We start from the raw sequence: 144,179 nt of genomic DNA, 5'->3' as shown, positions 1-144,179 counted from the left end.
TCTCTACGATGTTCTGATGCGGAGATATAAGGGCTTGTTTACTCTGTTGCTAGGGTACTGTATTTGGTTGCTAGGGAAAAAATGGCATCCACTAGTGATTACCCTCCGAGTCATGAGTCAAACGGTCCAACCCCCGTGTCTCTACGATGTTCTGATGCGGAGATATAAGGCTTTGTTTACTCTGTTGCTAGGGTACTGTATTTGGTTGCTAAGGAAAAAAATGGCATCCACTAGTGATTACCCTCCGAGTCACGAGTCAAACGATCCAACCCCCGTGTCTCTACGATGTTCTGATGCGGAGATATAAGGCTTTGTTTACTCTGTTGCTAGGGTACTGTATTTGGTTGCTAAGGAAAAAAATGGCATCCACTAGTGATTACTCTCCGAGTCACGAGTCAAATGGTCCAAACCCCGTGTCTCTACGATGTTCTGATGCGGAGATATAAGGCTTTGTTTACTCTGTTGCTAGGGTACTGTATTTGGTTGGTAGGGGAAAAAATGGCATCCACTAGTGATTACCCTCCGAGTCACGAGTCATAGGGTCCAACCCCCGTGTCTCTACGATGTTCTGATGCGGAGATATAAGGCTTTGTTTACTCTGTTGCTAGGGTACTGTATTTGGTTGCTAGGGGAAAAAATGGCATCCACTAGTGATTACCCTCCGAGTCACGAGTCAAACGGTCCAACCCCCGTGTCTCTACGATGTTCTGATGCGGAGATATAAGGCTTTGTTTACTCTGTTGCTAGGGTACTGTATTTGGTTGCTAGGGGAAAAAATGGCATCCACTAGTGATTACCCTCCGAGTCACGAGTCAAACGGTCCAAACCCCATGTCTCTACGATGTTCTGATGCGGAGATATAAGGCTTTGTTTACTCTGTTGCTAGGGTACTGTATTTGGTTGCTAGGGGCGTGGCTTGGGAGTGGCCAATGATGTGCCCAGTGATTACACTCCGAGTCACAAGTAAAACGGTCCAACCCCCGTGTCTCTACGATGTTCTGATGCGGAGATATAAGGCTTTGTTTACTCTGTTGCTAGGGTACTGTATTTGGTTGCTAGGGGCGTGGCTTGGGAGTGGCCAATTATGTGCCCAGTGATTACACCCCGAGTCACAAGTAAAACGGTCCAACCCCCGTGTCTCTACGATGTTCTGATGCGGAGATATAAGGCTTTGTTTACTCTGTTGCTAGGGTACTGTATTTGGTTGCTAGGGGCGTGGCTTGGGAGTGGCCAATGATGTGTCCAGTGATTACACTCCGAGTCACAAGTAAAACGGTCCAAACCCCCGTGTCTCTACGATGTTCTGATGCGGAGATATAAGGCTTTGTTTATTCGGTTGCTAGGGTGCTCAAATTTGGTTGCTAGGGGCGTGGCTTGGGAGTGGCCAATGATGTGCCCAATTGTTACACCCCTAGTCACAAGTAAAACGGTCCAACCCCCGTGTCTCTACGATGTTCTGATGCCGAGATATAACTGTTTGTATTTTATGTTGCTAGGGTGCTCAAAAGTGGTTGCTAGGGGCGTGGCTTAATATCTCAATAAGGATCCTGAGAGACTGATTGGATGCCTGAGTAAAATGAGCCCACCCCCATGTCTCTATGACACTGTGGTGCAAAGATATCCATCTCGGCATTTTATAATGGCAGTCTATGGTATAGGTTGCTAGGGTGCCCAAAATGGTTGCTATGGTAACCTTACACCCCATTGTGGGGGACGTCCTGACAGAGTCTAGCACCCTCTTCAATTTTAGTAACCCACATGTTTCTATGAAATCCTGGCTCGGACCTATGACCCGTCAAAATTTTTGCAATGGTAAGTCTATGGGATTTTGCCCCATTGACTTTTCATTGGGGCACTTTTGGGCACCTCTTACACCCCAGGGGTACAACTTACACCCCATTGTGATCCATGTTCTTACAGAGCCTACCACCCTCTTCAAATGTTATAACCCACATGTTTCTACAAAATCCTCGAGCGGAGCTATGACTCGTCAAAGTTGGGCGCAATGTTAAGTCAATGGGATTTTTTGGGTGGTTTTTCGCCCCCCTTTCGGAAATCCTGCACCCGATCGCTTATAAAAGTCATAGCAGACTTCTCCTCAATAAGCCGGTCGATTTGAGCCCTAATTTATGGGTCTACGACAAAGCGTGCGGGACGAGTTACGCGCCGAAAAAGTGTCCAGAAAAAGAAGAATAATAATAATAATAATAAGTATGCAAGATAGTAATAGTGATGCTTTGCATAAATGCAAGCACCACTAATAATAATAATAATAAGTATGCAAGATAGTAATAGTGATGCCTTGCATAAATGCAAGCACCACTAATAAGTATGCAAGATAGTAATAGTGATGCTTTGCATAAATGCAAGCACCACTAATAAGTATGAGCAATAATAATAGTGATGCCTTGCATAAATGCAAGCACCACTAATAATAATAATAAGTTTAAGTGCAACAACAGTATGTTGGCTTTCTCAAGCCAACATAATTAAGAAAAGTGCAAATCCAACTGTGACATTTTCTGTTGCAAATCCAGTATATGACATTTTCAGTCAAAAATTAAAATACAATTAATCAGAGAATGTTTTCATTACCAATATACTGAACCATCTGTTTGTGTGTTTATATTTATTTTATTTTATTTATTTATACAACAGTTCTTTCTGGTTCTTGAATCTGATTGGCTAACAGCTCTTCCTAGCCATGCAATATTCTACTAATATCATAACAGTAACTGCTTTACCGTTTGTATCATTCTGCCACCTACTGGTCATTAGAATAAGTGAGGGAGGCTTCTTTAAACACGTGAGTCATACGCTGCCATTGGAAAAAGCTTCCACCAGAGCAGATGGTCACACATCCATGAACATAAACGCTGTTTTTAAACAGTCTGTGAATCCCAATCGGAAGTGATTATCCCTAAGCCCTTATAGTTCCTGGATGTAAGCTTTCGAGGGAGTACCGCAATAATGTCAAATCGTATGGACAATTAAAATACACTTAAATACACCAATAAAGAAATAAAAGCAATAATTTTTTCTTGATTTGTAACGTCTGTTTACACGTGCACCCTTCCCGAAGTGCACTTAAAAAGACGCAAAACGGTGTTTGGAAGTGCAGGTAAGGCTCACTATACATTGAGGCACTTGATAACCTATATTCGTGTGACGTGACTATTAAAACACATTGTGAGATATCACCAATGATATTTATAAGCAGCACAAAGAAACATCTCTCTGACTTATAAAAAAAGGTTAACAATATAAAACACTTATAGGGGTGGTTTCCCAGACCGGGATTATCTTAAAACAGGACTAGGCCTTAGTTTAATTAGTATATAACTAAAATATTACTGGTGTGCATTTTGAGGCAAAACAAAGGGCACTGATGTATTTTAAGATATGTCAGTGCAAGTTGTTTTCAATTTGGACAGCTCTCTTACATTTATTTTAGTCTAGGACTAAACCGCACCTTAATTATTCTGTTTTATGAAGTAGTGACAAAAACATAGTTCAGTAATAAAGCAGGTGATAACCGCGTTAGGATTAAATGGTCAATTTGCTCATCAAGAAAATAAATCTTAATTTAAGAATTTTTAGATATTTTTACTGAAAAACGAGACAAAAATTCTAGGTAAGAAGGTCTTTTTTTTTTTGCAGTGTATAGTTTTATTTACTTTTACCTCCACCAAACAATAACAACAAAGAAAACTAAACATGAATAAAAGAAACAAGTAATAGATTCATGAGACCAAATACTGCCAGTTTGATGAACCCAAAACAAATAAAATCAAGATATATCAGAGCCAGCAGAAAATGATAAGTGTCCGAGATCATGCTGTGGTCAGCGGGGTTGAGCGAACATTGACGTCCACTGGCCGCGTCTCACGTCCGAATCTTTCTAAGCAAATGTTCAAACAGGCGTTATCTTTACTAATCGACTGTAGATTTGATTATTATTTGAACTAATCTTAAAACTACACTTTGTGACCAAGAAATGGTAATATTGAGAAACGGCTTTTCCGTCTGTTGGGTTATTATGACATTCAAAACAAACAGCCAAAAGGATTACCTGCCATTCTGGCCTTCAAAAACTTGCACCATTGAACTGTGGTATAAAAGCAATATCGCTCTATGTTGACATTTGCATGGAATTGCTCATGAATGCTTTAAAAATTACAAGCCCCTATATGCCCCAGAAAACATCTGTTACATAGCCAAGAAGTTAGCATTTTTTCCTAAAGTCACATGATGGAAATTGCTGTACAGAATTTCACACATGAGATGGTACAGTGTGTGCTCACAGTGGTTTCAGCGGAGCTGAGATTGCGAACCCTGTTGTAAAAGCAACCCTACAGCATCAATTACAGTGATGAAACTCATTAGGGGTCTGGAGTCTGTTCATGAAAGCATAAGGAAAAGAGTGGAGGGTTTTTTTGAGAGCTAAGAAACGAAATCGATGACGTGGCTATAAATATGTCACCTCGTTAAAAATGCTCCTCGGAAATCAAGACTCGGAGCTTCGGCGTTGTGCTGCAGGACCATGTGGAGATTACGGCGTGATATACAACAAGACTGTGAAGCTAGCGCATGACTAAATATTTAATTTGGTTTAAATAAAAAAGTAAAAGAGTGCGTCGAACAAAAAGACAGAGAGGACTTGATCGGATCGAGGGCTACGGTGTTTTCTTTTTCATTTGAAACAATTAGCTCCGATCAAGTGACTCAGGATGGAGTCAGAAATGAGCCCAGTGGGCATCCTTACATCCCTATGGGGGCTTTAAATGCTGGTGATGAAGCTATACTGTCAAACATCAGAATTTAACTTGATAACCGGCGAATCAACAGGAAAGCTGCATCCTGCTGTCTTGTGCTGCAACATTTAGGCACTGTATGAATACGCAAAAGCTAAGGGAGATGATGAAAAAACAAAAAGACGAAAGAACCCATGTTTACTGTACACAACCACAAACCCCAGACTTTATATATATTGCGCTTTTATCCGACCATACTTCAGTCCTGTTTCTTCATCATACTGACATTTCTCTCCCAAGTTCGGTCTATCGGCCTCTCTTTCTCTCTCTCTCTCTGTCTCGCTCTGGCCTGAGGGGAGAGCATTTGTAAATACCTCCCTGACACTCATGTAAAGCCATACCTGCAAACTGCATGGACCCCACAACACACGCAACTTGCTGTGATGAAAAATCTCCATTGCTGTGGGATCAGATCCAGAATAAACATAAAGAAATTCAGTTGGCTCTTGATGCTCGGGCAGACAGAAGCAAAAAGAATCAGTGATTTGTGTGCGGACAGAAACCTCAGGAGAGGTGTTTACCAAACAGTGTGATGAATGTTTGAATAGCTTTTTTGGCTATTGGTTAACATCATCAAAGAGCCCACACGTGATGACAATGAGAAAGAAGGGCATTTCAGCAAACTACATTAAGATTAAGAAGATGTGCGTGTGTGTTATAATGAATTGTGCACAACAAGACCAGGAATACGTTTTAAGAAATGATTTAAAATTCATGTTCATCACAAATGAATAATTTTTACAGTGTGGTTCTTCTGATTTGAAGCCCAAAGTGTACATTCATCTTTTACAGAATTAATCCACACGGCTTCAGGGGGTTAATAAAGGCCATAGATGAGGGCAATCAATGTGATGTAAGACTAGTATTTAAAACTTTACAAACTAAAATAACTAGCCTCTGGTAAAAACTGACAAAGCACCATTTACTACCATTATAAAGCTTGGGACATTTTTTAATATAACTAAAAAAAAGATAATCATATACATCGATAATGCCTTGAAGGTAATCTTAATTTTGGAATGAACTATCCCTTTAAATGAAAAGAACTGTTTTGTTTAAACCAAGGAGTTCTGTTATACCTGGACAAAGTGACCCATTTACTCTCAATTCCTTGTTTTATTCAAATTTTTAAGTTGAATCAAGTTGAAATTACAATTCATTTAAACTTCTTGACCAGTGAGGAGTTGTTAAATAACTTAATTCACCTTTAATTCTAATTCCTCACTAGCCAAGAAAGTTTAAATTAATTGTAAATTCAAGTTAATTAAACTTACAAATTTAGTACAATATAGATTTTTTTTACAGTGATACAGATAAAAATAAAGGTGCTTCATGATTCCATAGAAGAACCATTTTCGGTAAATGGTTCCATAAAGCAGTAGTTCTCAAACTGGGGGCCCTGAGATGGTCCCAGGGGGGACTTCTTGGCCGCGCATCATTCAGGGTTTACTGAAAATGGTAAAGAGGTGGGACGTGGGTAAAGCTGAGGTGGCTGGTTGCTGAAACCACGCCCGCCTAGCTCAAATCTAGTGACAGCTGTGGCAGTTCGCCCATCAATCAGGTGGCCACGCCCCTTAAGGCGTCTCCTTGCCTTGTTAAGCACTTTGGTCAACGCAAGTTGTTTTATGCTATACAAATAAAATTGCATTGTATTGTAATTATGCAGAGGTTTAATATAATTTAAATGGATGAGTTACAAAAAAAAAATCCCCCCCCCCTCACAGTTGACATGAAGGGCAAAATTAGCTATATTGACCAAAAACACTTTTTGTACCAGGCTGTAAACATATTATTTTCCGCTGCAAAGTTGGGCATTTTAACATGGAGGTCTATGGGAATTGACTCTCTTTTGGAGCCTCTAGTGGGCAGTCGATGAATTGCAGTTTAAGTCACTTCTACTGTATATGCTTCATCAGAAAGACCGGAAGGTTGCCCCTCGTAAAGAACCTTTAACATCCGAAGAACCTTTTTGTTTTTTCTGTTGCGAAATGGTTCTTGGAAGAGTGTTTTTCCCTACAAATTCCCTACAAAAGATTTCAGTTGAAAGTTATTAAAATAATCACTTTTTTATTTTTCCCCTATTTTATAAAAGGTTAAAAGTTGGATCAACTTAAAAATGTACTCCAATTGGTAAAATTTCACTTCAGTTTCACTTTAGGTGAATAAGGTTTTAAGGTTTTAAGTTGAATAAACTTAAATTTTGTAGGTGTTACCAATTAAAGTAACTTTTTAAGTTGAACCAACTTTTCACATTTTACAGTATAATTTGTGCAACAGAAAGGTTTGGTGGATGTTAAAAGTTTTTATAGAAGCATACAGCCTGAGGAACCAGATCATTTTAAGTAGCACACAAAGGTGTGACTGTGTTTATCCTTTTATTCTCTTGGACCAATCGCTGGACCTGTACAGAAAGTGTCATGTCTCGTGACTGATAACTCCTTCTTAAGAGACTGTAAACACCTTTAAGGATACAGACAGAACACAAGTCTGTTAAATAAATATTTAAAACAACACACACGCACACGCAAACACAAACTCACATGGGTTGATTTGACTTTTTAACATTTAAAACTCAGGCTGTCTTGTGTTGTATACTGTATGCAGAACCACAGACAGTTGCACATAATTGTAAAATGTGTTTTTTAACGCTCTGTTTCTTTTATTGCTTGCTGATTTGTGGGGCAATTTTCTATGCAGTCGATTTGAATGTTGACACACATGATGTATGAGGAAGTGCAACGCTGCACTGCACTGTGTCGCTAAAAAGATGCTTAAGTCTCAGTTGGGAGAAGGAAAAATGAAAATAGGAAATGTGTTAGTAACTACATTATACGGAGAGCCGGAAATCAACACTCATTCATCAGTGTCCCTATGGAAACAAGGTGTCGTGTTGTATAAGAGAAAGAGAGAGAGAGAGAGAGAGAGAGAGAGAGAGAGAGAGAGAGATATGAGGGTTTTAAATTAATAATAAAAAGTACATTTGTACACAAATGTATTTCGTGAATGTAAAGCTGCTGGTATAGGCAGTGAATAAAGTGAGAAAAGAAATGCAAATTATCAAACAAGTGTGAAATAAGTCCAATATATTCCAATCAAAGTAGTGCAAAAAATTAACCAAAGTTATGCAAAAGGAAAATGATGCACCAAAGCCATTTCCCTAAAGTTGTCATTGTGAAAAACACCTTTGTGTTTCTGGTGGCATTGACCTCACACCTACACAGATCTACCTGAACATCTGCATCTCCTCTGAGTCAAAGGTAAATCATTGTCATTTCTGAGGGAGAAATGATGTTCATTTAGAGCTCTGTGCAGCCCACTGACCAAATCAATCATTACAAATAGCGAGCGATTAAGAAATTCACCTACAGTATTGACGACTATAGCACAACACGTTCTCATGGCCTGCAGTGGTAAAAAGAACCTGTGTTAGCACACTATAGTATACAAAAGACACTACAAACAAAACCAAGAACCATACAGAAAAGCGTTGGCAGTACCAAGGTACAGGGGCATCCCCACATTGATGGTATAACGTCATTATGTTTTTTTAACCCCAACAATCCCGTCCTGCTTTCCATCCAGGATGCCACTCCTCTCATTAAAGGGACACTTTACCCATTTGCATTAAGCTTTGTATAGTTAGAACCCCAGTCATGTTTTTGAATGGTCATGCATCATTTTCTCAGTTGCTGCTGAGACAGGAGAAATACAGATTTCAGTGTTGCACTTCCTTCTTTCAATGATGTAAAAATCATCATTTTGCACCATTGAAAGAAGGAAGTCCAATATCTTTGTTGAGGGAGTGAGACTACAAACACCCCTTTTCTCGGTCAAATAGTCACCAAATTTAAAATGTATGTTACATTTCAACTACAAATATGACACACTTTCAATAAAGATTAATGTTTTTATGGGTGAAATGCTCCTTTAAGGATCCTGCTCCAGAACTCCAGAAATAAGCATCAGCTCCCAGGGAATTCTCTGGAGATGGATTTATGGATGGTCACATTTCCAACCAGGATTGTAAATTTCCAAAAAAGCCATACGCACATACACCTATTTCATTCTCATAATTAATACATATCTTAAATAAATCTCTTCTCAAACGTTTCTCAGTAAATCTTTACAATAAGTTTGAGCAGGATTGCAAAAATAATGTCTGTGTCTTGCTTGTCAGATGTTCCTTCTTAGAAAAAGACTCAAGGATCTCACTTGTTTCTCAGAAAATTTGCTCGGAAGACCCAAATTCTCATCACAATCCTTCCAGAGCAAATGAGCAGGTTTGTGCTATCATTCATTTTACATTAATAGAAGCGTAACATTAATTTGACAGTTCTGTATGTCAACATTTGTCTCACTTTTGTGTCTATCAGTTCTCCCTAGGATTATCTCGGACAAAGTTGATGGTTAAATTTGTCAGCTAAGAACTCCACAAGTCAAAATTAGCTCCAAGTAAGTGTAAAAGCACAGACACACACATATGCACGCATGCACACATACGCGGTGCGTGCACACACACATGCACACTAAATGTAGAGAGTTAAAAAAAACTAATTGGTTTAATATCAAATGAATGGAGACCATGCTCTAAACCAGTCAGGTTTAAAGTTTTTAAAAGCACCAAAACCCTAATAGTAAACAGACTTTAATTGTTTTCAAAATACTTGATTCTGATTGGTCAGTTAAAGCAATCTGCATTTAAATATTCTTGCTACACTCATAATGAAGTGATGTCCCAGGCAAAAATTTCCTAGCGGTTTCGGTTTCATGTCTCTACTCAAATCAATATTTCATGTTCATTTATTTATTTATTAGCTAAGTAGCCATGCAAAAAGCTTAATAGTGTACAGTCATGATCGCCCCATCCGGGTTTATTTTATGATAACTGAACCCTTATGCAAGATATGCACAGGTCTGAGATGGTCTCTCAATTCCCATCTCTAAAAGAACATCTAGTATGTGTTCACATAACACCTCGGCCATTTAGAGGGACTGTTCATGTCCGTTCAAATCTCTCGTCCCAAGACTCACGCCACATCCAAAAACAAAACGCTAAAATGAGCAGCAAAGATCCATCGCTTCACTTAGCTGGACAAGCTGAGATTTCAATGAATGTGGCCTTTTTGAAATGCTCACTCATTTTATGTCGTCCCCGCAGGGCAAACGCGGCAATAAAAACATACATCAGTGAGAGAGAGTTGTTTGTTTTCCATTCATTCCCAAATTAAAAGAAAATTGAGTAAGATTGGGGACAGTCATGCAAAAACAACCAGCCAAAACAGACGTGTTAACGCCTAGCGCTTTGATAATGGCTCGGAAACAGCGAAACAGATTCATCTAATGGATCCTGATGTGGGTTTGACGAAAAAGATGTTTATAAGTCACTTTATATTGATTTCGCTTCATAAACATTTACCAAACACATAACGGTAACACACAAACGCATGCGTGTAAATGCACAAACACATTTAGCTTTGTTATTCCACTACTGTTTTCACTTGCTGCTGATCCCCTAAAGCAGAAGATGTAAATGCTTTTTACTGTTGCTTGGAAACTCAGAGGAGCAGGAACAACTTTTATTTGATAATTACAGAGAAAGGACTAAAAAACACATTAAAAGCTAATGTAGAGTCTTTGGACTTTCTCAGCTAGTAGTGTGGTGATCTGATACTGATATGATGCTTTAAAGTCCAGCATGTTGAAGGGTTTATGTCATAGACATGATATATTTAGCTTACATTGTTAAAGTCAGTGTAAAGTCAAAATTGTTTGTAAACACATTATAAATGTATAACAAACCTAACATATATTGCTGAATCACATTGCAAGGACTGTGATGTAGTACTAATTTGTGGAGGTTGCACCGTTAAACTGCTTTCTCCATTTCTGTGTTCAGGATTATTTGGGTGGGGCTAAAAAGGTGGCTCGATGACGCACTGGAGCCACCGAGCATGCCCCGCCCCTAACACAATTGTGAACATCCATTCAGTTTTTAGCCTTATTTGAAAGTTTAATGCTGCGTTCAGACCAGCCGCGGTAGAGGCGTTAAGCACCAGTGGTTTCAATGTTAAGTCAACGTAAAGACGCGTTGACGCACATCTGGAGGTTTAGGTTTAGCGCGGCGCGTTAGACGTGATTCCGACTCATTCGCACGTCTAGTTCGTGCAAATGGCAGGAATTGAGCGTTGCCGCAGGTAATGTATGAGTTACAATTTTTTTAACTTTGGTGGAAAAACGCGCCACGTTAACCAATCAGGAGCTTGCAGTAGTAGTGACGTGATTACAGAATAGCCCCTCCCGCAGAAGCCCCTCCCATGACGCAAATTTCCGATAACTTCAATTTCGAGATGAATGTAGCGAGTAAACTCAAAATGTTCAAGAGGCAAACTAGTCACGGTAGACACGAATTTGACGCCTCAAACGTGGCTGGTGTGAACCCACAGTAAGAGAGATGGCAGCTTTCATATCAGTGGGCGTGGTTTTAGCACTGACAGTGGACACGCCCCCAGCGTTTAAAAGCAGAGAATACTGTTTGGTTTTATTTTATTTAACTTAACGGCAAAGTGCATGATTTTTGAAAGAAACTTTGAAAAAGAGAGTCGGGTTGAATACCAAAACACACTTGTAGCCAATCAGCAGTAAGGGGCGTGTCTACAAACTGACATCATTGCCTGGGTTGCGTATGTCTATCAACAGAAGGTCCAGATTCTGTTGGGGTAGGGACGTTTGTGTTAAGGTTATTTTAAATGTCAACATTGGGAGATCATGCACCCTGCCTTTAATTATATTTAACTTATTTTTTTTGTGGTTTTTTCAACATTCAAATTTGGCTAGATGGTTAATGACACATTTTTCTGTGGTGTCACAAACATTTAGAATTGTTAACTTTAAACGGACCTCAACAGGCAAGCATTTCTGACTCTTATCTGTTCACATCGGTGACAACTGTTTTGTTAGGGTGATGATGAAAAAGTTGCATGTTTTTTTATTATTTTTATTCGTATGATTCTCTGCTTACCAAAGCCTGAAACACATTGAACGGTACTTAGATTCTACTTACATTTATTTGTTGTAGATGCAGCAAAAGATATCAACCTGGCATACACAACTTCTGTAAATAAAAGCAGCAATGAGAAATACAGTGGGGGAAATAAATATTGAACGTGTCAACATTCCAGCATTCACCAGACATCAGTATTAACTCAAGAAATCAAAAATATAAAGAGTTCACAACATTAGAGTCCATAAATAAAGTTATGTGCAATAAAATTGAATGACATATGAAAAAAGTATTGAACACGTTAAGAAAAAAGCTAGTCACCAAAGTAAGGAACCAGCTGAAATCCAATAGTATTTAGAAAGTAATTATATTTCCTATCTGTGCAAATTATTATCAGCTGGGTTAGTAAATTGATAAGCTATGTATACAAATGTTCAATAGGATTTGAGTCGATTGACTGAGCCATTCCAACACCTTGATTTTCTTTCTCTGAAACTAATTTGGATCATTGTCCTGCTGAAAGGTCCAACCACGTCTAAAATTCATCATCCTGGTAAAATTCATCGTTCCTTTAATTACATGAAGTCTGTCAGTACCATGCGATGAAAAACAGCCCCACACCGTGATGCTTCCACCTCCAAACCTCACTGTTGGTCTAGTGTTTTTAGGGTGATGTGCAGTGCGATTTCTTCTTTAAACATGGTGTGTAGCATGACAGCTCATGACAGCTTTCGTCTGCCAGACTACATATTTCATAGGCTTGTCCAAATAAGTTGCAGCAAACTTTAAACGAGCTTCGACATGTCTTTTCTTCAGTCTTGCGAGGTGAGCGTGCATAAGGGCCATGACGGTGGAGTGCATTGCCTGTTGTTTTCTCTGTGACAATGGGTCCTGCTGCCCTTCAGGTCTTTCTGGAGCTCTTCCGAGTGATCTTAGGCTACTCTTCTGCTGCGCATGACCGGTTGATGATAAAGGGATGTTGCTTCCACTTTAAGATAATGTCCCCAATGGTGCTTACAGGAAGATAAAGAAGTTTTGAAATACATCTGTATCCGATTCAATCAATATGTTGTTTCACAACAACAAGGTTGCAAAGGTCTTGAGAGTGCTCTTTGCTTTTACCAATCATGAGCAAAGCTTTGAACCGGTTCATGGAACGAAAACGTAAACCAGAAACTTTTGATGTTTTGCAAGAAACAGAAACGAAACCAGAAACTTAAAAAAAAATATATGTTTTGGAACAGAACCGTAACTGGTTAATACGGTTATTTTTTTAGTTCTTTGACAAGATTTCTGCCTACTCAATACTACTACAATTAGTATTTTTTATTACTTATTAGTGGTGTAACGGATCTCAGTTGATCCATGATCCGTACAGATCACGACCCACGGTTCAGATAGCATGCAATTCGGAGATTAATACACAAATTTAAATAGGGTGAAAGTTGATCAATTGCACGTGTTTCAAAGGCTTGCAAATGTTAACCCTTAAGTGATTTTAAACAATTTCACCACAAAAAGGTGCTTAAGTGAGCAATTTTCTGTAAGCACAGACGCACATGCGTTTAAATGTGTCTGGACCAACTCCAATCAAACGTGATTATCCCTATGCCCTTCAAAGATTAAAACTCTTGATTTGTAAACTGAAGCGAGAGTTGCGCTACTGTGTCTCATACTGTAGTTCATCAAAATACATTTGGAGAATAAAGCACTGAAAAACAATGTAATTTTCACTTTATGTGGAGTGTTGCATCTTCTTCCCGAAGCGCCGTTTGGAATTCGTCCTCCGTCTGTGTGTGCGCGTGTTTAAGTGCACTTAAAAGTGCATACACGGAGAGACGCGTTTCAAAAAGCAAGCCAACAATTTTTCTGTTCTTGACAGGACACATACAAATAAGATAACCTCCAAAATAGCACAGTATTTTTTTTCTAATAAAAACATTTGTATATGTCTTAAGTGTATGTATAGATTAGAGGCAGAAAGCAGATCCGTGGTTATCTTAAAGAGACAGTAATCTCAATTAAAATATGTAGGTTAATAATTTAAGTTTAATGTCCTAATGATCAGCCTACTTATTTGTATGTCCCAAAACTGACATGGAACGTTATTAACCGGTTCAGGAACGTCAATTTTAGGGTTGAACCGAAAACCGGAAACGTTAAAATACTGTTTCTGTTCAGAACGAACCAATTGGGAAAAAAATCTGGTTCAAAGCCCTGATCATGAGATGTTTCTTGTGTGACACCTTGGTAACAAAATCCTTTTAGCTCATCAATTTAATTTGCACAGATAGTAAATATAATTACTTTCTAAATACTTACAGATTTCAGCTGGTTCCTTGCCTTGATGACTAGCTTTTCTCAATGTGTTCAATACATTTTCTTGTGTCATTCAACTTTATGGCACTGGCACATAACTTTATTTATGGATTTTAATGTTGTGAATTCTTTATATGAGTTAAGACTGATGTCTGGTGAAAATTTCATGAATAACCTCATTGGAAATGTCTGTAGATGTGAGCGATTTCCGAGTTGGGTGTGTAAGTCACCAAATCCAACCTTTTTATTATATTATTTTAATTACTTTCTTGTAGTGTTGTAGTTCTCGAGACCGGTCTCGGTCTCAAGACCGGTCTCAAGACCACTTTTTAAAGGTCTTGGTCTCGTCTTGGAATCGACTGCATTTTTACTCGGTCTCGTCTCGGTCTCAGACAAAGAGGACTCTGAATTTTATTTCAAGACCGGTCAAAATTCTTAGTATTTTGTCTTGTTTTCAGTAAAAATATATAAAAAAAATGGGCAAAACAACCCAAGAAAATAAGTCTCGCTTTTAGACCAAAAATATCAAATGTAAGTGATTTTGTGCATAAAACAAGCAAAAAAATCTGCCAATGGGGTAAGCAAAAAATCTTGAACATTTTTCTTAAACACTAAATTCAAGAAAAATTCATTTACTTACCCCATTGGCAGATTTTTTTCCTTTTATTCACAAAATCACTTAAAGTGTTTTAAAGCAGAGATTTGCAATGGTCTTGGTGTTGACTCGGTCTCGGCCTGTCTTGGTCACGACTTGGTCTCGGTTTAGGTGGTCTTGACTACTGTCTTGTTATCTAAAACATAACACCATTTCAAAACATTTCAGCAACTCCTAGTAACTGATAGCTGCGATTGAAAACATTTTTACACAGCGGGGTTAGTTGTCACACAGTGTTACAATGAAGCCTCAGGTGTACAATGATAATGATATGAAAACAATGTAAATACTATTCATCAAAATGATAACTGTTAATACAATATCAGGGGAAATAACTCACTATTATGATTTGTTTTTTGTCTTTTTGTGCAGCCCTTTCAATAAAATATATTTATATGCATTGATAAATAATACAAGGATGATTAGATGAAGGATCACAGATGGATGAATGTGTGGATATCTATCTATTATAGGCAGATATATAAACAATATCCACCTTTAGTATATAGACAGAATTTGATTGAATAGTGTTTTAACTAAAATGTCTAGCAGATCACGGTAGATCGTTCATGTGTAGTAGAGATGTGTGGTGATTGTGTAAAAAAATTATTTATCTAACTGAAATATTTTTTAATGATAGAGCCAAAGCCAAAAAGCGTAAGGTTGTGCCCCGCTCTCCCCTACTGAAAAATGTTTGATGCGTTGAATACTTATTATAATATAATAGACAAATTATGCCATAACCAGTTACAAATTATTCTGCATTGTATCACAACAATGTCAAATCATCTTCACTCACTGTACCCAATGTGCTCTCCCTTGTCGTGCACTCATAAACATTTCGCTCTACATCAAATGATCTGGTATGTTTGTGTGTATTTTGCTCAACAAACTTGACATGACGAAGCTGTTTCAGATTAGTCAACATATTTCTGTCTGTCTTACTCTCTATCTGTCTCGCTCTTTCACCGGCTGTCCGGCCAGCAGGACCAGATGAGCACTGATAATTACCAACCGGCAGTGTGGGGTAAAAGGACACTTTAAGTGTGTGTGTATATGTGTGTAAGAGCAATGCTTTCAGACCCAAAAGCTGTGTAATGTGTCCAGTGTTTTTAGCAATGATAAAGGCTCAAATGAAGTAAACACATTGAATAAGAGATCAGGGGCATGAATGAAGAACATGGTTAAACAAGCTCAGGGTTATAGAATTAGTTTTGTGTTAACAAAACCAAACCAATGCGATCAGGCTTTGTTGATACCACAAGCTGATCATCAACTTTCTCTGTCAAATCAGGTTTTGATATTAAAGCTATGATTGGTTCACAGGCATGTGCACGTAAAAAAGAGTGACACTGAACAACCAATCACTTTCAACATGGACAGACAGATAATTCTCATTTCTCAATAATCATGAGAAAATATTAAATGGATGGTTCACCCAAAAATGTAATTGTGTCATTTACTCACCCTCATGTTTTTCCAAACCTATTTTAACAGTGTGTGTTTTGTATCACAGTTTTTTTTAGTATTTAACATATTATTTTTCCCAATTACTAAGTCAATTCAATAAATAATGTTTAATGCAGCTTAAATAAAACCCTATGACCCTTTGTGATAAAACACTGAAGTTAAGTCTAAAATGTGTTTATAAAACAATGGCTGCAGGGCTCCATCACTTCAGTATCTGTGCTGGGGTCAGTGATGTGCAGGATCATTAAACTTTAGAGAATGTGAGTGGGCTGATCTGAGATCAGCATCACCAAATTACACCCTCTTAGCCTAATGGATAGACATTTAAATAAAGCATTTGTGTTTGTGCACTTTGTTTTAACCGTGTTGAATTTTGTTACCTTGAAAATGCATTTCGTCCACTGCATTTTTTCTCTTCGCTGCAAAAAAAAAATATGCATCAACATTGTGATTTTTGAAACCAGTGGCTTGCTATAAACACTTTCGAGAAGGAAAAATAAAATATAGTACATGATTAATATAAAAGCTTGGGTCACAGAGAGCAAACAGGATTCATTTTCAAGTCCATTTTGGTCAAGGTTTCATGCACCAAAACAGTCGCAATATAACTTTGTATTTGCCACCATCTCTCTCTCTCTCTGACCCTTAGCAGGCAGTTTTTGTCTCTTACTGTTTGTAAGATTTTGACTAGCTAACCCAAATGAGTATAATTGAATAAAAATGTGTACGGGTCTCAGGTTTTTAGTTATAGGTAAATGTGTTATTTTAGCCATATTTAAATGAAGTGTTTTTGCAGCTGATTCCCAATTAATGGTCTGAACATCCGCACAATGCACAAAAACATTTGATATCATATTGCACCATTAAAATATATAAACAATATTTTGTCTATTTTAATAACCATTAAGATTTTCTGGTTTGTAAAAACACTCGGATCAGTTCTAGCTCTCTCCGAGTCTCATTTACCTCAGCCTGCTTTCGTTTGATGCGGAGCCGAGGACTGCATGCTATCTGGCAACGGCAAACACATCTTAAGTCTATATACCCATGCTCAATTCTTTTCAATTTTATATGCTTGACAGCTTACGACAGTAAAAACAACAACAAAGGAGCAGTAAAGAGAGCACATGAATCCATGTGAAGACAGGGATCGGCTCCAGGATCCTGTCTCTCTTGCTCTCCAGGGTTTAAACGCTCTTCAAGTGGGACAGATTAACATGAAACCTGATGAAATAAGGTGCTATTTTTAAATCAGTATTAAAACCACATAAGGGGCTGAACGTCTGATCTTGAGCCACTAATATTGACAACTCGCAATTTAAAAAAATCTTTTTCAGGGATTAATTTTCATTTTTTTATTTATATATGTATGTACTTTAGTTATTTATTTATTATGCTTAAAGTCATTAATATGAATTATTTAACTAAACATTTATTAATTTATGACCGTAGTAAATAAATAGTGATGAAATTTAATCCTCATAAATACTGTAGTATAAACCTAGTGAATGAACGGTTTTGACTTGGGCCATGCAGCATCCACCTAGTAACCACTCTTTGCACCCTAGCAACCAAATAGCAATGCACTAAATCCACTATCTGCATCCACAAAAAGTCCCCTGCCATCATTTTTCACATTAGTCTTCTGAAAAGATATTTTTAATAATCTAGTGTTTTTTATTATTTATTATTTTGTGCCATTTAGCTGGAAAGTTAGACCGCTGTGAGATTCAGGACACATCGGTCACTTACCCCCTCCCGGACACGTATGATTGAGTCCTTTTCAACACATGGTCATTTAATATGTCAAGGTGAATAAGAACAGAGTCTTTTGTGAGTTTCATTTGTGTCCAGGCGTAGAGGAAATTGAGCAGTTCTTGACATAATAAGATTCAATGGCAATTATTCACCCCGCAGTGTCATTAAACGTTTCCAACATTAATTCATTCTTCAGCACTCAGTTTTATGCTAAAGTGCTATTTAATTTGTGAAAGGTCGAATATCAAATGAGTCCCTATTATTAGAATGCGATTATTAATAGTTCAGTTCATCATTATTATTTGTTATCTAATTATTCTTCCTCGCACACAATAAGGTTAAAGCACAACGACATCATGTCTTCTTAAAATAACCCGATCAGTTTGACGTCCATGTGCCGTGAGTCATTTGTGTTGATTTAACCTCCCGTCACTATTTTTGCTCATATTTTGGAAGGAGATAAATAACAGAAGGCCAAAAAAGCAGAGGAGCAGTTGTTTATAAATTGGTGCAGCGAGGTAAGAATTGACTGTCTTTGCATCTATGCTGTGTAATTAAACTTTTATAATTTCACTTATTTTGCATTACTTAAATTATGCATTATATACATTATGTGAAATATACATAATTTTCCATAAGAACTGTGCATTTTTTTCATATTTTTTCATAGTTCAGAGCTGGTCTGAGATCTTCTAGTCTCACACTTTTAATGCTGTCATACTGTAAAAACAAATCATTTCTCAGATGTTGCTCCTTTACAGCTCAGCTAATAAATAGCACTGTTTTGTTTGATCAATTCTGATAAAGATATCACTTCTGTCTCAGATATTCCTTTAAAAATATTATGTACGTATATGTGTATATATAAGTGTATTGAATGTATATATAAGAGTATCAATTTCATGAAGCCTAAATATGTCAAAAAGCCATAGTTATGTATTTTACCTCAAATTCAAAAAGATGAAGACTGAGGTAGTTTTGTATTCATTGTGTAGAACCTACGATGGATAGTTGGAACAGTCAGGATTTCATCTAGTGAGACAGGTTGCATGTCCGGAGTCCGGTTGGCACTGTGGGGTTGCTCTGGATCCTCAAAAAAATCTGAAGGTAGAAAACCAGAAACAGTAAGGTGTGTTAATGTGTCTGTTTGTGTTGGCAGGATGTTTATGGCTATATCCACAATCTTCTTTACAGTATCTCATTCCCCGCAAGCCTTTTTTTTTATTGCACACCAGCATTTCTTTGTGATTTTCACAAAATGCCTTCCAGGAAAAGTTTTCTTCTATAAATATATAAACATACAAATATCAAATGAACGAACAGACCCTCTGCTTTCAAACAAACAAAACAAAAACATTTTATTCTATTTTCATTTTTTCTCTTTTTATAACCTTTAAAATATGGGTAGGTTTCTTCAAAAATACAGAATTTTAAGCAAAAAGCTGAAATAATTGCATTTTTGTAAAGGAATTTTGGTAGAGATTAGATTCAGAACGATTATCAAAACATACACAGAGTTTAAAATGTTGATAAATTAGTTTTTGCTTTAGTTTTTATTAATTGGGTAAAAGCACCATCTGGTGTATAATATATTAAATATTACAGCAGGAATTAAAGATTAAAGGGACAGTTCGGCCAAAAATGATATTAAACCCATGATTTACCCACCCGAAACTGTCTGAGATGCATATGTCCTTCATTTTTCAAACAAACACGTCGCCATCTTAGACTCCTCTGTATTCAGGAGAGAGTATCAGCGCAGTGTATGCACTTGTCTTAGTGACGTATGACAAACGCGGAGGGCGGGGGCGCAGAGCAGCTGCAGAGAAACCTCTGTAAACTGCATACGCTCTCATCTTGAATGCAGATGCGACTAAGATGGCGGCGCTACCAGAAGCTAGTTATTTTCGTTTATAAAGTTATGGATATTTCTACAGCAACACCAAGCGGAAGACCTTTGTTTATCATCCTAGAGCCGTTTGGATTTCTTTGGGGAAGGATATATGCACATTTTTTGGACTTGAAGGAGCTGTACCCATAACTTTACTGTTTAGCAGCTGGATGATATAAGACATTTTGTAAAATAACTGAAAATGTGTACAATGAACATATGCATCTCGGACGGCTTCGGGGTGAGTAAATCATGGGTTTAATATAATTTTTGTCCGAACTATCCTTTTAAAAAGTCCTCAGGAAAGCGTCACTGGCAAGGAATTTTTTCCCTTAAAGGGCACATATCATTTAAATCTGACTTTTATCATGTTTAACTCTTTCCCCGCCAGCATTTTTTTCAAAGTTGCCAGCCAGCGCCAGCATTTTTCATGATTTTCACAAACGTTTAATGTCTTCCAGAAAATGTTCTTCTTAAAATATATAAACAGACAATATATCAAATAAAAAGAACAGACTCTCTGCTTTCAAAAAAAAAGTTTCATCATACCTTCATTAATTCTCTTTTTATCACCTCTGAAATATGTGTAGGTTTCTTCAAAAACACAAAATTTTTAGCAAAAAGCTGAGATAATTCAATTTTTGTGAAGGACTTTTGTTAGAGATCAGATGCAGAGCGATCCTCAAAACGTACACGGACATACAGCTGTTATACCCATAGGGCGATACTTCCGGGTTTTATAAGTTGTGGAAGAGCGCCACCTGGATAACAGTGGGATTGCGGAAAGCCGGAAATACTTGTCATTGGCAGGGAAGCATGTTCTCTTAATTGACGAGTTAACTCATCAATGATGGGGAAAGAGAAAAGTGCTATAATTGGGTCCCCAGTGCTTCTATCAACCTAGAAAAATGTGATAAAGATGAACCCAGTAACTTAGTTTTAGTAAACCATTCTCTGCAAGCATGTGAACAAATAGCTCATTGAAATTGGGCTCCTCTTGTGATGTCATAAGGGGATCTTAATATAATAATACAGCCCCTTAATCTGCACTATCCAACCACAGCACTGCCATTTAGTGCAGAGATCATCTCATTTGCATTTAAAGGACACACCCAAAACGGCACATTTTTGCTCACACCTACAAAATGGCAATTTTAACATGTTATAATAAATTATCTATTAGGTATTTTCAGCTAAAACTTCACATGTGTACTCTGGGGACACCAAAGATTTATTTTACCCCAGAAAATATCTGGTGAAACGTCCCCTTTAATTGACAAAAAACTTTTAAATGACAGGGAAAGAGTTAAAAGTGAAAATGTACTTATTTACTATTTTACATGTTTGTGGACTTTTTCGTAAGATTATTAGTGTACAAGTCTGCAAAATCTGTTTTAAATCTCACAAACTTGCACAAAATGACTGACGTTATTGAGTAGCGGGTTTGAAAATCGATATAGTGATACCTGGAGTGTAAACCTGACCTTCACCACCAAAACTGTGTTTGTGTTTCAGGAAATCTCCCACAATTCACTGCAAACAAACATTCTCAGACTCCATTCTTGTATGACTTTTCACAACAACTCCAGACCAAAACAGCTTTGTGGGTGCCTGTCTCATGCAGAAACTGATCACAACAGGGAACTTAGATGCTGTTTCATGTTGATCTGAACAGACATTTAGTGCTTTGAGTTTGAATCCCCCCAAAAGACAACATATCTTATCTCATGCAAGTATAAAGGCATAAATGCACATGCATAATGTATAGCAGAAGCTGGAATACACAATATTGGCAGATAAATGACTGGAGAGCACGTAAAACAAATATTTTAACATGCATATAACTTTAACTTGTTTTGTCTTCTTTCTAAAACGCGTTTGAAGCGTTTGTGATGTGCCGTCACAGGTGACAGAGTTCAATATTTAGACACAATTCTACTCCAGCAACCCTGTTTATCAGTAAATGGTACATTTTGCCTCAGTATGGCATTTTAATAGCAAATTCATTTCTTAACTTGCACTTGCAACAAAAGTCATTTTCACTCTGAATGCAATTATAAAAAGGCGGAATTTAATTAGCGTTGAAGCTCAACAAGTATAAAATATAAATGAAACTCATTGAGTATGGAAGTACAACACCATTACTGTCTACTTTACTGTGTGTGCTGGTTTTCAAAGTTTCTGACTGGACAAAAGTTCAATTTATACTTTTGCATATGACCTACAGTACACCATAGCCCGTCTCTCTCTCTCTCTCTCTCTCTCTGAAAAATCAGAAAAATAAGTCATCTATGCACTTCAACACAGAATCCATTAAGATTTGTTTATGTTTCAGAAAATGTTAAAATGTTGATGCCATATTTGTGTGTAAACTGTATAAAGTAAAAAGTTGAATCAACTAAATATCTTCAATCGTAACACCTAAACATGTCATTTTTTTTATTAAAGAGCACCAATTATCCGATTTGTGATTTTACATTTCCTTTGGTGTGTAAGTGTGTATTAGTACATGTTAACGATATGCAAAACAAACCCCAAGGTAAACGAAGACGCAAGATATTGTCTCAAACCTAAATCTCTTTTCTTGGACTACAACAAACACACAGATTGTAGGCAACAATTTACTTCCTGAGATTGGTGATGTAGACAAGACTGACATTATCATAATTTCTCCCGCTTCGGACTCACAACATGTAAGTTAACTCCTGTTAGCATTGCATTGTGAGCGAATCTTTCAAACATGGTAAGGAGCGTCACATTTCCAGCTGACGTCAGAGGTATTCATGCCAATCACAACGTACAGATTAGCTGGCCAATCAGGGACACAGCACTTTTCAGATCTATGTGTTTTGTTCAAAATCTGTGCTTTAAGGAAAAAGTTGCTGCTTTGAAACAATTAAAAATTGTGAAAAGCGTTATATAAATAAAATTTTAATGAATTGAATAGAGTGAAATCTGGAGCTATGAAAAAGTATGGTTTGTGGAAAATAATGTGTTTTTTAACCATAAACTACGCAAACACATACCAAATACACAAAATAAAGATTTTTTTTAGCAATGAAATAGGTGCACTTAAAATTTTTTACTTTGGTTTTACTTATGGTGAAAAATTGAAGTTAAACTTTTTTAGGTAGGCTATTACCAATTGAAGTATTTTTTTTAAGTTGATCCAACTTTTCACAGTGTAGGGGTGGGTGATAACCTGACAGGTAGATTAAACCGATAGAAATGTGTCAACCAGTAGAGATTTTGGACTATCGTCTCTATCGAGGTTACAGACTCACATCACGTTGCTGTGCACACAAAAACGTAACTTTTGTAAACATTTTTAAGGACCGCAGTTTTAAAACAAGTGATTTTAAACCACTTTGTTGGTTTTTGAGCAAAAATGTGCCGTTTTGGGTGTGTCCTTTAAAATGCAAATGAGCTAATCTTTGAACTAAATGGCAGTGCCGTGGTTGGAAAGTACAGATTAAGGGGCTGTATTAATATAATAAGATCCCCTTCTGACATCACAAGGGGAGCAAAATTTGACCTATTTTTCACATGCTAGCAGAAAATGGTTTACCAAACCTAAGTTACTGGGTTGATCTTATTCACATTTTCTAGGTTAACAGAAGCACTGGGGACTTAATTAAACATGGAAAAAGTAGCCATTTTGACGTATATCCGAGTGAAACGGCTTCTGAAATGAATAAAGGTAGGGCGGGACTTCAATTTGTCCTTCAAGAATTGATTGGATCGTTTGATGTTGGGTCATGTTGCTAATTGCTAATCACTGCAATCTTTTCCCCAACTCCACCCACCTGCCATACAATATGACCGGAAGTAAAGAGAGAAAAAAGAAAGAGAAGAAAAAACAACTTGATATATATCATTATCATTATCAAGTACTCATGCATGATATAAGATTTTGGTCCTATCGCCCAGCCCTATTCGTGTGTATACAAAAGCAACAAAAGCTGTGTGGTAAAACCACAATTTACTATAAACATATTTCTAAAAAATGGATATCTCATCAGCCCTTCTGGAAGGTCTCCTGCTGAAAATATCAGCTAATGTCCTTTGGAAAGCCAAGAGAAGAGTGAACAATGATGAACTTTATAAGCAGCTTTGTGAATGGACAAGATTACGGTGTAATTGTAATAATTCAAAGCACTACTGAAATGGGACACAGTCGATAAGACTGTACAGATCCTGGGGCAAATGACAACCAAATCAATGAAAACATACACACTCCAACCAGGTGCCACACAAATCTTTTATCAATACTGACCGTGCCGGCGTACTGTTAAAATTATAACGATTGTAACAAAGTGGCCCTGGTTAATGAGTTATTGATCAAAGATCTCTTTCAAAAACACACTTAAAACAAAGTTACTTTGTCTTTTAATGCAACATTAGGAATAACTGATATTACCATTAAGTCTCTGAGACACTCCTGGAAAAACTTCCAGATTCCTAAAGAGTAAAAATCTCCAGATAATCTGTGGATAATGACTGCGTTTCTCCTGGGAGATCAATAAATATATCTGTCTTTCTATCTATAAAAGGAAAAGATTAGCTCACAAGGGCTTTTTCAGAGCTTTTCTTAGACCCCCTGTGCATGAAAGAAAAAATAGAAAAAGGGGGAAAACGAATTAAAAGAAATTGGGAAGAACTGCAAGAATGCTTACAGGCCTGTTCTCTGTTAATAGACCCATTAGAGCATCTGCTCACACATAATTCAACAAATTAGTTTACAGGGAAGCTTTTTGGGTTTTTTACTAGTGGTGTGTTTCAAATATCACTGTTGCAATTGTTTACGGATATAAGTGATAAGTGAGATTTAATATGTTAAAATACGCTCACAAAACTGCTGATGTCTGCTATTAGTTTTCTAAATTATCAGATCTGATTTTCACCTGTCTGATCAAAATAATTGAAACAACTAAAACAATTCATACTTCAAATATCAGAATATACTATAGAGACACTTGGACTTGAGCCAGTAAATTGTTGCTTACAAACCACACAGAACACCCTACAGCAACCACATAACCACACGGATAAACCACACAGAACACCCTACAGCAACCACATAACCACACGGATAAACCACACAGAACACGCTAGCAACCGCATAACCACACGGATAAACCACACAGAACACCCTAGCAACAACCACAGCAGTGCTCTGAAAGCCACCCATCACCCCAGCATCACAGTGACAGGTTATGCACAGAAAGCATCACTTATATATTGCTCAGAAAATGTAAACATCTATAGTTATGCATGTTTAGTTACATAATATTTTTTCTTTCTATTTCTAAAAAAAAATGTTTTTTTTCATCAGACCTCTTTACACTATGACAGACGACAAAAGTAATTTTCTATCTGATCTCTAAATCCATAGCAAGCTGATCTACAGTACAATCAGTTTTATTTTTATCAGACCTCTAAATCCAATGACAGCTGATCTGTGGTCAGTTTTGATTTCTTTCTATCAGAGCTCTAAATCCATTGTGAGCTGATCTAGAATCAGTTTTTATCAGACATGGTAGCTTTAGCGTAGCGTAGCGTAAGTTCTACCAGGAAACTCGAATGTTACGTCATTCATGTCACAAGGCGCAATCAATCACCCCTGATACTGAGAGTATATAAACCTTGCACTCACCTGTCTTTGCGTTCGCAGATACTGATGCCAGCATTTACAAGCTCGATGTTCAGTGCATATGTAAAGTGTTAGTTACCTGTTGTAACACGCCGATTCAAATGTTGAGTGATTTTATCGTGCATTCGAACTGTTTTCCTGGGATTTCTCATCTCGTTTCGTTTCACCTGCACCATCGCGAGGAGCTCTCACAGAAGGTTAAAGACTTAAAAAGGAAGTCTGCAAGCTTCCTTAAAAGTGTGTAACCCTGCAGTACACAGGGAAGGATACCACAGGCCGTTTCTTTTTATGAACATTGCAAGAACATTTGGATGATCTGTAAAGTGTATCCATAATATTGACTGCCGCACACTCTGAACGCCCGCAGCAGATGTCACTAATCATCATTGATTGGCGAAGCGCTGCACCTGCACGGGTTTGGAAGAATGCCGAAGATTGATATCTTCCTCATCACAGGATCTTTGTTTTTTATCCACAATACCAAATGCTCCGCTTATTATTGGTTTTAAACCGTACGCGAATGTTTTGTGAAGCAAAGACATGAAATCGACTTGGATTAGTGATAGGTCGTTCGCGATTTTTTGTAGCGAACGAGCAGAGCCGAATCTTCAGACACATGCCGGGGAGCCGGCTCCTCTACGGGAGCCGAGCCAGAAGAGCCGAATCTACGAAAAGAGCCGGACTGCCATCACTAAAATGTAGAGCCGGAGCTTGAGCCGAAAGAGCCGAATCAATGGAAAGAGCCGGACTGCCCATCACTTACTTTGATGAACGGCTATTGCTCGCAAAAATTTCGCACATTAAATACGGCGTGTATGCAATGCATGACATGCTGCAAACAGACGAATGACGCGGTCTAATGTTCGCGTGTTTCATAAGGAGTGCGCAAAGTATACGAGCTTCATCTGAACTGTCCCTTTCAGTGTCCCTTTAAACATCAATAATATAAGGTACCATTTATTTATGTAACAGGTTCTTGCAACGTCCTATACCTGCTACGGTACTACAACGCAAGTTGCTTAATGCCTGACAGTTATTCATGCAAACTGTTCATATCAAATGCAAATATTTACGTTAGATCTTCACTCACCTGACCCTAATTACAGACTTTAAGGATACGGGGATACGCTATTTTACGAACTTTAAATCTCATGGTAGGACACCCCATTAATATATCATTGGAGAATAAATCCTGGTCATACAGCGTAAAGTTTTCAAGCACACATTTTATTGCCGAGCAAATCGTAAGTGTGTGTGGTCGAATGGCAACAGTAATGCATAGTGTCAATTTTATTGAGCACGGGGTTCAGCATAAATGTTTCCATCTAAAGCTTTGTGCTTTAAGATCTTCAGTTATTTATGCACATGTATAAAGTACGAATGCATCAACTTTTAATTGTACTTTTCAAATGAGACTTTATTCCAGATCTCAGTCAACTTCTTATCCGAGCTCGGTCGCATTGAACATCTCATCTATTTATCTGGATTATTTTCTCCTACGGTAAGCTCTCTTATTCATTATACTGGATTGGCTGATAGTGCATATTACATGCTTTTACAACCGAAAGCTGGCAATGACTGTGTCTTACAGCGCAATATGGAGACGGAGCTGAGGTTGTATGGTGTATTTAATACAATTAAAACGCGTTATTCCTGAGGGCTTGCCGTTGTTTTGGTCGGTGTGCATTCTGCGGATGTCTCAACAAAAGTTGAGCCTGTTAACCCTCATGTTGAGTTTGTTTGTTATGCAGTAGACCTCACTTAAAGTTGAAAAACGTGCGCCTTGCCTCTTCAAGAATACAACAGGTTGCATCAGTTTAAGCCATTAAGCGCATCGTGCTTTGTTTGCGACGCAGGCACACAGAATATGCGCATGTGTAGGCTACAGCGGATGTCTGGATACTGGTTTGAAGATGTAATGTGACTGCTAGCTTTAAATCACAGCACGTAATTCCTATTTAAAGTGCTGTTGAACGTAGGCAACGTATGTTTCCCGAAATGGTGGTGCCACCAGCTATTCGGAATACAAACACAATTCCTTCTCGTTTTAACATGGATCCCAATGGACATGATGTCTAAATATTTATTTGAGTGGTGTTATGTTCAAATATAGTGGTGTTCGATTATCTTATGTGTTTCAACTATTTAATTCTAATCGTCATATGCTGTTTTAATGAATTCCAACATGACTGGAGAATCGGAATGCATTTGAAATAACTTGTTTCTAATTTAATTCAATGTTTCTTTTAAAATCTGAAATATACCACAGGATTTTTGCACTCTGACAAGATTGTAGCAGCAAACGCATTGTGCGGTGATCATGCTGAATTTCTGACACTGTCAGAAAACTATTGTAGGCTATCTTGGACGCAAGACCAGGAAAACGTCCGTCTTTGAACTTCTCCCACCGTACGATACTGTACCACCGACGAAGAGCCACGATCATAGAAATCATGATGATTGTTTTACGATGGAAATCTTCGTCTGGGAAAGCCAAAAATTATGCAGTTATAATTCTAAATGATAACTTTACAAGGAACTTCGTCTGGAATTAGAAGCGTACAATCTTCTTACTCTGCATCCTCAAGAAAATAGCGAAACCTGCATCAACTTTACATACAACCACATTACACCGGCTGCTAGGATTTAGAACATAATAACAGCGTGGCTGCTTACATGAAGCAAGCTATTTTTAAACTATATACATGTTTTTACACAGACTACGGATATGCAGTTCTATAAGTGCTTTATTTCAGTGCCTGCATTACCATCAGGGCTCTTTATCGACTTCCAGGAACTCTAATCGCATACGGCTGCAAGGATTTGAACATGCATAATTGCTACATGTACAAGAATTGGCTTTCGTTAGCACTGGGCCGTGCACACTTGCCGCGTGCACGCAGGTCGTCACGTTTCGCGTCCGCAGTCGTGTATGGTGCGGTCTTCGATCGTTTCTGGATTGCCAGTGTGGCGTAGGATCTTCATTAAACAAATAATTCAGAACTTCTTAAGTGCATATCATGTAAGACTGTTAGAACAAAACTGTCACGTTTAATCATGCTATTATGGTTAGTCAAAGTTTAAGCTGTAAACTTTCATCTAGATGGCTATTACTTTCGGAGCACGTCCATCTATCAACTGCACAACCCTACTGATACCGCTCCTCAGTTTTTGGGGGTTCTTAATTTATATCGTAAACGGAGAATTTTATATAATCATCTGTGTGTCATGGCGAAGCAAGCAAGACAAGGCAACGGATCCAAATGCAATGGTTTATTTCTCAAACCCAAAAGTGCACAAAGCAGAACCAGAATGAAAACCAGAATACAGGACTAAAAAGTGATGACGGCTAACTATAATCGACAAAGGACAACTGAAACACAAGGACTGTATATATTCATGTGGGTAAACAAGATATCAAGACACACCTGGGAAAAAATCTAGAACAAGGACCAACGAACTAGAAGAACTACAGACATGGATGACCTTACAGAACTTCAAATAAAGAGTACAAGACTGGGGAAACCAAGACCCGACAGACACCGTGCAATCTTTAGCATCAGTCAGATTTGTTTGTAACCATCTAATCTTCTCCCTACTTTAATAATGACAATATAAAAGCATGTATACATAAATTGTCTCTCTTCATCAGGAGCCGCGCTCCTATTTTCCCGTATGCAGGAAAACACTATGACATTCAATTCAATAATGGCAAGCAATAATCAAGGTATGTTTAAGCAAACTACTGGTGGTGGTGTTGTATTTAACCATGCTAAATCATGGCCTTTGCCATTTATATCATTCCTCACTCTGGCATAACGTTGCTTCTGTGGCCTTCGCGGCCTCTCTGCTATCAAGCCTAACGTGGCAGCCTTCTATGAATATCCTCTACTGCTGATATTATGATCGACATTTACGGACATGTTAATGGTATGTACTGGTGGTGGTGAATCTTATTGCAAGCTAACCTGTTGGCTTTTCCTACTGGGCATATCGTTGCCTTCCACGGCCTATGCGGCCTATCTAACCCTGGCATATCTTTGCCCTTCATGGCCTACACAGCCTCTCTCAACACGGCATATCGTTGCCTTCTATGGCCATGCGGCCTTTCTCACTCGGCATATCGTTGCCTTCTATGGCCTACGCGGCCTATCTCTATCTGGCATATCGTTGCTTTCATGGCCTACGCGGCCTATCTCTATCTGGCATATATCTCTATATGGCATATCGTTGCCTTCTATGGCCTACGCGGCCTATTTCTCTGGCATATCGTTGCCTTCCAAAGGCCTACGCGGCCTTTTCTCACTAGGCATATTGTTGCTTTCTATGGCCTACGCGGCCTATCTCTGTCTGGCATATCGTTGCCTTCTAAAGCCTACGCGGCATTTTCCCATTAGGCATATCGTTGCCTTCTGTGGCCTGTGCGGCCTATCTCTGTCTGGCATATCGTTGCCTTCTAAAGCCTATGTGGCTTTTTCCCACTAGGCATATCGTTGCCTTCTACGGCCCTTGCGGCCTATCTCTCCAGCCTATCTCTCTGGGGCATATCGCTGCCTTCTATGGCCTAAGCGGTAATCCCATGGCCTCTTATGGCATCCTTCAATGTCAGTAGATAACAATTTCTCTTATCTGTTTCAGGAACCTCAAAGAAACACTGGTGGGTACCGATCATTGTGATCAATTTTTGGGGATTAGATTCTGGCCTGTCTTCATCTTCAGACAGGAACCGCAAGAATCCGTGACCCCCGGATTTGAACTATGGTCGGGGCCTACGCCAAAGAACTATACTGTGTTACATTCTAACCTTGGTTGATAACTACTGTTAAATAAACTCCTATGTCAAGTCTTAACCTATCTTCGAGTCTTTCTGGTAGAAATGGTAGCTTTAGCGTAGCGTAGCGTAAGTTCTACCAGGAAACTCGAATGTTACGTCATTCATGTCACAAGGCGCAATCAATCACCCCTGATACTGAGAGTATATAAACCTTGCACTCACCTGTCTTTGCGTTCGCAGATACTGATGCCAGCATTTACAACCCACCCTCCCTACCACCATCACCAGGTCGGTTCCGTCCATACTCAAGGGGGATTAGATTCTGGCCTGTCTTCATCTTCAGACAGGAACCGCAAGAATCCGTGACCCCCGGATTTGAACTATGGTCGGGGCCTACGCCAAAGAACTATACTGTGTTACATTCTAACCTTGGTTGATAACTACTGTTAAATAAACTCCTATGTCAAGTCTTAACCTATCTTCGAGTCTTTCTGGTAGAACTTTAAATCCAATGAGAATCGACCTATAATCAGTTTTGTTTTCTCTCTTTCATACCTCTAAATGCAAAGATAGCCGATCTGTGGTCAGTTTTTTTTTCTTGTATCAGCGATCTAAATCCATTGTGAGCTGATCTAGGATCAGTTTTTATCAGACCTCTAAATCCAAAGAAAGCTGATCTGTGGTCAGTTTAGTTTTTTCTTCTATCAGAGCTCTAAATGCATTGTGAGCTGACCTAGGATCAGTTTTTATCAGACCTCAAAATCCAATGACAGCTAATCTGTGGTCAGTTTTGTTTTCTCTCTATCAGACCTCTAAATCCAAAGAAAGCTGATCTGTGGTCAGTTTTGTTTTTTCTTCTATCAGAGCTCTAAATCCAGTGTGAGCTGATCTAGGATCAGTTTTTATCAGACCTTTAAATCCAAAGAAAGCTGATCTGTGGTCAGTTTTGTTTTTTCTTCAATCAGAGCTCTAAAACAATGGGAACTGATCTATGATCAGTTTTTATCAGACCCCCAAATCCAATGAGAACTAACCTATGATCAGTTTTGTTTTCTCTTATCATACATCTAAATCCAATGACAGCTGAACTGTGGTCAGTTTTGGTTTTTTCTTCTATCAGATCTCTAAATCTATTGTGAGCTGATCTAGGATCAGTTTTTATCAGACCTTAAATCCAAAGAAAGCTGATCTGTGGTCAGTTTTGTTTTTTCTTCTATCAGAGCTCTAAATCCAGTGTGAGCTGATCTAGGATCAGTTTTTATCAGACCTTTAAATCCAAAGAAAGCTGATCTGTGGTCAGTTTTGTTTTTTCTTCTATCAGAGCTCTAAAACAATGGGAACTGATCTATGATCAGTTTTTATCAGACTTCCAAATCCAATGAGAACTGACCTATGATCAGTTTTGTTTTCTCTTGTCATACATCTAAATCCAATGACAGCTGAACTGTGGTCAGTTTTGTTTTTTCTTCTATCAGAGCTCTAAAACAATGGGAACTGATCTATGATCAGTTTTTATCAGACTTCCAAATCCAATGAGAACTGACCTATGATCAGTTTTGTTTTCTCTTGTCAAACATCTAAATCCAATGACAGCTGAACTGTGGTCAGTTTTGGTTTTTTCTTCTATCAGATCTCTAAATCTATTGTGAGCTGATCTAGGATCAGTTTTTATCAGACCTTAAATCCAAAGAAAGCTGATCTGTGGTCAGTTTTGTTTTTTCTTCTATCAGAGCTCTAAATCCAGTGTGAGCTGATCTAGGATCAGTTTTTATCAGACCTTTAAATCCAAAGAAAGCTGATCTGTGGTCAGTTTTGTTTTTTCTTCTATCAGAGCTCTAAATGCATTGTGAGCTGACCTAGGATCAGTTTTTATCAGACCTCAAAATCCAATGACAGCTAATCTGTGGTCAGTTTTGTTTTCTCTCTATCAGACCTCTAAATCCAAAGAAAGCTGATCTGTGGTCAGTTTTGTTTTTTCTTCTATCAGAGCTCTAAATCCAGTGTGAGCTGATCTAGGATCAGTTTTTATCAGACCTCTCAAGTCCAATAAGAGCTGACCTATGATCAGTTTTGTTACATCTAACAAACATCTAAATCCAATGACAGCTGAACTGTGGTCAGTTTTGTTTTTTCTTCTATCAGAGCTCTAAATCTATTGTGAGCTGATCTAGGATCAGTTTTTATCAGACCTTAAATCCAAAGAAAGCTGATCTGTGGTCAGTTTTGTTTTTATTCTATCAGAGCTCTAAAACAATGGCAACTGATCTAGGATAATTTTTATCAGACCTCTAAGTCCAATGAGAACTGACCTATGATCAGTTTTGTTTTCTCTTATGAGACTTCTAAATCCAATGACAGCTGAACTGTGGTCAGTTTAGTTTTTTTCTTCTATCAGAGCTCTAAATCTATTGTGAGCTGATCTAGGATCAGTTTTTATCAGACCTTAAATCCAAAGAAAGCTGATCTGTGGTCAGTTTTGTTTTTCTTCTATCAGAGCTCTAAAACAATGGGAACTGATCTAGGATAATTTTTATCAGACCTCTAAGTCCAATGAGAACTGACCTATGATCAGTTTTGTTTTCACTTGTCATACATCTAAATCCAATGACAGCTGAACTGTGGTCAGTTTTGTTTTTTCTTCTATCAGAGCTCTAAATCTATTGTGAGCTGATCTAGGATCAGTTTTTATCAGACCTTAAATCCAAAGAAAGCTGATCTGTGGTCAGTTTTGTTTTTTCTTCTATCAGAGCTCTAAAACAATGGGAAGTGATCTAGGGTCATTTTTATCAGACCTCTAAGTCCAATGAGAACTGACCTATGATCAGTTTTGTTTTCTCTTCTTTCAGAGCTCTAAAGCCATTGTGAGCTGATCTACAGTGTAGGATCAGTTTTTATCAGACGTCTAAGTCCAATGAGAACTGACCTCCAATCAGTTTTGTTTTCTCTCTTTCATACCTCTAAATCCAAAGACAGCTGATCTGTGATCAGTTTTGTTTTTTTTCTCTATCAGAGCTCTAAATCCATTTCGAACTGATCTAGCATCAATTTTATCAGACCTCTAAGTCCAATAAGAGCTGACCTATGATCAGTTTTGTTTTCTCTCTTTCATACCTCTAAATGCAAAGACAGCTGATATGTGGTCTGTTTTCTTTTTTGCTTCTATCAGAGCTCTAAAACCATTTTGATCTGATCTAGAATCAGTTTTTATCAGACTTCTAAGTCCAATGAGAACTGATCAGTTTTTGTTTTCTTTCTATCATACCTCTAAATCCAATGACAGCTGATCTATATTCAGTTTATATTCCTTCTATTATAAATATAGGAGGCAAACATTGTAAGTATATATGAATACATTATATTATATATATTTACTAAAGCCAACGAGAGCTTATTTGCGATCAGTTTTTACCGTAGAAACAAAATGCACTGATAGACATGAACTGCCAGATGTTTTTGATAATATCTGCAGCTCCATATAAACACAGGTCAGGAGTAAAAACTTCTCTGACTAGAGATCGCACAACACCACTCACAACCGTGGAGGGAGTCGCTAATGACAATTCACAGCCAACTCTCGTCTCGTGGGCCGATGAATCGCCGCGTTTAGCATTATCTAAAATTCATGACAGATTTGTTATAATCCCAGAAAAAGCCACACAGCAGCGTCTCTAAACACTGACACTACACCAGCAGTGTGCTAAATACAGCACAAACTCTTGTTATTTCTTTTTCCAACCTACATACACATATTCATCTTTTTGTGAGTATGGACGTTGTGTGTTCACTCTGATCTCTACGGTTCTGAACCGGCCCTTGGTCCATGTGATACTCGGAGCCGTGACTCCCTCCGTCAGCCCATGCATTTGTTTTTGGGAGCGACTCTGACCCCTGGATGCTAAAATCACTGGTGTGTGTGCGCAGATGTGGGGGCCGACTCGCTGCTGTGAAATGTACAGGGTCATACATGCACGTGTGGGTGGCGGTATATATATCCATCTTTTTGTATTTCTGCCTACTGCACTGTACTTGCTATGCAGGAGAGTAAAAAAATCCATTTCATAATAAATCTCTTCATTTAAAAACACTGCAACGTCCATGAGCATATCAACAAATAAGATTGTTTATTTTAAAGCATCAATAGTCATTTACTTCGATTTTTAAAACCTGTTTAAAGAAACAAGAAGACTTACGTAATACGGAGGACGTTCGACATTCATCTGCCAATGCCACCTGCTGGAATCGACAAAGGGAGGGAAAATCTTGCCTTCTGATTGGATGGTACTGTATGTGGAAACATCTGGTATTGAAGGAGGGTATTTGTGAGGACACAGGGACGAGGCGGCCAGATGCCCGGTGGCACTGCGGGAGAGTTGGACAGAAGGACGATCGCTGTAATAACTGCTGCAGTGAGCTGGCTAATGGCCATCTGAATAAACATCACACAATTTTACCTTACAATTGATTGCAATACAATCCTCATTCATTTTATATACTAATGACCATATTTCTACTTCTATTAAGCAATTGTAGGACATCTGAGACAAACTTGATAATACTGAAATGAAACAACTGAGACCTACATCATATCTCGAGTTAAACAATTTTCCTCTGGGTAGTGCTTATATACTTGAGTTACAAATTAAAAGAAACCTTTTTAAACTTGAGACGTGTGACTCGACCCACACAGTTTATGCGGAAAAATTATACATAAAATTGTGACTTGATGAGGAGAGATGGGCTATTAACCTATCTGTGATACTTACAATGTTTGCCTGCCGGGTGATGAAATACAGCATCCTACAAAATCTTAAAGACTTAAAGAGATACTACAGCCAAATCTGAGATACATCCATAATCTTTCAGAAGAGCATATTTAAAGTTATTTATGTAAAGGCCTCGCTCTTCCAAGCTTAATGATAGTAGAAAACAGGGATCAGGGAACTACTTCTCACTTTAAATCCCAAAAAAGTGCATTCATCCTTTAGAGGTAATCCACACGGCTCCAAGGGGTTAATAAAAAATAAAGGTCTTCTGTGGGTAATCGATGCGATTTTGTACAAAAAATATCAATATTTATATATTTATAAATCGCATAAGTCCAATTTTGCATCTTAACATTGGCTACCAGTTAAATATCGCATACAATTTAAAATATTACTAATCACCTACAAAGCCTTAATGGCCTAGCACCCTTGTATCTTAAAGAATTACTATTAGAATACAATCCATCACGTACACTGCGATCATAAAATTCTTATCCCTAGAGTATCAAAAGTGTCTAAAGGTGGTAGTTCCCTTTCATATCTAGCCCCTAAGCTCTGAAATGATTTACCAAATAATGTTCGAAAATCAAACACAGTTTGGTCACTTTAAGTCAAAACTTAAGACATTCTTCTTTAACAAAGCATTCACATAAACTGTCAAGTTAATGTACCTATCCCGGAATAGCTAGTTTGTCCAATACAAAGCATTCACATAACTTATCTGGGTAATATACTTATGCCGCAATAGGTAGCCTGTCTGGAACCGAGCGGATTTTAAACCACAATACTGTATGACACTTGCATTACATGTGAATGGCCCCTACGCTAATAGGATTCTGTTTTTCTCTACCTGTCTCGTCTAGGGTTGCCGCAGTTACAGAATTTTCCCACCGGTTAATCAGCGCATCACAAAATTGGTGATTCCGGGATCACCGGGTGGGAGGGGCTTATAAACATATGCATGTGGTTTCCCACATTCCCACATCCCCTCCAGCATTTCTCGACTTCTGGACTGTTAACAAATTTTGAAATCGCCAGTAGGGATGGGCATTCAATTAATTTTTTTTTGTCGATCGTCGGGAGAATTAACGATCGACTATCGATTAATCATTAATATTTTTATCATAAAAAATAATTATTTAACTTTTATAATTAAAAAATGTTGAATACATAAGTACAGCGCGTTTTCCTCCATGAGACCTTTATTACAAGATCAACTTGTGGCAAACAGTTAAACTACATTTAGTTAGACAAACGGAACATATATGCGCTTGAATATGCGGTGCTCTAAAGCAGAGGAACTTGCAGCTGCGAGCCGCATTCTTAAACAGAGACTTCATTTGTTCCAAAAAATCATGACCTCTTCATGATTATTTTTTTGAAATCAAAACAGAAGGTCACAGATAACGGAGTATGGTGTCAAATATTGCACCCTGGTGGTAAAATGTTGAATTGCTGCCACACAGTGAAATTCATTTAATTGCTTCAAGACACACGGTACGCTAGGCAACGCAAACTGCATTAGATAAAAAAAAAAGTATTCGATTAATCAATAGCAAATTAACGTCATCGACTAAATTCTTAACGATCAATTATCGATTGCCGATTAATCATGCCCATCCCTAATCGCCAGTGATGTTTTAAAAAACCTAATTTTTGTTTTCCAGTCAAACACAAAATACCTTTATTAACCCCTTGGAGTCGTGTGCTTTATTTCTGTGAAGGATGAATGCTCTTTTTTTTGTTTCAAAGTCAGAAGTTGTTCCCTCATCCCTTTTTTCTACCGTTATAAGCTCGGAAAAGCAAGGACATTTACAAAATAAACCTCCAAATGCAGTGGAGGCGGTGACTTTTTTTTCGAGGGTGCACGATGCAAAGTTCGTCAAAACATGAATGAAGCCCCGTCATGTACGTGGTAGTAATTTTAAAATACGTGTTCGGCGTGTCAAGTGAACCTATGTGCATCACGTGTCTTGTCAAAATAAGTGCCTGCTGCAGACGCGTCTAAAGGGTTTATGATAAAAATCGCGTTTGCCAGATACTCGCATAATCAGAGTCTTGCATGTATTTTGTGAACGTGAATGTCTCTTTTATCATAAACGGTTTTGACGCGTGTGCAGCAGACACTTATTTTGACAAAACACGTGATGCACATGGTTCACTTGACACGCCGAACACGTATTTTAAAATTACTACCACGTACATGACGGGGCTTCATTCATGTTTTGACGAACTTTGCATCGTGCACCCTCGAAAAAAAAGTCACCGCCTCCACTGCATTTGGAGGTTTATTTTGTAAATGTCCTTGCTTTTCCGAGCTTATAACGGTAGAAAAAAGGGATGAGGGAACAACTTCTGACTTTGAAACAAAAAAAAGAGCATTCATCCTTCACAGAAATAAAGCACACGACTCCAAGGGGTTAATAAAGGTATTTTGTGTTTGACTGGAAAACAAAAATTAGGTTTTTTAAAACATCACAACAACACATATTTTGAAAACACGAGCAGCACACATGACACTATGAACACATATTTTGAATTTGCGCCCCTCGGAAGAGCAGTCACAAGCCGCCATTGTCCAAATGTGTTTGTCTGAAAAAGATGATGGACATATGAATAGCGGATTGCTTGATGTAAATCATGGATTCATTTTGATATTTGGCTGGAGTGTCGCTTTAACCCGAGTCATATCAAGAGTCAAGAATATCATAAACTTGAGGTTGAGTTCATATGGCTTCGACAAGAAACCAACCACTTACAACACTCCTATACAACTAGAATATATTGGCAAACAAATAGCAATGCAATGAAAGCCCCTTAGCAACTGCATAGCAACACACTAGCATCATGAAGCAGAGTTTGGCACAGGCAGGTACCACCTACTATTTTTACACTACATTCAAAAAACCGTAAATATGAAGAATTGTATTATGATAAATCAAGCAGACCTCTTATTTAAAGCAGTATTGTTTTTTTCTCCAAATCCCTCCATCTGTTCAGCAGCATCATACCATTAGCTGACAGAAAGAGCTTTCCTAACACTTTGAGTATTAGTGCTGGTTTTCATGATGAACCAATCTGTCTTTCCACAAATGGGAAAGAAAATGCCTTAATTTTCAAGGATCTGAAAACACTGTATGTCGGCTGAGATTTCACTTAACACCAATTAAAAAGGAAACAGACAAGAACAGATAAAGTGAGATCGCAATGTGTAGGATGAAGAAAGCAGGAGGGTTGCGTTGCGAATACTAAAACATGCTCTATAAATGTCTGGTGAGAGTTAAACATATGATAAATGAAATGTGTGCAGGTGGTAAGAACTTTATTTAGACTCAACATCTATTTATTTTACAGGAAAAATCACGGACGTGCAAGTAACACAGTGTTGTATTCTAACAGTTCCCAAATGTGCCAAATGAATGACAACCGCTGAAAAACGCGACTAATGTCGTGCAAATGTGCAAATTTCTCAGCTGTCATTTCAGCTAAGCCGAGTTCCTCAACAGAGCATCTCGCAGGTAAACTCTGACAGATGCATTAGTGCTTTAAACAGGATTAATTCTTGGTTTAAAAATGTGTATTAAAAGGATGAGTTCAGCCAAATATAAAAAATCCCGTTCCCAGCCCGTATGCTGTTATTTTGTTCTGTGAAACACAAAAGGATGTACCCTCATCTTACACAACCACAGATAGTGCCCACATCTGTCATAAGACAAAAACAACACAACAATAGCTAAAGTATGGCCAAAACACTTTTCCCTTGTGTCCTACAGACACAAATATAAAGGTTTAAAATGACATGAGGGTAAGTAGATAATGACAGGAGGTTATTCTTTTTGGTTGAACTTTCTCCTTTATAATGTGTCACGAGGGTGCTACTCTAATATAGGAGCTGTGATCTGAGGCTTCAGCAGTCACATGAGTGCATTGGGATTGTGGCGAATGGAGCTGAACAGAACAAGTGGGTGGTTGATGGTACTAAAACATTTTTTATAACAGGCAGAGGGAAGAGACTCCTGGTACTTAACATGGACGCATTTAATGATATGAACAGATTGTAAAGAATGCAAAAAGCATGAAGACCAGAAAACATAACTTATATACAGTCTTGTTTCATAGTATACACTCACCTAAAGGATTATTAGGAACACCATACTAATACTGTTTTTGACCCCCTTTCACCTTCAGAACTGTTTTAAATCTACGTGGCATTGATTCAACAAGGTGCTGAAAGCATTCTTTAGAAATGTTGGCCCATATTGATAAGACATGCATGTTGCAGTTGATGGAGATTTGTGGGATGCACATCCAGGGCAGGAAGCTTCCGTTCCACCACATCCCAAAGATGCTCTATTGGGTTGAGATCTGGTGACTTTGGGGGCCATTTTAGTACAGTGAACTCATCGTCATGTTTAAGAAACCAATTTTAAATGCTTCGAGCTTTGTGACATGGTGCATTATCCTGCTGGAAGTAGCCATCAGAGGATGAGTACATGGTGGTCATAAAGGGATGGACATGGTCAGAAACAATGCTCAGGTAGGCCGTGGCATTTAAACGATGCCCAATTGGCACGAAGGGATCTAAAGTGTGCCAAGAAAACATCCCCCACACCATTACAACACCAGCCTGCACAGTGGTAACAAGGCATGATGGATCCATGTTCTGATTCTGTTTACACCAAATTCTGACTCTACCATCTGAATGTCTCGATAGAAATCGAGACTCATCAGACCAGCCAACATTTTCCCAGTCTTCAACTGTCCAATTTTGGTGAGTTCATGCTCTTTTTCCTATTTGTAGTGGAGATGAGTGTTACCCGGTGGTGTCTTCTTCTGTTGTAGCCCATACGCCTCAAGGTTGTGCGTGTTGTGGCTTCACAAATGCTTTGCTGCATACCTCGGTTGTAACGAGTGGTAATTTCAGTCAAAGTTGCTCTTCTATCAGCTTGAATCAGTCGGCCCATTCTCCTCTGACCTCTAGCATCAACAAGGCATTTTCGTCCCCAGGACTGCCGCATATTGGATGTTTTTCCCTTTTCACACCATTCTTTGTAGACACTAGAAATGCTTGTGTGTAAAAATCCCAGTAACTGAGCAGATTGTGAAATACTCAGACCGGCCCGTCTGGCACAAACAACCATGCCACGCTCAAAATTGATTAAATCAGCTTTCTTCCCCTTCTGACATTCAGTTTGGAGTTCAGGAGATTGTCTTGACCAGGACCACACCCCTAAATACATTGAAGCAACTGCCATGTGATTGGTTAATTAGATAATTGCATTAATGAGAAATTGAACAGGTGTTCCTAATAATCCTTTAGGTGAGTGTATGTTAAAGGAACAGTATGTAAGAAATGTATATCAATTAATCAAAAAAGGAACGCTCACTTTTTCTGGCATATGTAGAAGCGAGTGTACAGGTAGGCTGGAGGTATGGCAAAGGAGATGCAGCGTCTCGTTCCCTTCTCAGGAAACTGAGGTGACATACGTAACCTGAGACGTTATGTTTCCATTAGCACACAGTTGATGGTACCCATTGACTTCCATATGGGTAAAAACAAATACTATGGAAGTCAATGGGTACCATCAGCTGTATACTTACCATCATATTCAACAGAATAAAGAAACTTATAAAGTTTTAGGACAACTACAGGGTAACTTAATGATGACGGAAATTTCATTTTTTAGTTCACTATCCATTTAACAACATTATTTGTCTCCAAAAATTCTGGCTATGGGTTAAACTATGGCTGTTTGGATGTTGGCAAATTGTGCCATGGGACCATTTTGATGTCATGTTTCTATGACTCTGTTATAGATGCTTTTAAGCATTTTAGTTATAATGTGAGGTCATGGCCTGGACTGTAGCTCATCCAATCAGTAATAAGAATCAGCACTGTCTTTTTAATAATTAATTATCAGTCCCAGCTCTTCACATTAAAATAAAAAATCTGATCAGTAAAGGCAGTACAGTACATGTGCACTATGTAAGATTTATAAAAACCTCTATGTGAGGGCGAACTGCTTGAGCATTCACTCGCATTGACCTGTATTATAAAGTAGGCTATCAGCACCGCTGGGGAACCTGGAGAACCTGGGGAATGATCTCCAGTCTGCGTCAGAGGAGCTTCTTACTGCTGCCACACCTCATCATCTGCTATAAAGACAGGCCAGAACTGATGGAGGAACTTAAGGGATCGTATGCTCCATATAGGACTTTTCAGTTGTGTAAGATATTTTTTTTACATCAGACCATTGATTGTATCCATGGAAACCACAATGAGGCAGTAAAAAAGTTACACATTTCTAAGTGACTCAAGATCTCTGAACATCTTAAGAAATCTTACGATCCAGAACGTTCCCTCGGAAGTCTCCCACTTTGAAAATGGATAATTTCCCACTGCGTGCCAAGATCTGATGTATTCCAGTGATAAATAACACACAAACATTGCATTGAAGTCAACGTGACGATTGGCTGACTTTCAGCATCCATTAGCTTTGCATGGGGAAACGTAAAGGATTAAAGAACACCTTGAAGGGACGGAGGTTCCCCGCGAACATTAGTTCCCATGCTAAATGACCTATATACTCCAAAAAACGGTGTCTGTCTCAAATGTCTCTGTACGGCTCTGCTTACGTGCGGAGCTAAAATTGAACTTCACACTGCACCGGGGGGCCTTTCATATCTTTACATAGACATAAGGCGGTAAAATTAAACTGTGCAATTTAGGTTGGCACTGGAAAATCCTCAAGCTGTGCAGGTCGGAGGGAACCTCATTTCACTGATATTGAACTATGATGGATGTGTGTCATTTTAAAACACAGATCTGCGCTGATCAGAGGAAGCTGTTATTGCAGTATGTAAAAGTGTTGTATTTCAGAGTAAAATTGAAAGAAATGTTGACATATTAGGGCGAGTCTCACAAAAATGCATGCTGCTCATATTTCACTCCAAATTCAAAAGAATAACAAAACAAGAAATAAAAAAGCTACTGTTTTTCCTGACAAATAAGGGACAATTAAAGGGAAATTTCAACTAAAAATAAGAATTCTGTCACTATTTATTCATTTTTATGTTGTTACAAACCTGCTTGAATTTCTTTGTTTTGATGACATAAAGATATTTTAAGGAATGTTTGTTCCCAAACCGATCAGACATTGACCTCCATAGTAGAAAAAAAGAATACTATGGAAGGCAATTGGGTTTCTAATCGGTTTGGTTACAACCATTGCTCAAAATATCTTTCCTTGCGTTCATTTAAACAAAGACATTTATACAGGTTTGTAACAATATAAGAGTAAATGACAGAATTTTTATTTTTGGGTGAACTATCCCTTTAAATCCCTTGTGGTAGTTGCACAATTGATCTTCTGCAATTGTCATTATTCCTAAGGCTGATTCTACTACTGTAATACAGTAGCACTCCTTAAAAAAAATATGTACAAGTACAATGCAATGTTTACTTTAAATCACTTTAAATCAAATTTACTTTTAATCAACAGAACCTAGTAAAACAATATATGTACAATATGTATTCATGAGATTCACCCTTTAGTCTATTAATTCTCAAATCTGTAACAGTCTGGTTATCCTTGTTTACAAGCTTGAACAAGGCTCTAGCAAATTAAATCAGAGAAACCCAAAGCCTGCGTGAATAGAAATGAAGTTTGCCCATAAAAAAGATTATTTGGGTCACAGAAAAGTGGTTTAAATTTCACTCATGGGCCCGCAGGTGTAAAAACTCAATCTCATAATTACGATTATTAAGGATTTTAAAGTAGACAAACACACACAGTTTACCTCATCTTGTTCTTTGCGGAGACAGCATGCGGCAACAGCATGTCCTTAAACAAGATACCCTGGAGACCCCCATTAAACCGGGATTAAGGTGACATCATAATTCTCCCATGATGATCCCTGAACAGGCCACAAAGAAAACAAAAACCAGCATGCTGAATCATCAAACCTCATTGAATCTTCTCTATCTGTATGAAATATAGAAGCAAGTCTATCTGTAGTCATTCTTTGCATTGCGTTTCACAATAAATCATTTGGTATGATTGTACGAACCTCTAACCTAAACCAGTGTTGGGGGTAACGCATTACAAGTAACATCCATTATGTAATAATATTACTTTTCTGAAGTAACGAGTAAAGTAACGCATTACTTTTTAAATGTACACATTAATATTTTAGTTACTTTTAAAAAAAAAAGTAATGCAAGTAACTTTTTTAGTTTAATTAATTTGATTAAAAATATGTACTGGTTTAAACTGAACGTTTCGTCACATTATGCACTCTATCCGTATACGCCTGTGTGTGGGAACAGTTTGAGTCAGAAACTGAGATCGCAGCTCAAAGCTCAACATTTTTGTGGTGAAATATGCAATTTCTGAATGCAGAAACATTCCAGTCATAACAAACACCTGCAAGGCCTGAAAGAGATCAAGCCTCAGCCAAGAAAAAGTAACGCAAAGGTAACTAAAAAGTAACGTAAGCATTACTTTTCATGGAAAATATTTTAGTTACTTTTTTGGTGGTAACTTAATATTGTAATGCATTATTTTTAAAGGATTAGTCAATTTTCTTAAAAATAAAATCCAGATAATTTACTCACCACCATGTCATCCAAATTGCTGATGTCTTTCTTTGTTCAGTCGAGAAGAAATTATGTTTTTTGAGGAAAACATTCCAGGATTTTCCTCATTTTAATGGGCTTAAATGGACCCCAACACTTAACAGTTTTAATGCAGTTTAAAATTGCAGTTTCAAAGGACTCTAAATGATCTCAAACGAGATTTCTAGCGAAACAATTGTCATTTTTTGCAATAAAAATAAAAATATGCACTTTTAAACCACAACTCTGCGTCTTCCTCCGGTCATGTGACGCGACAGCGCGACCTCAGGCAATACGTCATCACGTCAAGAGGTCACGGATGATGTATGCGAAACTACGCCCCAGTGTTTACAAGTGTGGAGAAAGAGGACCGTTCCAACGTTGTTGTATGTGGAATGATACTAATTAATGTCTTTGTGTCAGTTTATTGTTTAAAATGGTCCGCAAATGTGCGTTTCATATATTTAACACGTGACCTTTCGACGTCATTATGCAATTACGTGAGGTCGCGCTGGCGCATCATAGGACCGGAGATAGACGAGAAGTTGTAATTTAAAAGTGCTTTTTTTTTCTTGCCAAAAATGACAATCGTTTCGCTAGATAAGACCCTTATGTCTCGTTTGAGATCATTTAGAGTCCTTTGAAACTGCAATTTTAAACTGCATTAAAACTGTAAAGTGTTGGGGTCCATTAAAATGAGAAAAATCCTGGAATATTTTACTCAAAAAACTAAATTTCTTCTTGACTGGACAAAGAAAGACTTCAACAGTTTGGATGCCATGGTGCTGAGTAAATATTTAAAAGAAAATTGACTAATCCTTTAAAAGTAACTTTCCCCAACACTGACCTAAACATTAAACTTCTGTGCTTGTTGAGGACAGCTATGCTGTAAGCGTCGCTTAATGATTCATGATTTTTTTGGTAAAAGATAATTGAAGTGAAACAAAACAAAAGTGTTACTTTGAAAAACATTTATGCATTTGGCAGATTGTTTTAGTGACTTCTAGTGCTTTTAAGTTTTACTTTGATTTATTCATACCCGCAACCTTTCCATTGCTTCCGCACTGAAACTGTTGCTACCCACAGGTAAACATTTATTAAATCTGTCATGCCCACTTAGCCACATACATAAAGTTAGTGTGCTGTGGTCCAGTGCACCCTTATGGATTAGGACAGAACCTTCGGATGATGGAGACGATGACATGGGAGGGTTATATTTGGCCTGTATAAATGAGCTTCAGTTGGGTGAGAGTAGATTGCCCTCTGTGCAGATTCGTTGTTACGATGTGGCATTTCTCCAGGTCTCTGTTATGTGCCAGTGACTGCGATAATGAGAGTCATTTATATTGTCATTTGTTTACAAGGCGTCTAGTGACCATGTCTTCCCCAGCCAGACAGAGACCAGAAGGAGACACTAATATATGGACGTGCTTACGATCAGTTTATGGTGGCAGGATTTTACACGAATCAAAAGAGCAAGTAATTGATAGATAGATTATTAGTTTGACATGTCAAACGTTGCTTTTTGCATCGTACAGTTGTAATAAGGACAATCCTTATGGACACGTTGGAAAATGTTAGCAAATCAAATTGGTCATGGTTAGACAGACTTGCACAAATAGATTTTCACTAATGGCCATCCAGCCATGCGTTTCCACAACCCTGTTGTTTAGTTTGGGTATGGTAACAGCAGAGTATTTTCTTCTGCGTTATAAAGACCCAAAACACTTTGGACCATCCAGCCACACTAATGACCATCCAGCCATGAGTTTCCACAACCTTGTTGTTCAGTCTGGGTACAGTAAGAGCAGAGTGTTTCTTCTGCGTTATAAAGACCCAAAACACTTTTATCCCGCAGCTACCTTTGAACTGAGGGTTGTGTTGCCATGGAAATAGCGAAATGATCTTCTATTACATATATAAGCACTGTTCAGAAGCAATGTTTTGCACTAAGCATAGATGAAGAGAATACAAAAAAAAGATAATTTGATCATCAAATGATCAATGAGGCAAAGCATAAGCCAATTTCAAAATAGGCTAAATTACTTAAACTCATCTGGACATCATCGCATTGTTTATCTGGACAGCCTTCCTTTTGATGGACAACACCATGGATAAATATTACAGTAGAAGTGCAACTTTAAGATGTTTTTCAGTGTTTGCATGTCCAATGGAAAAATCAAACTTGGTTGTGTGGATATTTTTCCATGATGCAAGCTGGCATAGTGTTCTGAGGGATCAGAAGAGCTGGATCTGAGCACAAGACTAGCACAGGAGGAGGAAACAAACCCAGATCTGGAAGACTGTGATTCTTAAAAGCTGTGATGAATTTATAGATCACATCTGCCTTTAGGTCCTGCATGAACTGAAACATAGGGGAATGAAGACTGTAAACATGCATTTCACAGCCCCCATTCAGGAAAACTTATTAAACATGCATGTTACATGTTTGATGTGAAAGGGTATGCAACTATGCATTGAAAATTTGGTGTGAAATAAACACCACTTTTCTTCTCTAGTATTAAAGGTGCTGTAGAATGTAAAACTGTAGTTACTGTTAGGCATAGATGAGTAATAAGGGTTGTGTACATGTTAATGACATATATAATTCCTCCTTCTTATGTAAACCTCATGCATTCAAAAGACCATTGGAAAACAGACCAATCTCAACATAACACCAACTGTGACGTTACAGTCGAGATGTACATCCCAACATTAAAGGTGCAGTGTGTAATTTTTAGAAGGACCCCTTGATAGAAAGGCAAAATAATATACAAAACTATATTATCAGGGGTTTATAAAGACCTTTTATAATGAACCAGTATGTGTTTATTACCTTAGAATGTCATGTCAGTGAAGTTTAGTTCCCTTAGTGCCAATTGGGAATTGTTTAAATGCCATGGCCTACCTGAGCATTGTTTCTTACCATGTCCATCCCTATATGACCACCATGAACTCATCCTCTGATGGCTACTTCCAGCAGGATAATGCACCATGTCACAAAGCTCGAATCATTTCAGATTGGTTTCTTAAACATGACATTGAGTTCACTGTACTAAAATGGCCCCCACAGTCACCAGATCTCAACCCAATAGAGCATCATTGGGATGTGGTGGAACGGGAGCTTCGTGCCCTGGATGTGCATCCCACAAATCTCCATCAACTGCAAGATGCTATCCTATCAATATGGGACAACATTTCTAAAGAATGCTTTCAGCACCTTCTTGACTCAATGCCATGTAGAATTAAGTTAGCAGTTCTGAAGGCAAAAGGGGGTCAAACACAGTATTAGTATGGTGTTCCTAATAATCCTTTAGGTGAGTGTATATGCAAATAGATGCTACATTCAACACTAACTTTAGAAAACTAAATTTCTATTAAGAAAATGGTAGTAAATGGTGAATCTGCACATTGTATGTCTTAAAACATATTAAAAACACCCACATACAACAGGGGGGCATTAACGTCAGTGCTAAAAAATGCGTTCTGCCAAGACGCAACTCACGTATGCACGGAGCTGGTGCGATCGAGTAGAGGCGGGGACTAATTTGCATATAGATCAACATAAACTTTTTTTTTCACGCCATTCCAGCATATATGGCTATATACATATATTGTTATACATAGCAACATCTATTGCTGTGAAACAACAGTGCTACCCACTTAGCTGCCCTGTTTTGCATCTACTAAATGAGAAAAGGGTATACAGTTTCATTTAACCTATTTTAAAGCATGAAGAAATTACTATTACTGGAAAATCTTTTACATATTATGCTAATATAATGCCCAAAGATGAGTTTTAAGTGATTAAATTGTTGACTACATGGGGGCTTAAAAAGGATTAAAAATAAGACAAAACAAGCATTCAAATAAGCTAAAATAACTATGCACTTTTAATAAAGACAAGAAAAGTGTGGTTTTGTTGGAATTAAAAAACAATTACTGTTATGTTGGTATTTTGAAGAGCTTACCATTGTGCCGAATGGTTAAACATTGAATTCATCACATTGGCAATGCTAACACTGAAATCAATGTGTGATTGTCCTGTGATGGATAGGGCCTGAACTGCAAAATTGGTAAATATTAGGCTACTTTTAAATAAACTTTAAACAAGATCTTTGTAAACTTAACATTAATTAGAGGTGGAAGTCAAAAACAAAGTCTAATGTTTGATAAAATGCATAAATGCTATAGGACAAACAAAAATAAAATGAGTTAAAAAATAATGAAAAGGCTGATGCAAATAGATGACTTAATTTGATTGAGTAAAATTGCCAAAAAAGTGAACCTTTAAGTGCTTTCATTTTTGTGCGGCCAGAGAAGTGTTCTCCTAATTTTGGACTGAACACCAACATACTGATTAAAAGACTAAATAGCAAAGGGTACCGCCGCAGACTAGAATACAGAAAATGATCTCATGAGTCTTTACAGGTTAAATGACACATTCAGCCACTGATTGCAGAAAGTCTTGCATGTGCTTTAATGGCCACAGACACATTTACTTCGAGTCTGTGAAGAATTAGAGTCATTTGCAAATCCATTTGAACAAAGAGCTTCAGAACACCATATGCAGCCATATGGAGTGGATTATCTTTATGTGGAACAAATAATGTGTGATTTCATGTTTGAAGTTTAACCTTCATGCCAAATGACCATAGCTAATGACAGCTACCTCCACAAACATCCTTAAAACTGACACAGTTTTTTCCAGCACCTTTGCCAAGTTTGTTTCAGATCTCTCGCCTGTGTTCTTAATCTACTGTGCTCTTTTGTCTACAGGTATAATCTACTTTTCATTAACAATCTCTCTGGCCTGCTGATTGAAGCAGGTGTGCATGTGGGTTTATCTGTGTGTGCATCGGTGTCTTAAAGTTTTGGACCCCAATCATACATGAACACGTTACTGAGGGTTCGTAAAGGTGCATGCCGCTCAATCTGTACCTGCTGTTATGAGCATTTTGTGCTCTCTGAAATCAAGTGTATACTGGCTAATATGATTTTAATCCTCCTTGACCTTAAAAAACAGCAGGGTTTCTGTTTTAATGAAGTAATACACAGACCCCATTGAGTCACAAGAGAACATATGATGCTCATATGGATGTCCATATGTAGTCCTTCATCATCCAAAAGCAGTGTTCAAATTGAGGGGGGCTAGGGTAGTCCCGGACCACCTATAAGCATTAAGGGACCCCCTATAAAGCACAAAAATATAAATTCTTGTGCTTCGCTGCCATAAAGCAATACTTTATTTGTCCATTATTTGTCTAATCCAAAACATTTCTGTATTAAATAATTGTAAACTCCTAAATGTAAACAACCCCATAATCTTTGACACAATTCAAAACACTCTCCAAAAGGACTTGAGAGTGATGGAAGACGATGGAAGTATACCTATTATTATTATTATTAATTATTATACCAAAACTTTCCATATTTTTTAATTCTTACAGCACTTTTCACGTTTATAATCGTCTTTACTAGAGAGCCGAAACTGACAGGCTATTTTTTGCCTGCAGGTTTTTGCATATTTTGATAATTGTATTCTTTATACATATTTGTCTATCTATCTTTACTATAGGCTACTTTACATAGTACCTCAATGTACAAGTTCTGCAAGTATCTTCGAAAACCAACAACATAAATGACACACGATTGCATCAGACCAAGGGGGATCAAAATTTAGTCTCACATGGCTTATTCACTGAAAGGTTTGTAAGGCAATGTTTTTCATAAAAATAGTTTTGAAACAACATGTAACCTTGTGGAAAAAAAATCTAATGCGTTGATTAATTAATGTCATGTCAGTGAAGTTAAATCTCTAAATTATCCCTTGTTTTGTGACATTGTGATAAAGAACTAAGTAATATTATTTTAATGTTTTACAAAATGTAAGTTAAATATTGTATTAAAGCATATTTGGGCGGAACATCATACTTTACCTCAACAAACGAATGACACAGCTTGTTGGCGGTAACGCTGATTAATCTCTGGCGCCCCTCTGTGTCTCGGAGACGTCATTACATCACATGACCCTCACGACTCGCCGTACTTCAAACATTAACGTCCTGTACGAGTTGTCAGGAAGAAGAAACAAAAGAGGTTTTAGGCCGGACGCAAGAATGATGCAGTTGCGCGAGAGAACCGTACGCAGGTGATGTGTACCTGCGCGAGGCGGCCGCATGCACGCGCCCTACGAGTCATGCAGAATAAAGTACGATCTAAAGAAGTGTGTGAAGAAGCAAGATCTCGATCAGGAATGTGAGAGTAGTTGATAGACACACACACACACCTGATACGTGCATGCTATGGGGAACTGCTGGGCTCAATGTTTTGGGCTCTTTAGAAGAGAAGCGAACCGGATCCAAAGAGGAGGAGGGTGAGTCATTTACATGTTATTTGATAGGTATTATAACAAGTGAATGATTGATCTTTGGCAGAGTTCAGCGTGACTCTCCGGTTCGTTTGTGGTATCAGGTGCATTGTATTGGAAATAAACTACTCGATGTCCGGATAACACTGGACAATCTCGGTATCGTTTCGTTGGAATAGACTAGAAATAGTAAATATAACTTCAATGTTACAGTAAACGTATATAGTTTAAAAACAACTGGAATGTGACTGATACCAGTCCCAGTGGTGTTGTACGAATCAGGAATCGTTTGTTCGAACGGTTCTTTTCAATACTTCGATTTAACCAATTAATTCAATTATTTCAATCAGATGATATGTTGATATGTGTGATATGAGTTAAACATCCATTATTATCCACTGTTTTATAAATTATTTATCTACTTGTGTCTTTGTGGAGACATTTGAGTGATGACTTCACTCGAATCAATGTGTCATGTTTGAACCTGTTCATTGATACGCTCTATTCGAACGAGTCGATTAAATGATTCGAACGTCTCCACTCTTCTTGGGTTTCCGCATTAGTTGGCTTTATGATCAAAGGGCTCCGCCCAGAAGCGTCCTGTGAATCGACCCGTGCACATCAGGCTGTCATTTATCTTTTAATAGTGGATCCATCTAAAGTGACACATAATGATTCTCATCAATGCATTTGTATATTTATTGATTGTAATATTAAAGTCTTTGGAAGATCCTAAATAATTCAACCCCATTCTGAAAAACAGTGAGGATTAAATGGTACAGTAAAGTGCAAGCATATTGTGATGTTTTTAGTAGTTACATAGTATTTTATGATATCCCATGATGTATACATTTATATAATTCAGTACCATACATATCAAAGTACCATCATTATATGATCGTGTGACCGTAAATGTTATGATGATTATATTTCAAACCACAGAGACTAAAGTCATGTTTGGTCGGGAAACCTAGGTGTCACATTGATTTTTTTTTTTGTTGTTGTTGTTTACCAATAGGTCAAAGTACTTCAAAAGTAGCACAGCTGGGGAACACTACACTATAGAGGTACAGTCGTCCTAATCTATGTAAACTAATATAGAAATAAAAGTATAGATATTCCTCTCTCTTCAGATCTGTGCTGTTTGAGTGACTTTGTTGTTATCTACTTTTGCATTACAGTTTGAGAACCTTGTGGAGAGCGATGAGGTCAGGCTACACTTACTGTTATATCCATTTTAAGGTTTTTATAATGTTCCTCCTTTGCCAAGGATTGACATGATCACTCACAGTTGTCTTCTGTTTCAGGGCGAGAGCTCGCAAAGCTGCCCCAGGTATGACATCTGTTTAATGTACACTTGTGTGCTGCTTTGTAAAATTCATCTCTTACACCCTGACGGATGTTAAGGGTTTTATTTAGACTTCCTGCAAACACGTTTGCTCTTATTTGAATTGTGAGGCAGGTGTGAACTTTTTTTTTTTTTTTTTTTTGCACTTCCTGGAACATTTTCTCTCGTAATCAGTTTTCATTAAATAATCTTTTCAACTTAGACACTTTTATCACAAGCTGGATCTTGGAGGAGAATCACATCATATTTCTCTGCTGCCTATTACATCATCATGATTCATTTTTAGCATGGACACACATACAAAATATTCAGGGGTCATCTGATGCCCAAAGAATTGTCAATTCTAGGGAGAAATGTCTGTCAGTAAACAGTTTTTAGAGGTTTTAAAATGATGGTAAACTCATCAGTGTATTTGCTTAAGTCAGATATTACTCATTCATGTTAGTATCGTTCATACCAGATGCAAATGGAGCGTTAAGCACGAGTGATTTACAACCTTCAGCGTGAATTAAGCGTTTGTAATGAGTGATTCATGCAAGTTGAAAAATCTGAACTTTGGTGAATATTTAGGCTGCGTTAACCAATCAGGAGCTTGCGTAGCGAGCGGAGGCAGAAATATGAAACAACAATGCAAGACAAAATCATCGTCACTGTCTGTGGACACCTCGAGCTGTACGACACATCTTCATACTTTTATAGAAACGGGAATAAAAAGGATCTTGCTTGAAAGACAGTGAGTGAGGAGGTCAGACAATCTAGTAAGTTGTAAAAAACTCTCTTTACTCCATTTGAGCTATAACTAGAGACTACAAGCTGATAAATTGAGCGTATTCACGTCTGAATTTCATGGGCGAATGAAACAAGTTACGCCCCATTCAGACAGACAGCGATCAGCAGTAGCAGAGCGCCGCTATCTCATTTATTTGGAATGAAACCTTGGCGACTTCTGGTGTCCAAAAGTGACCATTGGCAACCGTATGGGCTTGTCCAGCGATGCAAAAAAATACGAAAAGTTAAACTTTATGCAAATAATGAGCGATTTTTGGGAGCAACTACCAATGGGAGCGAAGCAGTGGAGTTCACGTCATCTCTCTCTCGTCAGTAACTGGAGTAGACGGTACTTATTTGTTTATGACAACCAGATTTGGAAACACCTTATTGAAAGAGACGGCTGACACACAGCGAGGAAGTCGCTGGTGGTCTGAACGAGCCGTAACTCATGATTCATGCGTGTTGAAAAATCGGAACTTTGGCAGATATTCACGGCGCTTTAACTAATCAGGAGCTTTCTCTAGTTGTGATGTGATTACGACATAGCAAGCGGAGGCAGAAATATGAAGCAGCAATAAAGGGACAAAATCATCATTGCTGTCGGCACCGATAGCCCTGTGGTTAGTGGGCCGACATATAGCGCCAGTGCGCTCACGGCGACCCGAGTTCGTTTCCCGTCTCTGTGGTCCTTTGCCAGTCCTGCTCCCCATCTCCACCCAACACTTTCCTGTCAACGCTCTACTACAACACTATCCAAATAATAAAAGGCCCTAAAAAAAAAGGTTGTCGCTGTATGTGGACACCTGGAGCTGTACAACACATCTTCAAGCTAGCTAAAGTTGGCAAATTGAGCATTTTCACGTCTGAAGTTGATGCGCAAATGAAGCGAGTTAAGTCGAAATGTTTAAGTGTCCAACTACGTGCGATTTTATTCACTTCATTCACATCTGGTATGAACACACAGTCAAGAGTTGTCTGACACACAGCTTGATGTTGATATGTATTGTATTTGGCTGTGGAAGCACCTGACCTCTACTCTCTGATTGGTCCAGACCTATCAATGATGAAGAGATTGTCCACCTGAAGGAGCATCGCTATGGTGCCATCTCAGACAAACAGGTGCTGATGGATGAAAAGCTAAAAGCAGAGGTACAGATCATTTAAGTGTTGCAATCACCCAAAGCAGATGTAATGAACATCTGACTCAACATCTTTACATTTCAATTTGATTTTTTAAATAATCATCTTAATCAACATAAAATGCTGTTCGTGACCCATTTTACCTGTGTAGCATTCAGGCTGGATATTCACACACATTTAGAGTCCGAGCTTGAGTTCTTATGGTTTTATTTGTCGTTTCCATTGCTTTTGTTTACCACCCCTGCTTTTATTTCTGGTTTTAGTTAACCTTCTTTTTCTTTTTTTGATTTCTGCCCAGTTAGTGGCAGAAGAGGAGAGGTTAAGGATAGAAGAGGAGGCATTATTTGCCGCCCAGCGCGAGGCAGCGCGGCTCGCTAAGGAACGAAAGCTAAAGGAGGTGAGGCGTTGAAAGAACGCACGCCTATAGTCTTATAGCATTTTACATTGTGCCCTTTCATCTATTTATGCCTTTAATTCAAATCAAACTGATTTGAGGTCAGGTGTGCTGTATCTCATTTGCCTGCTTTTGTTGGTTCAAACTAAATCATCTTGTAAATTATAGATTTAGACATGCATATCAGATCCTCTTAACATCACATTATGTTTGATGTTCACATCAAATACTAATCTGCCTTTTAAATAACCTCAGCACTTGTTTAAAATATAACATTATTTGCTTGCAGATAGTTTACAATTCAGCTATATATAACATATATATAATGTTAAAGAAAATAAGGTATTATTGCTAATGTATTTCCTCATCAATGCTAATAAAATGATATAAACGTTTTCATAGACTATCAAACATGTAGTTGATTAATTAAAATGACAAACGTCATTTTAAACTAGAAAAAATATATATGAGCAGGTGTCCCTCATCTTCTCCTTTTTTTGTTTTCATTATTGTTTCCTTTTTATTTGCCCTCATGGTTATGTTTATTTTTTATGTCTTTCATTGCTTTTTTAGCATGATCAGTGTGTTTGACCATCTGCTAGTGTTGCACTTGATGTTTGTATCTCAGCAGGCCAGCAAACTTTGGCACAAATAGTTGGAAATCATTATTGACTGTAGCTCTTCATGGAGCATATGTGGTATTTAAACTGTCCTGTTTTTTAGGGGAAGCAGCCGTCACATAAGATGAAACTCAGGAAAGAAGCGGAGAGCAATGAACCTCGACACAAAGCGTATGTGTAAATACAAAAAGTCTTTAGTGACCCCCTAAATGCATTTGACCAGCTATAATGTAAAAAATATATATGAATTGAATTGGATCAGACGCATTTCCAAAAAAGTGCAGTTTTCATTAAATGCAATCTCTTACCAACAGCGTTTTTTTTTTTTTAAAGAAATACCTGATTCTTGTGAATACAGTCTGAGACAAAAGTATGTTTAGCCATATTTGCGCTTCAACATGCTATCAAACTAATTTAAAAAAGCTTTTGGGCAAAATGAACCAGTCTGGCACTGGCTGTGGGCGGGGCTTAATCAGTGTGATGTCACATTGATAAGAGAATCAAAACGGCATGTGTAATGAGACTGCTTTGGTTTAATGGGGATTAAAAAAGAAAGAGGGTGTTTTTTTATTGTAGGGTTTTTCCATTTTAGTTTTCTAATCACTACATGAACAAACTGTATAACCAAACAACCCTACTAAACATGTTTTAAATTAGTTTTGTATGCAAACAGCATTGTTAGTATACAGTTTATTTATTTAGCCTTTCACCTCAAATTGTATGTAGTCAACCAAATTATCATCTGAAAGCATGTCCTTTCTTTTTTGGTGGCCTGATTTAGCTTTCTTTGAGAAAAACATTTCAACAGCACAGCAGAAGTTTGCGCTCCACCAGACGCTCAACTAACATAAACAAAATGTGCGTGTAGATGGACTAAACCATTTGGCGCATTAGCAAGGGGTGGGACCATGAGACTTTAGTTTTTTTATACAAAATGTAGTCAGCCAATAAACTAACTTTACATTTTATCTGACATTCATTATAAAATTTAATTAGGAAATGAAAATATTCAGACTTTTCCAACACACATTTATGTCCAAACGCCTGTGGATTTAGCATCTTGAACAATAAAACAGTTTTACTATAAAAAGTGCAAACAGTAAACTTTTCAGACTAAAGTTATTTATGTCTGCATCAGACGGATGATGTAACTGCGTGTGTGTTGTTTCTCCAGCAAATTGTCAGACGGAGAGTTTGATGTGTACCTCCAGGGTGTGAAAGCACAGTCTGAAGCCTTTCGTACTAACAGTGAGTACTCATTTCTTACTTTAATCTTATGAAATGAAACATTTTGAATGGAACTGAATCCGTTTGTGTGTGTAGGACTCAGCTCTGAAACGAATGTGGTGACTCCAAACACGGAGAGCAGCTGGGACTATACCAGTAAAACTGATGCCACATCACTGGATTTGGAGTGGGAGGATGAGGAAGGTGAGTGATGGCACAGAACATCAAGAGCTTTGCTTCTCACATTCAGTTATTGAAATATTAGATATCATGATGGAGTCATGGGTCATCCCTGCTGAAAAACCAACACAGAAACTCCATTAAAATACCATTGGCTTTTACCATAAATGTGTTTTGAAGTGTTTTGGGACATATTCCAGTAGGCTTTAATGGTCCCTCCAATTTAACCTAACACATTGTAGACTGAGACCCACAGATACCATTAAAGTCTCCATTACAACCAATACAATTCCCATTAAAGTCAATAAATCCAGTAGGTTTTCTGTGTTTTTTATTTTAGCAGCGATAACATATCAGTTTCAACTGGTTTGATGTGTTAAATGTCACATTCGAGTGCCATTAGTCTTTAAATATTTATATGATATTTTAACAGGAATGAACAGGATGGGTCACGCATGGGAGCGCTCCAAAACAGAGGAGGACATTTTACGGGCAGCTCTTCGCCCAGGTGGAAAACAGTTGAGCAGCGGTCCCACCTCCACATCGGAAGACTCAAACGCTCTGGAATGGGAAAATGATTTCGTCAGCGCTCATGCTGAGGACAGCGGTGATCGTGATGATGAGGACTTTGAAGGGTTTGTTAATCCAGTACTGGACACGCCCACTGAGGAGGCGGAGCATAAAGTCGACTCTGATCAACAAGAGAGATAGTCCGTGTGGGACGTCAGTTTTCTTCATTTAAATGTAATCTAATGTCACTGCAGACGTCTAAAACTTGACTCATTACATACACAAAGGTAATTCAGAGTGCTTTACAAAGAAATAAATCATTTCTTTTCTATAAGGTTGTATTTGTTAACATTACATGTAGTAGATGCATTAACTAACAAGAACAAACAATGAACAATATAGTTAGTTAACGTCAATACAGTTGTTTGTGTCAGTTCATGTTAGTGCATTAATTAAGAAAAAACTGACGACGGGATGTTGAATTATAAGAAAATAATGCACACCCACGGTGGTTACACCGCGGGGTGTACATTATTTTTCGAATAATTCAAAGGACCGGACTCCGTTATTCATCTTATAGCACGGTTACCAAAAATATTGCTCTGGTGCCTATTTTTAAGACTTTTTAAAGGTTAGGTGTGCGGTTATTAAAAAATAATCAACACCCATAGAACATTCAACCAATCAGAATAAAGCATTCAAAAAATAAATAATGTTAAGAGATACAATGCTTGATTTTATAAATGTTTTAGTAAATGCTGAAATTAACCTGAACTAAGATTAATAAATGCTGTAGAAGTATTGTTCATTGTTAGTTTATGTTAGCTAATTCATCATTTTTAGCACGAACATGATGAATATAAACAATACAAGGAACAACACACAAAAGAAATAAAAGACATGTAGATCATTGGGGGAATATAATCAAAACCTTAAATATTATTTTTCTAAGGAAAATGATGTCTGTCCAAGATGTTTGCATTATTTTCTTGACAAGTAAACTTATTTCCCACAAATTCTCATTACCGGTCAGTCTAAACAGTTTCCCAGACAGGGCTTAAGTTTAGTCCAAGACTAAAATACATGTTTGAGTTGTTTTAACTGAAAGCAGCTTGCAGTGCAAAAAATATCATTCCCATTTATATTGATATCGTTTGTCTCTCGATGCACACCAGTAATGTTTTTGAAAAGGTTTAGAAAAATTGTCCTAATTCAACTAAGGCCTAGTCCTGGATTAATCTAAACCCCGGCCAGGAAACCGACCCTTTATCTTTAAGTTGTGTAACTTGTAAACTTTAATGGTTTTATGGCTTTATTGACATTTTGTCACAAATAAAAAAAAACACTTGATCCTATGGGATTTGTAGTTTTTAAGAATCAGAAAATATTTTTTGTTTGATGTAAGGGTGAAATAATCTCCACGTGTTCGGTTTGTTGCACAAGATGGCCTTTAGTATTTAGCAGTTACAGATTCATTAGGAATTATAGTCCTCAGGTTAATATTATGCTAATAATTACACCTGTATTTTATTTGATCTGAGTGATTTCAAAGTCCCAATATCAAATCTTTTTTTTTTTTTTTTTTTTTTAATGAAAAAGTCGTTGTAAGTTTTTAACTTGGTTCAGTCTGACTGCAGAGGCTGATTATTACAAAACTGAATGAAGTGCAATTGTAGAAGATGGGTGCATTTTGATGAAAGCATCTTTAAGATCATTCATGTTTTTTACAGACATGTAACTACTGTGACATAAAGTTATAAAGCATTGTTCTGAGTCTGATCTACTGTATACAAGACACTGCACAACATTTTACGGGAAACCCCTTATGACCAACACTTATTGCCTCTATAGAAAAGTGAATTAAAGTATATTAACATGACACAAGTGCTTTAAACATTTAAAATGAGCATTGTTTAACTGCCTACTGTGTTTTCTGGATCAAAGGTTTTGTGATGCATAATTCTTGTCTATTCACTACTTTGACAATATGACAGGAAAGAGGGAAAATACTTTGTAACGTAAATACGCACAAAGTTCTTACGTATTCAAAATGCATTTGGGGTTTTGATATTCATTGGCTAATTAAACACAATCCTCTTTGATTGACCTCAATACATAAATAGCCTGATATGCTTTAATGTTTTCATGAATGTGATGTGTGTATATAATGGATTGTAAATGGACACTAAAGGCCTTTAATATTAGAGACACGAGTTGTTGTAGTTTAGGTCTCTAAAGATGGTGTTTTGAAGGGAACTTAAATTGAATATCACAACACCCGAGAGTCTTTTGTACAGCACAGTTATTTTTCTTATTCTATCAGCTCGTCTATTTATGTCATCTGTATGTACGATATTCACCGTGTGATGATCATGGCAGTGTTTGATTCTTTTAATGTTATCGGTTATGTTTAAGTGTTTGACTCATGCTGTTTGAAGAGTTTGGGAGTCTGTTTGCATTTGCAAAGGTATGCAAATAAATGTTTGTCTTATATAAGTAAACTTCTTGAACATTCAAAGAAAAGGATGAGCGGATTTACAGACATAGAGCTTCCCAACTCTTCAACAGAACATAAAAACTTTGCACAGATTTGTTTGTCAAAAATTTCCATTGGTGGAGGAACTTTTTGAGTGTTTGTGACAAATGTCGGTTTCATATGAATTGAATGTAGTTAGTTTTCATGATATCGAATCTTCACCCTGGGTCTGATTGCAAATAAAAGAAAAATGACTGGATGTCTCCTTTCTATTTGTGTTGTTATAAGAGAAAATTATTTTGATGAATGTCAGTGAATATTATTATATTATAAAAATTTGTTCAATCCTGAAGTTATCATACTTTTCAGACAGAATCAGTGCATTTTCGATCATTTTTATATTTAGTCTAGACTATCAATTGACACATCACACATGTAATGTGTTTGCAATGTGATAAATTAATTTTAAATGCAAACAGAATGTATATGTAATAGCTCACAGTAAACAGCAGGTGGCCGTGTGGTTTCACAAATAAATTATCGACAGTACACAGAAAGAGGCTTTTTGATAAGGACAATGCTCATTGATCAACAAACAAGCCATAGTTAGCTACAAGTGCTAGTTTCCATCTAGTTTCCATCTGTTGTCCCTAGCCTAAAATACAAAAGTTAATAAAAATACAGTAGCAATGTAATAAATAAAGCAGGCCTCTAACAAACAATGTATTGCTCACCAAACCAACCCAAAAATCTTTATCTCCTGTTTGTTAAAAATTATGTATTTTTAGAATACAAACCTTTTTTTTTTTGGCATATTTGTAAATAATTTTTTGAGATTACACTGATCATGTAGGCTATCCATTTACAGTGATTAGCAGCCTGATAATTTTAGTTTACTGAAAGAAAAAGACTTTTAAAGAGAACCAAATTAGCTTTTAATAAAAAACAATTTCAAAACAAATGAAAACAATGCAGTTTTTTAACATTCTTAAACTGGTGTTCTTCTTTCTCTACTTAGTTTTTCAGTTACACCCAAAACACACCCATTCCTCATTACGAGAATAGGAACAACCCTTTTAGATGGTGGGCTAGGCGCACAAACCATTTTTCCCGTCGTTAAATTAGCAAAAATGGAGTCGGACACGTCCGTTTAGAGTAGGCGCCGTGTGCTTTAGACCATGTGCTTAGAACGTTAAAATAGGGCCGGTTAAATGCCATAAATCAGTGATAAGTTATATGATCACAACAGAACAGCTATTCATATGTTTAGCCAAATAAACAACAATAAACAGTATTTCTTTATATCCATTGCAATTATTAAATTAATAATGTGATGATTTTCTGTTTTGTTAGTCTTGTCAAATTACTTGATCATACTTGATTGTAATGTTTTAGTGAGAGAGCGTGCAAACCCTTCTTGATCAATCGCTTCAGTGTAGTTTAATATTTATGTTAAAATTAAACTGTTAGTAACATGCTGTATATTTTATGCTTCATTATTTATAAAAACATACACCAGTATGTTCCTGTGAAAAGGAAATGTAGCGGTTAAGATAAACATTCCTAATATCCTTCTGTTGAAAACATGACACAAGCATCAAGATGCTGTACACCATACTTAAAGATATTTTTTGATACATGGTTTTATTGCTAACTTGTTGTGTTAATTGCAATTTTCAAACAGTTTCCCGAATTCGAAGTTATACATTGTAGCCAGTGTTTGGTGTAACTAGTTAATAAGTAATTAGTTACTGTTATTTAATTACTTTTTCCTTGAAAATGTAAATTAAGGGTTTACTCAGTAATTTAATGACACGTACTTCTGATGTAATTGAAGTAAATATGGTCTGTAGAGCAATGATAAATAATACAATAGTGAATTTAACATCAACATTTAGGGGCGGTTTCCCGGATAGGGTTTAGAAGATTAACCAAGGACTAGGCCTTGGTTATATTAGGACATATAAGTAGTTATTACAAACATAAAAAACATCTTGAAACAAAACAATGGCACTGAAATATGTTAAGGATGTTCTATTATATGATTTATTTGAGACCTTTTAAGCCTATCTTTGTATCACTTACTTAATATGATTTAGAAAGTAATTAGTAATAATTTGTGCAGTAATCTAATTACATCTTTAAAGACTTTTTTGAGTAATTTACCCAACACTGATTGTAGCAAGGGTTTTCTACACGCTTTCTTATATTTGTTTCTGCATACAATCTGTTTCCATATGATTGTCATGTAACAATCTTATAATGACGGCACGCTGTGAGCAGGATTCGAACCTGCGCGGGGAAACCCCATTGGATTTCGAGTCCAACGCCTTAACCTCTCGGCCATCACAGCAGACGCCCTGTCATTCAAAAGAGGATCTTTAATGGTTCGTCTCACTGCTTTGATTGTAAAAGGATTTAAATTGCAGCATGAGTTTATCAAGGGCGACACGGATCATATGGACTTTTGTTATCACCTCTACTTCAGTAGTTTATCTGTTATCACATCACTGTGATCTGTGGGACCAAACTACAAACATCAGATGTTCACCATGTAACAATCTTATAATGACAGCACGCTGTGAGCAGAATTCGAACCTGTGACTCGAAACCCCATTGGATTTCGAGTCAAACGCCTTAACCTCTCGGCCATCTCAGGTACACCTCCATGTGACAGTCCTGCAGAACACCATCATGAGATTCAAGTGCAACAAGGATCATATGTGCTGCGTCCAAAACCAGAGGCAGTTGACTTGTTGCCCCGCTGCCTCATGAGGCAAAGACTGCGGCAGCATGAAGGCAGCTCCAGGAAACACATTCAGACAGCCTTCATAGGCAGCGTAATGAAATTCTGTTTGAAAGATAAACAAAGAACTCCTTTGTGTTAACTAATCACATATTTGAAAACTACTATACTTATTTCTTGCCAGAAACCATTATTTGTTCAAACTTGACCAGGCTCAATCACGTTCCCCATGTACACACACAAATGAAATTGTGGGACAAGACGATGAAGGTATCTCAGGAGTCGGGAAGTAAAGCAAACACTGGATCCGGACATGGCTTGACGACTTTAGAGATTTCCAACGCAGCCGTCAACTCTCTTGAGTCACGGGTAACCACATCAGCTGTGATGGCCGAGAGGTTAAGGCGTTGGACTCGAAATCCAATGGGGTTTCCCCGCGCAGGTTCGAATCCTGCTCACAGCGTGCCATCATTATAAGATTATTACATGGTGAACATCTGATGTCTGGTCACAGAGATCAAAGTGATGTGATAACTGACAAACTACTGAGTAGAGGTGATAACAGAAGTGCATTTGATCCTTGATGCACCTGAAATATCTCATGGGGTTGTTCTGCAGGACTGGCACATACAAGTAAACAGAGCAGGCTCACTTTCTCTGCATAAAAAGCACAATAAAGCTGATACTAAAACATGAGGTGAAAACACTGTAGATTACTGATTGGGCCAAGAGAATTATCACTACCAGCATCAATGCTAAACGCAATATAAGCCTTACCTTCGTGCTTTGTGCAAACCTATTGTCATCTGAGCTTTGTTGTAATTTTCCGAACTCCGTTTTAGCGATGAAAAACATCCACAGGCTGAGAATCAGGAAGACCATACCAGTGTTTTCCTTGCAGTTTATGGTGACACCCACGCATCCATGCCCAAACATCTTTTTGTGGCAGTCAATTTTGAGGCGTGTCTAACTATACCTGTAACTACAGATATATGGGTGGTTTCCCAGACAGGGATTATCTTAAACCAGGACCAGGCCTTAGTTTAATTAGGAAATATAACTAGTTTGAACAAACATGCCTTACTAAAAACATTACTTGTGTGCATTGTGAGGCAAAACAAAGGGCACTGATGTATTTTAAAGGGGACATATTATGAGATTTTTTTTAAGATGTAAACTAAGTCTAAAATAGGTCTGAGCAAAAGTGTGCCGTTTTGGGTGTGTCATTTAAAATGCAAATGAGCGGATGAAGTGCAACCACTGATCACAATGATGGTGGTTTGTTGCAATTGAAGCTCAATTGTGCTGTGAAATATTTTATCTATCTCTTTCTCTCCATACTAAATGGTTGTGCTGTGGTTGGATAGTGCAGATAAAGTGGGCGGTATTACCTTATTCTGACATCACAATAAGGGCCAAATTACAATGACCTATTTTTTCACATGCTTGCAGAAAATGGTTTACCAAAACTAAGTTATTGGCTTGATCTTTTTAACATTTTCTAGGTTGATAGAAGCACTGGGGACACAATTATAGCACTTAAACATGGAAAAAGTCAGATTTTCATAATATGTCCCCTTTAAGATATGCCAGTTAGTTGTTTTCAGTTTGGACAGCTCTTACATTTATTTTAGTCTAGGACTAGTCTAATCCCCGTCTGGGAAACCAACCAATAACATATTTGTACTCCTCACAGATTGGACTTTTATCATCACCTCTACGTCAGTAGTTTGTCTGTTTCCACATCACTGTGATCGGTGGGACCAAACATCAGATGTTCACAATGTAACAATCTTATAAAGATGGCACGCTGTGAGCAGGATTCGAACCTGCGCGGGGAAACCCCATTGGATTTCGAGTCCAACGCCTTAACCTCTCGGCCATCACAGCTGATGTGACAACCCATAAATCAGGAGATGATGATTCATCTCACTGATGTGATCACACTCTTTATCTTCAGTTATTATACAGAATGAAAAATCACACTGACTGAACACTTAATAAAAAGCATTTTTATGTATTTGTGTGGTATCAAGTGCATGAAGGATCACCTCTACTTCAGTAGTTTCTGTTATCACATCAGTGTGATAAACATCAGATGTTCACCACGTAACAAACTTATAATAGCGTCACGCTGTGAGCAGGATTCGAACCTGCACGGGGAAACCCCATTGGATTTCGAGTCCAACACCTTAACCTCTCGGCCATCACAGCTGATGTGACAACCTGTGAATCAAGAGAAGATGATTCATCTCACTGATGTGATCACAAGGAAAGGGATTGTATTGAAACTTTATCTGTCTAGTCGTACACTCATTATTGATTGTTTATGTATAAAATAAATTGAATTAGATTGTCGCCATGTTACATACATGTCATAATTAAGAAACAATAAAGAAATTTAAACAGGTTTTAAAGACTTTGAGGGTGAATAAATGATGACAAAATTTTCATTTTTTGGGTGAACTATCCCTTCTCGATAATTAGATATCGAATATGAATTAATATTATAAGGTATTGTGAAATATCCACTCAAATTGTGCCTGTTATTCATGTAAAACCACTAGATGTCTAATTGGACAAAATCTCTTCTATATCTTTAATTTCATAAGATAAATTGAATGGAAAAAAATAAGAAGTAAAATTCTATATATTTTATATATAAGCAATAATAAGTCTACAACTAGAGAGAAAAATAAAAGGTTTTAATACAATCCCTTTCTTTGTGATCACATCAGCAAGATGTATCATCATCTCTTGAATCATGGGTTGCAATCTGTCTGGTTTCTAAAGCGGTCAATCCACTGAGACTGAGCTGCTCTTAGTCATTGAAGCCCTAAGGCAGGCAAGAGCAGTCTCCAAATCTTTGACCACCTTTGACACGATCAATCACCACATCCTCCTGTCGACCCTCATGGCTATGGTTGTCTCTGACACAGCGCTTCTATGGTTCAAGTCGTACCTCTCAGGTAGGTCATTTTGGGCCTCCTTGAGAGGTGATGTCTCCGAACCCCAAAATCTTGATACCGGGGTGCCTCAAGGCTCTGTGCTTGGACCGCTGCTCTTTTTGATATACATGACATCCCTGGGCTCTGTCATTTGAAAACATGGCTCTTTCTACCACTGCTATGCATACCATCTTAGCATGCCTGAGGGACATCTCACTCTGGATGAAGGATCACCATCCCCAGCTTAACCTTGCAAAGACAGAACTGTTTGTCATATCATCTAAACCAAAGATTTAGCACAACCTTTCCATTCAGCTAGGTTCCTCGACCATCACACCTTCCAGGACGGCCAAAAAACCTAGGAGTGGTCAATGATGATCAGCTTAGCTTCACGGAGCATGTTGCCAGCACGGCTCGCTCTTGTAGATTCATCCTCTACAATATTAGGAAAATTAGACCTTTCCTAAATGAGCATGCAACTCAGGTCCTAGTCCAAGCTCTTGTCCAGTCCAGGCTAGCCTCACAACCAAACAGATGATTCAGAAAGCAGCGGCAAGAGTGGTCTTCAATGAGCCAAAGAGGATGCACGTCACTCCTCTGTTTGTCAAGTTACACTGGCTTCCTATAGCAGCTCACATCAAATTTAAAGCTCTGCTCCTGGCCTTTAAAACCACCACTGGGTCACTCCCTTACCTTCACTCGCTTATACAGCCTTATGTGCCCTCTCAATCCCTGTGCTCTGTCCCCAAGTGACGGCTTGTGGTGCCATCTCAAAAAGGGGAAAAAATCATTATTGCGTACCTTCTCAGGAGCTGTTTCACAACTGTGGAATGATCTGCTGGTCACGACACGATCTGCTGACTCTGTAGCTTTCTTTAAGAATCGGCTAAAAACCCATTTCTTCCACCAGTATCTCCCTTCCTAATATAGGACTTACTATCTTTCTCTATTTTTCCATTTTCCTTCCTAACATAAAAAATGTACTAACCAACCCATGGCTATGTCTACTGTGTTGGACTTGATGAGACTATTTCCAGTGCACTGAAAAAAGACAAACTGCAAAAGTAGAGGTGATAACAGAAGTCCATATGATCCTTGATGCTCTTGAATCTCTTGATGTTGTTCTGCATAACTGGCGCATACAAGAGAATAGGGCAGGCTCACTTTCTCTGCATAAATGGCTTTAAAGGGCGATTTATAGTCGTGTGTAGGTCCTACGCCGTAGCTACTGCGTCATAGGTATTTCCGTTTGTGACGGTGAAAACAAAGATGAGCCAAGTTGAGGAGTGATTTAACTCAAACTGCATCAAAAGTTGCTGTTTATTTACTTCCATCATTGCTGGTCTTCTCAAATTATACACAACAAGTTGCTGTTTCTTCTTCGTTTGTGGGTTAACTTGCTTAGCTTCTTCTTCTGTGACTTCTGCTGCTACTGTGGTTACATGTGTGATTACTGCCTACCAGCGGTCGCGCGTGTGTTTGCACGTCGACGCGGACGACGACGCAAAAGTATAAATGAAAACCGACGCGGAACCTACGCCGTAGGACCTACACACGACTATAACGAGCCCTTAAGGTTTCATGTCTCAACCGATTTCATTGATCGTCATCACTTTTTTTGTGATCACATCTGTGAGACAAATAATCCTCTCTTGAAGCATAAGTTGCTACGTCAGCTGTGATGGCCGAGAGGTTAAGGCGTTGGATTCGAAATCCAATGGGGTTTTCCCGCGCAGGTTCGAATCCTGCTCACAGCGCGCCGTCATTATAAGATTGTTACATAGTGAACATCTGGGGCCCTATCTTGCACCCAGCGCAATTGACTTTGTCAGTGACGCATGTATCATTCGTATTTTGCGCCGGCGCACAGCGGGGTTTTTCCCTCCACAGATGCACGTCAGCAAATTAGGGAACGAACTTGCGCTCCCTGGGCGGTTCAGCGCAAAAAGGAGGCGTGTTGCGACGCAAACCATCCCTGATGCTATTTTGCAGTTTCAAAAAACAATTGCGCTACTAACCAAAAAAAACTAGTCTAAAGTCAGTGGCGCGTTGCGCGTGGTTCATTATGCTATTTTAAGGGCGCATGCTTGACCATAATGTATAGCGTGCACAACGCGCATACACTTTGCTTATCTAATCTACACAGATGCAACAGTTATTTTTGCAAATCATAAATTGTTACACTTAAAAATATTAATACACGAGATAAGGGGAATCATAGTGGTGAGCATTGTGGTGATAGTTTTTATTTATTCTCATGCAAATAACGATTAAAATATTTTCATAACTTTGTTGTGTGGCTGTATTACGTTTATTTTATGTAAATAATAGTTAAAATGTTTTCATAAGAAACCTTAATGTATATGAACTTGATTTGTAAGAGTACTTTGGGGTTGGACCTTGCTTGCGTTTCTTGGGTCCGATTTCAAAGCCCCCAAACCCTTTCAGCGGTGAGGGTGGACGCAGCGATGTCCTCTGCTGGCGTCAAGTCCTGAGGCAGATCCACCTCCCGTTACACGGCGTGCCCGATTTATGCTGGCAAGCGTGGGATTCCCCCGTACAAGGACGTCGGTCTCCTCGGCTGTGAACCGCTCCTGGCGTGCGCCTGGTAAATCCGTCATAATAATAGCAACCCGCCATGGAACTTGCGCCCTTGCGTTTAAAGGGAATGTTGGCTAGCGTTCTGATTGGTTTATTTGACGTTACGCCCAAACCACACCTATGAATAATGAACCTACTTCAGACCAACCCCTTATTGATTTGCGCCCGGCGCAAGAGTTATTTCTCACGCCGGGAAAATAGCAACAGCGCCCAAGATCCGCCCACAAACTCACTTGCGCGTTGCGCTTCGCACTTGCGTTTCAGATCGTTAAAATAGAGCCCCTGATGTTTGTAGTTTGGTCCCACAGATCACAGTAATGTGATAACAGACAAACTACTGAAGTAGAGGTGATTACAGAAGTCCATACGATCCTTGATGCACCTGAATCTCATGGTGTTTTTTTGCAGGACTGGTGCATACAGAGCATGCTCGCTTTCTCTACATAAAAAGTACAATAAAGTTTACATTTCTTAAAGCAACACTATGTAGTTTTTTTTACATTTAAATAATGTCTCTAAAAATTTTTCAGTGATAGAACAACTCTTAATTGGACAAATTGTACTGTTGCTGCAATCTGAGCAGCCTCCTAGCTGCTACAAGCACACTCTGAAAGGGGTGGTGGAGGGTAGGAAACACAGCTCCGCCCCTGCAGAAGAGTGTCTGATACCAGGCACTGTTGCGCTTTTCAACCACATGGGGGAGCTGTAAGTCACTTTTACATGGAAACTACATAGTGTTGCTTTAACAGATTTCAATGATCTACAATCTGCGCAGAGTACAAAAACTTTCAATCTCCATTTACTTAAAGAGATAGTTCACCTCGAAATAAAAAAAAGAATATTTATCCCCCATGTTGTCCCAAAGTTACATTTCTTGGGAAAATATTTTGAGCAATTCTTGTGACCAAACAGTTTAGGACCACTTCCACTTTATTTTTTCCTATTAAAATATGTTTCTTTTGTGTTGGGGTTAAGACAAGAAAGACATTTATACAAGTTTTGAACAACTTTAGGGTGAAAAAAAAGTCAGAATTGTTATTTTTGGGTAAATTATCTTTTTAAAATCTCAATAGTAAAACTTTGAATATAAATAATGTATTGTGGAATTTCCACTAAAATTGTGTTTGTTTTTCGTGTAAAACCATTTTTTGCATTTTTAGTATCCAATGGGTTGGGTCGGGTCAGCTTACTTCTGCAGGGTTTTCCACTGGGTAAAGTACATAGTACCCAAAACTGTTTTTAGTACCAAGGGGATTCCAAGCGACTTAAGCTAATACTAAAACGTGAGATGAAAACACTGTAGATCACTGATTGGTCTGAGAGAATCGTCACTACCAGCGTCAATGCTAAATGCAATATTAGCTTTGTGCGTGCGCTGTTTTGAACAAACCTATTGTCATCTGTGCTTTGTTGTACGTTTCCAAACTCCCTTTTAGCGATGAAAAGCATCCACAGGCTGAGAATCAGGAACAATTGTAGTGGATATTACACCCATGCCTTATAATAATTATTCATATTGGATATCTAATTATCGAGGGATAGTTCACCAAAAAAAAAAAAATTCTGTCATCATTTATTCACCCTCAAGTTCTTTAAAACCTGTATATTTTCTTTGTTGTTTCTTTATTTATGACATCTATGTAACATCTGGCTGGATGGAGGTCATTTCATCTAGGTTGTTAAATGGCTTCAAACTGTGAACTTTAAAACAAACGTTTAAAAACAATCCCTTTCTTTATGATCACATCAGTGAGATGAACCATCAATCATTCTCTCTTGAATCATGCCCTTTCTCAGCAGCTGTGATGGCCGAGAGGTTAAGGCGTTGGATTCGAAATCCAATGGGGTTTCCCTGCGCAGGTTCGAATCCTGCTCACAGCGTGCCATTCTTATAAGATTGTTACATGGTGAACATCTGATGTTTGTAGTTTGGTCCTACAGATCACAGTGGGCCAGTTGTTCAAAAAGTTTAATCTGGATCAAAATGATCCGGATTTGGAAATCACATTTTTTCCTATTCAGGATCAGGTAATCCATCTTACTTTTATGCCGGTTTTTCAAAGCAACATTGGATTGGATCACTCTGATCCAGATACACAGTTTTCAAGATTACCAAATCCAGATTACCTGTGCTCTAAATGGGACAACATATCACAACATGTGCTACCAGCTATGTGAAGAACAGGTAGAAGAACCAATATGGGATCACTGTAAGAGTTTTTAATTTCGAGACAAAACACAAAAATAACATAAACATCCATTTATAATTTCTTTTATGAACCCTCATCTGAGTCACAAAAAAAATATATCCAATAACAAATACATTGTGGACGCACAAAGGACGCTTCAAGTGTCTTTTCTGAGCTCCTGTGACTGCTGGCTCTACCAGTGAGGGTCCAGGTTGTATTTCAAGAATACAGTAGGGCTGAGATCCAGAATGAATGTTTCCTCACTTTCCTTTACAATCGTAGGCTCACCATCCCCTACAACACCCTGAATCCCATGCAGAGCTTTATAGTTTTCACCTCCAATAATGTCCAGAACCACATCTGTGTATTCATCAACACTACTCATTGCAAAACAAGATGTGCAATTGAGCTTTTAAATGGAGTTCTGAAGAGACGCTTTGCATGCCTTAACTACTTGCGAGTGGAACCACAGGGAGCATGCAACATAATACTAGCGTGTAACGTCCTGCACAACATCGCTACCAGGTGCAATGTCTCTCCCTGTGATGTTGTTTATGATGCACCTGAGCCATTTGAAGAACCAGACCAACCTCTGGCATTCTGTCAGAATGAGGGACTGAGTGGACGTATAGTAAGGGATGCCATTGTTAGACATTGTTTTTGACAGGCTCATCTCTGATGATTGTTTCTTTGAAATTAATATACGGTGATGAATGACATAAATTTTTTTGTTTGTGATTGAAATCTGTTTGGGGGATTATTTCACATTTCATTATTTTTACTTTACTGAATGGCTTAATTGGTAGCCTATGTCTACTATATCTACTTTATCACTGTTACAACGGTTACACAAGTCAAGTTCAAAATATAAATAAAAGTATATACATAAAATGAAACAAATGTGTTATTTGACCAATTTTAAAGTTTTCCTCCTGGAATCCACCTTTAAATCCTACCCCCTGTTGGGATCAGGATAATCTAGTTTTTTTGGATCAAAGTTATCCAAATCCTACTGACAAGTTTTGAACAACACAAACTGAAGGTTTGATCCAGATTTAAACTAGGATTGGATTCTGTGATCTAATCTGATTTCAGATTCCTTCTTTCCCTTTTGAACAACCCATTTTCAAGATTTGATCCAATCCGATAACCAAAATCCGATCAGCTTACCTTTGAACAACTGGCCCAGTGATGTGATAACAGACAAACTACTGAAGTAGAGGTGATAACAGAAGTCCATTTGATCCTTGATGCACCTGAATCTCATGATGTTGTTCTGCAGGACTGGCACATACAAGTGAACAGGGCAGTCTTGCTTTTTCTGCATAAAAAGCAAAGTAAAGTTTACATTTCTCAACCAATTTTAATGATCTAATATGCGCAGAGTACAAAAATGTTATATCTCCAGTAACTTAAAGGGATGGTTCAGCTGAAAATATTTTTTTGTAATTTACCCCTTTTAGCGATGAAAACATCCACAGGCTGAGAATCAGGTACACCATACCAGTGTTTTCCTTGCAGTTTATGGCGATTTTAGATTGAAAAGGACTTCCTACTGATCACAGAGCCGCTCATGAAACACAGAATCACAGCCTTGCAATTCATAATCAATTTCAGACAGATATTTTGGTAATAGGGGATGCAACGCATCGTTACAGCCCTATTATTTACTTCCCCATGTTGTACCAAACTTACATTTCCTTGAAAGATATTTAAAAAAAAATTGAGACCAAACAGTTTTGGACCACAATTGAATTCCACTGTATTTTTTCCGATTAAAATATATTTCTTTGTGTTAACTAATCACGTATTTCGTATTTGAGAATCTGGGGCTTTCTTGGCCACCATTATATTTTTTCAAATTTAACCAGGCTCAACCAATTACATTCCCCGTGTACACACACAAATGGAATTGTGGGACAAGACGATGAAGGTATCTCAGGAATCAAGAAGTAAAGCAAACATTGGTTTTGAACATTCCTTGAAGATTTCTTGCCTTGGAATGAAGCCATGGACTTCTGTTATCACCTCTACTTTGGTAGTTTGTCTGTTTCCACATCACTGTGAACTGTGGGACCAAACTACAAACATCAGATGTTCACCTTGTAACAATCTTATAATGATGGTACGCTGTGAGCAGGATTCGAACCTGCGCGGGGAAACCCCATTGGATTTCGAGTCCAACGCCTTAACCTCTCGGCCATCACAGCTGATGCATCGACACATCATTCAAGAGAGGATGATCGATGGCAGTGTTGTCGTACTCGGCCTCCAGACCATATTTTAATGGTCTTGGTCTTGTTATGGACTCGTGAGCATTTTGATTCGGTCTCGACTCGTACTTGAATACATTTGGAATCTGACTTATTCTCGAGTCCACATGAGTCCCTTTTAAAATATATATTACTGTTTCTTTAAACTGATGTAAGATTGACGTAAACAGTGGTTGGTGATTTTTTTGCGCGCATCAGTCTGGCGCATGTCAGGCGGTCAGACCTCAGGAGGTTTTTGCACTGCCATGACTTTTACCTCATGGCAGTGCAATAAAATGCACCCACCAGTAAGATTTAAGCATTAGTTAAGCCAGAATGCCAGAATTAGATTTGTTGTTTTTGCAATGTTATAGTGATCATGTATAATTGTTTTTCAGTCTCTTTAATAGAATACATCCAGAAAATACAGGAAATGTGTATATATTAAAAACTGTAAAAATATAAAAGACTAAAGTGTTTTAGTGCCAAGAGAGGTCACACTAAACACCCAAGATGCCTAAAGAAGACATTCAGTCCTGAAAATTAAAATTTTGTTTGTACATATTTCCTGTATTTTCTCTTTGTATCTTAATAAAATAAATTGAAAAATAAATATGGATGACATTAAAACTTCTAAAACAACAAATGTGGTGGTGGTGAATTGAGTGAGTCCAGATACGTCATAGCACAGACCTTAGGTCTTTTCTCAGACCCAACTTTATGTGGACTCTGTCTTGACTCTGACTCGAATGAGCTGGTCTCGAATACAACACTGATTGATGGTTCATCTCACTGATGTGATCACAAAAAATAGTTGTAGATCAATGAAATCGGTCGAGACATTTGAAATTTTATGTGGAAAAAGCAAGAACACCCTGTTCACTTGCATGCACCAATCCTTCAGGAGCATCATGGATCAACTCTACTTCAGTAGTTTGTCTGTTTCCATATGATTGTGATGTAACAATCTTATAATGATGGTACGCTGTGAGCAGGATTCGAACCTGCGCGGGGAAACCCCATTGGATTTCGAGTCCAACGCCTTAACCTCTCGGCCATCACAGCTGATGTAACAATAAGTGATTCAAGAGAGGATGGTAGATGGTTTGTCCCACTAATGTGATCACAAAGAAAGGGATTGTATTGAAACTTATTCTCTCTAGTCGTAGATTCATTATTGATCGCTTATATATAAAATGGTATTTTACTTCTTATTTATCTTATGCAGATAATTATATAGATGAGATTTTGTCCAATTAGACATCTAGTAATTTTACAAGAATAGCAGATAAAATGTTAGTTTGGTCACAATATTGCTCAAAATATCTTCCACAGAAATCTAAGTTTGGTACAACTTTGTGGGTAAAAAAATTATTTTGAGCTTATTTTGAGCTGTAGAATATAAAGCAAGTGGAGATTTTGAACTCCCCGCAGATTGTAGATTCCGGTTGATAAATGTAAAACTTGTACTTTTTATGCAGATAAGGGGAATCTGCACTGTTAACTTTGTGTGTGCCAGTCCTGCAGAACAACATCATGAGATTCAAGAGCATCAAGGATCATATGGACTTTTATCATCAGTCAGTAGTTTGTCTGTTTCCACATCACTGGGATCTGTGGAAGCAAGCATCAGATGTTTCACCATGTAACAATCTTATAAAGATGGCACGCTGTGAGCAGGATTCGAACCTGCGCGGGGAAACCCCATTGGATTTCGAGTCCAACGCCTTAACCTCTCGGCCATCACAGCTGATGTTACAACCTATGGTCACTGTGGTGTCTTGTCGTAGATTCATTATTGATTTTGTCCAATTAGACATCTATTGGTTTAACGTGAATAACAGACACAATTTTAGTGGATATTGCAAGATAACTTATAATAGAAGATTTTCACACTGATACGTAGAACTTCCGCTTTCAGCGATCTTTGTGCACGGCCGCTTCCGGCACAGTTCAACAGTGGCTGAAACGAAGGCTATAGATGTCACTGCTCTGTTGGAAGTCGAACAAACAATGGCAATCCTACTTAGGTTTTCTTGGATTCCTGACTAGAATGATGTGGCACTTTTTAACAACATTGCAGTGTTTAAAAGCAGCTTTACAAAAGAAGAAACCATAGAAAATAGGGGAATTATTCACTCTAAAAAAAAAAAAACGGTGCTATATAGCACCAAAAGTGATTCTTTGCTCGTAATCATAGAAGAACCATTTTTAGTGCCATATAGCACTGGTAAAGCACCTGTGTAGAACCACATAGTGCCATATAGAACCATATTTGGTGCAATAGTGGTGCTATATGGCCCCCATATGGTTCTACACAAGTGCTTTACCGGTTCTATATGGCAGTGGTTTTCAAACTGGGGGCCGCGAGATGGTGCCAGGGGGCCCCAGTTTTATGACATTTTATGAAATACATTAATTTATCATGAATTCTGTGTAATTAAACCTAAAAAAATAAGGCTACTAACCAAAAGCACACTTTTTTGTATAATTAAAAGTTTTTTTTATTAAAATGTTGAGTTTTAGAATGTTTTTTGTCACAAATTTTCTTTGGGGGGCCGCGAAGGAATGCACCTTACACAAGGGGGGCCACACGCTGAAAAAGTTTGGGAACCACTGCTATATGGCACTAAAAACGGTTCTTCTATGATTACGAGCAAAGAACCACTTTTGGTGCTATATAGCACCGTTTGTTTTTAGAGTGTAGAATATAAAGCAATAAAATAAAATAGAATTGAATATATGGTATTTCTGCAAAGTTTTGTGTTCTCATAAATAAAAAATAATAAAAATGGTATTAACTTTCCTTCGAGTATTAAGATGTATTAGTCAATATGATTAATGACAGGTATATTTATTTAATGTGTAAATGATTGTGTACTATAATCAAGGCATTTTGAGATTTGAATTTTGTGTTAAAATGTTATGCAAGAAAAAATAAACTCAGTTGTCATTTGCTGTCTTTACTATTTGGTTGTACTGCATGTTGTCTAAAGCGTGTCGGGCTCGCGGTTGAGGGGTGCGAGCAAACAAAACTTATCAAACAACGCATGAGTAAAGTATTGAGATCTGCTTCGCTTTTTTTGCTGCTAACAACACATTAATTTTAACACGTTTGTAATTATCTTACCAATGAGAAATAAATCCACTTTTTGATGATATTGTAATTATATGACCAGCACCTGTATATAAAAGGAATAAAATTGAATATATAGTATTACTATAAACTTTTGTGTTCTCACACATTAATAAAAATCAGAAGGGTATTAACTAATAATATGGTAATAAATTTCCTTCGAGTATAAGATGTTTAGCCAATATGATTAATGACAGGCATTATATTTAATTAGACATGACTTTCCATCTTATGTGAAAATGGCCCCTAACAAAAGAATTACGTGATAGCAGGTTTTTATATTACATAAAGAATGGTTAAGGCAATGGGCCTAATATTAATCCATTGTGCTCTGCACACATTAGCCGTGTTTGGCTTTAAGCTGGCTTGTCTCGAATCCTGTCCCGTGATTATGGTATGGAACTTATCTAACATGATACTTCAACTTCAACAAAAACGTACATAAACAAGTTCTGTGTGATCCGCCTCTTAGTGTATATATATTAGGTTTACTTTTCTCAGCAAGTTCCCTAAGAATCAAAGGTGACAACTACATTTAACCTATATGAACTTGCCAAGTTTGACAACGTGCAAGCTCATTTACTAAAATTTACTACTAAACTTATTTGATGCTTATTATATGGTTTCATAAAGAACATTTTAACATCTAAGAACCTTCTTTGTAGTGACACTGTGCTTTTCAGAACGATGAGCTTTGTACAAAATCAACATGTTTCAGGGAGGCAGGACATAGAAACGTAACAATAATGTACAGTATGTGGAAAATAATGTGTTTTTAACCATAAACCACGCAAACGCATTGTATTACACTAAATAACATCATAATGTTTTTGGCAACGTAATAGGTGCTCCAGCCCATTTTTTGTGCAGAGAAAGATAAGTAAAGAATCTAAATGTTTAAACAACACTTGATGATTGTCACATGTCTTTTTTTAATACAGATGTCACAGAATGAATTTTTTAGTCAAATTTAGAGCTTTTTCTTAAGAAAAAGTACATTATTCTTTGTTGTTTTTTTACATCTAAAAAAATAAAAAACCAACATCACTTCGATGATACAAACACATAAAATTCTTTTCAACATTTACAAAAAACAATACAAAGAGAAGAGAAACGGATCAACAAACAAAATGATACTTAAGATTTCTTCATAAAAATATAAAACACAGAGACATACACATGTGATCTACACAGTTGGCAAAGAACATACATTCAGATTAAATCATTACTAAAGCTGTGAGATGAAGAACCGTCGCCTCCATCTCTGATATGTTACCGCTGCGTGTCATCAAGTCCAGGAGCTTCATCTCTACTGAAATGTTTCTCTTTTCTCTTCTTTTTCTAAACAATAAAAAAGTTTCAGTGTGACTAATGATGATTTGATATGATATGATGATATGATATAGCACTTTATTGTCAGACGGGTCTGAAATTTTTCTTCCATCACAGTATCCATGTTTACAACAATTAACATTTTTTAGACAAAAACATATACTTCCACCCATTACACCCTCTTAAATAATAAATGTACCTTACCCTTTTACAATTACATCACATTCACAGTACTAGGATTGCCTGATGCACAAAATTATTTTTCAGCCTAACTTTATTAAATCCTGGGACTCTTTATCTCTGGTTTGATGGTATTAATTCATATTCATTATGCAGGACATGAATAGGATCGGAAACTATATTATTAGCCAGTCTCATAAATTATTATAATATGCTGAATCATATAGCTTCTCAAGGGGCTGACCTACGATAATCACAAGACTTATCACTAAATTATTGTTATTTTTAAATTATTACTTTGTACAGGACAGGAGTGCAAATGTGACAACTTACCCCATAAGTGGGGTTCATTGTAACAAACAGAGAGTTTGTTTAGCAGACACCTGCTAAAAATGTGTTTTAAAGACAAATAATTCAATAAAAGTCTGTCTAGATACTAAAGGTGGATATTGTTCATATACCTGCCTATAACAGGATATCTATTCATTCATTATCCCTCATCTATTTATCCTTGTATTATGCATCAATGCAAATAAATAGATTTTTGAGTTATTTCCCCTGATATTGCATTAAAAGTTATCATTTTGATGAACGATGATGACATTGTTTTCATTTCATTATCATTGTATACCTGAGATTGTGTGACAACTAACCCCACTGTGTAAAAATGTTTTCACTCCCAGCTATCAGTTATAGGAGTTGTTGAAATGTGTCAAAATGCTGTTATGTTTTAGGTAACAAGACAGTGATTAAAATAATATAAGATTGGATTTGGTGACTTACACACCCCACTTAAAAATAGAATGAAGAAATGTACTTTTATGCCTCCAAAACACAATTGGTTTAATATCTTAATAAAAACACATGAAAACTTTTCACAAATTCACAAGAGATCTTGTGACAGTAAGAGAAAAAGACCAAAAGCACAGATGGTCGGCCCTGTATAAGTATGTAAAGTAGCTGAGTTACAATTAACCCTGCGTTAGTTTGTGCCCCGCTCACCCCTACAATCAAATAATAAGTCAGAAAATCAGCATTGGGGCGTATCATTTCTGGTTCATCTTAGTGAACACAGATCATAAAGCTGAGAGCACTGCATTGTGGGAAACAGTATTTCATAGAGTGATGTGTTGTCACATACTACACACTTTATCAAACGTAACCGGTCTTATCAGTATCTACATATTTGCAAACTAATGTGTTTGTTTTTAAGTGGTAGCACATGCAGTTTTTACCTTCTTGTGAACAATCACCTCCTCGGTGGCAGTAGATACAGGATGATCATCAGAGACCGTATTATCACTCTCTCGCTCTTTATCTTTCTTCTTCTCTGTACATTCAGGGTGAGAAAATATAGGCACATTATTACGACTTTGATAAATATGGGAATATTTTCTTGCTTTACAAAACTTTTTACATTTTACAAAACTGTTACAATAAAAATTACATTTACGCATTTGACACTTTCATCCAAAGGGACTTACAGTGCATTACACTTTTTATTAGTGTCCTGGGTTTTATGTATTGCTAGGTTTGAACCAATGACCTTTTGCACACTGCTAATGCAATGCTGTACCACTGAGCTATACAAGAGCAGATTAATAATGATAATAATACAGATTATTTTACAGATTTACAACTTGTAGGGCTGCATGATAAATCGCACGAGATTGTCAAGCGCATCTTGTCAGTAAAGCCGGTTCCTTAACTCTTTCGCCGCCATTGACGAGATATCTTGTCAATCAAGAGAAAACGCTTCCCTGCCAATGACGTGTATTTCCGGCTTTCCGCAATGCCACTATTATCCACCAGGTGGCGCCCTTCCGCTACTTTTTAAACCCGGAAGTATTGCCCTATGGCAAGCGGCTGCATGTCCGTGTCTGTTTTAAAGGAACAGTATGTAAGAAATGTATATCAATAAATCATAAAATGACCCTGATATGTCACTAGACATTAAGAAATAATTTTCATTTCAAATACTTATATCACTGACAACAGTAGTCTGGCCAGGATATTGTTATTTAAAAAGTGGAGTTGCAGCCCTCAACTGATGTTTATGTTGTCATTTTGTGTATTGACCACCATTTGTGTGATTGCAGTACCAGTTTTAGCCACAAGTTTTGTGATTGCAATACCAGCTTGGCATTAAACTTTTGTGAAAATCATGAAAAACACTGGCGCTGGCTGGCAACTTCTTTTAAAAACGCTGGCGGAGAAAGAGTTAAAATGCCGGTTGACAAGCGGGGAAACATCGCATTTGCAATGCGATATGTCCCCACTTGTCAGTGAACTACAGCTCTGTGTAGTAAATGCCGCTTCATCTGAAAGCAGCTGATGGCGATTTATTGCTAATCAAGGAACCGGCATCACTGACGAGATGCGTGTGACAATAGCGTGCGATTTATCGTGCAGCCCTCCAAGACAAGGCTCACTTACTTTTCTTCTTCTGACTGATTTCTACAGGTTCTTCTACTGATGGTTGTTGATCATCTTCAATCATGTTTTCAACGTCCTCGTTTTTCCATTTTTCTTTCTTAGCTTTCTTGGGCTCTGGTGTGGCCTCCTCTTGTGCCAAATCATCGTTAACTTCTTCCCTTTTGTGTTTCCTCTTTTTGGAGTGTTTTTTAAAATCCTGATCGGACGTATCCTCATTATCCAACCCATCACCACAATTATCATTATCATCTCCAATCTGTGCTTGTGATTTCCTACCCTTGGCCTTCTTGGATTTTTTGGATGGTGTTTCAGCCTCTTCTGAAAGCCTTTCATGAAGTTCAATGTTAGATGATTCTTGGAGAACATCAGGTGTGTTTGCCATGTCAAGATCAATAGGACAATCACTTTTCCTAGATTTATGCTTCTTAGGAGTCTCGCTGGGAGCAAGCTCTACAACACTCTCTAACTTCTTGTTTTTCACTTTCTTTGACGGCGTCTCCGATTGGTCGGACATCAGGTGGGTATTATCAATGTTAAGGTCGGTGTCATTACAGTCAGCTTCTGCAAGCTTGCTGGCATTTTTCTTTTTCTTTACTTTAGTAGCTGAGAGACTGTTGTCCGGCTGCCCTGATGGCGTTTTAAAGTTGGTGGATTCAGACAGCATTTCAACTTTCTTCTGTGCTTTTTTAGACAAAGTTTGAGAGCTGCTGGTTTCTGAGTCGTTTTCAGCGACAGCTTTTGCGTGGTTCTCGACCTGCTCAGAAAGATCATGCGATGACTTAACTTTAACTTTTTTAGGTGTTTTAACGTTTTCAGAATCTGAAAGACCAACAGCTTTAGTTCCTTTAGATGGAGTGGCCGTCCTGTTGGTTTTCATGAGTCCATTAGTTTGATTTTCTGATGGTTTATGCTTATGAATTTTAGCCTTTGTTGTTTTTGGAGTCTCAGCCACATTAAGATCTGAGGTTTCACAATGACCTCTGGCTTTCTTGGACGGTGTCTTACCACCTTCAGAAATGTCTGTAGACTTTCTTGCAGTTTTAGCTGTATCAGTCCTTACAGGAATGTGGTCAGTTTTAGATTTTGTTTTCTTTGCTGCTGCCTTTGACTTTTCATTTTTGGCTGAGTTTGTCTCTTTTTTAGGTTTTGTTTGCTTCGTCTTTCTTCCCTTTCCGGCGGACGTCACAGGTGTAGATACGGGAGTTTCAACAAAGTTTGATAGGACCTCCATCTTTGCAATATCAGAATCTGATTTAAAGAGCAAACATGTAAGAAAACATGCATGATAATCATCATTTCTCTATTTTATACAGTTTATCACACCTGACAACTGTGTAAGTAGTTTTGTCCATTTGTCCACATCTAAACTGGAGTCCGAGTCAGAATCGTTCTCTGGAGTGATGGAGACCGAGCTTTTTCTTTTCCTTGATTTTGTCACAGTTTCTTTTTTTATCTGTTTCTAAAACAACAACAAAAAAGACAATGCCAGGTGACTTTGGTGGTTCAGATAAGTTTGAATAAATATTTTTCGGGGAGCGTCAGACACACAAATACCTTTGATGCTGAAGTCTTCCTGATATTCGTCTTAACAGGTTTTTTAGGACTTTGTGCATTTACTTTTCATAAAAAACAAACAAACAACACCGGCCTGTAAATGAATATGATCACAGGCCAACCAAAACTAGAAATTAATCCTTAATCACTTTAAAGGGTCCCTGAGAAGTGTCTACTGTAAGCCACTCTCTAATATAAAGCAAAACAAACATGCATTACATAATATAAACCAGCTTCAGAAAAAAAATCTGTTTCTTGTTTTTGTACAGCACCTTTGGCAAAAAGAGTTGTGTAAGTGTGTGCTTTATAAATAAATAAACAAACAATAAGTTTTACCTATTGCAGGACTCAACTCAGGTGTCTGAACGTCTGTGAATTCAAAAATGTACAGTTGGTTACTACTTACAATTAAAGGAAATTAATTGACGGGAATCTTTCAATGTATGGGATATGATCCTTTTAGATCTCTGCTTCGTGCCGCATAAGCATATTGGGTGTGCATTATATATGAATAATTCAATGGACCCAATTATTCCTTAATTAAAGAGCTGATATTAAGTTTTATTCCTGTGAATAGTGCAGTCTTGTGTGCACTACATACCAGGAGGCTCTGAAGGATCATCTGAGCTTTGTGACGCATCACTTTTCTGAGCACCTGTCAGATGATTGCCTGCCTTCTCATGCCTCTTCTGTTTCCTACAGAAAAAAACTATATATTAGTTTAGAAATCATAAATACCGCCTTATTACATGAGACACACATACACCGGCCCACCTTGACCAACTCTTAAAGATTTCACTCAGAGACACTTTCACTTCTTCAGTTTCCACCTGAAATTGATTTAACAGATCGTATCACAGCACTGAGATAATATAAGATAAAGCTTTATTCATTATTATAGTATATGTAAAGCAAGCTCAAATACTTGTAAGGTGTACAATAAGGCCATGGGTTTCATTTCCAGCAAGTCTACTGTGCTGTAGGTACACAAGTATGTTTCTTTATGGCAAATACAAATATGCATTTGGATAAGTGCTCCTGTGAGTTTACGGCAAAGTAGGATCAGTCTATTTGTGACATCTGAAGTTTATTTACTTTAATGCAACAGCATTTATTTCTAAACAAATGCATGCATGAGCAAAAAAGCAAAAGCATTACTATTGCACTACAGTCTATGCACGATGTGCAGTGAATCAATAAACGCTAAACAAGCTTGTGAACTTGCTATATAGGTCTAATGCAAAAATAAATTGTTTTAAGATCACTACTGTGGTCATTGGTGACAAATGCATGCAATCTGTATAAAAACATGTCACTTTTTTACAGTCTTGACAGACAGTTACAACGATGCCTAAATAATGACTATATGCCACGTCACAAATGCTTTATTTAAATCACATTAACCACGTTCATAAATGCATGTAATGGTCCACGGCCTTTTATTAACATACAACAGAGAAAACATGCGGATACAAATGCACGTGCACATGCAAAAACATCTTTGAACCTGTGGCGCGTGCTTTCTCAGCGCGGTGGCGACTTTCTTGTAACCGTTGTCTTTTAAATAGCGATAAATTAAGATGATCAGCGCGTCTGTATCCTTTGAGGTCATTGTTTTTCTTTTAACTGAGATCAAATAATACAAAAAACAAAATCAAAAACTTTGCAGCATGTTTGTATTTCCGGAAGTCATTGGGCAGGAGCAGCGCGTGCATTTCTTTTACTCTCTGAACTCTGAACTGTCGTCTGCCGCGAACTGCATTATGGGACATGTGGTTCTATTATACGGCTCTAGGGAAAGTAACGGCATTTCATACCGCAGAATATCAGGATATGTTTTATTATTTTAAATATAATAGTAGCTTATGATCAACACAATTGTATTAGCCTATTAATATCGTTGCAGTTATTTATTTATAGCGTTCTCTCAGGATCATACTTTTTTTTTTACAGTCTATGGTTCGTACAGATGCAATTTTTTGGACATTTATTGTAGAAGTTTGAATAACAACAGTGAAAGTCCACTTGTGGTTTCACAAATTGCAAAATCAGCACATGTCATGCCAGAAGAAACACATATATTTTGTATGTGTAAAACCACAAACGTGTGCTGCTTAAACACCAAGCACGAGTCCAGACATCCACCTCACCGAAGGTGACATTCATGGAAGCAGGTGTGTTTATTTTAGTTTGAGCCGTGGAGAGCGCGCGCACGCTGATTGCTTGAGGTTTGTACGCGTGCGTACAGTTGTGTGTTCACTCAGGATTGTGTTCGAGTTTGTGTACGTTACTACTATGTAATACTGTAGTTTTGTGGCTGAGTGTGTATGTGTGTACTCGAAGATTGTGGTTGTGTGCGCGCGCGTATTTTGGATTAAAGCTTATTAATGCCACATTTGCATATGGTTCTGTTAAACAGAGGAAGTGCATGGTGGTATGGACAACATGAGTTAAAGGGATAGTTAGGCCAAAAAATTAAAAATCCCCCAATACTCACACCAGTGCATGATGGAGGGCCCTAAGCAAACCCTTTGTAAGGGGCCTCATGTCTGTGCATTCATAAAACCCATTCAATGTTGATGTTTAGTAGGGTGTTAACTAACTGCATTATCTTACAGCTGTATATTATTCCCAAATGGACATTACTTTGACACTCACATGTGACTGATAAATGAATACTTGCTGATTTTAACATGAAACATGCATTTGCTGTAAAGCTGTTTTGATTTAAAATGTGTTGTGAGAAGCACTAAAAAATAAACCTGATTTAAATTAATTTAATGTATCAAATTAAATATAAATGTATATATAAAGGTTGCATATGCACAATGCATATGTCATCAAGCTTGGTTAATTTAAGTTAAATTTCATTCGCAAGTCATAAGCATATTATAACAATTACCATTAACTAAGAATAATAATCAGCTTTATAATTGTTAATATTCTGAAATACGTCTTTATGATGTATGCAACCTCTAAAGGCTGCAGCCTTCGGATCGAGATATGGCCTGCATGTTGTCCGAGTACATATCAGTGATTAAAAAATCATTAATTTTTTAAAACCTGCATAAATCCGCATGTTTACCCTTAAAAGGCCTTTATTTATACACCGGAGCCGTGTGGATTACTTTTGCAAGCATGGATGCACATTGGCCCTCATTTATCAAAAGTGCGTACACCAAATTTCCAGCGTACACCTGGCGTACACCCAAAACCACGGTGACTTTGAGATTTATCAATATGGACGTTGGCGTACGGCACGCTCAAATCCTACGCCTGCTCAGGAGGTGGTGTACGCACATTTTGAGTTAGTGCAGAAATGCGCAAACACTTCCTAACACCACAACGCTCTGACAAACTAAAATATATGATATATTATGACCCACTGTAAAAAAAAAAAAACTAAAACATAGTAATTATAAACTTCAGTGTCTATTTTTATGCAACATGAACTTTAATGTTGTGTGACTTTACCAAAGCATTTGATTTGTATGCATATGTATTCCTTAAGTTGCGAGCCGTTTCAGGGCAGAGCACGTGAGCGGATCGGAGCGTTGAGCGGTGCGGTAATACCATCAGAGCGACTTTTTCCGAAAATTCCGTTCGCTCAGGACCGCTCGTTTAATCCAGAACGCCCTTTGATAATTTGTTCGAGAATCTGTAGAAACGTCTAGCAATAAATTATGGAATTCAAGCCTTATACATAAATGTAAAGTAAAATTCAAAGTTAAGATTGGACAGGAAGAAAACATTGAAAGGGACTGCGGAGAGACTGTAAAAGTTTAGCAATCCTGGAATCTGAAGCGGCACATTGCAAGAAAGCACAAGGATCTGCTACGAAAACATGGTAATAATGCATCAAAAGGTAAGCTAGTTACATACCATTCGATGATAAATAAATAGCTACACATTAATAGGAAAGGTAAAATGCTTGTGTTGAATGGAGCCATAAATCCGATCATATGATAACATGCGGACAAAATCATGGCCACGAATTATCTTTTATGCTACATTATGGACACTTCCTTTTCTTATTTAGTCTAAAGTATGGCCATAAATATAAAATTCGTTCCCAATATTCAACAGTTTGTTCCTTGGAATTAATTATTATAATATTTTGTAATTACTATTACAAGTATTATTCTTCTAAATATCATTTAAGCGTCATTAATAATAAAAATAATAATACAAATATTACAAAATGTCATGCAATTATTAATGTCTTTAATCCCGCTCTTTAAACTCCCAAATAAAATAATTTTGTTTCTTTCCCCTTCCCCGGTTTGTCTTTTTTGCCGTCTTCCATGTGTCAATGTCGTAAAATGAAGGCGTGGGGGAGGCGGAGACTTGAATTTATATGGGCGTGTTATTCTAATGACGCTCGTTTTCGGCCGCGGCATTTATGAAGGGCAGATATTGCGTACACCTGAATATCAACGGTACGCACAGTTTCATAAATCAGGCGGTGAGAGGAGTGTAAGCATAATCTTACGCCAACATATACGCCCGTTTCTACGCAAGAATGATAAATGAGGGCCATTGTTTGGACTTAAAGGAGCGGACCCCATATTCATTTATTATAAAGATTGGGAAAAGCTAAAACATTTTCAAAAATATCTGAATATGTGTTCGTATGAAAAAGGTGGCATATGTAACTCAGGTGAGTTAATCATGGGGTAATTTTCATTTTTGGCCAAACTATCCAACCCCACACACAACAGCATGCAATGTCATAAATGTGATGCAACTGACAATTAACTAACATTAACTAGTGGGCTTGGTAAATGGGAGAAATTCTTCATGAATGTCTCAGCTGTGTTGAGGTGGAGGTAAAGCAGAAGTGGATGTTTAGTTCAGGTCGGCTGATGGGGTGTGGAGAGGGGTAACTAGGGTTTACAGAGCTCCATTCATGATCAGAGAAAAAATGAAAAGTTGAGCTTGTAGATGATTATGCCAGGGGCTCAAGGTTTGGCTGGTTAGCTTTACCAGTAAACACCTATTGGTAGAATCAGTACATGATGTGTGTAAGATCGATGTTTGTCTAGTCAATAAAAATGTTTTTGCAAGCTACTTATAAAAAGTAATATATTAAATTGGTGTATGTTCTTTAACCTGTTTTTATCTCTCCTGACAGTGTGAGACTGATTTCTTTATATATTCAGCCAGAGAGTTATATCTCTTAACATCTCTGGTCCTCAAAAAATGTTCTGCTTGGAAAGATGTGTATCACTGAGCTATTACGAACGGTAATGTGCAAACAGATGCAAACTCTCTCCAGGTGTTATGCACCCACCGTGCAGACTCACTAATAATATCACCTGCATTATTTTGGCTTATGCTTTTCTAAAAAATGATGAATTAAATACTCATAATAAATTATATTTGTATTCATTCTGAATGTGTGTGTGCTGTTTGCTCAGGTTAAACCCCAAAACAAGACCCTGTTACCCCAGGATATAAAAACACATTCCACAAAGTCTGACCGCCCCTCTAAATCCCTTTTTACAACAACCTCCACCCTCTTCTGAGCACCTACATTTCACTACCTTACCTTCCGTACTTCCATAGATTTTTTGCTTACCTTTAGTATTCAAACTAATATTTTATTGGTTATTTATCGGAACAGAAATGTCTGTAGAGCTGAACGGATCATAATCATGAGAAAACAGTCATACAACCGACCATACTAAGATAGTGATATTTACTCTGGATTTTCAGACTTCAAATACTGATGCCCACTTCAAATGTCCTGACAAGTAGGTTTTGGACATGCTTCACTATATTAGAGAAGACAAATATTTGGCCCTTACAAGTTTAACCATACTTGTGCACACGCTGTCAAGGTTTCTGGAAATAGTCTTCTGTGGGAATATGACTTAAAAAGCAAAATCCACAGAGTGCACTCGATCACATTTTAGAAACAGCGGAGCTCAGAGCAGGATATAAAGATATTTCCACATTAAAGAGACTGTATGTTAATTTGAGATCCTTTGAAAGCAGAAAGGTGAAAATTGTGCTATTTTACTGGAAGCAGTAGCAGGGATTAAATGGAGTTATTGTTAATGTGAGTAAAGGTATTTCAATGAATGCCAAACTCAACATCTCCTCAGACCCCTTTTGGATCTTTATTTAATTATTTCCTTTCATGCTCTTAAGTTCAGACATTGGAAGGCCGAAAATCTCAGGATCAAATTTTGGGATACAATACTAAGACTGTGTGGGTTCAGCAAACGTGTTCAAATAGATTAAAAAGTGACATAAATTTACTCAAACTGTTTTAGAATAAACAGTATAACCCCAATTCAGTCAGTTTTAGCAACCACAAATTTTGTGCTCATTTTTCCTTGGCATTCTCACGGATCTCCGCATTTTTCCGTGGCCCTGCTACGGACTGTCTTTTTCTGTGGCATTCTCACGGATTGGTTACTCAACTGTTTTGTCCTATTTTCTTACCATTTTCGCTTCGGTTTAGGGTTAGATTTACATGAAATGACATCCCTACCCAAACCCAACTCTAACCCCAACGCCAGGCGACAATTGTTTAAAGTTTAAAAAATATAAAAGAATAAATCAGAAAAAATAGTATAGACCAATAGTAAAAGTGCCATACTAACGCAAACACCAAATCTAACCCTAAACCGAAGCGAAAATGGTTTGAAAATAGGACAAAACAGTTGAGTAACCAATCTGTGAGAATGCCACAGAAAAAGACAGTCCGTAGCAGGGCCACGGAAAAATGCGGAGATCCGTGAGAATCCCACGGAAAAATGAGCACAAAATTCCGTGACTATCCTAGCCTATCTTTGTGAGATCATGTTGGTTTTAGATTTAGCAAAAAGTAAACAGGGCGTTTCTAAAGTTTGTGCAAGCCAGAGAAGTGAAATTATAAATGCTGTATAAAACATGTAACAAACCATCATCTAAAAGGACTCGAGAATTCACATATCGTGCACGTCTAAACCAAATATTAGGATAGGAAAGATGAATCACTCGTTTTGATATTAACTATATTTTCACATATTCATATGCAAAACAGATCAGTACACCTGTTACATAAACAGAATTGCACTAAATGAATATTTATTTGATCTGTTTTGCATATTTATTTTAAAACCAAATCACTGTGATCAAAAGAATGGTATAAAATATCATATACTATAATTGTTATTTTTTTCTTAAAGAAAAGTTTTTCTGTTAATAGACTAGATATACACAAACACTTTTACTGTAACTTAATCAACATTTAAGATGGTAACAGTTTGGCTGCAAATCAGAAAATTAAGGTTTAACCTAAAACTGACATCAAAGAACCTTAAAGTGACTTCGCTGGTGTTTCTTTTGTCATTGTGATGTTTACTCGCTGATGTAGGATATTTTCCTGGGCTGATATGTTAAGACTTGGCTTGCCTTAAAATATCATGCCTTTTCTGTCCACTTAGAGTATCATAAATACTTTTTGTTAGTTTATAGTTATATTTTTGGGGCATTTTTGCCTTTATTAGACAGACAATATGTACACAGAGGACAGTAGGGTGGAGGGAGGGTTACAGGACCGGGAAAGGACCTCAAGCCAAGCATCGAACATAACCGAAGTGGTCACATTTCGGAGGCTGCCCACTACGCCATTGGCACAGACCACCATAAATATTTTTAACAAACATAAACATGAGTGCATTTCTCAGTGAGGCTGTATATTCAATAACCACAGACAGATTTGATCATATCGTCATGTGTATTTTGGAACTCATAAGAGGTTCTTCTAGCCTCAATGTACACTACCGATTTTATACCAACACTGTTGTTTTTCAAATTCAAGAAATAAACTTTCACACTTCTCTTTCTCTCTTTGCATATCCCTCATCTTTGGGTGGAACCTTGTTACTCTTATAACACCCCTAATTTACTTTAAAATAGACTAAATGTTATGCAGATGTTTGATTAAAAGCATCTGCTAAATGAATAAATGTAAATGTAAAATCAATCTAAATGTTCCTATTGTGCATGCTTTGGTACTCTCTTTCTTTTTTGCAGAAAATGTGTTTTATCAAAAAGTAAATAACTTTCTTCATTTTTTTTCAGTTTTAAAGACTATTGCTTGGGGTTTTTGTTAAAACCATGATATATGTTTTAGATTTGTATATAGTAAACACATTTGGATCATGGCAGTTTTTCTGCACTTTATCATTTTAATTGTTGACTTCATTGCATAGTATGTATACGCAAGTGCCAAATTCACAAACCGAGCCACCCTGCCTGTGTTTCTTTTTTAAGATCTTATCAGTTGAGTTACTGTGAGCTGTAGGACAACTCCACACAGCGAAACTAGTGAGTGCCAGTTCATATATAATAACAACGCTCGAAGACTCAATAAAAGAGCTCTTGTGTGCACAAACATTGGCTCTGTTCAACCCCACCGGTTCCCCCCAAAATGCTCCTAAGGCAGATTTAATGGCAGAGATCCTAGGGGCCCTTGGTTTGTGTTTGGAGATTAATACAAACATTTTATGACCAAAGGAATTACAGCATAGATTTATACATGTATGTGTTACTAAACAAGTTGTAAAATGACTCTAGTTTCTTTATCTGAATAAAGAGGTTTGGAAAGCCAGGACGAAATGGAAAACAAGTAAAACAAAGCTGGAAAAGATCATTGTGTAGGTGTTTTATCTTTGTTCAGACTATGAGATCACACATGGAAAGAGAAGGGTTGATTCTCTTCCAGAAAATACTCTCTGTTGAACATTTAAGGGGTAGTGAGGTTTTAATCAAAGCATAAGAAACCTAAGCCCGGCTGTGTTCAAACCCAGTGAGCTGCCTACATAGGCATAGGAATTAATGCTTACTGGATTTAGATTTATGGGCAACAAAGCGTTGTACCACATATGTATCGTGCTTGGGAATAAAATTAATGTTTTTTTAGCGTCACATGCACGCGCACCGATCTTTGGGTCGTCATATAGGCGCGTGTGGCATTTTTCTGTAGGTTTTGAGGCACAGCCCCCGAGTCCAGAGCGCGCGCATACATTGCGCTCCATCCTCGCCCAACTTTTACGCACTCGTGTAAGTACGCGCAGCTCAGCATTCATGGTTTTCAGGCTCGCTGGGTCGCTTGAAATCCGTTGCCATGACAGTGTCGGCTCTCACCGGGCTCTCTATGATGAGTTTGCTCAGTCTGGGTTATTTGTCCTGGGACTGGACCAGCCCGAATCAGGTCGAGCAGCCGAACCATCGGCGCCCTCACATCATATTCATCATGACCGACGATCAGGGCTTCAATGACATCGGATATCACAATGCTGATATCCACACCCCAACCCTGGACAGATTGGCTGCAGACGGAGTGAAGCTGGAGAACTATTACATTCAGCCCATATGCACACCATCACGGAGTCAGTTCATCACTGGCAGGTAACTTTTCAACAAAAGTACATTTAAACATTGTTATAGCATGCAATTTTTAAATGGACTTTGTGCAAACACAAAAAAATCTTTATTAATAAATAATTATTAAATTCAGTAATATAATTCAGTCCCTTGGTGTACTGTCAGAAAAAAAATGGTACAAATAATGTACCTTTGAGGTACTAATATGAACTCTTTGATACCAGTATGTAATTGTGAGATATGCTGCTTATGAACTATTTATGTGCAAAGATGTACTTTTTCAATAGGGTAACACCCCAGTGACTGTAGGGACCAAATTTTTTGGACCATTTTTTTTTACAATTTATTTGGGTAATAATGCAACAATATAAAAAAATATCTAAAAATTGTGACACTGGGGTGCCTGATACCCTTTCAAAAAGTACACATTTGCACGTAAAAAGTTCATATTGGTACCTCAGAGAATTGCATATAAGGCCGCATTTACAATGCATGTTTGAAGTGACTCAATTTCGACTCAATTCAGATTTTTTCCCTCTCATGTGGAACATATCGGATATGACCCACAAACATGTAAGCAGGAGAAAAGCACGTAGATATTCTCTGATCAGTTTCAGGCCTAATTCATATGTAGAAATAAATCGGATATGAATTGGATACATGCATTTGCATCCGCAATGTAAGCGGAGAGATTGGATATTCCCATGTCAAGATGTTTTGTGCGTCATTGAAAATGTGACGCTGGCAAATGACGTCAACTCAGGTGTAAACCACCCGCGATCACATGACTCTTCATTGGAGAATGACAGGTACACTTAGTGGAGTAATGTTGAAGTAATAAAACTCTATAATCTTGTATAATCATTTTGTCTGTGTCCATTGCATTTCCTGACATTTTACTTCCTCTGTGCTATGTCAGTATGTCTACCTTGAACTGTTTTTTCCCTTTCTGCTTTAGATACCAGATCCATACGGGTCTCCAGCATTCAATCATTCGCTCTCGTCAGCCCAGCTGTTTGCCCTTTGACCTCAGGACATTGCCTCAGCGTCTACAGGACGTGGGATATTCCACTCACATGGTTGGCAAATGGCACCTGGGCTTTTATAAGCAGGATTGCCTGCCCACTCGCCGCGGGTTCCAAACGTACTTCGGTTCTCTGACGGGCAGTGTTGACTACTATACATACAAGTCCTGTGACGGCCCAAAGATTTGCGGGTACGACCTTCACGATGGTGAGAGAGTGGCGTGGGGTGAAGGTGGCCGTTACTCCACGCACCTCTACACCCAGAGAGTCCGAAAGATTCTTGCGTCCCACGATCCTTTATCCCAGCCTCTTTTCATTTACCTCTCTTTCCAAGCTGTCCACACTCCGTTACAGTCTCCGAGGGAGTACGTCTACCCATATAGGCGGATGGGAAACATCTACCGCCGTATGTACGCCGGCATGGTTTCCGCCGTGGATGAGGCGGTACGGAATGTGACGTACGCATTGCGTAAGTACGGATACTACAAGAACAGCGTCATCATCTTTTCCACAGACAACGGAGGGCAGCCTCTTTTTGGTGGGAGTAACTGGCCTCTACGTGGGAGGAAGGGAACGTACTGGGAAGGAGGTGTCCGTGGCATCGGATTTGTCCACAGTCCTCTTTTGAGGCGCAGGAAGAGAGTCAGCAGAGCTCTGGTCCACATCACCGACTGGTACCCGACACTGTTGGGCTTAGCAGGTGGCAATGTGTCCCAAACCGAAGGGCTGGATGGATACGATATGTGGGAAACCATCAGCGATGGTAAAGAGTCTCCACGCCTGGAGATCCTTCATAACATAGACCCACTTTACAACTCCGCACGTCACGGATCCATAAAAACTGGATTTGGGATCTGGAATACAGCCGTGCAGGCAGCTGTCCGGGTTGGAGACTGGAAGCTCCTGACCGGAGACCCCGGATACGGAGACTGGACCCCTCCGCAGATGCTGGGAAACTTCCCAGAAACCTGGTGGAGCTTAGAACGCCACGTGGAGCCGAAGAAATCTTTGTGGTTGTTCAATGTGGCCAAAGATCCGTACGAACGCTACGATCTTGCAGAGCAGAGGCCAGACGTGGTCAAACAGCTTCTGGCCCGATTAGTGTTTTATAATCGGACTGCCGTTCCAGTGCGCTACCCTGCCGAAGATCCCAGAGCGGACCCGAGCCGAAACGGCGGGGCATGGGGCCCTTGGGCAGGGGATGATGACAACTGGGAGGCATTTTACCTACGGAAAATAAAAGTAAAAAAACAGAAGCGCAAGCTCTGCAAAATGAAATCATATTTTAAGAGACTTAATATGAAAATTATGTCCAACAGGATATGAAGAACATCCTATGTGAAAATTTTACAAATGCTGCTGACAGTAACACACTATTTTAGGACTTATTTCTTCTTGAAACACAAATTGATTTGAAACGTTGTGACAAGAGAACTTAAGCATCACTAACTCAGTTAAGTCACATTGTTAAATGAATAGGACCGTTTTGTTGTGTTAATCTAATATCTTTGAGACGACCCTTGTAGTTTCTGATGTGACCTTGCATCCCTGTGCTTTGAATATTGAAGTCATGAATAAATGAGGATAGTTTTATATTTGATATATTCATACCTAGTCCTTTTATATTGCTCTCTGCTAGAAGGGTAAGTAAACCAATCGGTCAACCTGGTTTAAAGGGGACATTTCACAAGACTTTTTTTAAGATGAAAAATAAATCTTAGTTGTCTCCAGAGTATGTATGTGAAGTTTTAGGTCAAAATACCATATAAATAATGTATACTAACATGTAAAAAATGCCAATTTGTAGGTGTGAGAAAAAATGTGCCATTGTGGGTGTGTCATTTCAAATGCAAATGAGCTGATCTCTGCACTAAATGGCAGTGCCGTGGTTGGATAGTGCAGATTAAGAGGTGGTATTATTATAATAAGATCCCCTTCTGACATCACAAGGGGAGCCAAATTTCAATGACCTATTTTTTTACATGCTTGCAGAGAATGGTTTACCAAAACTAAGTTAATGGGTTGATCTTTTTCACATTTTCTAGGTTGATAGAAGCACGGGGGACCCAACCAATCTCACGGAAATTCGTGTCAGTCACAAAATATTTGATCAATGTATTTGTGCTATTGACACAATTTTCTGATGTTTTTCGTGCCACTGGAGCACAAACATCTTTGTCGTGGCACACAGCACAAATTTCTATAAACAGTTTTTCGTGTCTGTGGGACAACTTTCTTTATCGTGTCATTTTTATATTTTATTTTCTTATTGTTTTCTCCAATTTTTTTACCATTGTCGCTTGGGGTTAGAATTACTTTCTGCAATATCCTAACCCAAACCCCAACTCTAACCCCAACTCCAGGCGAGAATTGTTTTAAAAGCGGACGAAAAACATGTGGAAACCAATGCATAAAATTACATCCTAAAGCAAACCCCAAATCTAACCCAAACCCCAAGCAACAATGATTTAAAAATAGGAAAAACAATGAGAAAAAAATATACAAAATGACACGAAACAGAAAGTCGTGCCACAGACATGAAAAACTGTTTATAGAAATTCGTGCTGTGTGGTATAAAAAACAGTGGAAAATTGTGTCAATAGCACAAATGAATTAATAAAAAATTATAAGACTATGACACGCCTTGTCATGAGATAGGGTAGCAACTATAGCACTTAAACATGAAAAAAGTCAGATTTTCATGATATGTCCTCTTAGTTTGTGTATTTGTTTGTTACTAAACTTCTTACATTAAGAGTCTAATTTTTTGGTTACAAAACATATGTTTTACATGGTAACTGATAATCAAGAATTTCAAATAAACTCTTTTCAAAGGCCCTTTGTCAGTAAACAGACTTCAGTGGAGAGACTCACTGCCCTCTAGTGGGTTTGTGATTTTTTTTGGGGGGGGGGGGGGGGGGGGAATTTACAGCAATCTTCTTATTCATTTAATTAGACTTGTTTTGATTAGATTTGGCATGGATCATCTCCTGTATGAATTTCTTTTTTCTGATAAACACAAAAGAATATATTTTGATAAATGATGTACGCACACAGCTGATGGTAACCATTGATTTCCATAGTAGGAAAAACAAATACGATTGAATTCAATACGTACCGTCAACTGTGTGCTTACCATCATTTTAAAATATCTTCATCTTCATTTATCAAAATATCTTCTTCATCATTTATCAAAATACTTTCATAATATTTTTTTCCTACTATGGAAGTCAATGGTTACAATCAGCTGTGTGCTTACCATCATTTCTCAAAATATGTAATTTTTTGTTCATCAGAAAAAAATCATACTGGTGTAGAATAACATGAGGATGAGAAAATGATGACACAATTTTAATTTTTGGATGAACTATTCCTTTAAGCCCTGTCAGAGAAACCGCCACTAGGTGGTGCTGCAATAATAACAATACTTCTGTACAATCTTTATGGTCTAATTAGAAAAATCATTTTACCAAAAGGAAAATATAATCTTTATAAAAGCTGAACTTAACTAGTATGTAATGAAGTTATCTCTGTGCATTGACTGATAATTGTCACACCCATAAAACTGCTCTGTTTTGATATTGCTGCAAAAGATAATCAGATAATTCTGTAAGCTGTTTTAATAATCAATGAACTCTCATTCATTTACCTTAATGTACATTATATATTGGTGTTTGTATATTTAGTTCTTAAATTTTTAGTTTTCTTTTTCTTATTTACAATTATTCATTTAGCATCTTATAGCAATAAATACTTTTAATCATACCACCAACTTATATTTTTATTAGTTTTCAAATGCCAGTATGTGTGTGAGATCAAACCTATGACCTTTTACCCTGCTAACACAATGATCTAGCAACTGAGTTCATGAAGGTGTTTGTGTATACACTGTTGTAAAGGTGACAACAATGTCAGTGAAGAGCGTGAATGAAATTAAATATGAGACATGTAATAAAACAAACTCAAGGTAAGTATATAATTTGACTTTCATAAATAACAATAATAATTCAATGTTAGTATATATCCAACGTTAGACACTGTTAGCAAATAAATTAAATAAACTTCAAAAGAGTTCGCCATTTAAAACAAAACCCATAAGTGGCATACAAAACCCTAAAGAAACTATTATATATTAAAATATGTAACATTTAGCATATTAAAACATGACCACAGCTTCGCACCTGTGCGCGCTCCCGCGCTTGTAAAAGTCTGTACAAAGGTGAACGTGGCAAAAACGCAGGGTTACTAAGAGTCAAACGATCGTCCAATCACGATCCTCCTAACTGTCGCTCCATTCGTACGGCGCCTCTGATTGGTGGAAATATTGGTCAAGGAATACATCGGAGAAGTTGTAAACGCTCGCGGCGTCAGTTATCAAACGTATGCACGTGCCTTCATCTGACTCATAGGAACAAATACAGGTCAGTACAGGCAGACCAAATATAACTTATATGCTATTTTTTATTCTTAATAAAGGTTTTTATATTTTGCATTGCATAATAGAGCGCGTTTTGTGTTTATGTTCAGCTATGTAACGTGTCCGAAAATGCACACGCCCGTAAGGATTATGCCTGTAAGATATAACATTTTAACTTCTCTTTAAAGTCACACTTTTAGTGCTCGAGGGGGCATATAAAGAGTTGTGTTTTGTTAGAGTATTTGTTTTGTAAGTATTTTACTAATGCAAATTGTGTGGCTGTCTTGCAAATACTTATTCAACATCTTATGTTTGCGTGACGGTGTTTAATATTTGAAGTTCCTGTAAGTTAAATACAGTGCAGCTATCATCATCTGTCACGTGTCTGACTGTATTCTGGAACTCAATTTTTAATTTAAAGTGTAACATATGCATGCATCAATCATGTGGTGTTATATATGCATAATTACTTAAATTAATTTTTTTCACATTTTCGTCACTTGTGTGACTATTGAATGTATTATGCTGTCTTGTAAGAGTTGACTCTTGTGTCCTTGATGACCTTGTTTTGTGACAACAGCCATGTTCAATCCCAGCATCACCTATGTGATCACCTGGGAGATCCGTTGTGTTGAGGTTTAGCATTAAACACAGGTGTAGGATTAAGCTCTTATGATATTTTATCTTGTTTTTTGTAGCAGTACACGAGAGTAAAACAGAGGACAATGTATTGTCTGTTGTTAGGACTACGAAGTAAAGCATGGTGGTAATTCAGTTGTATTTTAAGACTGTGTGATTTATTAGTGTCATGATATTCACGGAGGACTAGTTTATGTTTGTCCAGTGCTGCTAATGAACAAGTGAGACTGCAAGCACAGGTTTTTTGAGCAAACCTTGTTAAAAAATATATGCAATAATTTATGATTGGTTATATATTATTGGCATGAGGTTTATATGAAGGTCACATACCTTTAAGAACAGGTGACTTTTAATCTTTGGTTGTGTGGAGGAGAAGCATAAGCAATTATAGTTTGTCGTTGTGCCGCCTGTTCTATAAGGAAATGACATCTTGAGGTCCGAATTACCACAAGTTTCGTATTTACAAGTTTTGTGCATTGTGTTAGTAGTGCAAAAGGTCATTGGTTTGAAACAAGGAAACACATGTTGAGAAAATGTATATCTTGTAATGCACTGTAAGTCCCTTTGGCTAAAAGCTTCTGTCAAATGCGTAAATGTACATATACAAATGCTTCACGCCGCAAAAGACATATAAGTGGATTTAACTTTTGATTTAAAGAGTAAGGGGCAGTTTCCCTGACAGGGTTTGCATTAAACAAACATACCTTTCATTAACACATTACTGGTGTGCATCATTTTAGATGGAGTAGAAGAAGATGTTATTTTGTAAGGAAACACTAGACATACACCTGTCCACATATACATTCCTATACAAAGCAAGCAATAGGCATTGACCGATAAATCGGCTTATGATGCTTCATAATTCAATAAATTACGGTGGAATGCCACTACATCCAAAAGCCAGAGGGCGCTCTCGTGCAGAAACTCAATATGCACCGCAGAAAAATAACCATTTACACACACATCTCCAGAAAATGGTGTAAGCATATTATATAGCTGTTCTTCAAACCTTTTCAGGTATTTTCATGATAATAAAGAATATTTATAATGATTATGTTTGACAAATGTTGCTTTTTCAAATGCATATAAACAAATCAAACTAACAGTGATTTCAGATCGATACGGACTTACAGATCAAAAGGCGAAGTACATGGAAATTTTGCCCCATTTTGAGATCGTCCTATCGTCAGGTTGTGAGATCGCCGATACACGATAGTATCTGGAGCTGGGGCAGTAGTTTACTCTTTTATTTATTTGTTCATTTTTTACCTATTTATGACAAATCACTTGATTGGTGCAGAAAAAAGAAGCAAGGGCAACACTGTCATGACTGCAACCTTCTTAAAATGGATGCCATTAATCCATTCGCATCATTAAGTCCAGGCACCAGGGTGGGACAACAAACTCGGTGGTTTTAACCCTCTGCGCGCTAACAACCTCTCTAGTGCAACTAAGGAAATGTCAGAGCCATGCGTACTACAAGTTCAGGTTCTAGGAGGAGTTAATGCCGCGCCCATTCAGCTCCGAGCAAGAGTCCAAAAAGCATGCATTGAGTCCAGGTGTGTGCGCATGCATTACAAGCTCTTTCGCGCAAAGTAAATCCCACAAACCCTTTCATGCAAGGAAAAGGATGCAAATAAATGCCTTAAATGCATTAAAGCCCACTGTTAGCGATATGTTTGACGACCGTCTATACACAATACTATCGGCACAACCCTACTGCATAAAAACTTTCCAGTTTATGGTTGAAAACGTTGTTGGGTAAACAGCCCATGAGAGTGTTGAATTCAGTGATTTTTATTGACGGATGTCTCTCGTGAATCAATATCACCTATCAGAATTTACTCGGCTTCATTGATTCATGAGTCTGTGTGAAAGATCAGACTGTCTGGTGCAATGCTGTCTGTTTTGAAACCATGTAAACACTCCTCTTGAATGAATGATAAGAGATCTTGATTGCATACTTGTGGGGTAAATCTCATCTTATTTTATAGAAGCATTATCATTAGAATTCTTATAATTATCCTATAACAAAAATTTTGATGGATTATACCACAAAAAGTTATAATGAGAGAAGCACTCAATATAATAAAAATCACCTAAAAATTTTCTTAAAACAGGTTTAATTTTCTGTCGACCCTTGACCCTGAAATTGCACTGAAGTTTAGACTTTAGATCATTGGAAATCTGTTAGATGTTAGTTAGTTTGTAGGCAGTTAGACTCTTGTTCTTGAGTCATCTGCAGATGTCGCATATCCACACGTCATTGCATGCTTTCAGTATCTGGATCTTTTTCCATTTGTTGTGCCACTATTTTTAAATAGAAGCTCCAGTTTGGGAGGGGTTGTGTTTGCTTGGCTGCCCTCCATCGGGTGACCAACTTCAGGGTCTATCATTGGTCTTTACGTCCTTACTCCACCTCCCTGTAGTGGCATGAAGAGTTTAAAGGACGTGACCGTGGTCATGTTACCTTTACCCTGGATAGTCTGTATAGTACACTAGTACACACAGTACGCTGGCATGATGGGTTTCAGTGCCCGCTTGACTGGTTCAACCAACCAAGGGAGATGTAGACTCGTATAATGTCCAGACCGATGAAGAGATATGTTTATGATTTGTGTAATTTTATATTACCCACTCTTAAGTCTGCTTTATACATCACACATAGGCTATTAAAAATGATCAACCCTTATCAGTTAACCACTTAGCGCAAGACTTACAGAATGATATAATCAGTGATTATAGTAAATCGTCTAGTTGATTATTGACATAATAACAATAATGTCTCGTCAGGGGTTTGTCATTGTAAAGTTTGCCCTGTTGCTTGTTCCTTATTGGCCAACCCCGCAGTTTCTAAGAGTATGTGTCCAATAAGACACAAGGAGGGGCCGGAGCGGCACATTGATGCACATAAACTCATCCTGTAGTTGTTGTGACCTGAAGTGTTTTAACTTCAACCTGGTTAGTTCACCTTCCCGTGGCAGCGTTTCTGTGGGAAAAGCGGCACCCACATTTGGACACCATTCCACTGGTCACAGGTGAAGTGTGTGTTTATATATTTAGGTCATGCTGAGACTTGTTAAAGCGGGTTTATAATGTACCCTACATGGGTTAAAGGGATGATTCACCCAAAAATTAACATTTTGTCATAATTTACTCATCCTCACGTTGTTACAGACCTGTATAAATTTCTTTATTCTGCTGAATAGTATACAAAGAAAGGAAGATATTTTGAGCAATGTTTGTGAGCACCATTGACTTCCATAGTATTTGTTTTTCCTACTATAAAAGTAAATGGTGCTTTTGTTTTCTGCTTGATTACTTATATTTTCCTTTGTGTTCAAATTGAAACATTGTAACAACCTGAAGTTGAGTAAATAATGACATCATTTTAATTTTTGGGTGAACTTTCCCTTTAAGAATATTGGATGATTTAGCTCCAGCTTTCCATTAGCAGCGGAAGAGTGCTTGTGGTCCTTAACATTTAAAGTGTTTGGATGTGAGCTTTCATTTTTTTATTGGCTTCATCGCTGGTGTTGTTTGTAAGCAGCCGTGCATGAGGCGAGCTGCTGTGTTTAGATGAGGGCAGTTTCTCAGAATGATCTACCCCGGGGCAGTAATAATAGAAGTAGGTGAGGGGTTACAGGGTTAACGCGTCCTTGCTCGCCTGAGTAAGGTGACTTCTTTCTTTTAGCTTATACATGTCAGCTTCTTTAAAGCTGATATTTTTGACTTTTTATTCACATTACAGTTATAAGAGTATTGGGGGGAAACATGTACACATTTTGCTATTCTCCAAAGAGTGATTATATGAACATGTGCATCTCTTCATTCTCAAAATAGAAAGTCTTTGGGGTATTGCAGAAATATGAGCACCAGTTTGTTTAACATTATTTTGTAAGGTTTTGTTAGAGTTAATGATGTGAGTAAACTTTGCACAGGTGAAGAAAAACATTGCAGACAATGAGCATTGAACAAAACATCTGATAAATCAGTTTGACCTTTGATCATCGTCACCATTAGTTTCTTAGATGTTCTTATGAAGATAACATTTGCCATAGTTCAGCAAAATGTATTGAAATCACAGAGAATATCGCAACACACAAATCGCAATGGTTTGCGCTTGCATGCAATAACTATATAATGTGAATATTTCAAAATGTTATGGTTTGAGGAAGTTTTAGGTGGACCCATAGCAGAGAGTCTGTGTAAGCGAGTGATGCTTTCTTTTGTCAGAAAGAATGTGAAACAAACGGATGACATGCCGCAAATCGTATTTCATCCTTAAATTAAAAAGAAATTCAATTAAAAGAATTCCAACTGATGCAATTATAATGTTTAAATGCTTATCGGGAATGAGAATTAGGGGTGCCATCGAATAGGCTTAAAGGTGCCATAGAATATAAAACTGTATTTACCTAGGCATAGATATATAAAAACAGTTCTGTGCATGATAATAGCATATATCGTTAGTAGGGCTGAAAAAAACAACTATTTTGATAATCGATTAATCAAACTGTTATTATACCGATTAATCAACTAATCCACGATTATTTTGAGGACTAATCAGTACGTTTTGAAATGATTATTCAGCTTTTTTAATTAGTTAAAACATTAAATTATACATATTCTAACAACAACAACAAAAATGTATACAGACAAAATATATATATATTTTTTTTACTTAAAGTGTTACTGTAATAACACTATTTATTATCAATATCCTGACTCCTAAACTTAATCAGGCTTTATTCTATGAAAATTAAATCATCCTATTACTGTAATAATATGGACCCTTATTATAAAGTGTTACCAATGGATCTAAATTAATTCTTACTTAAACATGAAGGATTGCTGAGTTAAGGCATGCAGGGTTTCCCGCAGAATATTTGTTAGTTAAGTTGGTAACATTGGACGGGTGGGCGGTGCCGAGTGCGTGGCAATCAAAGGGGTGGGGCGTATGCGTCATTATGAAAATTAAAATATTTTTATTTAAAACACTCAAATAAAACTTAATTTTGAAGAAACTATAACAGAAAATGAACACATACTAGATTATTAATGAATAATATGTTTTTACCTCTATCAGGATTAGCTCCGTGATGAAGTGAAACTAAAGGGTTAATAAACACAAACTAAAGCAGATGTTGTAGAACGTCTGGCGAACGATGATAGATGGCGCAAAAATGGTAAAAACTGATTATTTCTCACTATTAATGACATTATCTTAAAGGAGTGTAACTAATGTAACATGTAAATAATGCACATAAATAAAGTGAGCAAGAGCGCTCAACAATTATATCTAATCAACAGGCACGTGAAACCTAGCTAGCAGGTTGCTTAAACAACAAAATCACCAGCTAACTTACTTTAGACTAATACAATAATAGGCTTAAAGGAGTAGTCCACTTTAAAGATGGGGTCTATTGACTTTTCATTGTAGGAAAAAAAATACTATGGTAAATCAATGGGCCCCATCTTTAAAGTGGACTACTCCTTTAAATAACCCCAAAACATAAGTCCACTTACAGTTCTCACGGACATGTGTTTTATCAACTGGCTATCCTCCAGACATGACAGACCACGTCTTTATCTCATTTCGGCCGTGTGTCGCGCGTGCATACTCGCGGTGTGAAGCGCGTCTGCGCTATTCTCTGAGATGTTTAATCAACTGGCTACTAGTTATCCTTCAGACAGACGGTCCGGACCACGTCTTTCTCATTTCGGCCGTGTGGCGCGCATGCACGCTCGCAGTGTGAAGGGCGTCCCCGCTATTCTCCGATATGCACTTGGTTTACACATTAAATTAATTTCAACAATGTTAAAATGTTTACTAATGTGAACTACTGGCATGAGCCTCAGAGCAGAGCCAATCAGAGCAGAGCTCAACATTATTATTCATGACCCTTCCAAATATAGCAAAAATAGACCATTTCATTCAAAAGACAAATCCTAGGGTTGTAAATGGACATGTAAAAACATTTCTGGATCATTTTTGCACTTAATAAACTTGCATACCTTCTATGTAAATATCAAAGAACAATTTAACCTTCTATTTCAATGCATTCTTTGGCACCTTTAATAAAGTGAATCCAATGCAATGAGATAATCATCACTATCTTCCACAGGTTTGGTAGGTGATAGTCATGCAGGCTCACGAGCTGTTGAAACAGCTGAGGGTCCCAGATATGAACGAGGTGAGGGACTACCTCCGCACTTTCTCCACCAACACGCTCATCGGCATGGGCGCGTTCACGGCCATCACAGCTTACTGGTACGCCACGAGACCCAAAGCCCTGAAACCACCCTGTGACCTCCAGATGCAGTCACAGGAGCTGCTGGTCAGTAGATATGAATGTGAGAGATAAAATCACAGGTTTATGTGCTTTGTTATGGACGATCTGGTTATTGATTCACAGGGTGGAGAGTTTGCTCGGCGGGCGACGATATTAAACGGAGGCCCGCTGTTGAGCTATTTCTACGACGATGCCAAGACGATGTACGAGTTCTTCCTACGTGGCCAGAGGATATCGAGTACGTAATGTTCAGCTCTATTACAGACAGACAAAGACTGATGTGTCTCAAAATGTGACGTCTGCCCGTGGTACAGTGACAAGCCTTGTGCTGCTTTCTTAAAGTGACGGTACACTAAACAATAAGAAGTCTGTCCTCATTTACCTCATATCATATTATGTGTATGGACATAATGAAATCCTGATGATCCATGCTCTCGCAGCATCCGCTTGGGATAAAAGCGTCAGCTAAATGTGAATGAATCACTGGATGTGTCATATTATTATATTACTATTAAATTATATATTAAATTTGTCTTTTCAGATGATGGCCCCTGCCTGGGATCCAGAAAACCAAAGCAGCCCTATGAATGGCTTTCTTATTCAACGGTAGTATAACACTTGTGTCTCCTTGTCTGCGTGTCTTGATTTAACACCTCTGTGTTTTATCATGACTGTACTTCTTTAAATCTTAAAAGCAAAATGTAGGATTTTTTACATTTAATGTATTACTACTCCATGACCAAGATGATTTAAGAGGGGGATATCATTAAAATCTACCCATTGCTTCTATCAACGTAGAAAATGTGAAAAAGATCAACCAGTACCTTAGTTTTAGTAATCCATTCTCTGCAAGCATGTGAAAAAATTGGTCATTGAAATTTGGCTCCCCTTGTGATGTCAGAAAAGGAACTTATTATAATAATACCGCCCCTTAATCTGCACTATACAACCACGGCACTGTCATTTAGTGCAGAGATCAGCTCATTTGCATGTTAAAGGATACACCCAAAATGGCACGTTTTTGCTCACACCTACAAAGTGGCACTTTTAACATCTTATAATAAATTATCTGTATGATATTTTGTGCTTAAGGTTCACATACATACTGTGGAGACACCAAAGAATTATTTTTCATCTTAAGAAAAGTCTTGTAATGGCCCCTGTAAAAATGGGAAATGGGTTGACAAGCATAGTCAAAAACTGTGTTGGTGTAGTTTCCCTAAAACATGAAGTCTTACAAGAACAAAAAGTTTGTAATAGACACCTTTTCTAAGTCTGATGTGTAATTAAAGCTTTACCACTCACCTGTAGGGAAACTGGTTTTGGGTTTCAGAGCATTCAAAATCAGGTTTCGTACAGATTTTACGAGGGTTTCTAGACTGTAGAAAAGAGCTTGTGGGAAACTCCCTTAGCACATTTAATCCACATTCATGTCCCAGTTTGTCCTGTTAAACTATTTTCACACCAAGATTATGGAAAATACAAGGAAAATGCATTCGGGATTTGTCCAGGATCGGTTGATTTTTGGTTCATTCACACACTGCCAATGATTTTCTGGAATCTGTGCATGCATTCTCTCCCCTGATTCGCTCCCTGATCTCTGCTTCAGTCCAGTTTGCCAACATTTCTCAATTTGAATGTTGATCTGCGTTTTAACTATCTTCTCAGAAGTTTGTGAAACGCAACACTTTCACAAACTATCTGCTCCTCACCACAGAGCTTCTCAGGTGCTGGGAGCAAATCACTCCCCCCACTATATACTTCTGAAAATTATATGCTAGCTGAAGCCATTTACTTCCAGTCTTTGTGCTAAGCTAGGCTAGGCAAGCAGTGGGTGCGTCAGACAGAGTTATGTCACGAACAGAGATGATGAGTGTGTGTATGGACTTCTCTAACTCTGGGGTATACGGTGAATAAGCTAAAGTCCCAAAAAGTTGGCATGTTCTCTTAAATCCTTGTGTCAAAGCTGAACCATAACTTCTTGTTGCAATAATACGGGCGTCCTCACTACGGCACGCCCCTTACGTTATTGTTTCTGCTTCTTGTTCACACAGAATGTTTTCCGTGAATGTTACGGCAGTTTTCTTAGGTCCTCTTTACGGAAGCAATCCCATAACATTTACATGACATGTTTGTGTTCACACAGAAGCCTGTCTGACAATTTTACGGAAATTTTCTGGGACCAAAGTGCTGTGTGAATAGGGTTTTAGTGCCATTTCTTCAGGCAATCATCACTATCACTTATTGTTCATCATTTGTGTTAGGATTAGAATTTTTTAAATATAATTTATAAAAAATCCCTAACCATCGTTATTTAACTCCAGTGTGTGCGATTTATCCAATACTTAATGTTCAACTGACATAAAATGAAGCTTTTGGAAGAGAGATGTGCTATTACTAATCTTTCCCAGCCAGAAGTCAAAATCCCACTTCTCCTTCTTTTGCATGTTTACTGCATTTCAAAAGGTTTTTCTTATTGATTTAATTTGTTTTTGTTTAGGTGATTGAGCGCGCAGAGCATTTGGGATCAGCATTTCTTCAGAAAGGACACTCCAAAAACGGAAACCCTTACATCGGCATCTTCTCTCAGAACAGACCAGAGGTCAGAGACTCGTTTAATTCACTTTTTAGTTGCCAGACTAGAGAACGGGAACTTTTTACATGAATGCATCATTACATTTCTGTGTGTCAGTTTTGCATATTATTTCTTTTAAAGCTGAGCTCAACCAAATTAAATCTTTACCAAGCACTACTGATGAGTTGCTTTAACTCATAAAATAAAGTTGAATTTAATTCCAAGTTGATTTTACCTAAAAATTGGAGTGCAACTTTTTTTTACAGTGCCGTGAAATGTGGCTAAATAGACAATGGCAATGTGTTGATATATATTTTAATAAGTGCAAATATACACTAGTCAACATTTGAAGTAGTTTAAAAGCTGTCTTAAAACCAAACTCATTCTTGTCTTAGGACAGATTTTAAGAACGTTTTTGATCCACTTGTTGACTAGTATAGTTTGACACTAACCAGAAATCTTTCTCCAGTGGACAATTTCCGAGCTGGCCTGCTACACCTACTCTCTCATCTCCGTTCCTCTATATGATACATTGGGCACAGAGGCGATCGTTTACATCATTGACAAAAGTAAGTCAAACACAGTTTTCTAAAGATTCTGTATTAAAGCACACCGTAACATTTCTTATGAATTGTTTGACATTACACAAGTGTGTGTTTGTTTTTGCAGCTTGTATAAATACGGTGGTATGTGATGTTCCCGAGAAAGCCAGGCTGCTGTTGGACAGCGTGTCCGGCCATCAGCACTCGGTCAAAACTCTGATTCTCATCGAGGATTTTGATTCGGAGTTGGTGAGCCGAGCACAGCAGTGCGGCATTGAAATCATCAGTCTGAGAGACGCAGAGGTGAATAAACCAACGATTGTCTGCTCAAATATTTGTAGAGCTCTGTGTTTGTGTATGGAGCTGTTGGTTTATCTGACTGTGACCCTGGTCATGATGTCATGATAACCTGCAGTGGTAAAGATTGGTCAGGTTAAACTCACAGATTTTGAAACGGGTATTTCTAGGAACATTGACAACCTATTATGTCCCTAAAAATGCATTAGTAAGACCTGCAAGATACATTGAAAATATCAAGATATTGTAAATGTGCATGAATGATTGAATGATTTTAATACTTCAAAGGTTATGTACAGTTAAAGTTTTTGGTTTGTAAGTGATGATAATTTAGCAGTAACCCCAAATAACACGGCATTCATATTCATCTTTAACTCCCGTTGCTCAAATAATTTTGCTTCTGTATAGCTCGGTGGTAGAGCATTGCATTTGCTTTGCATTATATCTTGTAATGCACTGTAAGTCACTGTAAATAAAAGTATCTGGCAAATGCATAAAAATTTAAAAATATATATAATTTAGTTTTATAAGAAACAAAATATGAAACTTGCATTTTTCCTTATATTTCTGAATGTTGAAATCAAAATTAGTCTAAATCTTATCTAATGTCTGTCCTTAATTTTAAGTATATAGGTAACACTTTACAATAAGTTTCATTAGTTAACTACATTATAGATAACATGAACTAATAATAAAGTGCACTTATACAGCATTTATTAATCTTTGTTAATGTTAATTTCAACAATCTTGTTAACGTTAGTTAATGCATTGTGAACTAACATGAACAAATAATTAAAAGCGTTATTTCTATTAACTAACATTAACAAAGATTAATAAATACTGTAACAAATGTATTGCTCGTGGTTTGTTCAAGTTACTTAAAACATTGACTAATGTTAACTAATGAACCTTATTGTAAAGTGTTACCAGTGTATGTGTATATATAGATCTGTCCTCACACAAACCGAAACCTCGTTGACCTCACTGTCTGTATTTATTTCCCTATTCCCTGAACTTCCAGTCCCAACATTTATTTAAATAAGTTTTTCTTTCATTTACAGAATATTGGCAAGGCTCATCGACAGAAGCCTGCGGTCAGTACTTTACTTTATTTTTCAGGATATTTAGATGCATGCTATATGTCTCTATATATGTATATTTATCACTTTGACTATAAATAATGGCACATATCTAAGACCAAGACATCTGATTTTTGACATTTATTTATTACTTTTTATATCTGCAGCCTCCCAAGCCTGATGATTTAGCTATAATCTGTTTTACAAGTGGAACTACAGGTATTGTGTGTGTGTGAGAGAAGAAATAATGCCAGATTTGTTTTTATAGTGTAATAATCTCTCTCGCTCTCTCTCTCGCTCTCAGGAAACCCTAAAGGGGCGATGCTAACCCACAAAAACATTGTGTCCAATACTTCTGCTTTCGTCAAGGTCACACAGGTAAACAATAAAGTCTCACAAAGAAGCTCTATAAACCCAGATTTAATTTTGTCATGTTAGCACTGACAGCAGTGTCCTGCATTATAACATTTTATATTATTTTACACAACATTTTAACTAATTATTGTATGGATATTTTGCACACAAATGCATGACTTGCATTATATATTTGTAAAAATGTGACCCCTGCTGGCAAACTGAGTTGGAATGAACACATTTTCAAATATGAGTTATTTATATTTTTACATTCTCTTTTTAAAAAACTTCAAAATGATGTAAGATCTGACCAAATATGACAGATCTACACCTGTTTGAATTTAACAGAGTCAGCAAAGTCAGTTTTGGGAAAAATCTAGTTAAAGAATTTTGAAGATTTCAAAAACAAATTCACTGAATCCATACCTTAAAATCACTATAAAACTAATAGATTTAACACACACAAAGTCAAAAACAATTTCTGAAATTTCTCAAAATCGCAGACAAATGCCCGAAAACACAGGCAAATCAATGCTCGTGCACGAGAGTGACAATCACACAGTGTGAATGATCAAAGACGCGTTCTGAGAGAATCGCCAACGAGTCCCTGACACCTGTGAGATATCTGGCATGCTTGATATCTGAACCTGTCAGCAATTCAAAATCATGCCGTGTGAAATGTGTTTTGACTGAAAATAACAACGGCGATGACCTACAGCCAATGAGAGAGCAACATACAGGACAGCTGGAAGTTTGGGAAGGAGTCTCTCCAAACATTTCCTCCTTCATAATCTTTATTTCTTCTTTCTGCTGCAAATGAGCGCACATGCAATTTGTATGGCAAGCTTCTTGCGAGCTACCCTTTTTTTTATATAATAATCCCAGTCTTACGTGAAAACTCCGGTCTTGCATGCGTGACCTCGCTTTGTTTCCTTGGTCACTTCTCGCGTGAGTTTGGCTGAACGCTACCCCAGATAAGTCACGCAGTGTGAAAACATCTGTGACCCGACTAGTTTGAACATCATGCAGTCTGAACTCGGCATAAGACATAACTGGTTATATCGGCAAGAGTTAGTGTCAAAACAGATATTTTAAAACTGTATTTCTATTTATATATGCATATGTATCGGGGTCGTGTATTTGCGCATCTGTGTCCAAACTTTATCGCTCTTAATAACTATTTTAACATCAAGCAAGTCTTGCACTTTATTTTCTAATTCCTGCATGTCCCAAGTGTCACGCGCATGTGGATGGAGATTATTTGAGTTGCTTAATGACTATTTAGAGCATTGAGATCGCAAAATAAGGGCTTAATGTACTTATTTTTATGAAAACCTCAATTTCAACCAACATTTACATTTATACTTTCTTTTGTCTCTAACTTAAAATTACACCGAACGCATTCCGACACGTTTTTTCAGCATGTCTCATGCCACAAGACTATTAAAGTGAATTACAAAAAGACTCAGACATGGGATGGTGTAACCTGTTTGCCAAAGATGTCAGATGGCAAACAAAACATTTCAGGTTCAGAATTGCAAAGCTATCATCATTCTGCCCTAATAATAATAATAATAACAGCAGCACTTATGGTATAATGTTTTAAAATAATTGATGCTAGTTTCATACCTCTCATATTGCAATTTAAATCGTCCAGGATAATAGTAGACTCTTCTTCTTCCTATCATCACTGTGTGTTTCATTTGTAAGGATTGTAATGCAATAGACTGGGTAAATGTGTGTACTACAGGATTGTTGTTTTACAGTTGTCTTGTTTTACTCTGTGTTTCAGATTCACTGCCCGCTCGGGCCCGATGATGCCCACATTTCATACCTGCCCCTGGCTCACATGTTTGAGAGAGTCGTAGAGGTGTGTCTATGTCCGAGGATTTTTTTATGTTAGAGTAAATTTCGTTTATTTAGCAGTTTTATGAAATGAAATTAGGCTAGATTTAACTTAATTGTTATTGTGCCGAGAAGCAGACCCACTTTTAAAGTTATTGTATAATATGACTACTTTTATAATATTTTGTCTGTTATTAATAATTTATATTAGGCAAATAATTTCTATGTTTTTGGTGCATATATTGTTTTTATTGTCTGTCACACCATTATATTTATTATTTATATACGATGCTTTTAAAGAGCAGTATTGTTTCTATCCACTTACGATGTGTGTGTTTAAACTTTCAGGGTGTAGCCCTAATGCACGGCGCTCGTATTGGATACTTTCAGGGTGACATTAGGGCTTTAATGGATGACCTCCAAACCTTGAAGCCCACCATTTTCCCAGTGGTTCCTCGTTTACTGAATCGCATGTTTGATAGGGTTTGTATACACATCATTTGCATAAACATGTGGGTAACGGTTCATAAAGGGCACCAGTTCTGACGTCAAACATGTTTATCCTTTTGCGTCTGTAGTGTAGTTTTAATGTAGTAAAAACTTTTGTAGATCTATGGGCAGGCCAACTCTCCTCTGAAACGACGCATTCTGGAGTTTGCATTCAGAAGGAAAGAGGCCGAAATGAAGAGTGGACTTATGAGAAGAGACAGTCTTTGGGATAAGATCATCTTTAAGAAAGTCCAGGTGACACCCTGATTATAGTTACCATTGCATAATGTTTTAATGTATACTTAAAGAAACAAACAAATCTGTCATCATGTAAATGAAGTCTCTGCTGCCCCCTGTAGGCCAGTGTTGGTGGTCACGTTAGAATGATGGTGACTGGAGCTGCACCTATTTCACCCCAGGTCCTCACCTTCCTCCGAGCTGCGCTGGGTTGCCAGGTATAATTACATTTACTCATTTAGACTTGATTTGAGGAACATCACAAGCAGTCTTTAACATACTCAAGTCAATGTTTTCTTGCAGTTTTATGAAGGTTATGGACAGACTGAATGCACTGCCGGCAGCACAACTACAATGCCAGGGGACTGGACAGCAGGTCACACAAACACTATTTTTTTTTTTAAACAAGAGCATATTGTTATTAACTTTAATTTAAAGGTGCTGTGTGTAGATTTTAGCGCATCTATTGGTGAGATTGTGAATTGCAACCAACCGCCCAGTCCACAGCTGACCCCTCCCTTTCGAAACACATGAAGCTACGGTAGCCGCCAGAGGACAAACATATTGTCGTCGTCTTCGTCTGAGATGACGTAGTGACTAAATGTGCCCTGTAGACCAGTTTGTCCATTTAAGGGCCGTTAACTTTATAACGTTGACTATAACTATAAAAAATATAGTTTTGAAAATCATTTTATATTAAAGAGAATAGTGGGGTTCACACCAGAACTATAACGATAAAGATACAATGAACAATATCGTTGTGATCACTTTCTGAGTGATTTTTTTCCCCACCTGATGAACGATAAACTATTGACAGCCAATCAAATCTATTTGAACTTCAAATGCATGCGAATTTCAAGATGAATTAGTGGAGAAGCTCATTCCTGAGGTCCATAACACAGTCCCCCCCAGACAAACGCGATTATGCGATCGCATGATTTAATGCATAATCAGCCAAAGTTCGCATATTTATTCGTGGGGGGCATTTTTTCAAATACGCTGCACTTTCACGGCATAGATTGCAGATTTCTGTGGGCAAAATATGCGGGCTTGCATGATTTCATAATCTCCGCATTTTCGAAGCAAAAAGTCACATATTTCTTAGCAGAAAGTTGAAAAATGTTGCACAGCCATGTTCCCTGTTGCCATGGAAACGTTATGAAGTGACGTGATTATGTGACGTGAACATCATTGAAAAGCTGCAAAAGCTGAAAACAGTTTTTGCAAGTTCACGCAGTTTTTGCAAATTCCTGCAATTTCATCGCATAAAATTGCATAAATATCCCGCATATTCCATTAAATTTTTTAGAAAACGTGCCGCAAGATTAAAGATTTTTGCACACAACAATCACAAAAAACTCTGCATTTTTCTGCACGTTTTCTTAAAAAATGCGATGGAATATGCGGGATATTTATGCAATTTTATTTGATGAAATTGCGAGAACTTGCAAAAACTGTGTGAACTTACAAAAACTGTTTGCAGCTTTTTTTTTCGCGTATTTACGTCACTTCCTAACATTCCCATGACAACAGGGGACATGACTGCGCATGTGTGAAGTAAATACAACATTTTTCAACTTTCTGCTAAGATATATGTGACTTTTTGCTACGAAAATGTGGGGATTATGAAGTCATGCAAGCCTGCATATTTTGCAAGCAGAAATCTGCAGTTTATACAGCGTATTTAAAAAATGCGGCCCCCACATAAATACAGTATGCAGACTTTGGCTGATTATGCATTGAATCATGCGATTGCATAATTGCGACTGACCATTGATAATATGGTTGTTTATTATATTGCATTTATGTTAAGTTTGCACCTTTAAACCTGGGCATTACCTATGAAAGAAGACGCTGATTTTTTCATATACCTTATTTATACTTAAAGATGCTATATGTTCGATGTAGGTTTGCATAAAATGAAAATGAAAGTAACCATGTTATGTTGTCATTGCAGGTCATGTTGGTGCTCCTCTACCCTGTAATGACATAAAACTGGTGGATGTGGCCGAGATGAATTATTACGCCAGTAATGGCGAGGGAGAGGTGTGTGTGTGTGTGTTATTAATCCTGTTGCAGTTTGTATGTTGTTTTACACACACTTGACTGGATCTCTGATTGTTTTTTGGCAGGTTTGTGTAAGGGGTCCGAATGTTTTTCTGGGATATTTGAAAGATCCAGAAAAAACTAAAGAGACTCTTGATGAAGACGGCTGGGTTCACACAGGAGACATTGGCAGGTGGCAGGCGGTAAGAAGCCCATCACAATCAGTATTTATATTTATATGATAGTTTCATGCATTTCTGATAGATAATAAACACTGACAATGACATAATGTCAAAATGTTTTTGAACATGTAAATAACACATTCAGGTGTTTACCTGTTTTTGCACTAATATATAAATAAGCAATATATTAAACCATGTGCCATTTATTTTAAAGATGCTCCCTACTATGTTACCCGAAAGTTCGTGACCTGCATGCTGGTATTAATGTAACCGATATGCCTCTGATGTCATCTTCACAGAATGGCACTTTGAAGCTTGTGGACCGTAAGAAGCACATTTTTAAACTGGCTCAGGGAGAATATATCGCTCCGGAGAAGATTGAGAATATTTATATCAGGAGTGAAGCCGTAGTCCAGGCATTTGTACATGGAGACAGTCTGCAGGTGAGAGGACATCACTCATGAATAAAGGCAAAGCTGGATGAATTCTGACTTTCCTCATTCATCTGTCTCATCTCTCTCCTTCTTCAGGCATGTCTGGTTGCCATCATAGTTCCTGATCCAGACTTTCTGCCCGGTTGGGCCAAGAAGAGAGGCGTAGAGGGCTCATATGAAGAATTGTGCAGAAATAAGGTAATAATGGCAAAACTCAGATAGACAACCATTTACTCAATTAGTCATGTTTTTTTTGTGCAATTTTAGCATAAGAAACTAAATGAATGGTACAGTTATATTAGATTTATTTGTTGGTTGGTAATGTGTTGTTTAACTCATTCACCGCCTGCCTTTTTGAGAAAAATTGGCCACCTGCATTTTTGTGATTTTAACAAAAGTTTCACAAAATTCCTTGCAGGAAAAATTATCTTCTATAAATATATAAACATACAAATTAAATCTAAATAAAGAACACACCTTCTGCTTTCAAACAAACAATAAACAAACAAACAAACAAACAAAATGGGGAAAAAACGTTTCATTATATATTTACTTTTTCCACTTAATTTAACCACTGAAATATGGATATTTCTCTTCAAAAATACAACATTTTGAGCAAAAAGCTTAAAAAATTGCGTTTTTGTAAAGGAATTTATGTTAGAGATCAGACTCAGAATGACTATCAAACATAAAGGCAGTTAAAATAAATCATTAAATCTTTTTTAACTTCCGTTTTTGATAAATTTGGTTTGCGGTATTACACTTTCACTTTGAAATTCGTCCAGAAAGGCATATTTATTAGTTAAATATTAACTCATAATTGACGAGATAACTAGTCAATGGCGGTGAATGAGTTAATTGTGATTTAAGAGATATTTGTCTTTTCCCATTTAAGTAGATACTGCAGGACTTTAGTCTTGCATGCCTTAAGCCCTGGATACACTGCACAATTTTTTTGCTTTCCCGGACGATAAATTGCTATTGTGAACCAGTCATCGTGACTGGGAATGTGGCTTTCCATCAGTGGTCCTATGTCATACAGTGAGAGAGGTTCATCAAAGATGGCCGTCTTCCCAGTCTTGTGTTAATGTCAAGCCCTGATCTCAATTACTATTTATCTAACACAATTTAAATGTTTAATTAAAAGAAAATAGTAAAATATAATTTAGGAAAGGGGTCCCTTACTAAAGGTTCCCCATATGTGGGGGTCCCTGCCATCCAAAATTTGGAAAAACTGCCTTAAATATGTGACTGGAGATGTTGCAAACATGGCCGCCTAGTGGTGTGACATCTCTAAAAGGACTTTGATTATATGAATGAACGGTGAACCCGAGTATAAAATGAAATCTAAAAACATTCAACTATATCTTCACATTAACTATGAATACAACAATATTGCACTGTTTGATGAGTTAAGAAGGGTAAATTAATGTTTTGTTTTTGCTTTCAGGATATAAAGAAAGCTATTCTGGAGGACATTGTGAAATTGGGTAAAGAAAGTGGCCTTAAGTCTTTTGAACAGGTGAGTGTAGACTTGATGCTGTGGAAATATTGCTTTGCCAATTACACTTTACTGGGTTTTATAATTAACTAATGTTCGATATAAGTGGTTGTGGTTATGTTGAACAAGTTGTTATTTTCAGTTAAACTAGATTCACGCATACCTGGCCAGCTCTTGTGGCTATATGTTCAAAGCCGTTTTTGTTTTATCCTAGCACATTATTTTTTTCTTACTTTTTAAGTCCATTACTGTAAATATGATTTTGTTTTGCTAAAAGGACACAGTAAGTATTTTACCAAATGTAGTTTTATAGTTTTAAAAAGTGAAAAAAGTTTGACTCTTTATAATTAAACCTAACTCCCACCATGAACATAGCCATAGAAGCTGGCATGGCAAAAAAAAGAAAAGAAATGTGAGTTATGTTTTGATGTTGCTCCATCATTTTGTCCTCCAGGTGAAGGACATCGCTATTCACACAGAGATGTTCACAGTTCAGAATGGCCTCCTGACACCCACCCTTAAAGCAAAGCGTGCTGAACTCAGGAATTATTTCAGGAAACAGATCGATGAGCTTTACTCCACCATTCAAATGTAATACAGAATTAACAAAACTGGGTTTTTTGACTGAACTTTAGCTAATAGAACTGATACAAAACCGTCTCTCACAGACTTTGTGAGTTTAGTCTACACATTGACTTTATTTCTAAATAAGATGATATGAACTTAGTCACTTCAAGAGGTTCATCCCTTGGGTTTAATCTTTGACCGTTAAACAGGTGGAATGTGCCAAGCCAAAACTCAACAACATCATGTTTTTATTATTAAGATGGATATTCAATAATTGGACATTATTGATAGAAACAGTTATGGTCTCATTGTGTATGTGTGCACATTTTATATTATCTCAGGGAAAAACATGTGCCTTATTTATGGACATCAACTGTTTTTGAGTTTTATTCGTGAGAGAGGAAAACGGCATACATGCAACATTTCACCCATCAAAGCCAAAAACATTACCTCTTGATCAATGTGAATGGCAAAATGCACACAAGTTTTAATTTTCTCGTAGTTTGTCTTTGGACATTTCATTATGAGAAGCTAATGAAATTGTGTTTTTCTTTGTTAAAAACAGCAATTGTTGAGTTCAAACACAGCCTAGTAAACCTGTCTTGAGCTATGTGTGTATTTGATCAGTTGTTCATGAAGTATTTATATAAACAACCTTTACAGTTGCATTTAAGTAAAAAGTGCTTAATTTATAACACACTATCAATAATTTGTCACAAAAGTGCATATTTATGTAAAAGCTTTAATGGAAGAGGATTTTATGTGTTTTTAAATTGTAAAGTATGCGTGTTATTATTTTGCTGCTTTTGTCAACGTCAAAAAATACAGGTGCATTTCAAACATGTCCATATATTTCACTTATGGTTGCTGCTTCATTCATTCACTGTAATGTTATGTTTATGAAATGCAAAAGTTTTTATTGATGTCTGTTTCATTTAAGCTTTGTCATTTCTTTTAAGTAATCTGAAGCCAAATCAGTTTTTACAAATATGTGTGGCCTAAAATGTTTGCTCACTGAGATACATATCAATGAAAATACTCTAATGCCTAAATGTTGCATGTCACATTCAGAAATGCGTATTTTACATCTAAATGTAAGTGTTTCATTTAAGAGATGTAAATGATTGATATTAAATACAACTTGATTAATGAACTCTTGTTTTTTTTTTTTTAAGTGTCTTATTCTTGTTACACTGGAGCAGCTTAGCTGTTGTGACACACAGGTTTATTTATAATGACAAACAGAAATTAAAACAAACAAAAAAAGTATTTTAAAGTCGCAACTGTGACCAAAATAGTTTAATATTATATTTTACATTATAAAATAAGAATGACTGATTTCCACAGAAATTATACGTAGAGTAGCGCATTCAGAAAAATGAATAAAATTTTTAAGTTTATTTAAAAGCATATTTTCTGTCTATGCGAAATTTTTAAATTATTTACATATTAAAGGGGACATGTCATGAAAATGTGAAAAAGATCAACCCAGTAACTTAGTTTTGGTAAACCATTCTCTGCAAGCATGTAAAAAAATTGAAATTAGCTCCCCTTGTGATGTCAGAAAGGTAACTTATTATTATAATACCGGCCCATAATCTGCACTATCCAACCACAGCACTTTAGTGCACAGATCAGCTCATTTGCATTTTAAAGGACACACCCAAAACAGCTCATTTTTGCTCACACCTACAAAGTGGCAATTGTAACATGTTATAGATGTTATAAACAACATGAACAAGCTGCTTTCGTGGTCCTCACGTAACTTCCGGTAAACTCCGCGAAGAATAAATAACAACGAAATCCTTTAAAAGTAGTTTATTTATAAAACAGGCAATATAAACAACACATAGATTACATAGGAACCTAAAACATTTGTTATTTTCGACGAGGTATTTGTCTAAAAATTCAGTTTCAGCAACTAGTCAGACCATTGAACAAACCGGACCAGACGGTTATTGCGTCACCGCACGTGCGCCCGATGAAACGGTCTATTATAAATTATAAAATAAAATTTGGTATTTTGAGCTTCACAAACACACTCTGGGTCCACCAAAGATTTATTTTACAATTTGAAATGTTCCCTTTAAAGTATAAAAGCACATATAAAGTTATAAACTGTCTATTTCTCGATTTGTATTTAAAATAAATGTGTTTAAATTAGATTTCTATTATCCATTTTATTGTTTTCAAGACAGTAGTGCAACAATAGCCTACCTCAAAAAATTATTATGGCTATGTTTTAAAAAAAAATACTATTTATTTAATTTCTGTTCCTGTAGCTCAACTATAGCTCATAGTTATGCAATTATTTGCCAGTAACTTACTGTAGATTGATGTTATTTACTGGCAACAGTTTGTTCAAAGTTAAATAAACATTAAATATTAATATAAGTCTTTGTCTTTACAGAATCAAACTAAAATAACAGACGCATGAACCAGAAATGCTCATCAACCTTTTTAAAGTTTTTTCCCTTAAAATTTCTTTTTTTTTTTTTAGAATGCTTTGCATGAAGCTGTTATTTTAGTTTTATTATGTAAAGATAAAGACTTAAATAAATGTAAAGATCTACACTACTGGCAAACATACATTTAAATCTAGAGTATTGGCAAACAGCTGACAGTAATTCTGTTATTTCTACAGACATTTTTTTTACAGTGAGTTTGGTTTGATCCCAGGGACCACGCTGTAAGCTGCTTTGGGTGAAATTAAATCAAATGTATTTGCAAGCATTTTCTTAAATCGTACTCTTAGTTTAATGGTTTGTTTATATTCTCATATAGTCCCGGTTGTATTTCTAATTCTTTAAAAAATAGTTCCCAACAAGGGGATGTGAGTTAAAGGGACGTCACTTCCACTTGGTGCGCGCGCGGAAGATGGCGACGTCCCTGGGATCAAATACATACAACAGACAGAACTGGGAAGATTCGGTTTGTAATGTTTTATTTTTTATTAAGACGACACACACTTTACACACCTTTATTAACGAGTCTCTTTAGTTAAACAACAGCTGCACTGTCAGTTAACGCTATAGCGACGTTCACGTGTGTTAAAATAAGAAAATAACCCCATATAATTATTCATAACGTTGTTTTTACTGCATTGTTTGTTGTGGTCGTGTGTCATCTATACTTCAATTAACTGTGCTGCAGTGTGGTGATGTTAAAACTTGTGTTGAGGTTATTTTGAGACGTTTTGGCTGAAATTATTTTATGTTCAGTTTCCAGAACCAAGCAGAAAGTTGACAAGGATAAGTATGCACGTGCACGTCCAAAACAAACAGGCTGAACTTTTTATGTCCCTGTTATCTTTTTTTTTCTTCATCAATGCAGAAGTCAACACATGCTGTCTTGTTTAAACAGAGCCAAATCTTCAAAATCATGTGTCACAATTAATTTGAGCATGGAAATGTTTAGCTCCTTACAACAGGTTTGATGTGCAGTCATGGCTTGAAGTGTGTCATAAATCATGAGTGACAGCTCTCTCCTTTACCAGATATCAGTGCTGTGATTACTTAAACTATCTTTAGCTCCTCTAATGATGTGAATGACACAGTAGATCCTGTTGAGATGGCACTTTAAAGAGATCTTTAGTTTATACAGCATCTTATCTTAGTTAAATGGCACTGTCCCATGAGCGGGACACCTGAGTTTACTTTAATATAATGCATGTAAATGTTAATCTATCACGACAAACTATATAACGTTGGAAAGGTCTTATAATGTAGTTTTCATATTACAATTTTTTTGGTCAGTAATAATAATGCATCGACCGTAATGTATTAATTTGTGACAATTATACAGCAAACCAGCACCGACCTCTTTTTTTTTTTTGATAATTGTATGTATAAAATATACTATATTGCATTAATTTGATTCATTACAATAAATGTAAACTGCTATAAATTTTTTTATTGAAAATGTTCACCTCCAGACTGTAAGCTTTAAAGTGTCTTCTTTAAAACAAGACCAAAATGAGGCTTTTAGACCCCAAAATATATTAATTTGAAGGTGTAGATAACCTTTGCCCCCCCCCCCAAAAAAACCCTGTTTGCACAAGTTAAAGGGTTAAAGCAATGGAAAGCATGTCCATGTCAGAGTTCATAACATTTTACATGTTATATGTCCCAAGTTCTTATAAATGTAATATGTAAACGCATATAGGTTTGAACTTTTACAAAGTTTGGTTAAAAAAGTGAATCTTTTACCGTGAATTTCATTATTTGAATGTGTCATTATTATTTTTTAAAGCAATTATTTTCAATGTTTTAAACATTCTTTCCAGGGTATAACATTTTAATTCAATCTGATTTTTTTGATTATAACATTTTTTAAATATTAAACCGCTTTACTACCATAAATAAACAATAAAAAATAATGACAACAATTTTATAAAATGAAGACCTTCGGTTGGGTTTGTTGCAATAATTTCACCACAATTTTTTTTTTTACTGAAATCACATTAGTTATAGAAGAGGTGTCAAGTCATTGCCTTAAAGTTCCCGTTCTTTCTGTGTTTTTGAAGCTTTGATTGTGTTTACAGAAGACAATATAACATGTGTTCATGTTTTGGGGGGAAAATGCAGTATTTTTCACACAATTTACTTATCTATAAATCGCTGTTTTCACAGTCCTAAAAACGGTCTGATGTCTTCCTTGTTCTATGAAGTCCCCCGTTCAGAAATACGTAACGAATTCTGATTGTGTAGTTTGTTTAGTGTGTTTAGTGATTTTGTTTAGTTTGTTCGATAAAAGCTCAGCAGAGCCGTTTGAGCTTAGCTGGCGACAGACGTATTCCTGTGGGCGGAGTTTAGTCAAAAACTCTTATTTTGACATCATTTAACCGGGAAGTAGAGGGTTGTAGTCCAAACTGGCCGTTCTCTGTAGTCCTTAAAAAAGCGAATTCCGTTAAAGAAAATATATGAGCATTATCATTTTGCAGGTTTTATTTATGCTCTAGACAGTAACATTAGTACATTAAACACTTACTAGGGTTTAAAAAATGGGATCACAAAAAATGGCGCTTTAATACATTTTGTATGTACGTTTACTTTCATCAATTACTGTTTGTGCTTTTGTGATTTTTATATTGAATATTTCCTCGCAGGACTTCCCTATTCTCTGTCAAACATGTTTAGGTGAAAATCCATATATTCGTATGGTAAGTCCAACCTACTTCTCAATTAATAATATCTAGTATGTGTCATAAAAGTAAAAACATATGAATAGTTTGGTTCCAAAGTGCAATAAACACCTTAAAAAAAAACGAGTTTCAGTATTATTCAAAATCAGTATTATATCAGGTCAGTATTAAAAAGTAAATTCTTAATTTTACGCAAAATCCAATCTTCGCCGTGTTATTCTGTCATCTTCTCCCTTTTTTCCCCAAAACTCAATAAACGCCACTCCTCCTTTTCTACAGAATGCAATAAATCCACTCCACAAATCAAATTATGGATTTGAATTTTTTATGTTTTTATAACCTAAAGGTGCTATGTGAAAGTTTGTAACAGAAAATAGTGTTTTTCATCTCGATACTTTCTTGGTATAGAAAACACATTTTTACCGAAAATTGTCAAAATGGATTTATTCCATTTGGAACCAAACTTTTCATATGTAATTGTCTGTAAGACAGTGTTCAGATTGTAAAGATAATAATAAACAAATCCATATTTTTCAAATCCACTTTTAAACAAAGATTGGGATGCTTTTTACTATCTGACCTCCACACATTATTTACTAAATTAATGTGACATTCGAGCTCTTTGTATCAGTGGATGAGAGATTTACCTTCATTTTCACCTTTCTCTTTCTTTTTGCAGACCAAGGAAAAATATGGCAAAGAATGTAAGGTGAGGTCTGGGTGTAACGTCAGGTGTAACTGAAGTAAACTAGTTCAATAAATGACTCGTATTAAGTAAACATTTCACTTGTGAATGTCAGATCTGTGCTCGTCCATTCACTGTTTTCCGCTGGTGTCCTGGTGTGCGAATGCGCTTTAAGAAAACTGAAGTCTGTCAGACCTGCAGTAAGATGAAAAATGTCTGTCAGACCTGTCTGCTGGACCTAGAGTACGGTAGGTTTCAAACACCTGAACCTTAACCCACCCAGAACACTAGGAGCGATATAGAAACATCATTGTCTATTTGAACCCCAGCACCTTTTAAAAGAATATTTGATATCTTTAAAGGGGACATATCATGAAAATCTTACTTTTAACTATTTTTAAGTGCTATAGTTGGGTCCCCAATGTTTTTATCAACCCAGTTACTTAGTTTTGGTTAACCATTCTCTGCAAGCATGTGAAAAAATAGGTCATTGAAATTTGGCTCCCCTTGTGATGTCAGAAGGGGATCTTATTATAATAATACCGCCCTTTAATTTGCACTATCCAACCACAGCACTGCCATTTAGTGCAGAGAGAGAAAAAATAATAATTGACAGCACAATCGAGTTTTTAAGGAACAGTATGTAAGAAATTTATATCAATTAATCATAAAATGACCCTGATATGTCATTAAGACATTAAGTTTCATTTCAAATACATATATGACTGACAACAGTGGTCTGGCCAGGATATTGTCATTTAAAAAGTGGATGTTGTGTATTGACCACCAGTTGTGTGATTGCAATACCAGTTTTAGCCACAATCCTACATACTGTTCCTTTAATTTCAACAAACCACCATTGTGATCAGTGTTTGCATTACATCAGCTCATTTGCATATTAAAGGGGACATATCATAAAAATCCATGTGTAAATGCTATAATTGGGTCCCCAGTGCTTCTATCCACCTAGAAAATGTGAAAAAGATCAACCCAGTAACTTAGTTTTGATAAACCATTCTCTGCAAGCATGTGAAAAAATAGCTAATTGAAATTTGGCTCCCTTTGTGATGTCAGAAGGGGATAATACCGCCCCTTAATTTGCACTATCCAACCACGGCATTGCAGTTTAGTGCAAAAATCAGTTCATTTGCATTTTAAAGGAAACACCCAAAAATGTCACATTTATGCTCACACCCACAAAGTGTCAATTTAAACATGCTATAATAAATTATCTGTTGGGTATTTTGAGCTAAAACTTCACATATGTACTCTTGGGGGACCAAAGATTTATTTGACATCTTAAAAAATCTTGCAAAATGTCCCCTTTGTCACGACATTGTTTGAGGTAAAACCACCTCAGAAATCACACATTCACATCTTTACATTTGCTTGTTCATTTCACACCTTCAATGACTTCCTACTTTTTTTAGGTCTTCCTATTCAGGTCAGAGACACAAGTCTGTCCATTAAAGACGAGATGCCAAGATCTGATGTGAACAAGGAGTATTACACACAGAATATGGAGAGAGAGGTATTGTATATGTTAAGTCACAGTACATGATGCACGTAACAATTATCTTTACAGTTTTGGGGGCAGTAGTAGTAGCCTAGTGGTTATAGGGACTAGATGGGACGGTGACACAAAAGTTGCTGGTTTGAGTCTCATGGCTGGCAGGATGCGAGGCACCTTAGCCCAAGTTGCTCACCAGGCGCTGTAGGGATAGCTGACCACTTTTAAGAGCTTTAAATGTACTCTTTCATTGTGTTTAGATCCAAAACTCTGATGACACGAGACCTGTGGGGATGCTGGGTAAAGCTCAGAAACCTAGCGACATGCTGCTCAAACTGGCCCGAACATCACCGTACTACAAACGCAACAGACCTCACATCTGCTCATTCTGGGTAAAGGGAGAATGCAAGAGAGGGGAGGAGTGTCCATACAGGTAAGACCTTTAGTGCTTAACATTTTAGTTTACTCAGTACACAAAATAAAAACTGGGTGACTGTAATGTTGATGACTGTCCACAAGGTGGTGCTGTTGTAGCTTTTAATGGACTTACTTGCATAAAATTACTAATTTCTAATCAGGCACGAGAAGCCCACAGATCCTGATGACCCTCTCGCCGATCAAAACATTAAAGATCGCTATTACGGCATCAATGACCCGGTGGCGAATAAACTCCTGAATAGAGCGTCGGCCATGCCACACCTGGATGTGCCCGAGGACAAGTCCATCACTACATTATACATAGGAGGATTGGGAGAAGACATTACTGATTCTGAGCTCAGGTAAAACTCGATATCTACTTGTGTTGTGTGTTTGGTGCAGAAATGGACACGAATACAAATAGCGGACTACTTAGTGTGCATACTATCTGTGCACAGTCTGCAAATTTTCTGTATCGATGAAATGACAAACTACATTTGCTTAAATTAAATATTGTGCATGCAGCAAAGGGAGGTCACATAGCAACAATTTTGCATACTTTATTACTGTTTATTACTTTACTAAGTTCCATACTGCATACTATTTCATACATCCTTCAATTAAAGGAAAACACCACCGTTTTTCAATATTTTACTATGTTCTTACCTCAACTTAGACAAATTAATACATGCCCATATTTTTCAATGCGTGCACTTAATCTTTGTACAGCATTTAGTGAATGTGTTAGCATTTAGCCTAGCCCCATTTATTCCTTAGGATCCAAATAGGGATGAATTAATAAGCCACCAAACACTTCCATGTTTTCCCTATTTAAAGACTGTTACATGAGTAGTTAAACCAGTAAGTATGGTGGCACAAAATAAAACGTGGCAATTTTTTAAGCGAATAAAAAAATGAGAACTATATTGAATGCGGAAAAGCACTTGCTGCCCACATTTCATGTCTCCTCATCTCCTGCAGGAGTCACTTCTATCAGTTCGGGGAAATTCGTACGATCACACTGGTTCAGAAGCAGCAGTGTGCGTTCATTCAGTTCGCCACGCGTCAGGGAGCGGAGCACGCCGCCGAGAAATCCTTCAACAAGCTCATCATTAACGGCCGTAGACTGGCGGTGAAGTGGGGTCGTTCTCAAGGCGCTAAAGGCAAAGACATCAGTGAGGGCTTCAGTGAGATGGGCACCAGACTGGATCCAGTACCTGGTCTGCCAGCACGTATGTGTTCATGTGTGTTTCTTACTAGCACAGAGGTTAGCATAGATGTACTATACTAGTCAACATTTGAAGAGGATCAAAACAATTCATAAAAGTTGCTTTAAAACCAATACACAATATATTTTTTTGTTTTAGGGCAACTTGATGAACTTTTTTGATCCACTTCAAATGTTGACTAGTATATTTTAACTAATTTCCCGCCAGCCTTTTCTTTAAAGTTTACCGCCAGCATTTTTTGTGTTATTTTTTTTTTACAAAAGTTTCACAAAACCCCTTCCAGGAAAATTTTCTTCTAAAAATATATAAGCATACAAATATTAAATGAAAGAACAGACCCCCTGCTTTTAAACAAACAATAAACATAAAAACAAACAAAGTTTCATTCTATCTATTTTTTTTTCTGCTTATAAACTCTTCAATATTGGTATTTTTCTTTAAAAATATTTTTTTGCAAAAAGCTGAAATAATTTAATTTTTCTGAAGGAATTTTGTTAGAGATCAGATTCAGAATGATTATCAAAACGTACACGGAGTGTAAAATTAGTAAATAATGTTTTTGGCTTCAGTTTTTTTATAAATCGAGTAAGTGCGCCATCTAGTAAATAATCGCTGTATTACAGATTAACATAAAAACTCATCAGGAACATGTTTTGTTGCATGCAAATGCTTTCTTTTAATTGACGAGATAACTCGTCAATGGCGGGGAAAGAGTTAAGGACAGACTTTAAAATCTTTTCTATAAATGGCCTACAGTTATGCTGCGTTTACACCAGCCGGGGTAGAGGCATCAAGCGCGAGTGATTTCAATGTTAAGTCAATGTGAAGATGCATTGATCTGCGTCTGGAGGTCCCGCGGCACGAATGAGGCGTTTAGCGCGCCGCGGTAGACGCGATTCCGCCTCATTGACGGCAATTGAGCGTTGCCGTGGCAAACGCGCAAGTTGAAAAATTTTAACCTTGGCGGAAAAATGTACCGCGTTAACAAATTAGGAGCTTGCTTTAGTTGTGACGTGATTACAGAAAGCGAGCGGAGTCTCAGAAGCCCCTATTATAACGCAAATTGTCTCGATGACTAGAATTTTGTGCGCGGCTTTCACGCGCAAATGAAGCGAGTAAACTCAAACTGTTCAAGCGGCAAACAAGGTGCAGTAGACACGATTTTGACGCCTCAAACGCGGCTGGTGTAAACCCACGGTTAGGTGAATAATCTGCGATTTAGCTTTGTGCAATTAACAATTCATCAGCCTTACATTTTTCCCATAAATGTAGTTTAATCTAATAAAATGAATATTTTGCAATATTATTGCTGTGCATTATGGGATTGAACAAGTGCACTTGATAATGTCCACTATTATTTCAAACACAACTACAAAATGGCTGTGCCCTCAAATAGCGGACTATTTAAGTGTATAGGAAGGAAACTATTTTGTACGCAGCCCCTGTGAAAAGAGTATTAACATATGTCTGTGTTTGTTTTAGCTCTACCGCCACCTACAGCTCTGGAGAATGAAGCCCCAGCCAATTACTTTAATCTGGACCCTAGTGGTCCTGCGGTAATGAACCTCAGTCTTCCCCCTCCACCTGGACTCCCAAACCCACCACCACCAGGTATGCGGCTTAACTGTGCCTCAAGTGTTTTAGTCGCTGAAAACTAGACCTCAAAATGGCACTTTAACCCCTTGTTGTTGTGTTTTCCAGGTTTTGGACATCCCATGTTCCACCCCATGGGTCTTCCTCCACCTCCACCGATGAGTTTAAGACCTCCTGGCCACATTCACTACCCCTCCCAGGATCCTCACCGCATGGGTGCGCACTCTGCCATTCGCCACTCTGATTGATTAACTCCTCCCACTTGGACTTCTTCTGCCAATCGGGTGTTGTTCGTTTAGCAGTCGTGGTAAAGCTGCTGAAGATGAATGTAAACTGGCTCTGAATGTGATGTCATCAGAGGGTGGAGCCTGATCTGTGATATCATGACTGGCGGGTAAATAGATGGCCCTGTCTGTTAGGTGCACACGCCGTGGGAGTTGCCAGTAATGGCGATGGTTGGATTGAGTTTGACTTTGTAATTCAGGTGGATTGTAATGCTATTGTATGGTACACCAGCACTTCTGTCACTAAGCTCATCGACAGTCACTTTATGCCTGTAGTACCTCATGCATCACATCCTAATAACTATAAACATGCTCTTATTCTCCATCTGATGCTGGCACGCTTACAAGGAGAAAATTGCAATGGCTGCTTGTATTATGACACCATTTTGCCAAATCTCTGAGCGTGGATCTTTAATTTAAAGACAAAGCTCCTGCTGATTTAAGTCTTGAGGAAATACTAAAATCGTTCTTCAGTATAAATGCCAAGAGCTATTCAAAAACCTTTATTATGTTATACACATCTCTTTGGGGTTGAACACATGATTTATTGATCATTTCAGAAATTGCTTTTCTTTCTGTTTGTAAATTATTTTTGTTTAGGAAAAAAAATTCTGAAAGTGTCATTTTGAGAACATTAAAGCAAATGTCGTGAACATTTTCTGTGTGCTGTAAGTCTTCAATGTTTCGAAGTTTATGTACCGTATGAGATCATAAACTATATATTATTTTCAGATTATTAACAATTTGTTATTTTATAAATTAAGTGTTTTGTATAGTAATTAGTTGATCTAATTAATGGTTATGAAAAATTACAGTTAAAAACAAACAATGCTATGGCTTTTGCCCCTTGATTTTGGTTTGCAATGTGACCAAAAAAATTTTTATGGGGTTGATACTCTTTACTGTTTGGTTTAGTTAAAGTCTGTGTAAAGTCATTTCAGAGAACTGTTTCTGAACAATGTAGATGTTAGACATGTTTTGTTGAAACATGTTACAAAGACTGTGGCACTGGGGCCACTGAGCATGGCTCCGCCCCTAACACAATTGTAAAGTTAAAGAGACGGTAGCTTCCCAGCAGTGGTTGTGGGTTTATTGCCGACAGTGGGAACACCCCCAGCTTTGAGAGCAGAGAATCTATTTTTCAAAGAAATTAATAACTTTTTTACTTTGTGGGTTTTGAAAGGGACAATAAGTAGGATTTACCCCATCTAGTGGTGAAATTGTATTTTGCATTCAAATGATCAGTGCTCTCTAGCACCTCGCCTTTCCAAATGCGTGTTGCAACTATGGTAGCCGTTATGTACTCACTGATCTCCTTGTCCGTTTCAGCTGGTTCACGTGTCCTGAATGAAAACGCATTGTGGAAACGCGTTGGTAGGCTGGTGCTTTTTGTCCCTCTCTGCTATCAATACGGCGAAATGACATGGAAGCCTCCTTGGCTTCTTACCCGTTCAATGTAAGTAAAGAGAAGAAATTCTAAGCTTACAAAGAAAAGTCTGATCATTGACATTGATTTTGATTAATAAAACACTTAAAACCCTACTGTCCCTTTAATTATTCAAATTTGTCTGGGTGGTTAATAAAACATCTGTCCGGGGATTTGGCTACCACAATTAAAATTGGACTTTAAAGCTATAAATGTCTGTCTTGTGTTTCTTTAGGGGCAGTCCACATTTTGCATTTACAACCAAATCTTTCTCAAATGCTTTTCAAGGCAGCATTCTGAAAAGTTGAAGTATTTTCAACTGGCTGCGGCACCGGGAAAAAAGAGCAAGTGTCTCACGTCATCACTTTCAATTTGAGCGCACTTGCCGCATGTTTACATTCAAAATAACGCATTTGCGTGCACAAAAGAAACGTGAACCGCTCAGAGAGCAACCATTCTGCGTTAAACTTGCTTTTGAGTTAAAAGCTGTTCGATTCTGAAATTTATGAATCGATTTCAATTTTTTTATCCTCAAATTGAATTAATTGACTTCTAGAATTGATTTATCACTGTTGTTTTTCAATTCTTTTTCACTTTCTTCTTTTTTCACTGAATATACAGTTCTTCTTAATTGAAATCCAAGCCCCAAATATTAATATTTTATTAAACTATAAACCTTAAGCATAATATTAGTGTAATGATATTTTATATCTATGATATTGCATCTTCCCTCCAATTCCAATGTATTAACTTAAATGAAACTCAGATTTTTTTCTGTTTTCAAACTAAAGAACGTCAAATGATGTGATAAACTATTTTATTTTAAGTTATAAGTTACTTCCAGTACATTGGATAATTTCCCACGGGGTGATTTATTAATTTTGTGGGAGATTTGTACAGATACTGTGCTATACTGATAGATAAGACAGTGTTTGAGTATTAAAAATGAATGTTATGCATAATCATGCAGAAAATACCTGCATATGAACGAGCATACTCTCATTTTATCTTGGATTTAAAGGCGAGTTTATCATTTACATCCGTCCAACTTTAAAAAAGCACTTTATTATATGCAGCTTCATACACACACACTGAGAGAGATCTGACAGAATGAATCCATTTTTTTGTTTTTCTAAAGTGTACATTTATATTTACAAGTGACTCATAGGGATGAGTTAGTACTCTTATACAAGATGTTAAAAAGGAGTTGATTCCCTTTTATGGAATCGATTCCATCCTTTCCAATCGACTCTCGATTCCAAAATAATGAATCGAAGAATTGAATCTTTTTAGAATCGATTCCCAGCCCTAGTTAAAAGCATCTGTTCTTTTTTATTCATCCCTATTAGCTCTGTTGTGTTTCTATAAAATATAATCTATAAATTCAAGCTGCTTTTCTTGAGTGTGGCTCAAACTGAGCTTTCTTTCAATAGCAGAATAAGGTCCAAAAGAGCAAAAGGTAGGTTGTTACGCCACAACAGTTGTCTTCTCTTTTAATATTACAGATGTGGATGTGCGACGGGCTCACAGGTCATTCGATTCAGGCGAGTATCCGGCGGCCCATCCCCGCGGGGCTCTGTTAAAGTTAGGCCTTTTGGAGATCATGGACAGGGTCACGCCAGGTAGATTTTGAATCTCTGGTTGTTCGAACCCAATGACGGGAATCACTCTTTGACTTCGTACAGGACCTCCAAATGGCACTGCAGCTCTGAAAGAAATATTTTTAAACATTTTTAAATAGTTCCAAATCTTATTTTGTTACAAATCTCAAAATTCTTTGTTCTTATGAACACAAAAGATATTTTGAAGAATTCTTGTAACCAAACCGATCAGAAGCCCCTTTGAATTTTTTCACTTTTTCGTACTATGAATGTCAATTCTGATCGATTTTCATTTTTGGGTGAACTATCCCTTTAATAGGAATTATTTGTGAAAACTATTGATCTGTGCTATAAAGTCTCAATCTAATGATGAGATTAGGAGCAACTATTTGATTGCATTGATTCATTCATTGGTTTCAATATTTGAAAGATTCAAGATTACATGGTTAGGATTATATAGCTGGGTTTTCGCAGGCAGGGTGACATATTATTTAAATTTCACAATAGTCTATTCTTGTGGGGCCATGGGTGTGATTCTGTAGTATTTATCCAATAATCTGCAAGAAAACTGTAAAATATTGAGAAAATAAGTATATTTCATTTCGCTTATTCTAGTTGTGAGCAAAACCTCCCCACAACTGTGTTTTATTTGATGCATGTGGGAAACAACTTCTACGTGCGAGAAACTCGATCCCCTGTGTGCTCAATGTGTCTTTAGCTGAAAGCCATCGTTTCTCGTCTGATGTATTTAAATAGTCCCTCAGTCATTCTTTCCTCTGCGGACCCCCGGTCTCAAGGACGGGCTCTCGTTTCACATGGTAAGACGGCGCAATGGAAACATTGCAGTTCTCCAAGGGGCTATCAAGTGGAACTCATAATTTGATAGTGTGGATTGGTCCTGTTGTGTCTATTTAAGACACATAACCATCATGCTAATGTGCCAAGACCTCTTGATGACCCTCAAGGCCAGGGGCGTCAGTTTGTGTTGAAAAGTGGTGGGGACAAAAGATCAGATGAAAAAACATTACAGCAAGACGGTAAAAAAATATTGAATAACAGCGCATCAAAAATGGGCAGCGTAGGCCAGTCAACAACACAAAAATAGTCAGCATAAAACCCTCAACAACGTCGTACACTGCAAAAAATGATTTTCAAGAAAAAAAAACCACTTTTTTGTATTTTTGTCTTGTTTACAGTAAATATCTTAAAAATCTTAAATTTAGATGCTTTTTCTTGATGAGCAAAACGACCAAAGAAAATTAGTCTAGTTTTTAGACCAAAAATATCAAATTTAAGTGATTTTGTGTATTAAACAAGAAAAAAATCTGCCAATGGGGTAAGCAAACATTTTTTGAAAATTTTTCTTAAACACTAAATTCAAGAAAAATGTTGAGGATTTTTTGCTTGTTTTATGCTCAGAATCACTTAAATTTGATATTTTTGGTTTAAAAACTTAATTTAATTTATCTTAATTTAAGAATTTTAAGATATTTTTACTGAAAACATTTTTGTCTTGTATTCAATAGAAATATCTAAAAATTCTTAAATCTAGATGTATTTTCTTGATAGGCAAAATGACGTTAGAAAATAAGTCTAGTTAAAACAAGCAAAATTATCTGCCAATGGGGTGAGAACATTTTGCTTTAAGTTTTTAAGAAAAAATAAATCTTATTTTAAGATTTTTTTCCCATTGGCATATATTTTTGCTTGTTTTAATCACAAATTCACTTAAATTGTATTTATTTTGTCTAAAAACTAGACTTATTTTATTAGGTCATTTTGCTTATGAAGAAAAAGCATCTTCATTAAAAAAATTTAGATATTTCTAGAAAACAAGACAAAAATACTAAGTAAAAAAGTCAGTTTTGCAGTGTAAGTCGCACAGGCATTGCTTGATTTTTCAGAACATTTTAACCAAATGCTTTAAAAAAGTGGTGGGGACAAAATCAGCCATTTCAAAAAGTGGTGGGGACATGTCCCCAGCGTCCCCAGTGTAAATGACACCTATGCTCAAGGCCATTTCTCATATCATGTTTTTACATTCAGTTCCGTGAAGAATGGACTTGATCCCTTCCTAATTAAGTAGTTATTACAGGGAAACCCTTATCATGCTCAGATGTCCCAACCCATGTGTTGAAGGGTCACGTGTCACACCGATTAAGATCTGATGCAACTTAATTTTGTGTTTTAAAGGGATGATTCAATCAAAAATAAAAATTCTGCCGTCATTTTCTCACCATCATGTTGTTTTAAATCAACAGTTTGAGTTTTTTTTATTTTGATGAAAACAAAAGAAGATATTTCCATAAATGATGGTAAGCACACAGCTGATGTGTACCCACTGAATTCCATCATAATTTGTTTTTCCTACTATGGAAGTCAATGGTTACATAATTTATCAAAATATCTGCTTTTGTGTTTATCAGAAAAATAAATTCATGCAGGTTTTAAACAACATGAGGATTAGTAAAAGATTTTTGGGTGAACTATCCCCCCTTAAATAATGAGGCTGTAACATTTCTGTCCCGTGAGCTTTTAGCGGCATTGTTGATGCATATTTGCCAAATAAGAGTTCACGACAGCTTAAACCTGCTGCCACACAGATGTTTTGCCTCCTCACCCGACCACAATATTTAGATATTAAGAGTGCCTTTACGGTTAGGTTTGAGTTTGAAAAGTGTTTAGGAGTTAATACCTGTTGAAGCACCTGTAGTTAACTGGTGGTAGTTTCTGTGGAGGTAACTGGGTGTTGAAGGAGGTCGAAAGCTCCTGGTTGTGTCCGAGGGCTTCTTCCCAGGGGGAACAATATAATTTTGGGATGGCCGTGGAATTAAACATCTCTCGGGGGATCTCCCGTAGGGGCCCGGTGTAACCTAAAAGGACAGGATGGCTCTTCATGAGTCACAGTGCCAGTTATAGAGGGAACGTTGCTTTCGTGATGCCTTTTCGTGCATGCTACATAGAGATCGCTCGGCATTAGCGCATATGCACGCTACCGGATATTCAGACGATCCCTCGGGGCCACGGGCAGATAAGGAGACAGAAACAGGAGATGTTTAATAAGGGGTCCACAGAAAGACCAAGAACATTAGACAGATAATTAGGTTCAGTGGATCCAGACAGAAACTCATGGTAACGGCACATTGAGAGATGTGCATATTATGCACTTTAACAAGTTCCTCTCTCGTGATTTTTATCAAGCATTTCCCAACAATGAAGTGAAATAACCCAGTGTATATAGTTAACATATACAGTACACTTTTATGGTAATACACTTTGTATTGGGTTCCATATCACCCTGTCAGGTTTATCTTGTGATGATAACGTTTTATTTTTTTCTTAAATGTAAGCAACTGTTACTGAATATTTGATTTATTAATATATAGGCCACAAAGACTGAAATAATAGAAACAGCACACGTTATTTACCTGGTGCTAGGACGCCGGGGTTGCCTTTCTTAGCCACAGAGGTCTTCAGGTTGGTGATGAGACTGTGTTTACCGGTCACTGCATGTCCCTGGTTTTCTTTTCCCCCCTGCATGTTTATCATCATCGAGTTCTGGTTTTGATTTTGTTCCGTATCGTTCTGATGGAAAGCAAAATAAAAATGAGATAAATTGTTACTACCATATCTTTTGTTATTGACATATTTGACGTGTTTTCAACAACAGTATTTTGCAGAAATAACTGTGTCACCGATGGCTTTTATCCTGTAACCACATTAAAGCTAAGAAGCTGGATCCCCGCTGTAAATCAAAGCTATGGAGTAACATAACCGAGAAAGAACCTGACTTCTCTATGAACACCACAGATAATGTTTGCTATAACTGAGCCTCTGATGTTTTGATTTTTTACTTAGTGGATGAAAATACTCTAGTCCTACACCTAGGGAGAGAGAATATCAGAGGATGGGATCTTCTGGCCGTCAAACCACCCAACCCACTTCACAGCTGAATAGAAACATTCTGGTAATCACCCATCTTAACATTTTGGTGGTGAGTTTGGCAAGTAAGCAAAAGCACCTTTGACATTTTCTTGAGATAATATTAATATTGCATATTCACTGGTTATGTCTTACAAGAAAGGTCAGATATGCTTAGATATATTTTTTTTGATTATATAAAAGTATATTTTGTATGTTCAGGTTTGGAGCTCTTACGTATATGACCATAGGGGAACCTGCTGTGCTCTCCAGTGTGTATTTCTCTGCTCTTCTCTGGCGCTCCTGGAACATTCTAGATCCTCTGTTATTGGTAAGATTCAGCTCTTCCAGCATTACATCCCTTGGAACGCTGACCTTCTTTCCCAAGTTCAGACCTTCACACACATCAACAAAGTCACTTTTGTAAGTAAAGTTTTTGTTTGTGGTGTAACCTAACAACAGTTCTGAGCTGATAACATTGTATGTTCAAACTTCACAAATATCAGCATTGTGTCTTTAAAGTCACTCGACCTCAGGTATTTGAGGGACCAACTGTAATAAGTATCATTCAAGACACAGTACTATCACATTGAGTAAATAAAGTTAGGTTCTGGCCTACCCTTCCTAGCCTACACATCCTATCCATCCTACCCATCCTACTCAGTCTACCCACTCTATCCAGCCTATCCATCCTATCCAGCCTATCCAACCTACTCAGTCCTACTGTCCTATCCAGCCTATCCATCCTACCCAGCCTATTCAACCTACCCAGTCCACCTATCCTATCCAGCTTACCCAGCCTATCCATCCTACCCATCCTATCCAGTCCACCCATCCTATCCAGCTTACCCATCATACCCATCCTACCCAGCCTATCCATCCTACCCAGCCTATCCAACCTACCCACCCTATCCAACCTATCCAGTCCACCTATCCAGCTTACCCAGCCTATCCATCCTACCCATCCTTTACAGCTTTCCCATCATGCCCATCTTACCCAGCCTATCCATCCTATCAATCCTATCCTATCCAGTCCACCCATCCTACCCATCCTATCCATCCTACTCATCCTATCCAGCTACCCATCCTATCCAGCCTATTCAACCTACCCAGTCCACCTATCCTATCCAGCTTACCCAGCCTATCCATCCTACCCATCCTATCCAGTCCACCCATCCTACCCATCATACCCATCGTACCCAGCCTATCCAACCTACCCACCCTATCCAACCTACCCAGTCCACCTTTTCTATCCATCCTACCCATCCTACCCAGCCTATCCAGTCCATCCATCCTACCCAGTCCACCTTTCCTACCCATCCTACCCAGCCTATCCAGTCCATCCATCCTACCCAGCCTATCCAACCTACCAAGTCCAACTTTCCTACCCATCCTACCCATCCTATCCAGTCCACCCATCCTACCCAGCCTATCCATCCTACCCATCCTATTCAGCTTTCCCATCCTATCCAGTCCACCCATCCAACCCAGCCTATCCAACCTACCCAGTCCACCTTTCCTATCCATCCTACCCAGCCTATCCAATCCACCCATCCTACCCAGCCTCTCCAGTCCACCCATTCTACCCAGCCTATCCATCTTACCCATCCTATTCAGCTTACCCATCCTACCCAGTCTACCCATCCTATCCAGCCTACCCAACCTACCCAGCCTATTCATCCTACCCAGTCTACTCATCTTATCAGGCTTACCCATCCTATTCATCCTACCCAGTCTAGCCATCCTACCCAGCCTATGCATCCTACCCAGTCTATTCATCCTATCCAGCTTACCCAGCCTATCCATCCTATCCAGGGTTCCCATCCTATCCATCCTACCCAGTCTATCTATCCTACCCAGTCTATCCATCCTACTCAGTCTACCCAGCCTATCCATCCTACCTGGCCTATCCATCCTACCCAGCCTATCTGTCGTATCCATCCTTCCCATCCTGCCTAGTGTACCCATCCTTTCCATCCCATCCTATCTGTCTGGACTCACTGTTTATAAATGTTACTCAAAAAGGCAAAATAGTTTGTCGACACAAATGTAATGTCTGCCAGTCTTTGATGTCATGAGCTGCTGTTGTCGTGTTTGTTGTGTAGTAACAGTAGAGATTATAAATAGACTGTCAGTATGATGACACCCTAAAGAAACAGACTCGCCCTCAAGTCTCATTTTCATTGAGGGAATTCCTGCTCATGTGCCAAAGATGATGGTACGAGCTGTACCCTGATGTATTATACAATTCCCTTTCTGAAGCCAGATTCATTCGAGCTGGAGTTTCTGTCATGCAGATTAGGCACAAATATGAGGGAGGAGTTCATATGAAGTGTTTTCAGGATTCCCTGTGTTTAAATTAGATGCTCCACTAACTGAGATTATGCTTTGATCCATTTTTGCTGCTGTCAATCAAATATGAGAGTCTGGTCCAGGATGACTCTTTATTTTACATTAACATTCATGCATTTGGCAAACACTATGGTCCAAAGCAACTTAAACAGTGCATTTCAAAGTGTATTCTCTGGGTTCGAACTCATGACCTTTCACATTGCTGATGCAATGCTATACCACTGAGCATTTTGTCAGCTTTAGGAATGTCAACAATGGTGTCTATAAAGTTGAATTGAGATGTCTCACCTCCCTTTGTACTCAGGAAGATCCGCGCCTGCTGCTGTCTCTGTTTGCTCTGCATCTCTTCTAGTCTGTAAACATATCAACGCAAAAACATTAGCAATTCATCCTCATATATATATTTTGTTTTTACCTCACCTACCATCCCATATGCTAAGTTAAGTTAAAAAATTTCATCTTGAAGTTATGTCAACTTTTTTAGGCCAAAACTTAAAATAGTAGGTTGACTTGACTTGCAAAACCAAGTTGTTTTAACTTCGTGTTAATCCTGAAGTTTATTAATATCTCAGTTATCTCAACCTCTTCAATAGCTGAATTTTATTGTTAAAGTTTATACCTGTTGGACACTCACAGCATTTTCTGAATGGGATGCATCTTGTCATAATAAAAAAATTAAGATTTGACAGATCAGACACACTCTATATGTAAACAGCAGGTGTGTGGGTTAGATTAACAGAGAGACAGCCAAACGCACATACAGTATAACAGTCACGACAGGTGAGCGGGTGGTTCTGTCTTACCTGTGTTTGCACTGGAGGACCTGATGTTTTGTTGTGCCGTCTCAGTGTCTGTATGTGAGACTCCAGCAGTGTGTGCGCTGGTTTCTATAGACTGACCTCAGACCCTGACAATGACATCATTACTGCAACTTTAGCCAAACGACAAGAGCTAAATGGGGCAAAGCATGTAGTCCCTAGCACACCACATGCCAACCCCCTACATAAAAAACCTGATCCCACTTCTGTGGACCTCTTTCCAAGATTGTGCGTGCGTGCGTGCGTGCGTGCGTGCGTGCGTGCGCGCGTGCGTGTGTGTGTGTGTGTGTGTGTGTGTGTGTGTGTGTGTGTGTGTGTGTGTGTGTTCTCTTTGTTTTCATGGGAGATTATCAGATTATCAGTAAGTACTGGTGTAGATCTGTTTCAGCATCATATGACAGACGTTTCTTCCTTCTTGACATTTCTGTCTCCATAGTTTATTGCAGGGCTAAAGCCACAATCCTTCATTCCAACAGGATGAAAATACCTCTTCTCTTTCTCTTATATATCAATTCTCTTCATCCAAAGCAACTCACAGAACAGTAGTTTGAATGAGTTCTTTGCAGAAATGTAATAAGAGAACCATTTTTGGTTCCCCTAAAAAAACGTTTAGTCAAAGGAACTTTATGGGAATTATATTTTTAAGAGACACAAAATCTTTTTTAGGGTTGGTGTTCACATAGGCACAACAGGTGATGTTTTCTTACTGTCTTCTGGTATGTGGAAAAGTGGCACTTCTTTATCATCATTGTATAATAAACGTTTCTGAATACCACCCTATAATTCATCATTACATGACGGTCATGTTTTGTTTTTAATCTTGGAGAGACAAATTGTATTGGCTTCAGTTCTGTACTGACAGAAGATTAAAACAATGGACTCAAAAAGTATTCGGATATTTAAACCACACTTATGTATGAATGTAGAGCAAGATCCATGCAATCACTTTACATGGTATAATTACCTTTTAGTCGTACAGTATATTTGTAGCAGTACTCAACAATACATTGAATGGGTCAAAATTATCTTTTTGATGCTAAAAATTATTAGGATATTAAGATCATGTTTCATGAAGACATTTTTTACATTTCCTATTGTAAATATATAAAAAAATTGTTTATTATTAGTAATATGTGTTGCTAATGACTTCATTTTGACACAACTTTAAAGGCAATTTTCTCAATATTTAGATTTTTTTCCAGATCTTCAAATAGCTGTCTCTCAGCCAAATATTGTCCCGTCATAACAAACCATACATCAATGGAAAGCTTAGTGTATAAATGTTTAATCTCAATTTTTCCTATGACTGGTTTTGTGGTTCAGGGTCAAAAATCTTTTAGATTTGATAAGAATATAAACAATATAGCCTGAACTGTTGACATAACTGATCATGATGGTTTCTGACATACTGAAGGTGATGGTACGAGCAGCATGTGTCTTTGAATGGTTGTCTGGTACTCAAAGTCACAACCAGTTGACCTGAGAATAAAGAAACACATTTATACTGAAGGGTTTGTGTAAGTGGAGGTCATTATGAAAACATTCAGACAACTCCTGTAGGATTCTTAAGAACAGGACCATCTGCAGAGGAACTACTGAACAGACAGACAGATGGGTCAGTCCTTTGAGTTGTAAATTCATTTTTTTTTCACTTTGACATTAAAAAAAAGACAAAGATATAAACAGTAAGGATTTGATGATTTTTGTAGAACGAATTAACCTTTTGATTTTGCTTTTACGGTTTTCTAATTCAATTGTTTGTGTTGGCCAACAGTTATTGCCTAAAAACTGACTTGAGATTCAGATATTTTTGAAATTGCTGAAGTTCTGTGGGTCTGAGGATTTCTCCTAAAGATGTGAAGACGACTTCTGCGCATCTGTAGATTTAAAGGTGCCGTAGAATGGAAAGTTCTGATTGGCTGAAGTTCTACTATTGACGTTACGTTTTGCAGGGCCATACTGAAACAAACACAAACTTACCGCTCAGAAACGTTCATTAACCATCTCCAAACAATTGATTATTCCTCAAAATCTGTATCTTCATCTGATACAGACTCAAACATATTGGGCCCTATCTTGCACCCAGCGCAATTGACTTTGTCAGTGACGCATGTATCATTCGTATTTTGCCCCGGCGCACAGCGGGTTTTTCCCGTCACAGAAGCACGTCGGCAAACTAGGGAATGAACTTGCGCTCCCTGGGTGGTTCAGCGCAAAAAAAGAGGCGTGTTCCGGCGCAAACCATCCCTGATGCTATTTTGCAGTTTCAAAAAACAATTGCGCCACTGACCAGAAAAAAAAGTTTAAAGTCAGTGGCGCGTTGTTCATTATGCTATTTTAAGGGCGCATGCTTGACCATAATGTATAGCGTGCACAACGCGCATACACTTTGCTTATCTAATCTACACAGATGCAACAGTTATTTTTGCAAATCGTAAATTGTTACACTTAAAAATATTAATACACGAGATAAGGGGAATCATAGTGGTGAGCATTGTGGTGATAGTTTTTATTTATTCTCATGCAAATAACGATTAAAATATTTTCATAACTTTGTTGTGTGGCTGTATTGCGTTTATTTTATGTAAATAATAGTTAAAATGTTTTCATAAGAAACCTTAATGTATATGAACTTGATTTGTAAGAGTACTTTGGGGTTGGACCTTGCTTGCGTTTCTTGGGTCCGATTTCAAAGCCCCCAAACCCTTTCAGCGGTGAGGGTGGACGCAGCGATGTCCTCTGCTGGCGTCTCTGTAGAGGCAGATCCACCTCCCGTTACACGGCGTGCCCGATTTATGCTGGCGCAACGATGGGGATGCCAGCTGATGAGACAATTGTGGCTATTTCCTCTCACGCCTGTTTAACCTAAGCTAGCTGATTTGGGCGGGTTTCTCCTATCCCCATACAAAACAACTTCTCTGTCTTTGACGTGGGTCTCCTCGGCTGTGAACCGCTCCTGGCGTGCGCCTGGTAAATCCGTCATAATAATAGCAACCCGCCATGGAACTTGCGCCCTTGCGTTTAAAGGGAATGTTGGATAGCGTTCTGATTGGTTTATTTGACGTTACGCCCAAACCACACCTATGAATAATGAACCTACTTCAGACCAACCTCTTATTGATTTGCGCCCGGCGCAAGAGTTATTTCTCACGCCGGGAAAATAGCAATAGCGCCCAAGATCCGCCCACAAACTCACTTGCGCGTTGCGCTTCGCACTTGTGTTTCAGATCGTTAAAATAGGGCCCAAGATCTGTTTACACACACACAGAGCTACTGAAGGAGCTGCTCTGAGAAACAGCCAATCAGAGCAGAGCGCAACATTATTATTCATGACCCTTTCAAATAAGGTAATAAACCATTTCATTATAAAGGGTTGTAGATGGACATGTAAAACTGTTTCTGGACATATAGAATAGAATAGAATAGAATAGAATAGAATAGAATAGAATAGAATAGAATAAATATAGAATGGAAAAGAATAGACATAGAATAGAATAAAAGAAAATAGAATAGACATAGAAAAGAATAGACACAAAATAGAATAGCCATAGAATAGAATAGACATAGAATAGAATAGAATAGAATAGAATAGAATAGAATAGAATAGAATAGAATAGAATAGAATAGAATAGAATAAATATAGAATGGAATAGAATAGACATAGAATAGAATAAAAGAAAATAGAATAGACATAGAAAAGAATAGACACAAAATAGAATAGCCATAGAATAGAATAGACATAGAATAGACATAGAATAGACATAGAATAGACATAGAATAAACATAGACTAGAACAGAATAGACATAGAATAGATATAGAATGTACATAGAATAGATATAAGCCGTTTCTCAATGTCAAGGATACTTCCTTGGCAGGACTAGTCCTTAAAAGTCACTTCCTTCAGAGGCTAGGCGAGGCTCCTTTTAAGCATTCGGAGAACACGTTAAATGGAACAGGCTAGTAAGTGCACGTCATTATGTCATTGCGTGATTGAAAGGTGTGCTTTCGGTGCTGCGCGCATAGGATTGTGGGTGATTTCAGCGCGTGAAGAGCGCGAAGGATACAAATTTGCATCCTTTCCAGTATATGGGATATTTCTCAAACAAAGGACTCAGTCCTTGGCTGAAATTTCGAGGATCTTCGACATTGGAACAGTCCTTCGACGGACGTCGATGACGTAGCATCCTCGAAATTCTAGCTTCCGAGGATCCTTCCTTGACATTGAGAAACGGCTATAGAATAGAACTGAATAGACATAAAATAGAATAGAATAAAATAGACATAGAATAGAATAAAATGAAATTCCATTGACATAGAAAAGAATAGAACAGAATAGACATAAAATAGAGTAGACATAGAATAGAACAGAATAGATATAAAATAGACATAGATCTATATAAGTCTAACATCAAGTTACTAAAATGTGATTAGTGTAAATGATCTCAAACTATCCCTAGTCAAAACTCAAATTGATCAACCAATAAACTGAATATTGAAGCTGGCGCATTATCATTACACAGTGTCTGTGGTGGTTATAGTCCTTCTCAATGGTAAGTATAAATGACAGATTTATGAATGGTTACAGATGGTCTGTTCAAACCTACGATGGTAATATAAAATCAATGGCAATAAGAAATCTCATTTCTAGCTGCCAGATAGAGCGAGAGAGGGTTTTTTGTATTGATTAATCTTTGATATGTGTAGTGTAGGCTATCTGTAATTATCACATTTTTGTGTGTGTATCCTCATAATGTTACATTTCCATATCACTATACACCAGGTTTAACTGACATAACAGATTTATTTAGTTTCAACAAATAAGTGTGTGAATTTTCTGAAAATAATGTACACCCGTAGTGTAACTCTGCTTCCCTTCGTGGCCACACTAGGTGTACATTATTTCCGAATTATTTAACCGCCTGGAGTCAGTATTCAATACATGTTATAGTAAAGCACATACAAACAATTATAATACTGTATTATGACTGTCAAGCCTAGTCTATGCTAAAGCCATTGCAAAACAATTTTTTTAAGTAAAATAAAATCTCAACATGCTCAAACTGAAATCCCACAGCTGCCGTTTGTAGCTCAACATTTCATGTCAAATAAATATACAACATTGGATTAAACTTCAACAGATCATGTCTGTGCAGTTAAGGTAATGATAGTTTATTTGTTGTCAATCACACAGACAGATTACTACAAAAATGAGACATCACATTCAATAAACAACTGTAAAAATAAATGATGGGATTCGTGGTTTATCTGCATTGTACCGAGGTGACATGGAATTTGTCAAGTACAAAATGTTCCTGCATCAACATCTTAAAGGTGCAGTGTGTAAATTTTAGTGGCATCTAGTGGTGAGGTTGCAAATGACAACCAATGGCTCAGTTAACTGCTCACTTCTCGCTTTTAAAACGCATAGAAAAGCTACGGTAGGCGCAACCAGACAAACATGTCATCTTCGGAGACAGCTACGTAAAAAAGTTTGTCCTTTAAGGGCTTCACAACATATGGCGGCACAAAATGGCGACTTCCATGTAAGGGGACCCTCGGTGTGTAGATAAAAATGTCTCATTCTAAGGTAATAAAAACATAAGGGTTCATTATAAAAGGTCTTTATACACCCCTGATAATATAGTTTTGTATATTACTTTGCATTTCTGTCAAGAGATCCTTTTAAAAATTACACACTGCACCTTTAATTTAACCAATTCAATCAAATTCAGTTGGGTGTTTAAGAGTTACCCTGACTTTTTCACTTTTGAAAGCACCATAACATCTTTAATAATCTTAAACAAATTCAAGGGTTACAAATACCCATATTTAATGATCACAGTGTTTTTCTAACGCTAGATGCATGTATTTTACTAACTCTTAGTTAACTTGTTAACTTTCTGTTTTGGGATGTGGGATATCCTTTAGAATGAATCAAGAGCATCTCCAAATTAAACCTTGTGACCTGTCCTGTTGTTCCATGGCATCTTTAGTCTGTCTCAGATGGTATTTCCTACCGAGTGGCTAGAGGAACTGCGTCTGAAGGTGGCGTCCTCTCTGTCCAGGCTGTATCTGGAGTTTTGTCGGGCAGCTCTGGGAGTAAGTTGAAGCGTGCAGTGGAAGAAGAAAGCATAGAAGAACGCTACCACGAGCAGGAGACAGACGATGCTGAAGATGATGATGATGAGGATGGTGTGAACCTGTATGTGTACGTCCTCAAGGAACCCAGGGGTTAAGGTTGGGCTGGACATCAGGGTCACGGTCTCCCCTGGGGTCATTGATGAGGTCACGTGTAGCACACCAGTCATGATGGAGAAGTGGGATTATGGGAAAGAGATTATCAGTAACCTGTTGGAGACAAGTATATACTATATTATTTATTGGAGTGAACCTTACAAAAACATGTTATCTATATCATATTTTACCTTACAATAAAAAGGATGAGATATTGAGTATGACATAGACACATTGTTTCTTACATTTAGCACACTTTCTATCTAAAGCGACTTACCAACGAGGTTTTTATAAAATAATAAGCATTAATATGTGCTGTAAAAAATATACACTTAAACAGTTGTATACAATCTCAAAACTGGAAGGTAAAGAGGTACCAGAAAATAAAATAAAATAATTTCCTAAATATATTTGCTGGAATTATATTTATATAAAAATATTTGTCTTTAAAATACCAAGTATGAACTTCTGAACAAAATTATGCACAGTCCAGAACCGCCCTCCAAAGTTCAATCTCCTATCAGCTAAAAGGTAAATTAAAGGTACTCACACAGTCTTTCTGCTGTTATTTGTCTGTCCTCCGCCTCTGATGAGTTTGCATTACAGAAGCTCGCTGAACGCTTCGGTGTGACACGAATAAAGAAATGAAGAAAGGATGCAACAGAGGAGGAGAGAGAGGATCCATGTTGCCATAGAGATGCTCTCTGAGAGCTTGAATGTGACATCACCACTCATCAAAGATGAGGACAGATGATCAAACATGTAAGGTTGATGAATGTCATTCATTTCAAATAAGATGTAAGAGTGGATATATTGCTGAATGAATGTTTAGGTCATTTTATGCAAACAGGGAACTTATTTAAGAGATGCATTAACATGTTGGTGTTGTGTTGGGTGGAATAAATACTGTAGTAATCTCACGGGAATCATGTTTGAGAAAGTAAATGCTCTTCCTCACCATCATCTTTGTTTTGATTGTGGCAAACACGTGCTGTTAATGTCACAGAGCAGCTTGACTTCGATTATTATGCAAAGAGGATACTTGATTTTTTTCTCTGTTAATGAAGCACCTGCTGCTCTCTGTTCACTTCAGCATTTCAATGGCGGCATCTACAGGATGTATAAAATACTGCAAGAACATTTTAATTTAGGAAATAAACGTTGACTTATGTACTGTATAATGATGATTGTAATGTCTTAGCCTATAATTTGCTGTTTTGCATGCATTTGAAAAAACTTTTCCTTGTAATTTACATTTGTTTTTAATAAGAAGATCTGATCAAAGGTAACAACAGTCTCTGCTATGTGCCTGATTTCTATTTTTTACATGCAGTTGGGTTTTACCCAGGGGTCTCATGCACCAAGGGTCACAGTGTGCACAGCTCACAGAAATGTATGCATACACATATATTAAAATAAATATTATAAAGCTTTCACAGTTTTTGTCATGGCACTCTCATCATTTCTAAAAATATGAACCCTTCTGCCTTCATGTAAAAAACATCACAATAAATGTTTTGACTTATATATCAAATACTTATATCAATTAATTCAATCAGAATAAGGACATATAGGCATCATATTTACATCTGAAAAGGCCTGTTTTTGTTTATTCACATTCTGCAATGCCTGAATAAAGTAACATGTAGCATGATCAAAACCCTATCAAAAAGGATGCAACACAGAATTGATAACATTGTGCATATTAAACAGATAAAAAGATAAGTAACGGATTGATGTACACTTCTTTGATCCGTTAAAGTCTGCTGAGAGAACCAAGCGCTTCAGTAGTTATTAAACTTGAGTAAGTAGACTGTCAAAGCTATTTTATTCATTGGATGAAGTGATTCTTTTCTCTTCTATACAGATGATAGTTAGTCATTACTAAATTAATCATGACAAAAAATGATGATAACCAATGTTTTTCCACGAGTCTAGTGTTAGCTATTATAACGTTAGCTAGCTAACATCATCATGTTTCAAATTAAGTTTGCAATTAAATAGTTTTGGAGAAGAATATAAGGCTGTTCCATGTGTACTGTAAACATACATGTAGGGGAGAGCGGGGTAAGTTGTCACACTGTTCATAACTCCACTTAAAAATGAAATAGCCACTTTTGGTGACGACGACTTCTATAGTCAACAATAGGGCTTTTCACATTGGAAATAGTTTCCCCTGGTTATTCGAAACCCTGCGTTAACAGAATCCTGTTTTTTTTCTCGTTTCACACTGTTCGTACTTAACCAGGGGTTAAGAGATAACCCTGGGTATTCATAATCTGATTGTGTTTCACAATGTGCATTCCTAAACCCTGGGTCAGGGGGGTCAAACCCTACTTTTACACCCCTCTGTAATTATTATCAAGCAACCCTAAACACTTTGATGAGCTGCTTCAGCTGGGTTTAAATAGGGTCATAACATTCTAACCCTGCTTTGTTTCACAAAGCGGTGCTAACCCTGGGTTAATTTCAAGGATAACCACGCTTCTAAATTAAAAGTGTGAAACGATCCTTAACCTAGGGTTGAAAACAGGGTTTAGAACAAAGATAACCCAGGGTTAAACGCAGTGTGAAAAGCCCTAGAGTTAATATTTACAATTCTGGTGTGTGTTTTTTATTAATATCAATAATCACAATTAAGTGTTCTTCTTTTTAGAAAATCTACTGTGACAATTTACCCGCCAATGGGTCAAATGTCACAGGTGAACATTTTCTATTCAACAGTCTACAACTCCGACTTCCTTCTTTCATGCTGTATGGTGCTAAGTAAATGTTAGACAGTTTAAGAAGTCAAGTGTGACAACTTACCCCGCTCTCCCCTACAATTTTGGCTGCATTGTTTGTGTCCCCTTAAAAAATGATGTAGTTTGATTCAATTTATGATTCAATTTTATTCCCATGTCCCTTCCTTCTTCTGAATTAATATATTACT

General features: G+C 37.5%; 6 protein-coding genes and 9 non-coding genes across 17 annotated transcripts; 7 read left to right on the top strand and 8 right to left on the bottom strand.

Annotated features, from left to right (window-relative positions):
• The first annotated feature begins 49,763 nt into the window (after positions 1 to 49,763).
• ap1ar (adaptor related protein complex 1 associated regulatory protein) lies at positions 49,764 to 59,009 on the top strand. 2 transcript variants are annotated; one of them, XM_065263885.2, is made up of 10 exons: positions 49,765 to 50,090; positions 51,103 to 51,151; positions 51,266 to 51,292; positions 51,392 to 51,417; positions 53,256 to 53,352; positions 53,642 to 53,740; positions 54,461 to 54,528; positions 55,532 to 55,605; positions 55,681 to 55,788; positions 56,198 to 59,009. In XM_065263885.2, the coding sequence occupies exons 1-10, from the start codon at positions 50,020 to 50,022 to the stop codon at positions 56,473 to 56,475; spliced, it is 897 nt and encodes a 298-aa protein (XP_065119957.2). In that variant the 5' UTR covers positions 49,765 to 50,019; the 3' UTR covers positions 56,476 to 59,009. The 2 variants fall into 2 exon arrangements, with proteins under 2 accessions (XP_065119958.2, XP_065119957.2); XM_065263886.2 differs by lacking the exon at positions 53,642 to 53,740 and having other exon boundaries at positions 49,764 to 50,090.
• A 2,012-nt stretch (positions 59,010 to 61,021) lies between these two features.
• Positions 61,022 to 61,103, bottom strand: trnas-cga (transfer RNA serine (anticodon CGA)). The gene has a single exon. It is a non-coding gene; the product is annotated as a tRNA-Ser (tRNA).
• Positions 61,104 to 61,877: 774 nt separating this feature from the next.
• Positions 61,878 to 61,959, top strand: trnas-cga (transfer RNA serine (anticodon CGA)). Its single transcript has one exon. It is a non-coding gene; the product is annotated as a tRNA-Ser (tRNA).
• Positions 61,960 to 63,304: 1,345 nt separating this feature from the next.
• trnas-cga (transfer RNA serine (anticodon CGA)) lies at positions 63,305 to 63,386 on the bottom strand. Its single transcript has one exon. It is a non-coding gene; the product is annotated as a tRNA-Ser (tRNA).
• A 242-nt stretch (positions 63,387 to 63,628) lies between these two features.
• trnas-cga (transfer RNA serine (anticodon CGA)) lies at positions 63,629 to 63,710 on the bottom strand. Its single transcript has one exon. It is a non-coding gene; the product is annotated as a tRNA-Ser (tRNA).
• Positions 63,711 to 66,119: 2,409 nt separating this feature from the next.
• Positions 66,120 to 66,201, top strand: trnas-cga (transfer RNA serine (anticodon CGA)). Its single transcript has one exon. It is a non-coding gene; the product is annotated as a tRNA-Ser (tRNA).
• A 2,643-nt stretch (positions 66,202 to 68,844) lies between these two features.
• trnas-cga (transfer RNA serine (anticodon CGA)) lies at positions 68,845 to 68,926 on the top strand. The gene has a single exon. It is a non-coding gene; the product is annotated as a tRNA-Ser (tRNA).
• Positions 68,927 to 71,362: 2,436 nt separating this feature from the next.
• trnas-cga (transfer RNA serine (anticodon CGA)) lies at positions 71,363 to 71,444 on the bottom strand. Its single transcript has one exon. It is a non-coding gene; the product is annotated as a tRNA-Ser (tRNA).
• A 1,025-nt stretch (positions 71,445 to 72,469) lies between these two features.
• trnas-cga (transfer RNA serine (anticodon CGA)) lies at positions 72,470 to 72,551 on the bottom strand. The gene has a single exon. It is a non-coding gene; the product is annotated as a tRNA-Ser (tRNA).
• Positions 72,552 to 73,154: 603 nt separating this feature from the next.
• Positions 73,155 to 73,236, bottom strand: trnas-cga (transfer RNA serine (anticodon CGA)). The gene has a single exon. It is a non-coding gene; the product is annotated as a tRNA-Ser (tRNA).
• A 2,318-nt stretch (positions 73,237 to 75,554) lies between these two features.
• tcof1 (treacle ribosome biogenesis factor 1) lies at positions 75,555 to 81,858 on the bottom strand. Of its 2 annotated transcripts, XM_065263993.2 has the most exons (10): positions 81,632 to 81,758; positions 81,050 to 81,101; positions 80,899 to 80,954; positions 80,726 to 80,820; positions 80,461 to 80,493; positions 80,125 to 80,186; positions 79,894 to 80,029; positions 78,571 to 79,818; positions 77,370 to 77,464; positions 75,555 to 75,963 (listed from the first exon to the last, which is right to left on the bottom strand). In XM_065263993.2, the coding sequence occupies exons 2-10, from the start codon at positions 81,080 to 81,082 to the stop codon at positions 75,895 to 75,897; spliced, it is 1,827 nt and encodes a 608-aa protein (XP_065120065.2). In that variant the 5' UTR covers positions 81,083 to 81,101; positions 81,632 to 81,758; the 3' UTR covers positions 75,555 to 75,894. The 2 variants fall into 2 exon arrangements, with proteins under 2 accessions (XP_065120065.2, XP_065120064.2); XM_065263992.2 differs by lacking the exon at positions 81,050 to 81,101 and having other exon boundaries at positions 81,632 to 81,858.
• Positions 81,859 to 89,185: 7,327 nt separating this feature from the next.
• arsia (arylsulfatase family, member Ia) lies at positions 89,186 to 92,011 on the top strand. The gene is made up of 2 exons (XM_065263985.2): positions 89,186 to 89,532; positions 90,467 to 92,011. Exons 1-2 carry the CDS (start codon positions 89,249 to 89,251, stop codon positions 91,857 to 91,859), a joined length of 1,677 nt encoding a protein of 558 aa, XP_065120057.1. The 5' UTR covers positions 89,186 to 89,248; the 3' UTR covers positions 91,860 to 92,011.
• Positions 92,012 to 94,849: 2,838 nt separating this feature from the next.
• Positions 94,850 to 115,186, top strand: acsl1b (acyl-CoA synthetase long chain family member 1b). The gene is made up of 21 exons (XM_065242170.1): positions 94,850 to 94,954; positions 101,718 to 101,930; positions 102,009 to 102,123; positions 102,427 to 102,491; positions 104,386 to 104,487; positions 104,930 to 105,029; positions 105,130 to 105,305; positions 106,361 to 106,393; positions 106,546 to 106,597; positions 106,683 to 106,756; positions 108,525 to 108,602; positions 108,926 to 109,060; positions 109,187 to 109,321; positions 109,426 to 109,521; positions 109,607 to 109,679; positions 111,261 to 111,349; positions 111,436 to 111,552; positions 111,831 to 111,974; positions 112,062 to 112,163; positions 113,416 to 113,487; positions 113,921 to 115,186. Exons 2-21 carry the CDS (start codon positions 101,736 to 101,738, stop codon positions 114,059 to 114,061), a joined length of 2,094 nt encoding a protein of 697 aa, XP_065098242.1. The 5' UTR covers positions 94,850 to 94,954; positions 101,718 to 101,735; the 3' UTR covers positions 114,062 to 115,186.
• Positions 115,187 to 116,850: 1,664 nt separating this feature from the next.
• Positions 116,851 to 126,506, top strand: LOC135719804 (pre-mRNA-splicing factor RBM22-like). Its single transcript, XM_065242169.2, has 10 exons — positions 116,851 to 116,964; positions 119,141 to 119,194; positions 119,856 to 119,885; positions 119,977 to 120,109; positions 121,292 to 121,392; positions 121,632 to 121,804; positions 121,950 to 122,150; positions 122,770 to 123,020; positions 124,500 to 124,628; positions 124,719 to 126,506. Exons 1-10 carry the CDS (start codon positions 116,911 to 116,913, stop codon positions 124,856 to 124,858), a joined length of 1,266 nt encoding a protein of 421 aa, XP_065098241.1. The 5' UTR covers positions 116,851 to 116,910; the 3' UTR covers positions 124,859 to 126,506.
• Positions 126,507 to 127,365: 859 nt separating this feature from the next.
• On the bottom strand, positions 127,366 to 135,130 carry myoz3a (myozenin 3a). Its single transcript, XM_065241708.2, has 6 exons — positions 134,998 to 135,130; positions 134,483 to 134,547; positions 132,080 to 132,237; positions 131,350 to 131,506; positions 130,617 to 130,794; positions 127,366 to 128,028 (listed from the first exon to the last, which is right to left on the bottom strand). The coding sequence occupies exons 2-6, from the start codon at positions 134,535 to 134,537 to the stop codon at positions 127,845 to 127,847; spliced, it is 732 nt and encodes a 243-aa protein (XP_065097780.1). The 5' UTR covers positions 134,538 to 134,547; positions 134,998 to 135,130; the 3' UTR covers positions 127,366 to 127,844.
• Between the last annotated feature and the right edge of the window lie 9,049 nt (positions 135,131 to 144,179).

This window comes from Paramisgurnus dabryanus, chromosome 16, assembly GCF_030506205.2.
Source record: "Paramisgurnus dabryanus chromosome 16, PD_genome_1.1, whole genome shotgun sequence".
NCBI lineage: Eukaryota > Metazoa > Chordata > Actinopteri > Cypriniformes > Cobitidae > Paramisgurnus > Paramisgurnus dabryanus.
This window is presented reverse-complemented; position numbering and strand designations above follow the sequence as displayed.

What these genes read in the sequence shown, in the direction of transcription:
- ap1ar (XM_065263885.2), top strand. Translation starts at nt 50,020, where the DNA reads ATGGGGAACTGCTGGGCTCAATGTTTTGGGCTCTTTAGAAGAGAAGCG. An exon ending in CGGATCCAAAGAGGAGGAGG is followed by an intron (nt 50,091 to 51,102) that starts GTGAGTCATTTA and finishes GTTTACCAATAG; the next exon opens with GTCAAAGTACTTCAAAAGTA. An exon ending in GGAGTGGGAGGATGAGGAAG is followed by an intron (nt 55,789 to 56,197) that starts GTGAGTGATGGC and finishes ATATTTTAACAG; the next exon opens with GAATGAACAGGATGGGTCAC.
- tcof1 (XM_065263992.2), bottom strand. Translation starts at nt 81,736, where the DNA reads ATGACCTCAAAGGATACAGACGCGCTGATCATCTTAATTTATCGCTAT. An exon ending in AATCAGTCAGAAGAAGAAAA is followed by an intron (nt 77,465 to 78,570) that starts GTAAGTGAGCCT and finishes CTGAATGTACAG; the next exon opens with AGAAGAAGAAAGATAAAGAG. An exon ending in AGGTGATTGTTCACAAGAAG is followed by an intron (nt 75,964 to 77,369) that starts GTAAAAACTGCA and finishes TTTATTGTTTAG; the next exon opens with AAAAAGAAGAGAAAAGAGAA.
- arsia (XM_065263985.2), top strand. Translation starts at nt 89,249, where the DNA reads ATGACAGTGTCGGCTCTCACCGGGCTCTCTATGATGAGTTTGCTCAGT. An exon ending in AGTCAGTTCATCACTGGCAG is followed by an intron (nt 89,533 to 90,466) that starts GTAACTTTTCAA and finishes TTTCTGCTTTAG; the next exon opens with ATACCAGATCCATACGGGTC.
- acsl1b (XM_065242170.1), top strand. Translation starts at nt 101,736, where the DNA reads ATGCAGGCTCACGAGCTGTTGAAACAGCTGAGGGTCCCAGATATGAAC. An exon ending in AATGGCTTTCTTATTCAACG is followed by an intron (nt 102,492 to 104,385) that starts GTAGTATAACAC and finishes GTTTTTGTTTAG; the next exon opens with GTGATTGAGCGCGCAGAGCA. An exon ending in AAGAATTGTGCAGAAATAAG is followed by an intron (nt 112,164 to 113,415) that starts GTAATAATGGCA and finishes TTTTGCTTTCAG; the next exon opens with GATATAAAGAAAGCTATTCT.
- LOC135719804 (XM_065242169.2), top strand. Translation starts at nt 116,911, where the DNA reads ATGGCGACGTCCCTGGGATCAAATACATACAACAGACAGAACTGGGAA. An exon ending in CACAGAATATGGAGAGAGAG is followed by an intron (nt 121,393 to 121,631) that starts GTATTGTATATG and finishes CATTGTGTTTAG; the next exon opens with ATCCAAAACTCTGATGACAC. An exon ending in GGGGAGGAGTGTCCATACAG is followed by an intron (nt 121,805 to 121,949) that starts GTAAGACCTTTA and finishes ATTTCTAATCAG; the next exon opens with GCACGAGAAGCCCACAGATC.
- myoz3a (XM_065241708.2), bottom strand. Translation starts at nt 134,537, where the DNA reads ATGCAGAGCAAACAGAGACAGCAGCAGGCGCGGATCTTCCTGAGTACA. An exon ending in CTTCCTGAGTACAAAGGGAG is followed by an intron (nt 132,238 to 134,482) that starts GTGAGACATCTC and finishes ATGTGTGTGAAG; the next exon opens with GTCTGAACTTGGGAAAGAAG. An exon ending in CCCCGGCGTCCTAGCACCAG is followed by an intron (nt 130,795 to 131,349) that starts GTAAATAACGTG and finishes CTGTCCTTTTAG; the next exon opens with GTTACACCGGGCCCCTACGG.